Here is a 144,179-nt window from a genome sequence, read left to right as displayed (position 1 = left end):
TGAAAAACGCCAAAAAAGAGTGAAAAAATGGCAAAAGGATTTAAAAAATGCCAAAGTGAAAAACGCCATGTGGAATAAGAATTTTGAGATTTCTCATTGATTTACAGCAAACATCTGGCCGCAGAGTCATTATTAAAAATTAATTGTAATAATGGGCATAATTAATGAGTGGGGCAGTAAGGGTTATAATATCTGAGCGGTGGATACTAAGAGGCATTATAGCCAAGTGGAGGGGGACTAAGAGGCATTGTTACTAAATGGGAGCACCAAGGTACATTATAACTAAGCAAGTGGCACAATTACTGTGTGGGAGAAGAAAATGATGAACATGATCAATTGCAATAACTGATCCTAGCAAGCTATCCCTAATCCTTCATTATATCTATCCCTAAACACATCTAATGCCAAATACCACTCACTGTCCCTATAAACGTCCCTATGAGAGCCCTGAGCTGCAAACTAACCCTAGCAGAGCAACGGGTAAGCACTAAATACTAGGCAAGATCAAGAATGAACAAAAAAGATTAAAAAGGGCTTGAAAAAGATCCCTTGTGGGTTCAAAACTTAATTTTTTGTGGATGAATAAAATATATCACATTTTGCATTTTTTTGATGTTAGAAGTGCTGCTTCCATTAACACATATTTTAATCAAGAAAATAGGTAACTGTATGAAAAGCAGCTAATTTAATATATACATACAAGCATAACAACAGGAACAAAACTAGACTAGAACAAGGCCTAGAAAATACACAAGCCATTTTGGCTGCTAATTTTTTGCAGCTTTTAACATAGAGCACTTTACCAACTAATCTCCATTGGTGTCTATTGTAGATAATATGCGACTTTTGCCAAAAGTTACAATTTAGTCATAAAAGCACAGATTTGGTTGCTATTTCACACCAAGTTTCCCCAGGCTTAGAAAATCATCTAAAGGGCACCATACTAGTCTGGCGACTTGGCATCGCTGAAGAATTTTTAATTTTTTTAACATTGCAGTAACGGAATGTTGCTTACAAAAGAGAAAAAAATTAGTGTATGATGTAAGAAAAAATTGTGATTTTTTTGTCCCCCAAGTTTTTTTTTTAACCTTTTATAGTTGGGCATTTTACAAATTAATGAGCTATTCCAGGTTATTTTTTTATTTGTCTATGCTATAGGGGCAGTAAAGTTAGTGAAGTTCATAATATAGTTGTAACGGACCGTTTCTGCACACAAGGGGTTAAAAACCGTTTAGGCGATCATCCCCTTTTCAGAAACACAGGCACAGCTACTGCAGAACACCAAACTCCCGAACTGGATACAAAATAGCACTTCAAACTGGAACCTCACGAATAGCTGCTAACAGACGAACAGGAAAAGCTCCCAAGCGGCTTACACTCCTGGCAATCAGTCTCTAACAGCATACAGTGAATCCCCCCCAAGAACGAGACAAGGCTCTGTGTTGAGGGTCAAGCAGTGGTCTGACTTTAATGGGGCTACCTGCCCGGTATTTATGCAGGTCTCCACCAGGTGGACACTTGCCTAGGGGACCTGACGGAAGACTGTAAAAACATAGTGGACAGTAGCCAATCGCAGTGGCTTCAACATAAGCCCTTCCCACTTTACCCATACCTCCCTCCTCTCTATCCCCCAGACAACTGGGAAGAAAACCAATTATCTCCCATGACGAAGAAATCCAATTATCTCCCAGGGATAGAGACAGACTCCATTGAGCACATGGTTGCAAAAAGACATAAAACTACACAATGCCACAATTACTACATAAAACATACACATGCAACATATCCCCAGATAGCTTAGGTCTGAGCGCACATTATCAAATGGTGCTCAGACCACACACATACAGTTCAATTGCCATGGAGTCTTTCCCATAGTCTTTCATTATATGAATGGGCTCCATGGCATAGCTATCTGGGGTTTCACCGCTCACACAGGGCAAGTACCGAATGACCCCACTGTATTTAAAGGGCCAGAATGAGTGACATACACTCTGGTATGGCTGAATACTGTTTTTAAAGGGCCCAATCTCCCAGGGCCATAGTCCAAAGGCAGCAGGCGGGCAACCAGGCTTCTCCAATGCAATGTGGCGAGATTGGTCTCGTCACAATAGTGTCTGTACCTGTGTTTCGTGGTGGTCTCGCAATTCTTCTGTGATTTTTGCCCCAAGGTTTATTTTTAACACCACACAAAATGAGTGTCGTCTCAGGTTTTCCCAGGTTGCAGTGCCACCTGAGACATGACATCACTAGTCAGGTGATCAGAGGGAGCCTGTCTTTGCTTCAATGGGTGGAGGAAGATCATTCTGTTTTTGCAACAGTTGGAGGCACCCTGGTCAGAAAACACTGGTCTATTGCAAAGAAGGGATCACAGATGTGTTTCAATGGGTGGGGGGGCTAATGTGGGAGAGGGAGACCTCACACTTACAAACAAGGAATCATGGGGTTTGTAGTTTATGGGAAGAAATTCCAAACAGGAAATAGCCAGTTCACAAAAAGATAGCCTCAGCTTTATGGTAAGCTCACATTTAGCCCCAAGACAAGTGCGGATCTTTCCTAAGCATCTCCATTACTACCTGGCAGGTAGGTACTAAAATCACCTTATGGTGGATAACCCCTTAAAGTAATAATAAGACAATTATCACTTAGTTTATGTCGGTAAAGTATGCAGTGTTCACTCAACTGTTCCCACTTTACCACAGTGTTTATTGAAATTGTTCAGCACAATTTTACCCCCCCAAAAAAACGTCAGCAAAAATTCAAGTCAAAAGACAATTCAAGAAATGCCTTTGACTACATGACCAGCCTTCTGCTTCTAATACACAGCACCCCAGGAATTGTGGTGTAAAGTAGAGCTATTTGGTGTGAAGTAAGCAGTCTGTGCGACAAATTTATCAGATGCCTTGCAACATTTTGATAAATTTGTTGCATAGACATCCTAAAGACAGCAATAGATGTAAGCTAAACACCTGGAAACAAAGGGCATTATTTATAAATGTCCCTTTTTATCCACATGTAAAAAATACTTATATATACCACATGTAAACCACATGTAAAAATATTATTCAGCAATCGTCGGAGATGTGTAGCCAGGAGTTCACAATGCCTTAGGTCAACCACACCTCTCCCTCTATTTCTCCATTGTCACCGTGTTATTGACATGCAGGTCCACTGCACATGTGCCGTCATTCAGTATTACAGCCCTGCATTTGGTTTCACTAGAAATACAGAAGAGGCTGGGAATATTGAGTGATGGCACAACTGCAGTGGACCTGTGTGTCAATCATACAGATGTGATGGATTGACACGGATCTGCCACTGCAAGCAATCTGCCACTGCAAGCAGACACACAGGACTTGCGAGTCACCACGCGCATGCACAGTGCACTCAAAGACCTTGCAATCACTCCCCTGCTCCCTTAGCTAGGCTGTGAGTTGCCGCCATGTCTGAGTACACTGCGCAGGTGTGTGGCCACTAGCAAGTCCTGTGTGTCTGCTTTCCGTGGCACAGTAGAAGGCACACTATAGGGTCGGTCATCAGCACAGCAGGAGGCACACTATAGGGTCGGTCATCAGCACAGCAGGAGGCACACTATAGGGTCGGTCATCAGCACAGCAGGAGGCACACTATAGGGTCGGTGATCAGCACAGAAGGAGGCACACTATAGGGTCGGTCATCAGCACAGCAGGAGGTACACTATTGGGTCGGTCATTGGCAGATCCGTTACGTGTGACCCTACTCTTAATCAACATGAAGCTTCTCCAGAGAAGAAAGGTAGGCTAAACCAGGTAATGCTAGAGTAGTCAGCCAAAGCAGTAATGGAGAAGGGCAGGATGGATTGAGAACATCTAGGCTGGGGGATAAGAGAAGATGGGAAATAGCCAGGTAGGGAAACAGGATGAGATTAGGAGCAGCCAGAAAGAGAGACTGAAATAGGAAATAAGAAGCCTCCAGGAAGAGGGAAAGAAGATAATGAAATGAAGACAGAATATTGGATTAGGAGCCTTTGAAAAGAGGGAGGAGTAGTGGGAGGAGATGAGGGGCAGGCATAGAGGGGGCCAGGATAAGAAAATGATGGGTATTCGGGGAGGAATCAGGAAGAAAAGATGAGGGGAAGATAAGAAGCATCCAGGGAGGGGTTCTGAAGATTGGATGAGGAGCAGCCAGGAAGAGGAGATGAGGAGCAACCAGTGTAGGAGACATAAGGAGAAGCACCATCAACCAGTTCATCAACAGAGTAACTGTCACAAGATATAAATAACTGATTACCTAAGGTCCTGTCAATAACCAACAGCATTGCCCATGAGCCACAAAGTCCACCGCAGTCTAGCTGCAGAGACTCTTCTATTCTGGATTGCACCTACTCTACAATTTAATTGACCATAAAAATATTAAAAAAATTTATTGACCATAAAAAAAGGCCAAAAGATAAAAATAGAATAAAAAATAATCCTGGAGCAGAAGTAGAGAGCGCGCTCCTGGCAGGATGGTGATTTGCACAAGATCAGAAGGTTCCTTCGCCTCAGCTCTGTGGAGAACACTGACCCCTTTGACAGGGCTGGATTTACACTGGGTCTGAAACGCACCTCGTAAAGAGGGTGACAGGGCCAGAAGATTAGGGGACGCTGTGAAGTTAATTTGGTTTCTTTGGAGAATTACACAGAGTCATGGGTTTTCTTGTATTTTTTTCCTCCTCCTCTCCATTAATAGGGGTCTCCAACAGCAATCAATGAGCAGTGCATTTCGAGTCACGACCGAGTCTTTACAAGGTGAAATGTTGGGGCACAGCCAGCTCAGCTGTGTTACAGTCACAGATGGAGCGGCAGATCCAGGCCCATGGAAAACTTGTACTAAACAAACAGAACCTTGTGATGTTGGCAGCAGCTTAACCTCCACTGGGGGCCATGAAAAAGGCTTTTTTTTTTTTTTCCGAACAGGTTCTAGATTACCCCATCCCCCCTCTACTCGGAATAAACTGAAATAACCAGGAATGTTTCGTATTTATAAAATATTTAATCTATGATCACTTCTATTCACTTGACAAATTAAGGGAAGATTTCATCACACTGTAAGGCTGTGTTCACACTGCATTTTATTGGGTTTTTAGAATGTATTTTCAGTTTTGATTGATCAAATGCCCTTGTCTCCTAATGAGTTCACTACTCAAAACAAAAAATGCATATTAAAATGCAACAAAAACATACAGTGTGAACACAGCCCTGAGGTCTGATGTCCCAGCAAAAGAAATGAGGGAGGGAATAGCTCAAAGATCATACTTTACACCTAAGAGGGGGGAAGCAAACACACGACACTTTAATATAACTGGTTATTTCAAGGCTTTAAAAGATGAAGAAAACTCCAATAGAATTCCATATTCTGGTGAACAGAGGGACACAACATGATGAATAAATACAAAAATAAACATAAATAAACTATAAGTGTGGTGTCAGGTGAGGTTAATGTGCAATTAACCTTTCTGTGATGCTTGGGCGTGGATAGCCCATACACCACCTGAGGTTGAGCCAGCTTCTCCTGGGCCAGGCACGGGGCAATAAGTACTCTGACACAAGGTTAAGGAAAAGCTGACTTTACTGAGGCAGGATAGATAATAAAATCCGTTACAGCTCAGACTGGTATAAAGAGAGGTGCAGGGTGAACCTTGGAAGCGTATTGAATTGTTGGGACTTGTAGTTGATTGTGCTGTGTATGACTGACTTGTTTTATGGCAACCCACGCTTGACTTTAGCGACTTGTATGACTGACTTGAATGACTTGACTTGACTCCCCAGGAGTTAAATTCTTACCGCTAGGCTTGACATTCACCTGGGGGCAGAGGTTATTCTTTAGCAGATGAGTGGTTCCAGGATTAGACTTGAGGCCTCCTCAGAACACCTCACACTCACTTCAGACTTTCTACAAACTGTACCTCAGAATTAGACTGACCTCTGAACTCCTACCACACTATATATGGAGCAGATTTGGAGGACTCCCATTGGGCAGATACGTCACATAGTTCACCTCATGCACACTCCCCTGACAACAGGGTTTCTAAGGTTTAACAGGCTTAAAGCAACAGGTACACAGAAAATATCAATACATTAACCATAGCAAAACATTATAATGAGTCCTGAGAAGTGTGGGCCCAAGATGGACACTGATGGGCAGTATGCTATATTCTATACTGGGTCACCACATAAGCAAAACAAAATAAACTCTAAACAAAAATAACAATCTATGGGTAGTCATATTCTTGCAAAGATTGACATGTGCGTCCTATAAACAATGGATGATGACGATGATGATAATATTTGATAGATTGTATGGTTACATCACTTGATGGTGGTGATGATGACATTGGATGGATAAGGTTGGATGATTGGAAGATGGATGCTGATGAGTCATCAACAGCTGCTAGTTTGTTGATATGACAATAATGGAGAACAAAGATGATGAAGAAGATACTGAATACTTAATGGAGAATGATGAATGTGTAGACAGAATAAGGCTAGGTTCACATGGCCGTTCTCTCCCATCTCACTATTCTCCAGTTTTTGCTGCTTAATGGACCATACTAACAAACGGATGCAAAAGGATGCAAACTGATGCAAAGGGATGCCATTTAAGTAGCATCCTTTTGCATCAGTTTTTCATCTATTTGTATCCCTTATTGCCTACTTTTATTTTTGTCTGGCTACTTCCTGGTTGCTCACACCTCTTCTGAGCATGCTGAGAAGTAATAACAGATAAAAAAAAAAATGGATTGGAAAAAACAGATGCAAATGGATGACTTTAAAGGCTCATCCACTTCCCATTGACGTATAATATCCCTTTCTCTTCTGTTTTGTTTTTTTGAGGGGGAAAAATTACTGCATGAACTGTCTTTTTTCTGGCAAAAAAAAGGGAATGGAAACCAAACGGATGCAAACAGATGACAAAGTAGCATTAGCATGAGGAGACCATAGAGCAGCACAATGACAGAGCCTGGAGGTGGAAGCATTAGTATGAGGAGACCATAGAGCAGCACAATGACAGAGCCTGGAGGTGGCAGCAGCAGCATGAGGGCCATGCCAACTGAGGGTTGAGTCTGAGGAACCCACCGATTGTTAACTGGGGGTGTCGGATGTCACTTGGGATGAAGTGGATGATCAAGTGAACCTCACTTGGGACGAAGTGGATGACCAAGTGAACCGATTAATCATGGCTGCTGGGTTGCTGGTCGCGACACGACTGCTAGCCGACTCCGGGATCTCAGACCTCTCGCTGCGACTCCAGCTGCCACACACCCCTACTCTGCTGCGACATCTGCTGGCGCCTGATGAATTTAGGCCTCTGCCACTCCTCTGTGCACATCCTGGCACTACTCTGCCTGACATACTTATTGCATATATATGAGGGGAATACAATACGCTTCACTACGGTTAAAACAGTATTTGTCTATAACAGCAACAGGTGTGTACTATTGGCTGCCCTTTCATAGTATCTAGGCCCTTGACAGATTAACAAGTACAAAATAGTACACTACTTAGTTGTAGGTATGTGGTATGCACTTATGAGGGCAGAAAAAATGTGCTACAGTATACTTAAAAAAGTATTGGAGTATACCACCAGCCAGTTAGTACTTTTTCTGGACTTTCATAGTATTTAGGCCCTTGACAGATTAACAGGTTTAGAATAGTACACTACTTAGATGTAGGTATGTGGTATGCACTTATGAGGGCAGAGAAATGCGCTACTGTATGCTTAATAGACGTATTGGAGTAAAACACCAGCCGGTAATTACTTTTGCCTGGACTTTCATAGTATCTAGCCCCTTGACAGATTAACAGGTACAAAATAGTACACTATGTAGATGAAGGTATGTGGTATGCACTTATGAGGGCAGAAAAATGCGCTACTGTACGCTTAATAAACGTATTGGAGTAAAACACAAGCGGGTGATTATTTTTTGCTGTCCTTTCACAGTATGTAGGCCCTTGACAGATTAACAAGCACAAAATAGTACACCACTTAGATGTAGGTATATGGTATGCACTTATGAGGGCAGAAAAATGTGGTACAGTACGCTTAAAAAAAACGTATTTTAGGAAAACACCAGCTGGTTATTACTTTTGCCCTGATTTTCACAGTATCTAGGCACTTGATAGATTAACAGGTACAAAATAGTACACTTCTTAGATGTAGGTATGTGGTATGCACTTATGAGGCCAGAAAAATGCGCTACTGTACGCTTAATAAACGTATTGAAGTAAAGCACCAGCCGGTGATTACTTTTGGCTGTCCTTTCACAGTATGCAGGCCTTTGACAGATTAACAGGCACAAAATAGTACACCACTTAGATGTAGGTATGTGGTATGCACTTATGAGGGCAGAAAAATGCGCTACTGTATGCTTAATAAACGTATTGGAGTAAAACACCAGCCGGTAATTACTTTTGCCTGGACTTTCATAGTATCTAGCCCCTTGACAGATTAACAGGTACAAAATAGTACACCATTTAGATGAAGGTATGTGGTATGCACTTATGAGGGCAGAAAAATGTGGTACAGTACGCTTAAAAAAAACTTATTTTAGTAAAAGTAAAACACCAGCTGGTGATTACTTTGGCCTGGACTTTCACAGTATCTAGGCCCTTGATAGATTAACAGGTACAAAATAGTACACTTCTTAGATGTAGGTATGTGGTATGCACTTATGAGGGCAGAAAAATGCGCTACTGTACGCTTAGTAAACATATTGGAGTAAAACACCAGCCAGTGATTACTTTTGGCTCTCCTTTCACAGTATGTAGGCCCTTGACAGATTAACAGGCACAAAATAGACAGTACACTACTTAGATGTATGTATGTGGTATGCACTTATGAGGGCAGAAAAATGTGGTACAGTACGCTTAAAAAAACATATTTTTGCACAACACCAGCAGAACACAACAGTGCTGCAGCAAAAAAAAGCTTTGTACTAAACACAAAATGTCACTCTTTTAAAGACTATTAGGAATGTACAGCTGGGTATCATACCGGTACAGACTAGTATAACAAGCAGATGATTTGTTGTGGAACAAAGACACAGAATTGCCCTTAAAAATTATTCCTGCTTACTCTGCTAAGGTTTATGGTGTTGAGGCAACTTGTTGAAATGTATGAGGCAACACACAGCTATCTGCCCCTCTCTGTAATACAATGCTGAAGAAAGTAACTGGGAGGTTAATGGCTGCAGTAAAAATCCTTTTCAATTAAAAAAACACTGATCTCTGTCCACCAGTGTTAGGATTCGGCTAGCTGGATGTGGATCCTCTGTGTCAGCGAGGGATTGGCGTGGACCGTGTCGGTGGACCGGTTCTAAGTTGCTACTGGTTTTCACCAGAGCCCGCCGCAAAGCGGGATGGTCTTGCTACGGCGGTAGCAACCAGGTCGTATCCACCGGCAACGGCTCAACCTCGCTGACTGCTGAGAAGGCGTGGGACAGAAGGATTAGGCAGAGGCAAGGTCAGACGTAGCAGAAGGTCGGGGCAGGCGGCAAGGTTCGTAGTCAATGAGGATAGCAGGAGATCTGGAACACAGGCTTTGGACAACACTAAACGCTTTCACTGGCACAAGGAAACAAGATCCGGCAAGGAAGTGCTGGGGAAGTGAGGTGATATAGACAGGGAGCAGGTGGAAGCTAATTAGACTGATTGGGCCAGGCACCAATCACTGGTGCACTGGCCCTTTAAATCTTAGAGAGCTGGCGCGCGCGCCCTAGAGAGCGGAGCCGCGCGTGCCAGAACATGACAGCCGGGGACCGGGACGGGTAAGTGACTTGGGATGCGATTCGTGTGCGGGCGCGTCCCGCTATGCGAATCGCATCCCCGCCGGCAATGTCAGTGCAGCGCTCCCGGTCAGCGGGTCTGACCGGGGCGCTGCAGAGAGAGAGACGCCGCGAGCGCTCGTGGAGGAGCAGGGCCCCAGAGCGCTCGGCATAACAGTACCCCCCCCCCCCCCTTAGGTCTCCCCCTCTTTTTGTCTCCTTGTCCCTTCAAAAGAGACAAGAACATAGGGGACGCCTCTTGAGTCTCCTTCTGAAAAAAGAAGTCCTGGGTAGCTATACCAGCGGCAGATAGTTCAGAAGAAGTGGGAATGGGGAGGGGGGGCAGAGGGTGAAGCTTGTCACAGGGCAGAGTGTCACCAGGACGGGGGCTATGAGGAGGCACGGCACAGTCCTGATAGGCCTTGGGGAGACCAGGCACAGGAGGAGACACTGAGGCCCGACAGACGGGACTGGGAGCGGACGTGAGGCATTTCTTACGGCAAGCAGAACCCCAATTCTTGATCTGGTCCAGTGGTCCAGTCAAGGGTGGGAGAATGATGCTGGAGCCATGGCAGACCGAGGAGGACTTCCGAGGTGCAGTTGGGAAGGACGAAAAATTCAATCTTTTCGTGATGGGGTCCAATGCACAGTAAGAGGGGTTCTGTACGGTAACGCACAGTACAGTCCAACTCCACTCCGTTGACAGAAGAAATGTAGAGCGGGTTGACGAGACGGGTCACCGGGATGCAGAACTTATTCACCAAATAGTCCAGAATAAAATTTCCAGAAGCACCAGAGTCCAAACAGGCCACGGCTGAGAGGGAGGAGTTGGCAGAAGGAGAAATCCGCACGGGCACAGTGAGACGTGGAGAAGCAGACTTCGTACCAAGAGACGCCACACCCACGTGAGCTGGGTGCGTGCGTGCGTTTCCAGACGTGGAGGACGAATAGGGCAATCCACCAAGAAATGTTCGGTACTAGCGCAGTACAGACATAGATTGTTATCCCTACGGCGAGTCCTCTCTTCATGGGTCAGGCGAGACCGATCCACTTGCATAGCCTCCTCGGCGGGAGGCACAGGGGTAGATTGCAAAGGATACTGTGAGAGAGGTGCCCAGAGATCAAGGTCTTTTTCCTGGCGGAGCTCCTGGTGTCTCTCAGAAAAATGCATGTCAATGCGGGTGGCCAAATGGATAAGTTCTTGCAGGTTGGCAGGAATCTCTCGTGCGGCCAGCACATGCTTGATGTAACTGGATAGGCCTTTTTTAAAGGTCGCGCAGAGAGCCTCGTTATTCCAAGATAATTCGGAAGCGAGAGTATGAAATTGGATGGCGTACTCGCCTACTGAAGAATTACCCTGGACCAGGTTCAGCAGGGCAGTCTCGGCAGAAGAAGCTTGGGCTGGTTCCTCGAAGACACTATGGACTTCAGCGAAGAAGGACTGGACAGTGGCTGTGGCAGGATCATTGCGGTCCCAGAGCGGTGTGGCCCAAGACAAAGCCTTTCCAGATAGAAGACTCACTACGAACGCCACCTTAGACCTTTCTGTAGGAAATTGGTCCGTCAACATCTCCATATGTAGGGAACATTGAGACAAGAAGCCACGGCAGAGTCGGGAGTCCCCATCAAATTTGTCCGGCAGGGACAAGCGGAGGCTAGGAGCGGCCACTCGCTGCGGAGGAGGTGCAGGAGCTGGCGGAGGAGATGGTTGCTGCTGTAGCAGTGGCAGAAGTTGCTGTAACATGGTGGTCAACTGCGACAGCTGCTGTCCTTGTTAGGCAATTTGCTGCGATTGCTGGGCGACCACCGTGGATAGGTCAGCGAGACTTGGCAGCGGCACCTCAGCGGGATCCATTGCCGGATCTACTGTTAGGATTCGGCTAGCTGGATGTGGATCCTCTGTGACAGCGAGGGATTGGCGTGGACCGTGTCGGTGGACCGGTTCTAAGTTGCTACTGGTTTTCACCAGAGCCCGCCGCAATGCGGGATGGTCTTGCTGCGGCGGTAGCAACCAGGTCGTATCCACCGGCAACGGCTCAACCCCGCTGACTGCTGAGAAGGCGTGGGACAGAAGGACTAGGCAAAGGCAAGGTCAGACGTAGCAGAAGGTCGGGGCAGGCGGCAAAGTTCGTAGTCAATGAGCATAGCAGGAGATCTGGAACACAGGCTTTGGACAACACTAAACGCTTTCACTGGCACAAGGCAACAAGATCCGGCAAGGAAGTGCAGGGGAAGTGAGGTGATATAGACAGGGAGCAGGTGGAAGCTAATTAGACTGATTGGGCCAGGCACCAATCACTGGTGCACTGGCCCTTTAAAACTTAGAGAGCTGGCGCGCGCGCGCCCTAGAGAGCGGAGTCGCGCGCGCCAGAACATGACAGCTGGGGAACGGGACGGGTAAGTGACTTGGGATGCGATTCGCGTGCGGGCGCGTCCCGCTATGGGAATCGCATCCCCGCCGGCAATGTCAGTGCAGCGCTCCCGGTCAGCGGGTCTGACCGGGGCGCTGCAGAGAGAGAGACGCCGCGAGCGCTCCGGGGAGGAGCAGGGATCCGGAGCGCTCGGCGTAACAACCAGAACACTGATGTGACTAGGATGTGAAACGCTGCTGGAATGAGCTTTTCGGTGTAACACACACACACAGCGATGTCCTTCCTATCTGTATGCAGTGTAATGAATGATATGACGAGCCGCAAAATGGCTGCCGAATATATAAGGCTGTGACATCACAGGGGTGACTGGCTGCATCCTGCATGTGATTCAGGGTCATCCTGCCTACTTCCCTTTCTGCCTTGCGTTCCTGCCTTCCCAGTGTTCCTTGCCCCATGTACTGAACTGTGGATCCGCCATTTTAGATGCCCTGGAGCCTGGACCGCAGGAAATGGACTTTAATGAAGCAATTCGCGCGATATCGCGGAGATATTGCCATTAGTTGCAAATAGAATATTACTTGAAATTCGTAATGAATTCGGGTTCGTCAGCTTCGATTCGCTCATCTCTAATGGCTACATTTCATGTAAATCATTAATTTTGGCTGAGCAGCTTCCTCGGCCAACATAATGGGGGAGATTTATCAAAACCTGTTTAGAGGAAAAGTTGCCCAGTTGCCCATAGCAACCTATCAGCTAACTTCTTTCATTTTTAACAAGGCCTCTGCAAAATGATAGAAGCGATCTGATTGGTTGCTATGGACAACTGGGCAACTTTTCCTCTGCACAGGTTTTGATAAATCTCCCCCAATGTCCATTTGAACGTCATAAAATGCCTAATTTCCTGGTTGTTTGGCGGCCGGGCAGCAGCATTTTAGGAAAACTTTACAGAGGATATAACATTTTTTTAGTGAAGGTGTTAGATTTGGCGGCCTGTGTCCGACTGCTCCAACCTGAACTAATTAGTAATCTGGTCTATTCCAAAGTAAACATGGCAGAAACATAGCGTCTCCTCACCACTTACCGGAAACATGGCGCGCAGTGGCAAAGATCTGCACATTAACCCTCTCATATGCTGAAAGAATAAACTGTTATTAACTCTTCACATGCAAAAACGCTGAATGACAACTAGCAATTGCCCAATAAGATCCTTGGGCTGTTTTCCCACTTTTATAATTGTGAACTGCAGTAGAAGAACGCACTTGTTCATAAGCAGTGGCGGTCATGATTTAGCAAGTCATCCTTTGTTTCCAAAAACAGTAAAAACTTACATGTTTTTTCTGTGATTTGTGGAATCATGGTATAACAGCACCCTTTTGGTATTATTTCTTAAAAACATGGCCTAAATGCAGTAAATACACAGCAAAAGCACAGTACAAATACAATATATGTACACAGCTCAAACCTGTCAATGCTAATCACATTAGCATGCGAAGCCCACACAATTTAGGTTCTTTGTAAACAAAGAAGTGCAGCAAAAACACAACAAAAACACAAATGTGCGGGGACGCAGCCTGACTCCAAGGTTAATTTTATAGCTGTAGTTACATTTAAAAATTATTTGTGGCAGGTGTGCATTGTGTCGGTGTTTCTAGGCTGTGTTCTCATATTGTGTTTCGCCCCAAATGACTAAAATTGCAGTGAAACCAATCCATTTTTACTGTGATTTGCACACTTGCTGTAAAATAACTTTAAAGATTCATTAAAAATGTGATTAAGTTCCCAAGGTGGTATCTACAGTATTTCTGACTGCACAACTTGCTGATGTGCGCATTTCCATTGTCTCATCCCTGCTTCTCAATATCTTTTTACCTTCTTTCAATGCTTTAGAACCCCCCCCCCCCCCCCCAAATCTAAGGGGGAATGTATACATTGCTGGTGACAACCACTTTTCATTTTTAATGAGGTTGTCATAACCCCAACTCCATTACTATTAATATAATTGTGGTACCTGGGAGGGTAATGGCGTCTGAGGTGTCGCGGTGATAGTGTAGGGTATATTGGTATTAACCCTCAATTGTCGTGACGCCAGGGTGAGGTTTCCCCAATATGATAATCCTCCCGCCAGCCATCCCACAAATGGCAGGGAGAAATAACGGAACGTCCACAGCAGATTTTATAAAGTAAACTTGAAGTATCTTTACTGCATATTTTATGCACCGGCATGGAACATAACAGTCTTTGCGAGAGAGAGAACCGTGGTACAGGTTCCTCACAGGTTTGCTGGGACTCCGGGATCAATGAGCTTTGGTGCTAGCCACTGTGCTACTATTTTTAGAAGAATTGGATTCGTAGTAGTCACACAGGATTTAGTAGATTGAGCTTGGATAACTCACGGTTTTGTGGCTGCTAGGTATTAGGCTTCAGGCCTAGCTTGAATTGATGCTGAAGATATGAGATTAGTGCTGCATGATAGTCCGGAACTAAGAGCTAGAATTTAGTGGCAGCAGCCCCTTATATATTAAGGGGGTGGGACATAGTTCATTGGTCAGCAGACCTGTAAATCCTGACCCAGTGAACTCTAGGTATCACATGACCTAAAGGTCCTTAAACCATAATACAATTTAATTAAAGGCATGTGACCTCTAAGGTCCTATACATAGTTATTCCTATATAACATATTAAATATATATATATATATATATATATATTTATACATTAAATACCATTTATATGAGGCAACTAGGGGTTAACCCTACAGGAGAGCCCTATTGACATGGAGGGACTTTGGCTGAGGGGACTTTAGACAAAGGGACAGGAGCAGGTTCTGTACCGGGACACCACATAATCCTGTCCATATAGATGTTTATGGAAGTGTCTTTCTTCTCACCTTCCAGCCTCCTTTTCCTGCCTAGAAATGTTCAGAAATCTCATTCAGTAAAAAGCTCCTCTGCAGGATGCAGGAGGAGAAGGATGCTGCAGCATCAAAATGTGACTCTGTATGCTGTGAGAGGGAGGGAGGAGCAGCATAGAGAGGACAAAAACTGGCTCAGAGCTTTTACATCACAGTAAGAAGACTTTGCCTACTCAGAAAGCATAAAGATAGAAACTCAAAATTTCTGTTCACAGTTTATAAGATTTTGCATTCAGGAGTCCTCTGTGTAACATCTGTGGCTAAAATGGCAGCTGTTAGGGATGAGTGAATAGAATCTGATAAATCTGAATTCATTAAGAATTTCAGGAAAAATTTGCTTCACAACTAATTTGAATATCGCCGTGATTCGATGGCACAAATCGCTTCATTAAACTACATTTAGTGTGGTCCAGGCTCCAGGGCATCTAAGATGGCGGCTCCACATGTCAGGACATGGGGCAAGGAACGCTGGAATGGCAGAAACACAGGTCGGCGGGATGACCCTAAATCACATGCAGCCTATCAGCAGCCAGCCACCCCTGTGATGTCACAGCCCTATATCATCAGCAGCCATTTTGCGGCCAGTCTCATGAGCGTTCTATTGCAGAGAGAGAGGGACAGAGAGCAGTGTGTGTTGCACAGAATAGCATTTTTACAGCAGTGATTCACCTCAAGCCCAAATCCAGCCTAGAAGCACTGATAGGGAAGGGATAGAGATTGAGAGAGAAAGGGCAATTTTGGGTGTAGTACACATCGACAATGTGCTGCCGCACTGGTGTGTACAACAACTGAAAAGCTAATATTAGCAAGCCAGTTAGGATTAGCAGAGCACTAAAAGTCATAATCACCTGCTATTAGTGCCTAATACAGATTGCGTAGCAGAGCGTATTGTCCTATATTAAGTGTAACCTGTGCGTACATAGGTGGTATACCATTTTGTTCCTGTTAAAGTCTTAAGGGCCTAGTTACTGTGAAAGGCCAGCCAAAAGTACACACCTGCTGCTGTTCTAGACAAACACTGTTTTAAGCGTAGTGGAGCATATTGTCTTCCCCTCATAAGTGCATACCATGTATGTACATCTATGTGGTGTACCATTTTGTTTCTGTTATAGTCCTATAGGGCCTAGTTACAGTGAAAGGCCAGCCAAAAGTACACACCTGCTGGTATTGTAGAGAAATACTGTTTTGAGCGTAGTGGAGCATATTGTACTCCCCTCATAAGTGCATACCACGTACGTACATCTACTTGGTGTACCATTTTGTTCCTGTTATAGTCCTAAGGGCCTAGTTACTGTGAAAGGCCAGCCAAAAGTACACACCTGCTGCTGTTCTAGACAAATATTGTTTTAAGCGTAGTGGAGCGTATTGTCCTCCCCTCATATACGCACTAAGCATGTCAGGCAGAGAAGTGCCAGGACGTGCACAGAGGAGTGGCAGAGGCCTAAATTCATTAGACACAGACAGAGGTCACGGCAGACAAGGGGCGAGTGGCAGCAGGTGTCGCAGCGAGAGGTCTGGGCTTTCGGTATCAGCTAGCGGTTGTGTCTCGACCAGCAACCCATCTGCCGTCATCGATTGGTTAACATGGTGTTTGCTGTTTTTTTTCCAGAAATAGGTATAACTAGCGCTTTGTTCACATTTTCAGCAGAAGTTCCATTAGTATTTTCCATCTTATGTTCTGTAAAGAATCTCAGATAAAACAGATTAGCATGCCACCTTATTTTGTCCAGTAAAATACCTGATACCTTGAAGAAAACCCAATGAAAACCATTATACTACAAGGATTCTGTCAGGTGCCACTGGTGTCAGTGAAGTGACTGATTCAGGACAAGCTTTATTTTCATGGTGCTGCTCCTATGATGGAGAAGAGCAATGGAAACAATCATAATGGTATGAACCAAGCCTAAAAAAAGGGTAAAAAAAATGCTTAACATTATGACAGAAGAGGAAACCTCTGGACTTGGGTAGATGAGGCTGGATGGAGTAGTTGTGGAGAGCACTGGATATTAGGGTGTAGGGTGCTGTTCGTGACGCCGGGGCACCGAGGATGAGAGAGTTTCTCTTGGGCCAGACGCGGGATAAGGAATACATCGATGCAAGGTTATAAATAACTATCTTTACTGTAGCTGAAATGACTGAATCCTTGACAATACAGGCTTAGTGCGGAGGGTAACCCAGGAAACCTGTCGTCTTGCTGGGAATTGTAGTTGCTGTCACTGCAGCTTTCAGATTATAAGCAGCCCATGCTGACTTGAGAGATTTAGCTTGACTAAAGAGTTTTGCTTACCGCCATGCTTTGACATTCACCTGTGCACCGGGGTTTTCTTGAGATTGGCGTGGCTGTAGAATTTTGAGATTTTCTTCTCCCTAGGCTTCTCCTCACGATAAGTGCACTTAACTCCTGAAACCGGTATACCACGGTTCTAGGTCCGGTCAGAAAACCGTATTCGGGGAAAAATGAGACAACCGGAGTCAGCGTTTGACTCCGGTCGGCTCATTGAAATGAATGGGGTTCGGGCCGGATGCGTCTGGGATACGGGAGCGGCCGGTTTTCGCCCCTCCCAACCGTACACTACAAACGTAGTGTGAAAGTACCCTTAAGCATCTCTTCTCCTAACTCACTTCCAACTGAACAGCTCTCCCATCCCACACACACACACACACACACACACTACATAAGGGCTAGGTTTGGGGATCCTCTATTGGGGCATCAGAATTTCCTGGTTACTCTGCCACTATCCCTTAAAGGTACAGTACATCATTAAGTCATAGCATAACATAACAATATATCACATCACAACAGGTCAGGCAATGTAGCAGAGGGCCCAACATAAAGACAGCAGGAATGCCTGAGGCAGTCTAAAGCCTACAGGACAGTCTTTGGTGCTGGAGCACCACATAATGTTCATCTTCATATCCAGTTCACCCAGGTGGAAAAAAAGAACCATCAATCAACAGCTGCAGAGAATTATGGGTCGGCAGTGGTAAGTGGTGCTAAGCTCATCGGCTTATCATGTAGTTTTACACTTGGACACAGCCGCTTGTGGAGAAATAATATTCAGCGTAATTAGAAGTTTTCTCCAGAAATTCTGCAGCAATGACGGAATCTGCCACGAAACTGTAATCCCCCAAATCTTAAGAACTAAATGAGGCCACTCGTCAGCGCTGTCACTCGCCTCGTTTTCAGGGATTAAGGGACATGGTCATATAGCACAGCTGTAAATCTACTAGAGGAAAAGAAACTTCTCTCTGGAAGAATTACTGCAAACATCAGGCATCTAAGAAACTGGAGCAGACACCGAACTGACACCCCCTTTGTACACCTGGAGTATTGGTAAATTCCCTTGAAGCACAAAGGGGGTAATTTATCATTGTGTCAATTAAATTCTTTTTACCCCTATTTGCCTGGGTGCTTATGTCATGTGTACTTCCTTGTTATGATTCGGCTAGCTGGATGTGGATCCTCTGTGTCAGCGAGGGATTGGCGTGGACCGTGTCGGCGGACCGGTTCTAGGGTTGCTACTGGTTTTCACCAGAGCCCACCGCAAAGCGGGATGGTCTTGCTGCGGCGGTAGCAACCAGGTCGTATCCACCGGCAACGGCTCAACCTCGCTGACTGCTGAGAAGGCGTGGGACAAAAGGACTAGGCAGAAGCAAGGTCAGACGTAGCAGAAGGTCGGGGCAGGCGGCAAGGTTCGTAGTCAATAGTAATAGCAGGAGGTCAGGAACACAGTAATGGTAAACACAGTAGAAGCTTTCTCAAGGCACTAAGGCAACAAGATCCGGCAAGGAAGTGCAGGGGAAGTGAGGTAATATAGCCAGGGAGCAGGTGGAAGCTAATTAGGCTGATTGGGCCAGGTACCAATCATTGGTGCACTGGCCCTTTAAATAACAGAGAGCTGGCGCGCGCGCGCCCTAGAGAGCGGAGCCACGCGCGTCAGAACATGATAGCCGGGGACCGGGATGGGTAAGTGGCTTGGGATGCGATTCGCGAGCCGCGAGCCATTGCAGTTGGTAAATCACAGCCCATCAAAAAAGCTAACCATGCTTCATTATATTCAGGTTATTTTCCAGAATGAGTGTACCGTAAATGAGTTTCCAAACATTTTGCTACATTTTTACCTAGTGAGTAAAATTAGCGACAATTTACCACCAAAAAAACTGGGTAAAACCAATGATAACTTTCTCCCACAATCTAGGAACATCTCAGCTTCCGAATCCTCCTGTCATTGTGTCCAGATATTTCTGAGCTCATCTCCTATATATGTTTTTGGGGATGATCAATAATGGCTGCCTTTTTTGCAGGGACAGTCCCTACTTTTGACCCAGCGCCCTCTATCACTCTTTGTTCTTTAAAGGGGTTATGAAGAATAAAAAAAAAAAAATAAATAAATAAATAACTACATCCTTTCCAAACTATGCCACTCTTGTCCTCAGGTTGTGTGTGATATTGCAGCTATACATAGTTACATAGTTACATAGTTACATAGTTACATAGTTACATAGTTAGTACGGTCGAAAAAAGACATATGTCCATCAAGTTCAACCAGGGAATTAAGGGGTAGGGGTATACAACACACAACCTAATGAAAGGTGTGGGGCTGTTTTTGGAAGGATGTTTTTCTAACCCTGGTTAATCCTTATTAATGTCCCTCTTTTTGACCTGGGGAATAGATTTAACATTAAAATGTACCTGTCATAAAAAAAAAAAAAAATTTGGACCTGTTACTGATACTTTTCAAAAGTTTGTATTTGTAGGGAGACCCCATGTTTAAGGAGAATAAGCAGGGATAAGCGGATTGAAGTGTGTTTTACTACCCGATTCTCAGTGAAATATGTCTTGAAATGGAGCGGCAAGACAAAGATCAGAGAGCTAAGGAGAAATGTGCACTACTGCACACTTATCCCCACTCGTTTTCCTGATCGGTTAAAGTCTCTGCACTGAGATCCCGACCAATAAAAACTTTTTACATGTCTTTGTGGCATGTCAAAATTTTTGTAAAGACAGGGGCACTTTAAAGTGAACCTGACAGCTGGTTCATCTACACTACTTCTGAATTACTACTGAGGAAGGGGGTTGTCTCTTTTCATTGAATTATTTAAAGTACGTGAAACGTGTCTATTCTGAATTGATACCTACTGATGCACTACTACCATTATTAAGTGGAGACATTTCATCACCACAGAACATCTCCCAAACCGGAAACAATAGTGAAAACATCTCTCATTACTACTCACCTGTTACAGCTGCACCATTTACATCAGACGCCGACTCACGAATACCCCGGACTTGCCAGTTCAGAGCCACGGAGTTATGGAGCCGTTTGCCAGTTTGGAGTCACGGAGCTACTGTTTGCTCTCCTGACTCACATCTCCTGCCACCGAGATAACAGAGGACATGGTGTGTGAGATCAAAGACACAGCTGTTTATCCACTAATATACAGTGGGGATCAAAAGTTTGGGAACCCCAGGTAAAAAATTTTATTAATATGCATAAAGAAGCCAAGAAAAGATGGAAAAATCTCCAAAAGGCATAAAATTACAGATTAGACATTCTTATGATATGTCAACAAAAGTTAGATTTTATTTTCATCATTTACACTTTCAAAATAACAGAAAACAAAAATATGGCGTCTGCAAAAGTTTGGGCACCCTGGAGAATTTATAGCATGCACTGCCCCCTTTGCAAAGCTGAGACCAGTGTCATGAATTGTTCTCAATCATCATCTGGGAAAACCAGGTGATGTCAATCTCAAAGTTGTCTAGAAATCTGAAACGGAAAATAGTTGACGCTCACAAAGCTGGAGAAGGCTATAAGAAGATAGCAAAACATTTTCAGATCTCAATATCCTCTGTTCGGAATGTAATTAAGAAATGGCAGTCATCAGGAACAGTGGAAGTTAAAGCAAGATATGGAAGACCAAGAAAAATATCAGACAGAACAGCTCGCAGGATTGTGAGAAAAACTATTCAAAACCCATGTTTGACTGCACAATCCCTCCAGAAAGATCTGGCAGACACTGGAGTTGTGGTACACTATTCCACTATAAAGAGATACTTGTACAACTATGGTCTTCATGGAAGAGTCATCAGAAGAAAACCTCTTCTACGTCCTCACCACAAAAATCAGCGTTTGAACTTTGCAAATGAACATATAGACAAGCCTGATGCATTTTGGAAACAAGTTCTGTGGACAGATGAGGTTAAAATTTAACTTTTTGGTCGGAAAGAGCAAAGGTACGTTTAGAGAAGAAGGGGAACAGAATTTAATGAAAAGAACCTCTGTCCAACTGTTAAGCATGGGGGTGGATCAATCATGCTTTGGGGTTGCATTGCAGCCAGTGGCACATGGAACATCTCACGAGTAGAAGGAAAAATGGATTCAATAAAATTTCAGCAAATTTTGGATGCTAACTTGATGCCATCTGTGAAAAAGCTGAAGTTAAAGAGAGGATGGCTTCTACAAATGGATAATGATCCAAAACACACCTCAAAATCCACAGGGGATTACATCAAGAGGCGTAAACTGAAGGTTTTGCCATGGCCTTCACAATCTCCTCACCTCAACATAATTGAAAATCTAGGGATAGACCCTAAAAGAGCAGTGCGTGACAGACAGCCCATAAATCTCAAAGAACTGGAAGACTTTTGTAAGGAAGAATGGGCAAAGATACCTCAAACAAGAATTGAAAGACTCTTGGCTGGCTACAAAAAGCATTTACAAGCTGAGATACTTGCCACAGGGGGCCGTACAAGATATTAACTCTGCAGGGTGCCCAAACTTTTGCAAACGCCATTTTTTTGTTTTCTGTTATTTTGAAAGTGTAAATGATGGAAATAAAATCTAACTTTTGTTGACATATATATTATAAGAATGTCTAATCTGTAATTTGATAACTTTTGGAGATTTTTCCATCTTTCCTTGGCTTCTTTATGCACATTAATACAAATTTTTACCTGGGGTGCCCAAACTTTTGATCCCCACTGTAGGACTCACTGGGTCTGACTACTGCTGTGCAGGACATCTGGTGCACATAAGGTGAGAGGTACATAGTACCAATTATTACAGTATCGGCTGTCCCGGGCCATCCAGCATCGAATGAGAGGCAAATAGTTGCATATAAGGTTAAAGTGACTTTTAACTAATAAATATCGATTGCATTTAACGGGTAACATGATTATAAAGGGGAACTGTGTGTCTATTCAGTTCATGAATAAAATGCCAGAGTAATGAATGCCGGACTGTGCAACTCTCAACAAATTATTCATGCAATTTTATTTGCTACCTTCTTTATCTCTGTATCATCTATCAATTAATAAGTGAACATTTAGCATAGCACAGTATTTAACCCCTTCCCGACCTATGACATACATGTACGTCATGAGTTGGAAGGTGTTCCCGACCCATGACGTACCAGGTACGTCATGAACATTTTTGCCGCTACTCGCGGCATCCCGCAGCGCCCGTTAAGATGGTGGCTATCACTGATAGCCAGCCATCTTACCATGTGACCACAGGGGGTTTCATAATTTTTTACACTGACCTGCTGGTGTTGCCGCATACTTTTCCTTTTCACAAGAGGTAAAAGGGAAAAAAGACCCTCAAAATTTGTAATGCAATTTCTCCCGAGATACCCCATATGTTGGCGCAAAGTGCTCTGGGGGTGCACAACAAAGCTCAGAAGGGAGAGAGCGCCATGTACATTTGAGGTGATTTGCACAGGGGTGGCTGAACAGCAGTTCTGACATAAACGCAAAACAATAAATATCCATATGTGACCCCATTTTGGAAACTACACCCCTCATGAAATTTAATAAGGGGTGCAGTGAGCATTGACACCCCATTGGTGTATGACAGATTTTTGGAAAAGTGGTCTGTGAAAATGAAAAATAAAATTTTTCATTTGCACAGTCCACTGTTTCAAATATCTGTCAAATGCCAGTGGGGTGTAAATGCTCACTGTACCCCTTATTAAATTCCATGAGGGGTGTAGTTTCCAAAATGGGGTCACATGTGGGGGGATCCACTGTTCTGGCACCATAGGGGCTTCCTAAATGGGACATGCCCCCCAAAAACCCTTTCAGAAAAACTCACTCTCCAAAATACCATTGTCGCTCCATCCCTTCTGAGCCCTCTACTGCGCCCGCCGAACACTTTACATACACATATTAGGTATTTACTTACTTGAGAGAAATTGGGTTACAAATTTTAGGGTGATTTCTCTCCTTTTACCCCTTCTACAAGAACATGCGAGTGTAAAAAATGAAGATTTTGAATTTTCTCCTTCACTTTGCTGCTATTCCTGTGAAACACCTAAAGGGTTAAAACACTTACTGAATGTCATTTTGAATACTTTGGGGGGTGCAGTTTTTATAATGGGGTAATTTGTGGGGTATTTCTAATATGAAGACCCTTAAAATCCACTTCCAACCTGAACTGGTCCCTGAAAAAGTACGATTTTGAAAATCTTGAGAAAAATTGGAAAATTGCTGCGGAACTTTGAAGCCCTCTGGTGTCTTCCAAAAGTAAAAACACGTCAATTTTTTGATGCGAACATAAAGTAGACATATTATATATGTGAATCAATATGTAATTTATTTGGAATATCCATTTTTCTTACAAGCAGAAAGTTTCAAAGTTAGAAAAATGCTAAATTTTCAAAATTTTCATGAAATTTTTTACCAAGAAAGGATGCAAATATCAGTGAAATTTTACCAATAACATAAAGTAGAATATGTCACGAAAAAAATATCTCGGAATCAGAATGATAAGTAAAAGCATCCCAGAGTTATTAATGTTTAAAGTAACAGTGGTCAGATGTTCAAAAAATGCCCAGGTCCTGAAGGTGAAAATGGGCTGGGTGATGAAGGGGTTAATATTGGTAATGGTAGCTCAGATTTATTTTTAAAATAATATATTTGTTAAATTGTATCCTTACACAAGGACCCTGCATTAGGACATGATTTTATGAATGCTATTTTTGCAAAAAATATTTTTATAAATTATCTTTCCTTTTGAAAAGATGCTCTCTCTCATTCAGCACACCTCTTCATGACGTGCTGCTAATACCATCCAGCACTTAGGTTTTTAAGAGTCAAACCATGAAGCTTTTATTATGGCATAAAGGAAATCACATAATACAGCATAAAAGTAAGAAATAAAAATACTCTGTCCGGAAAGGCTCAAACATTAACAGCAGGCAGATGCAAGATACAAGTATAAAGGATACACAGAGCAGGCTCTTGAAAATAACAATAACAAGAAAGCCACAACATAGGCCAGTGGCTGAGAACAAGGACAGTCAATCCCCATAGTAAAGTAACGTAACACAGTCTAAATAGGTCCCCCTCCCCCCATCAATATAGTGAGAGGCAATGGCGAAGCGCCGGGCAATGCGAAGATTACAGCCATGGGTCCCATACTGCTTCAAACTGTTCAACAGTGTCATCTGATAGCAGACAACTTTCCGTTGAGAAGGATAAGATTCATTCTATCAATCACTCTCATGTAATCCAAGAAAAAAAAACTTTTGATATGTTGTAAAGCATGCAAAACCTATAGTTTTTTCAATTACTTTCATTAGAACATTTTCAGTATTTCATACTGAAAAAGCCAGTCAAAGAACTCGCCCCCTGCCTGCTTGGACACATACTAATCCTACTGTGTCCATGCCTCATGGACCCACTTCCTTGATTGACAGCTGTGAGTGCATGGCTCACAGCTGGAGGAAAAATCAGCTTGTGTCCTGCTACTGTCAGTGAGGACAAGCTGGGAGTTGTAGTTTACCTAATGCTAGGGGAGATGTGAGCAGACAGCATACTGAGGGAGGGGGCAGAGACCTGCACAGTGATGCCACGCCCCCTCCCTTTGAGAGGAATTCAGACTGGTGAGCTAAATTAAAAGTGTAAAAATAAATAAAGGTGCTAGACACATAAAAATTAGATGTACATGGTCAGGATTAGGTACTGAGTGATATATTAAAAAAATATTTTTTGTTGAATCTGATGGGTATGCTTTAAGCAACTCTAGAACATGCGCCCAGAAGCCGACCTCAACTGGGCAGCTCCACCATATATGGTACATGGTACATGAAAACATAGCGGTGAAACCTCAGGATAAATGGTATGGAGCCTGGAGGGGACCATGTACATGTGATGCAACACCTTCAATGCTGTCTCCAGGAGTGACACCTGCCAACTTCCTTTGCCTAGTGCAATGCATCCCTCCCTCCACTGGGACAATGAGAGAGTAGCGTGGCCGTCAGTCTCCCAGTCCAATATGAACTTCAGCTTCTGATCCTGTGGTGGGGCGTTCATATATGCAAATAGCAAAGAATGAAGCCCAGGCGAGAGGGGTGTATAGAGAAGGTAGGTATCAAAAAGTATTAGCAGTCCCAGTGGATTGTGTGCAAAAAAAGGAGAGTATCTGATTAGCTCTAAACACTTCCTTATAATGGAGGGCAAATCAAGTCAAAAGAGAGGACAGTGAATGCAAAGTCTGACCATAGGAGAAATCGTGCAATCTAAGAAGTTTCATCTCTATCCACCAACGGTAAGAGGACAGGGAAAGGCCAGGAGAAAAGAGGGGGTTAGAAAGAAACATAAGCAAAGGAGAGACAGGGGATTGCAGAACAAACTTAAAGCAAACCTGACGCCAGAGAGAAAGAGAGAAGAGAGATACCTGTGCCGAGGAGGGGCCGAGAAGCCAATCTTAGACAACACTGTGAATAGGTAAGACCAAGACACACAGTCAAAAGCCTTTTCTATATCTAAGGCAAGAACCACCAATGGGGTAGTGGAGGAATTAGCCCACTGGATTTGGTCAAGGACCTTCCTAATGTTATCTGGGGCCTGGTGACCAAGAACAAATCCCACCTGATCCTGTGCACCAGGCCCGGGAGAAATGGATTAAGACGAGAGATCATAATGGATGCTAAAAGCTTGGTATCTATATTGAGAAGAGATATGGGGCGGTAATTGGCAGTGTGCAGAAAATCTCGGTTGGGTTTAGAAAGGACTGTTGTCACGATTCGGCTTACGGGTTGTGGATCCGCTGTGTCAGCGAGGGATTGGCGTGGACCGTGCTAGTGGACCGGTTCTAAGAGGCTACTGGTTTTCACCAGAGCCCGCCGCAAAGCGGGATGGTCTTGCTGCGGCAGTAGCAACCAGGTCGTATCCACTAGCAACGGCTCAACCTCGCTGACTGCTGAGAAGGCGTGGGACAGAAGGACAAGGCAGAGGCAAGGTCAGACGTAGCAGAAGGTCGGGGGCAGGCGGCAAGGTTCGTAGTCAGGATGGATAGCAGAAGTTCAGGTACACAGGCTTTGGACACACTAAACGCTTTCACTGGCACAAGGCAACAAGATCCGGCAAGGGAGTGCATGGGAGGAGATCAGATATAGTCTGGGAGCAGGTGGAAGCCAATTAAGCTAATTGGGCCAGGCACCAATCATTGGTGCACTGGCCCTTTAAGTCTCAGAGAGCTGGCGCGCGCGCGCCCTAGAGAGCGGAGCCGCGCGCGCCAGCACATGACAGCAGGGGACCGGGACGGGTAAGTGACCTGGGATGCGATTCGCGAGCGGGCGCGTCCCGCTGTGCGAATCGCATCCCCGACGGCCATGACAGTGCAGCGCTCCCGGTCAGCGGGACTGACCGGGGCGCTGCGGGGAGAGAGACGCCGTGAGCGCTCCGGGGAGGAGCGGGGACCCGGAGCGCTAGGCGTAACAGTACCCCCCCCTTAGGTCTCCCCCTTTCTTTGTCCGGTAACTGCCTCCCCTGGGATGAGGACACCGGGAAAGAATGGAGGTTTTCCTCAACGGGAGGCAGCACAGCAGGAGTGGGAATGGGGAGGGAGGGCAGAGGGCGAAGCCTGGCACGGGGCAGTGTGACACCAGGACGGGGGCCATGAGGAGGCACAGAGGCTTGCCTGACGGGACTGGGAGGGGGGGAGAGGCACTTCCCATGGCAGGCAGAGTCCCAGTTCTTGATCTCCCCGGTGGTCCAATCAAGGGTGGGGGAATGAAGCCGGAGCCATGGCAGACCGAGGAGGACCTCAGAGGTACAGCCGGGGAGAACGAAGAGCTCAATCCTCTCGAGGTGGGGTCCAATAGACATCAGGAGGGGTTCTGTGCGGTAACGCACGGTGCAGTCCAATCTGGCTCCGTTGACCGCAGAAATGTAGAGCGGCTTGACGAGACGGGTCACCGGGATGCTGAACTTATTCACAAAGGACTCCAATATAAAATTTCCAGAGGCACCAGAGTCCAAGCAGGCCACGGCTGAGAGGGAGGAGTTGGCTGAAGGAGAAATCCGCACGGGCACCGTGAGACGTGGAGAAGCAGACTTAGAACCAAGAGACGCCACACCCACGTGAGCTGGGTGCGTGCGTGCGTTTCCCAGGCGTGGAGGACGGATAGGGCAATCCACCAAGAAATGCTCGGTACTGGCACAGTACAGACAGAGATTTTCTTCTCTACGGCGATTCCTCTCTTCCTGGGTCAGGCGAGACCGATCCACTTGCATGGCCTCCTCGGCGGGAGGCCCAGGCGTAGACTGCAAAGGATGCTGTGGGAGAGGTGCCCAGAGATCTAAGTCTTTTTCCTGGCGGAGCTCTTGGTGTCGCTCAGAAAAACGCATGTCAATGCGGGTAGCCAAATGGATGAGTTCTTGGAGGTTGGCAGGAATCTCTCGTGCGGCCAGCACATCCTTGATGCGACTGGATAGGCCTTTTTTAAAGGTCGCGCAGAGAGCCTCGTTATTCCAGGATAGTTCAGAAGCAAGAGTACGGAATTGTATGGCGTACTCGCCAACGGAAGAATTACCCTGGACCAGGTTCAGCAAGGCAGTCTCAGCAGAAGAGGCTCGGGCAGGTTCCTCAAAGACACTTCGGACTTCAGCGAAGAAGGACTGGACTGAGGCTGTGGCAGGATCATTGCGGTCCCAGAGCGGTGTGGCCCAAGACAAGGCCTTTCCTGAAAGAAGGCTTACTACGAACGCCACCTTAGACCGTTCTGTAGGAAAAAAGTCCGACAACATCTCCATATGCAGGGAACACTGAGACAAAAATCCACGGCAGAGTCTGGAGTCCCCATCAAATTTGTCCGGCAGGGACAAGCGGAGGCTAGGAGCGGCCACTCGCTGCGGAGGAGGTGCAGGAGCTGGCGGAGGAGATGGTTGTTGCTGTAGCAGAGGCAGAAGTTGCTGTAACGTGGCGGTCAACTGCGACAGCTGCTGTCCTTGTTGGGCAATTTGCTGCGATTGCTGAGCGACCACCGTGGTAAGGTCAGCGAGACTTGGCAGCGGCACCTCAGCGGGATCCATGGCCGGATCTACTGTCACGATTCGGCTTACGGGTTGTGGATCCGCTGTGTCAGCGAGGGATTGGCGTGGACCGTGCTAGTGGACCGGTTCTAAGAGGCTACTGGTTTTCACCAGAGCCCGCCGCAAAGCGGGATGGTCTTGCTGCGGCAGTAGCAACCAGGTCGTATCCACTAGCAACGGCTCAACCTCGCTGACTGCTGAGAAGGCGTGGGACAGAAGGACAAGGCAGAGGCAAGGTCAGACGTAGCAGAAGGTCGGGGGCAGGCGGCAAGGTTCGTAGTCAGGATGGATAGCAGAAGTTCAGGTACACAGGCTTTGGACACACTAAACGCTTTCACTGGCACAAGGCAACAAGATCCGGCAAGGGAGTGCATGGGAGGAGATCAGATATAGTCTGGGAGCAGGTGGAAGCCAATTAAGCTAATTGGGCCAGGCACCAATCATTGGTGCACTGGCCCTTTAAGTCTCAGAGAGCTGGCGCGCGCGCGCCCTAGAGAGCGGAGCCGCGCGCGCCAGCACATGACAGCAGGGGACCGGGACGGGTAAGTGACCTGGGATGCGATTCGCGAGCGGGCGCGTCCCGCTGTGCGAATCGCATCCCCGACGGCCATGACAGTGCAGCGCTCCCGGTCAGCGGGACTGACCGGGGCGCTGCGGGGAGAGAGACGCCGTGAGCGCTCCGGGGAGGAGCGGGGACCCGGAGCGCTAGGCGTAACAACTGTCACTAAGGCATGAAGGAACTCCAACGGTAGGCTAACATTAGAACAGAGTCTATTAAAAAAAGGCCACAAGATGAGGGGCCAGTAGTGGACCAAATTTCTTATAATAAGCCACCGTCAGGCCCTGGGGGCTTACCCGATTTAAAGCGACTAATTGCCGTCAACACCTCCTCAATAGTGACTGGGGAATTCAGGGGATAAAGTGGGATGAGACATAGATGAGAGAAAAGAAGTAAGCGAGGTAGTGAAAGAAGCAGGTTTGACAGTTTCAGCGTAGAGTTGAGAATAATAGGATTGAAATGCCAAATAAATCCTATCAGGATGAGAGAAACGGAGACCGGGACGCAACTGCAAGCTATGAACTCTATTAAAGGAGGTCGTCTTTTTAAGCATAGCCTCCAAAAGACGATACAGCTTGTTAGCATATCTATAGTATGTTGCTTTAGTCCATCTTACCGCCTTCACTACAGTGGAAAGGAGTGCTTCCAGTTGCGTCCAGGTCTCCTCAAGGACTCTATATAGATAAGGGGAGGGGTCCTGCTGGTGAGCATAGGTGAGTCTCTGCAAATTAGCCTCCAGTGCCGCCGGTGTTTTAGTGCGGTCAAGTTTAATACCCGTGCCTAAAGATATGATTTGTCCACGAACATTGGATTTGTGGGCCAACCATACCCATTCAGGGTCAGTATTGGAGTCAGCATTGAAGGAAAAATAAGAGGACAAATCAGTATCCATCTGTTGCTTGACCCTAGGCATTGTTAACGCCACTGAAAAGGAAACTTAAAAGGAGTCATAAAATAAACACTGCACAGACTACACAGACTACATAATGGTCTGACCACGCTGACGGAACATGACGTGCATGAAGGAGGGAAGATAGGGTCCTTGTAGTTGTTAACACCCAGTCAATCCTAGTGTAATGACGCTGGGCTAGTGAATAATAAGAATAGCCCCTAGCTCACGCCCAACATCCACCAGACCATGATCTATACGATTGGACCATGATCAGTCTACAATTAAGCACCTGATTAAGCGAAACACGTCAGACTTTCCTGCTCTGTGATGTGACTTCTTGCCAAGGTATAAATAAAGCAAGCATGTTTTATATACACCATGTGCCGGACATTTTTTGGGGGGATTTCTTGCAGTGAAGCCAGGGTGGGACCGATGGGTCCACAGCACACGTGTGTACGAGAGGTCCATCAGTGTGAGAGCGGACAACACATTGCCTTGCTATGATCTATAAATAGTTGCTGTAACAGGCGTTGTTGGGCCCTGACCGATGAAACGGGGCCAAATTAGAACGGTCTAATACTCCATTATAAATCATATTAAAATCGCCGGCCCAAATCAAAGTATCATAAGTCAGGGGCTCAAGCTTAGTACACATTGTCCCAAAAAATGTCTGGGGAATCAGTAGGAGCATATGTATTAACTAAACATAAAACTTTGTCATATAGAGTGCCAAGCAAAATCAAAAAACGCCCCTCAGGATGCGTCTATTCATGTTGTACAGTAAATGGGAATGAATTATGCAATAGGATCATCACCCCTCGGCACTTAAATGAGGAGCAGTAAAACCTAAGATACGATCTATGAAAAAACAAAGGCCTAAACGCCAACTTAAAATGTGTCTTTTGTAAATACAATACCTCTGGGTGCAATCTGTTGTAATCTCTAAAAGCCTTACTCCGCTTAGACGGGTAATTAAATTCAATAGCGGAGATCAGATATGCCAGAAACTACTACATGAAAAAAAACACAACCAAAACCACAGAATAGGAAAGGTGGGCAGCAAGAGAAAACTGCCCGACATTCTTCCTAACCCCCGGCTGGGGATGGTGGAGCACAATAATCTGGACCGCAGACAAGCCTTCTGGAGAAGGGTAGCGGGTGACCACAACCGACCACCTGGGGGAGGCAGGGAGAAACAGAGGGGCAGTGAAATGTAACGTCCAGGGTGAGGAGTGCTGTAACACTCACGTTTCAGTAGACTGGAACACTGATAATAGTGGATCCGCTGGACCTGCGTGGTAGATGACTCGGACGATACCAGGGAGCGTGGTCTAAGGTGCCTCTGGTTTTCACCAGAGCAGGATGGACTAGCTGCGGCAGGCGGCACCCAGGTCGCTACCCCTGGCACGGCTTGACCACATAGGCGGCTGAGGAGATTCGAGGCAAAGGTGGGATAAGGCAACTCGTGGTCAGTATAGCAGAAGGTTAGGGCTGGCGGCACAGTAGCGTAGTCAGGAATGTAGCAAGTGGTCAGTAGACAGGCAGCAAAGGAGCAAGGTCAGGTTACAGAGCAAAGGGTATGATACATGGCAAGGCAACTCTCAGGAACGCTTTCTCTCAGGCACTAGGGAAACAAAGATTCGGCAGAGAAGTGTGGGAGGTGGAGGATTTATCAATGAGCCACAGGTGTTACTTCACTAATGGACGCACTGGCCCTTTAAATCTTAAAGCTCTAGGAAATGGGGACACGCGCGCTGGAGATGAGAGGCAGAGTCTGGGGCAGGAGAAACACTAGGTGAATGAAACACTGGGATTCGCATGCGGGCGTGTCCCGCGATGCGAATTTCAGCTCCGCCAGCAGCAGCAGGTAACAGGACCATGCGCTCACGGCCAGCATGTGCGGCCAGAGCACATAACGTAACAAGTGCTCTAGTACTCCAAGGAAATGAGGGGAATAGTCATCCAGACTGGAGATATCAGGGCAGTGTACCAGAAAATTACAACAGAAGGAACACGGTGCATCAATGCAGTTAGCTGTCAGCAGGTCAAGGAGGGAGAGGATCCACCGAAGGAGGACGGGATGAATGCCGGTCCCTAGTGACTGGTACCCAGGTACGAATCAGGCGGCCTGACCGCTGAGGCAAAGGTGGTTGATACACCAGCTTAATGTGTTCCTGTGAGAATACATTCTTAGCATCAGTGAGGGTACAAACAGTGTGCAAACTTCCATTCACTTGGAAGGAGAGGGAGAATGGGAACCCCCATCTATACCTCACCCCCTCCCGCTGCAGCACCAACATTACAGGGCGAAAGTCCTGGTATCTAGCTAAGGTAGATGGAGCTAGATCAGTGGAAATATGCACAGAGAGGGGACACGCGGGAGCACCGGAGCATTTCTAGCTGCCTGTATAATCAAGTCTCTCACCTCAGGGTATTGCAATTTTAGGATTACATCCCATTGCAGATCAGGATTCTTGGGCCTGGCCAAGGCCTGTGTGTATGCGGTCCAAATAAGGAGCTTCGGCTTTAGTTGTGGGACCAACATGTAAAACAGAGAAGAAACTGTCTTGGAGATTTCTGTCACCTCCTCCGGCAAGCCATGGATCTGCAAATTCGCTTGCCTGAACGGGCTCTCGAGATCCTCGAGTTTCGAGGGCCTGCAGCTGTGCAGAATGATCTTCCAGGTCACGTCGGTAATTTCCAGTCGCCTCTGCCAAATCATCCATCTTGGCCTCGGAATCCGCCACTTTCTGCCCCAGCTCCCGTAACTGGGTTGAGAGGTCAATAACAGCCTTGGTCAGTTCGGTCTGGAACAATTGCTCGATGTTCTGAAACATGGCGGCAGGAGTGAGGTCGGCGTGATCTGAGAGTTCCTCCTCAGAGGGGTCAGCAAGAGAGCTAGAGCAGGACGCCACCATTTTGGAGCGTGCCCCAGACCGGAATAAATCAGGTATAGACTGAGATAGACGCTGAGAAAGTAGCTTCTTTCTCTTTTGTTTCGAGTGGGACATATTCCCCCTGGACATCTTATCCCCTATCCTTTGGATAAGATGTCAGATCGCCGGGGTCCCGCCGCTGAGGACCCCCGCAATATAGCAAGCAGCACCCACCTGTAACTGCTTCCGGAAGCACTGGAGGATCTCAGGCTAATTTCTCCCGACCGCGGGTACGGGAGATCGTAACGTCACGCCCCCTCAATGCAAGTCTATGGTGCCTCTTCGTTGTTAATAAAAGTGACTCTAAAAATGTTAATAATTGTGGTGTGTGAGGAGAAACTGAGGGAGTGATAAAACAAAATTGTTGTAACTTGTGAATTGTGCACAAAAAGCGATTCCCCGCCTTCAAAACCCAAACTAGCTTGATATTAGTATATAACGCCTCAACATCTAGCCTTCCTATATACATAATGGGCGGAAAAGAGATCTCTTGGAGCCGTGAGACAGCATCCCTAGTATCTTTGATAAAAGAGGGTAAGGTGGACTCAAATGGTGCCAATATTCGGCACCATAGAGTCTGATGTCTTCTGTGAGGTTTTTGTTCCCCAACACAATTGGGCGGCCAGGGATAAGGGTTTTTTTTTTTGCGTATATTTGGTAATGCATAAAAAGTTGCCAAAACCGGTTTCAAATTAAAAACTGAATTCATCCTCCGTAATCAAAAGTCTGGTCTGAGCATCTGTCAAGATCTCCTTTAATTCTACCACAAAACTTTCAATGGAGTTATGGTCAAGACGATCCTCCAGTAAACAAAGAACCATGTTCCTATAATCCTCCTTATTAATAAGTAAGATATTGCCCCCCCCCCCCCCCCCCTTATTGGAAGGCTTCACTATTAATTCCTTATTCTCTTGCAACTCCGTTAATGCCTCAATCTCACCTCGTGTTAGATTGCCCTTTGCCCTTTTTCTTTTTAGATGGGCTAATTCATTAGTCACCACCTTCACAAAGTTGTCCATATTATTGTATTGACTAAAAGGTGGGGTCAGTTTCGATTTTGGTTTCAAATTTGTAAAAGGGGGAGATGGGGTCTCAACCCTGAGAGATTCTCTTCTAATAGATCCTGCAAGTCTGCAATATCTTGCATGTTGTCATCTCTCTATTTGTGCATCTTGTGAAGCGCTAATTTTCTAGCGAACAAGTTTATGCCTTTCACCCTTGTGAAGGAATCATAAGACGTGTAGGTGTGAATGTCAGGCCCTTACACAAGATCTTCAATTGATTTTCGGTAAGTATGAAAGATGAAAAATTACAGACTTTCATCTCACTATTGTCCTTCACATGTGTCGAGGTTACAGAAGATACCCCCACTTTTCTCTGTCACATAACTGCACACCTCCCCCTAAAAAAGGCACCTGTGTATGAGTAGGCACTATGGGGGCCACATTGGTGATCACCGGTTGTTGAGTAAGGGGTGTAATTTGTGCAGCAGAGGAGTAAGATGGTACAGATGATAATGCATTGGTATGCATACTTCCCTCCATATTCTGGGGGCCTGTATTGTAAGGACCCCAGAATATCAAAACCTGTCCAGAGGAAGAGTTGCCCGTAGCAACCAATCAGATCAATTCAGAGGCCTTTTCAAAAATGAAAGTAGCAATCTGATTGGTTGCTATGGGCAACTCAGCAATTCTTTCTCGGGACAGGTTTTGATAAATATCCCCCATGATGACTGAGATGGGATATCCTAGATGGATAAGATTGGGTATTAACAGTCTCGGCCTCCGGATTGAAAGGGCCACTCTTCTGATTGGATTATTTATAATTGGGTTTATGTCTGTTCCTATACTTGGGTTTTGCAGATTGATGTATATGCTGTCCTTGAGTACTTAATGGATCATCAGATTCGGAAATGTCCGAAATATCAGTGTACTGATTATAATTGTCTTTTGAAGGCCGTCTGATGTACACTTGGCCAGTGTCAAAGTGTTTTGTAATTTTTTCTAGAGACTATAACCCCTGTATTTCTTCAATTTGATTCTCCAATTGAGTGCTTATGTTACTGAAGATTTTTTTTTTTCATAAGCGAGAAGTTAATCAAACAAAAATGTAAGGAGAAATTGATGGAGTGATAAAACTAAATTGTTGTGACTTGTGAATTGTGTACCTAATGACAGGGGAAAGGAAGGGGGGTGGAAAGAAGCTTATCATACTCCAGGAGAAACGGCACACGCCTCCATGAGAAGTACAAAAAGTCTGAGCATAGTAATACATAGATGAAATGGTATTTTACATAGTAACACTTGCATATTATTATGCATACAGGTCTTAGGACACATTACTACACTTACTTAACCCCTTAAGGACTGAGCCCTTTTTCACCTTAACCCCTTAAGGACCAGGCCATTTTACACCTTAAGGACCGGAGCGTTTTTTGCAATTCTGACCACTGTCACTTTAAACATTAATGACTCTGGAATGCTTTTAGTTATCATTCTGATTCCGAGATTGTTTTTTCGTGACATATTCTACTTTAACTTAGTGGTAAAATTTTATGGTAACTTGCATCCTTTCTTGGTGAAAAATCCCCAAATTTGATGAAAAAAATGAAAATTTTGCATTTTTGTAACTTTGACGCTCTCTGCTTGTAAGGAAAATGGATATTCAAAATATATTTTTTTGGGTTCACATATACAATATGTCTACTTTATGTTGGCATCATAAAATTGATGAGTTTTTACTTTTGGAAGACACCAGAGGGCTTCAAAGTTCAGCAGCAATTTTGAAATTTTTCACAAAATTTTCAAACTCACAATTTTTCAGGGACCAGTTCAGGTTTGAAGTGGATTTGAAGGGTCTTCATATTAGAAATACCCCATAAAAGACCCCATTATAAAAACTACACCCCCCAAAGTATTCAAAATGACATTCAGTAAGTATATTAACCCTTTAGGTGTTTCACAGGAATAGCAGCAAAGTGAAGGAGAAAATTCAAAATCTTCATTTTTTACACTCGCATGTTCTTGTAGACCCAATTTTTGAATTTTTTGCAAGGGGTAAAAAGGAGAAAATTTTTACTTGTATTTGAAACCCAATTTCTCTCGAGTAAGCACATACATCATATGTCTATGTTAAATGTTCAGCAGGCGCAGTAGAGGGCTCAGAAGGGAAGGAGCGACAAATGGTTTTTGGGGGGCATGTCACGTTTAGGAAGCCCCTATGGTGCCAGGACAGCAAAAAAAAAAACACATGGCATACCATTTTGGAAACTAGACCCCTCAGGGAATGTAATAAAGGGGTAAAGTGAACCTTAATACCCCACAGGTGATTCACGACTTTTGCATATGTAAAAAAATATATATATTTGTTACCTAAAATGCTTGCTTTCCCAAAAATTTTACATTTTTAAAAAGGGTAATAGCAGAAAATACCCCCCAAAATTTGAAGCCCAATTTCTCTCGATTCAGAAAACACCCCATATGGGGGTGAAAAGTGCTCTGCTGGCGCACTACAGGTCTCAGAAGAGAAGGAGTCACATTTGGCTTTTTGAAAGCAAATTTTGCTCTGGGGACATGCCGCATTTAGGAAGCCCCTATGGTGCCAGAACAGCAAAAAAAAAACACATGGCATATCATTTTGGAAACTAGACCCCTCAGGGAACGTAACAAGGGGTAATGTGAACCTTAATACCCTACAGGTGTTTCACGACTTTTGCATATGTAAAAAAAAAATTTTTTTTTAACCTAAAATGCTTGTTTTCCGAAAATGTTTACATTTTTAAAAAGGGTAATAGCAGAAAATACCCCCCAAAATTTGAAGCCCAATTTCTCCCGATTCAAAAAATACCCCATATGGGGGTTAAAAGTGCTCTGCTGGCGCACAACAGGTCTCAGAAGAGAAGGAGTCACATTTGGCTTTTTGAAAGCAAATTTTTCTCTTGGGGCATGCCGCATTTAGGAAGCCCCTATGGTGCCAGAACAGCAAAAAAAAAACACATGGCATACCATTTTGGAAACTAGACCCCTCGGGGAACGTAACAAGGGGTAAAGTGAACCTTAATACCCTACAGGTGTTTCACGACTTTTGCATATGTAAAAAAATATATATATTTTTTTACCTAAAATGCTTGGTTTCCCAAAATTTTTACAATTTTAAAAAGGGTAATAGCATAAAATACCCCCCAAAATTTGAAGCCCAATTTCTCCCGATTCAGAAAACACCCCATATGGGGGTGAAAAGTGCTCTGCTGGCGCACTACAGGTCTCAGAAGAGAAGGAGTCACATTTGGCTTTTTGAAAGCAAATTTTTCTCTTGGGGCATGCCGCATTTAGGAAGCCCCTATGGTGCCAGGACAGCAAAAAAAAAAAACACATGGCATACCATTTTGGAAACTAGACCCCTGGGGGAACGTAACAAGGGGTAATTTGAACCTTAATATCCTACCGGTGTTTCACGACTTTTGCATATGTAAAAAAATATATATATTTTTTTACCTAAAATGCTTGTTTTCCCAAAAATTTAACATTTTTAAAAAGGGTAATAGCAGAAAATACCCCCCAAAATTTGTAACACAATTTCTCCCGAGTACGGCGATACCCCATATGTGGCCCTAAACTGTTGCCTTGAAATACGACAGGGCTCCAAAGTGAGAGCGCCATGCGGATTTGAGGCCTGAATTAGGGACTTGCATAGGGGTGGACATAGGGGTATTCTACGCCAGTGATTCCCAAACAGGGTGACTCCAGCTGTTGTAAAACTTCCAGCATGCCTAGACAGTCAACGGCTATCTGGCAATACTGGGAGTAGTTGTTTTGCAACAGCTGGAGGCTCCGTTTTGGAAACAGTGGCGTACCAGACGTTTTTCATTTTTATTGGGGAGGGGAGGGGGGCTGTGTAGGGGTATGTGTATATGTAGTGTTTTTTACTTTTTATTTTATTTTGTGTTAGTGTAGTGTAGTGTTTTTAGGGTACAGTCGCACAGGCGGGGGGTTCACAGTAGTTTCTCGCTGGCAGTTTGAGCAGCGGCAGAAAATTTGCTTCAGCTCAAACTTGCAGCCGGATACTTACTGTAATCCTCCGCCCATGTGAGTGTACCCTGTACGTTCACATTGGGGGGGGGGGGGGGGGAGAAACATCCAGCTGTTGCAAAACTACAACTCCCAGCATGTACGGTCTATCAGTGCATGCTGGGAGTTGTAGTTTTGCAACCGCTGGAGGCTCCGTTTTGGAAACAGTGGCGTACCAGACGTTTTTCATTTTTATTTGGGAGGGGAGGGGGGCTGTGTAGGGGTATGTGTATATGTAGTGTTTTTTACTTTTTATTTTATTGTATGTTAGTGTAGTGTTTTTAGGGTACAGTCGCACGGGCGGGGGTTCACAGTAGTTTCTCGCTGGCAGTTTGAGCTGCAGCAGAAAATTTGCCGCACCTCAAACTTGCAGCCGGATACTTACTGTAATCCTCTGCCCATGTGAGTGTACCCTGTACATTCACATGGGGGGGGGGGGGGGGGGGGACATCCAGCTGTTGCAAAACTACAACTCCCAGCATGTACGGTCTATCAGTGCATGCTGGGAGTTGTAGTTTTGCAACAGCTGGAGGCACACTGGTTGTGAAACACCGAGTTTGGTAACAAACTCAGTGTTTTGCAACCAGTGTGCCTTCAGCTGTTGCAAAAGCTACAACCCCCAGCATGTACGGACAGCGGAAGGGCATGCTGGGTCTTGTAGTTATGCAACAGCTGGAGGCATACTACTTTGGCTGGGGATGCTGGGGATTGTAGTTATGCAACAGCTGGAGACACACTGGTTTGCTACTTAACTCAGTGTGCCTTCAGCTGTTGCAAAACTACAACTCTCAGCAGTCAGACAGCCAACGGGCATGCTGGGAGTTGTAGCTATGCAACCACCAGATGCACCACTACAACTCCCAGCATGCACTTTAGCTGATTGTGCAAGCTGGGGGTTGTAGTTATACAACAGCTGAAGGTACACTTTTCCATAGAAAGAATGTGCCTCCAGCTGTTGCAAAACTACAAGTCCCAGAATGCCCATAAGGGAATGCTGGGAGTTGTGGTGGTCTGCCTCCTGCTGTTGCATAACTACAGCTCCCAGCATGCCCTTTTTGCATGCTGGGAGCTGTTGCTAAGCAACAGCAGGAGGCTGTCACTCACCTCCAACGATCCAGCCGCACAGGTCAGTCCCTCGTCGTTGCCGCCGCCGCTGCTCCAGGGCCCCCGATCCCAACAGGGACGCTGGGGATCGGGGTCCCCAGCACCCGGGGTGCATGTCCCGCACCCGCTCACGTCCTCCGGAAGAGGGGCGGAGCGGGTTGCGGGAGTGACACCCGCAGCAGGCGCCCTGATTGGTCGGCCGGTAATCCGGCCGACGAATCAGGGCGTTCGTGAGGTGACACCAGTGCCACCTCACCCCTGCTGGCTATGGCTGGAGACCCGATTGACCCGGAATCCGCCGCAGATCGCTGGACTGAATTGTCCAGCGATCTGCGGCCATCGCCGACATGGGGGGTCATCATGACCCCCCTGGGCGATATGCACCGATGCCTGCTGAACGATTTTAGCAGGCATCGGGCACCGGCTCCGCTCCAGATGGTTGCGGGGGGCCGGTAAAACACATGACGTTCTCATACATCATGTGTCCTTAAGGACTCGGAAATTGAGACGTATGAGAACGTCATGTGTCCTTAAGGGGTTAAGGACTGAGCCCTTTTTTGCAATTCTGACCACTCTCACTTTATGCATTAATAACTCTGGGAGGCTTTTATTCTTTATTCTGATTCCGAGATTGTTTTTTCGGGACATATTCTACTTTAACATAGTGGTAAATTTTCGTTGTTACTTGCATCCATTCACCCTTACCCAGCAGGAGTGAGGTGGCACGGGTGCCGCCTCACGATCACGTGATTGATCGGTCGGAACGACCGACCAATCATGGACCTGCTGGGCAGTGATCGGGACAGCGATCGGAGCGGAGATTGGCGCCGGTGGGGGTCTCCTACCTTGCCCTGGTCCGGCGGGGGTCCCCTCAGGATCGGTGGTGGCAAAAGGAGCAGCAGGATCAGTCACGGTGGCAGGATACAGTGGCGGCGGTCCCGGCGGCAGGATAAAGCAGGAGGTGAGACCTGTTCACCTTCTGCTGTTGCTTAGCAACAACTCTCGGCATACAAAGCCAAAGGGCATGCTGGGAGTTGTAGTTTTGCAACAGCTTAAGTTCCAACTACAACTACCAGCATGCCCTTTGGTAGTCTGTGCATGCTGGTTGTAGTTATTCTATAAAAAAGTGTGCATCCAGCTGTTGCATAACTACAACTCCCAAAATGCACAGACTACCAAAGGGTATGCTGGGAGTCGTAGCAGTGTGCCTCCAGCTGTTGCAAAACTACAACTCTCAGTATGCCCTTCGGCTGTCAATGCATGGTGATTGTTGCAGTTTTGCAACAGCTGGAGACACATTGGTTGTGAAACAGAGTTTGTTACCTAACTCCGTGTTTTGCAACCAGTGTGCCTTCAGCTGTTGCAAAAACGCAACTCCCAGCATGCACTGAGAGACTGTACATGCTGGGAGTTTTAGTTTTGCAACAGCTGGAGGCACACTGGTTGCGAAACACTGAGTTAAGTAACAAACTCTCAGTGTTTCGCAACCAATGCGCCTCCAGCTGTTGCATAACTACAACTACCAGCATGTATGGTCTGTCAGTGTATGCTGGGAGTTGTTGTTTAGCAACAGCTGGAAGCTTGCCCCACCCCCCATGTGAATGTACAGGATACATTCACACAGGCGGGTTTACAAAAAGTTCTGCTGCAAGTTTGAGATGCAAATTGCAGCTCAAACTCCCAGCGAGAAACTAACTGTAAACCTCCGCCCGTGTGAATGTACCCTAAAAACACTACACTACACTACACAAAATAAAACGTAAAACACTACATACCCACACACAGTCCCCCCCGCCCCCCCCTCCAATAAAAAATAAATAAATGGGGCCTCCAGCTGTTGAAAAACAACAACTCACAGTATTGCTGGACAGACACTGACTGTCAAGGCATGCTGGGAGTTTTGCAACAGCTGGAGACACCCTGTTTGGGAAACACTGCCGTAGGGTATTTTTGTGGCAGATTCAAATCCCCAATTTAGGCCTCAAATGCGCATGGCACTCTCTCGCTTCGGAGCCCTGTCGTATTTCAAGAAAACAGTTTAGGGCCACATATGGGGTATCTCTGTACTCGGGAGAAATTGCATTACAAATTTTGGGGGGCTTTTTCTCCTTTTACCCCTTATGAAAAGGTAAAGTTGGGGTCTACACCAGCCTGTTAGTGTAAAAAAAAGAAAACATTTTTACAATAACATGCTGGTGTTGCCCCATGCTTTTAATTTTCACAAGCGGAAAAAGGAAAAAAAAAAGACCCCCAAAATTCGTAAAGCTATTTCTCCTGAGTACAGAAATACCCCATATGTGGGCGTAAAGTGCTCTGTGGGCGCACAACATGGCTCAGAAGTGAGAGCGTGCCATGTACATTTGAGGTCTAAATTGGTGATTTGCACAGGGGAGGCTGATTTTACAGCGGTTCTCACATAAACGCAAAAAAATAAATACGCACATGTGACCCCATTTTGGAAACTACACCCTTTACCGAATGTAACAAGGGTATAGTGAGCCTGAACACCCCACAGGTGTTTGACAAATTTTCGTTAAAGGTGGATGTGAACATTAAAAAAAAATTATAATAATTTCACTAAAATGCTGGTGTTACCCTACATTTTTCATTTTCACAAGGGAGAATAGGAAAAAAAAGCCCCCCAAAATTCTGAGTAAGAACATACCCCATATGTGGATATAAAGTGCTCTGCGGGCAAACTGCTCAGAAGAGAAAGAGCGCCATTGGGCTTTTGGCAAGAGAAGGTGTCTGAAATTGAAGGCTATGTGTGTTTACAAAGCCCCATAGTGCCAGAACAGTGGACCCCCCCACATGTGACCCCATTTTGGAAACTACACCCCTCACGGAATGTAATAAGCGGTACAGTGAGCATTTACGCCCCACAGGTGTCTGATTTTTGGAACAGTGGTCCGTGAAAATAAAAAATTTTATTTTTCATTTGCACAGCCAACTGTTCCAAAGATCTGTCAAACGCCAGTGGGGTGTAAATGTTCACTGCATCCCTTATTAAATTCTGTGAGGGGTGTAGTTTCCAAAATGTGGTCACATGGGGGGTCCACTGTTCTGGCACCATGGGGGGGCTTTGTAAACACACATGGCCTCCCACTTCTATTCCAACCAAATTCTCTCACCAAAAGCCCAATGGTGCTCCTCCCCTTCTGGGCATTGTAGTTCGCCCGCAGAGCACTTTACATCCACATATGAGCACTTTACATCCACATATACAAATTTTGGGAGGTTTTTCCTCCAATTACCCCTTGTGAAAATGATAAATTTGGGGTAACACCAGCATTTTAGTGAAAAAAATCTAATTTTTCATTTTCACATCCAACTTTAGCAGAAATTTGTCAAGCACCTGTGGGGTGTTAAGGCTCACTGTACCCCTTCTTACGTTCCTTGAGGGGCGTTGTTTCCAAAATAGTAGGCCATGTGTTTTTTTTTTTGTTTTTTTTTTTGCTGTTCTGGCACCATAGGGGCTTCCTTAATGGGACATGCACCCCCCCCCCCCAAAAAAGACAATTTCAGCAAAATTTGCTTTCCAAAAGCCAAATGTGACTTGTTTTCTTCTGAGCATTGTAGTGCGCCAGCAGAGCACTTGACGTCCACACATGGGGTATTTCCATACTCAGAAGAGATGGAGTTACAAATTTTGGGGGGCATTTTCTCCTATAACCCCTTGTAAAAATGTAAAATTTGGGGGAAAACCAGCATTTTAGTGGAAAAATAAATAAATTCATTTACACATACGAATTTAACGAAAAGTCGTCAAACACCTGTGGGGTGTTAGGGCTCAGCGGACCCCTTGTTACGTTCCTTGGAGGGGTTTAGTTTCCAAAATAGTATGCCATGTGGTGGGTTTTCTGTTGCTCTGGCACCATAGGGGCTTCCTAAATGTGACATGCCCCCCAAAAACCATTTCAGAAAAACTCATTCTCCAAAATCCCATTGTCGCTCCTTCTCTTCTGAGCCCTCTAGTGCACCCACAGAGCAATTGACATCCACATATGAGGTATTTCCTTACTCAAGAGAAATTGGGTTATAAATTTTGGGGGACATTTTCTCCTTTTACCCCTTGTAAAATTTCAAAAACTGGGTCTACAAGAACATGCGAGTGTAAAAAATGAAGATTTTGAATTTTTGCTGCTATTCCTGTGAAACACCTAAAGGGTTAACACACTTTCTGAATGTCATTTTGAATACTTTCGGGGGTGCAGTTTTTATAATAGGGTCATTTATGGCATTTATCTAATGAGAAGACCCCTCAAATGCACTTCAAAACTGAACTGGTCCCTGAAAAATTCAGATTTTGAAAATTTTGTGGAAGCTTGGAAAATTGCTGCTGAACTTTGAAGCCCTCTGATGTCTTCCAAAAGTAAAAATATGTTAACTTTATAATGCAAACATAAAGTAGACATATTGTATATGTGAATCAATATATAATTTATTTGCAATATCCATTTTCCTTACAAGCAGAGTTTCAAAGTTAGAAAAATGCAAAATTTTCAAAATATTCATTAAATTTGGGGATTTTTCACCAAGAAAGGATGCAAGTAATGATGAAAATTTACCACTGTGTTAAAGTAGAATATGTCACGAAACAACAATCTCAGAATCAGAATAATCGGTAAAAGCATTCCAGAGTTATTAATGCATAAAGTGACAGTGGTCAGAATTGCAAAAAAGGGCTGAGTCCTTAAAGGGGTACTCCGGTGAAAAACTTTTTTTTTAAATCAACTGGTGCCAGAAAGTTAAACTTGTAACTTTAGATTTGTAAATTACTTCTATGAAAGAATCTTAATCCTTCCTGTACTTATTAGCTGCTGAATACTACAGTGGAAATTCTATTCCGTTTGAAACTCAGAGCTGTCTGCTGAATCACGAGCACAGTGCTCTCTGCTGACATCTCTGTCCATTTTTAGGAACTGTCCAGGGTAAAAGAAAATCCCCATAGCAAACATATGCTGTTCTGGATAGTTCATAAAATGGACAGAGATGTCAGCAGAGAGCACTGTGCTCGTGATTCAGCAGACAGCTCTGAGTTTCAAACGGAATAGAATTTCCACTGTAGTATTCAGCAGCTAATAAGTACAGGAAGGATTAAGATTTAATAGGAGTAATTTACAAATCTGTTCTTTCTGGCACCAGTTGATTTAAAAAAAAAAAAAAAAAAAAGTTTTTCACCGGAGTATCCCTTTTAAGGTGAAAAAGGGCTCAGTCCTTAAGGGGTTAAACTACATGCTGATATTTTTTCAAACTTCAGTAAAAGATTGTCCTACAAATAGAACAATAATTGAGAACAGAAACACAGTTAATAAGAACAAATCCCACAGATGCTCAGGTCATTGTCTTACACTGAAGCTAAAGTTCAGGACATAGGGGGAAATTAATCAAAACATGTGCAGAGAAAAAGCTGCCCAGTTGCCCATATCAACAAATCAGATCACTTCTTTCATTTTTAACAAGGCCTCTGCAAAATGAAAGAAACAATCTGATTGGTTGATATGGACATCTGGGCAAATTTTCCTCTGCACAGGTTTTGATAAATCTCCCCCTAGTCTTTATTGTTTCACAAATGAAGTATCTAATGCGAATTGTCTCCACTACTTTATTTCTTTTGATCGCCTTGTCAGGCTGACAGATTACAGCAAGTCTCAGATCAGGAGCCCCAGATCCACATTACAGAATGACATCATTTTAATACAAAGTAACAACCTTGATTTCCTTAAACAAACCCTTTCTGCAAGTTAACTGGGGTGAAGAAAGGTTTGATGTATCCATAGAGTCAGATGCTGCCACCTAGTGGTGAATGTGGCATAAGCAGCCAAAGTGTCTGTAAAGGTAAACAGACAGAAAAACTCAAGATTACAATGTATCACCTATTCACAGGATAGGTGATAAAAAATCTGATCGCTGGAAGTACAGACCCTGAGACCCCTACTGATCATGAGAATAGGGGTCTCTTGTCCACCAGTCTAAATGTAATGTCAACTGTATGCTCAACCACAGATCTATCACATGGAGGGGAGAAAAGGGACACAGTTCTTGTGATTGTTGGATGCGATAAGTTTAATTCTTGGGATAACTACTTTAAGAACAAAAAGCTGAGTCCACACCTCACATTATTGTAAATATCTTATTATATATTTTTCATGTGACAACACTGAAGAAATGGCACTCTGCTACTATGTAGAGAGTGCAAGACCTGTATAACAGTGTTTAATGTTGTGTACCCTCAGAATAACTTAACATGCAGCCATTAATGTATAAACCTTGGTAACATAAGTGAGTACACCCCTAAGTGGAAATGTCCAAATTGGGCTCTTTAGCCATTTTCCCTTCCCCATGTCATGTGACTCGTTAGTGTTACAAGTTCTTAGCTGTGAATGGAAAGCTGGTGTCTTAAATTTGGTATTATCGCTCTCACACTCTCTAACACTGGTCAATAAAAGTTCAACATGGCACTTTATAGAAAATAAATCTCTGATGATCTGAAAAAAGAATTGTTGCTCTACATAAACATGGCCTAGGCTAGAATGGGATTGCCAAGATCCTAAAACTGGGCTGCAGCACAATGGGGTACAGTGGCCAAGACCATACAGCTCTTTCAGAGTTCCACTCAGAACAGGCCTCACCATGGTCGACCAAATAAGTTAAATGCACAAGTTCAGCGTCATATGAGCTGTCTTTATGAAATAGACATATAAGTGCTGCCAGAATTGCTGCAGAGGTTGAAGGGGTTAGAGGTCAGCCTGTCAGTGCTCAGACCATACACAGCACACTGTAACAACTTGATCTGCATATATGTTGTTCCAAATTGAACCTTAGGAGAAATGGGGGGGCGGGGGGCAGCAATGAATCACGCTGGACAATGACACTGGAGCCTGAAATTTGGTGGTTTTAGGCCCTGTAGCTGTAATTGGGCTCCTGGAACTGAAGGGCCCTCTGCTCAGATTGTACCTATCTCCCACCCCAATTGGAGGTCTGACAATGTGCAGAACTCCTCTTTAACAAGGGGGTAGGAACCAACATGAGGGTCACGCCACCTTTATATCACACAAAAAGGTATGGATTGAGTTAGGGTGAAGATCACTGCAATACATGGAGGTAATGAACAAAACCTATGAATGGACCCTTTATTATGTGTTTCATTTTCTCACAATTTTAGGATCTCTACTTGCTACGGCTAGGTATCCAGGTTTACAAAAACGCCAATAAAAACGCCCATTCTGCCGCATGGCGTTTTTTTTTAAACGCTGCGGACAGATGTTAGCTGCAAGTCAAGAGGGAACTGCAAAATGCCAAATCCACTTGGCGTTTTTCAGTTTGGCGTTTATTTTTATCCTTTTGGTGTTTTTGGGCTCCTTGGCAGTTTTTAAAAAACGTCCTCTTGCCGAGACTTTGGCATTTTTTCGGGAAAATCTTGGCGTTTTTCTCCCAAAGAAGTCTATGGGAGTGAAAAAATGCCAAGAAAAACGTAATATGGGTTTTAACTTTGGCGTTTTTTCAGGTGGTTTTTATTCTCTTTTGGACTTTAGCGATCCAAAAAAGTGATGGAGATACCTTTTCTATTAAAATTTCGTAGGGTACCATCAAAAAATAATAATAAAAAAGATACAGTAGTGATGGAAAAAATTGTATTTAACGAAATTTATCTTTTTTATAACAAAATTTTTTAATACATTTTTAAACAGGAATCAATTTATGTGGGCGGGTAGGGCACTAAAAATGTAGCCGACAATAATAAAAATGTAGTGTGTGGGTTTTATACTTTTTTTTATTTTTTTTTATTTTTTAGGTAGTACTACTACTCCCAGCATGGAACACACTGTTCCATGATGGGAGTAGTAGTTACCTGTGCTAATTGAAAGATCGCTGGGGTCCCTTGCGATCCTCCTGTATAATGTATAGATGCGGCGGGCGCTCTTCTATGATCCCCTGCACTGACGTATATATATAAACATATTCCTATTTCCCACAGAGAACTGTGATTGAACAGATGGTTCCAGCCAATCACAACTCTGTGGGAAATATGAATATGTGTATATATACGTCAGTGCAGGGGATCATAGAAGAGCAGCCGAATCTATACATTATATAGGAGGATCACAGCGGGTGTCAGGAGTTACACTCACTGCGATCTGTCGATTAATGCAGGTACTACAGCTCCCAGCATGTAGCAGAGTGTGCTCCATGTTGGGAGTAGTAGTACCTGCAGTAAGGGACAGATCACAGCGGATGTCACTTCTCCTGACACCTGCTGCGATAGTCCTGAAGTGACTGTAGGGACTCAGCTGTTTTCAAGGCTACAGATCCGGGTGAACAGCTGATGCTGAGCAGTATATATTCATCCTATATCTACTGCCCAGCAAGAACTTACAGTGAGCCTGCAATGTATATGTACATTGTATATTAAGTATACACTTAACCCCTTGCTGAGTTGTGTGCTAAGCCAGCCTGGCAAGGAAAGAGTTAACTTACACTGCTGGATAGTATAGGTTAACCCTTTGGGCGGTATACACTATATATACAGCTATCTATAGATAGCTGTATATAGTGTATACAGAAGATGAAGAAGTCCCCTTACCTCCCTCCAGTCCCCGCGGGTTTGTGTAGCTCTGCCCCCTAGTGATGACGTCATTAGGGGGTGGAGCTACAGACGGGATTCAGGCTGGTAATGGTATAAGGCTCTGTTAACATTGTCGGTTTTGGATAATGTGAACAGACCCTTCTGCCAGTGTCTACCCAGACAGGGAGACTCCAGATGTTGCTGAACTACAACTCCCAGCATGCCCAGACAGCAAAAGGCTGTCTGGGCATGCTGGGAGTTGTAGTTTTGCACCAATTGGAGGCTTCCTGTTTGGGAAGACATTGAATTATGGGCGCTCTCCCCAGCGGAGAGCACATAAAATGTCCTAACCCATTTTTTTGTATTTTTTTATTCTCGTTTTGGATCCGTGTATGCAGAGGATTATGGCGGATTCGATGGATTACGATGGATGAACTGAATTTTTTTAAATTTTAATAAAAATGGTTAACGAGGGCTGTGGGGGAGTGTTTGTTAAAATAAAACAATTTTTTCAATGTGTTGTGTTTTTTTTATTGAATTTTCAGGCTTAGTAATGAAGGCTGTCTAATAGATGGAATCCATTACTAAGCCGGGGCTTAGCGTTAGCCCCAAAAACAGCTGGCGCTAACCCCCAATTATTACCCCAGTACCCACCTCAACAGGGGTTCCGGGAAGAGCCGGTACCAACAGGCCCGGATCGTCAAAAATGGCGCTCCTGGACCTAGGCGGTAACAGGTTTGCGTTATTTAGGCTGGGGAGGGCAAGTAACAATGGTCCTCGCCCACCCTGGTAACGTCAGGCTGTTGCTGCTTTGTTGGTATCTGGCTGATACTGAATATACAAGGAACCTTATGCGTTTTTTTTTCATAAATAAATTAAAAATTAAAAAAACGCATAGGGTTCCCCTTATTTTCAGTATCAGCCAGATACCAACCAAAAAGCAACAGCCTGGCCTTACCAGGGTGGGCGAGGACCATTGTTACTGGCCCTCCCAAGCCTAAATAACGCCAGCCTGTTACTGCCTAGGCCCATGGGCGCCATTCTTTACACCATTTTTGGGGCTAACGCTAAGCCCCGGCTTAGTAATGGATTCCGTCTATTAGACAACCTCCATTACTAAGGGGGCGGAGCTACACGGACCCAGCAGGGACAGAAACGAGGGAGGTATGTGGACGTCCTGTTCTTTATACACTATATACAGCTATCTATAGATAGCTGTACATAGTGTATACCGCCCAAAGGGGCTATAGGAGCAGGGAGTCCTGTCAGTCTGGTGACAGGATTCCCAGCTCCTGTATAGTATACACGGGTACACTATATGGCCGGGGAAGGTGTAAAACTCACGTTTCTGAAGACAGGAACTCCGGTGTATGTGGATCCGCTGGACCTGTGTGGCAGATGACTCGGACCGTGCCAGGGTCACAAGAGCAGGAGATCTGATACATGGCAAGGCAATACTATGGAACGCTTTCACTAGGCACAAGGCAACAAAGATCCGGCAGAGAACTGAGGAGGGTAAAGGAATTTATCAACAAGACACAGATGGTTACACTAATGAGCATACTGGCCCTTTAAATCTTAAAGCTCCGGCGCACGCACATGCCCTAGATGGGGCAACCAATAGTGCCGGGAAATAAGAAGTAGGGTCTTGCGTATTCCAGGATGTCCTGCTGTCAAGGACCTTGCGTCTCAATCTGCCAGGCACAAAGGATTTTCCCGGAGGAACTTGCTGAATCTAGGCAGGAGCGGCAGGAATCCAACAGTCAGGAGGAATAATGTGCCTAGGCGTGGAGTCCAAACCAATGACGTCAGAGGACCTGGAGAGAGCATCAGCCCTGATGGTCTTGTCTGCAGGACTGAAGTGAATGAAGAAGTTGAAACGGGAAAAGAACAGTGACCATCTTGCCTGGCGGGGGTTCAAACGTTGAACAGACTGAAGGTATAGAAGATTCTTATGATCGGAGTAGATGCTGACCGGATGAGAAGAACCTTCAAGTAAATGTCGCCATTCCTCCAAAGCTAGCTTAATAGCGAGGAGTTCACGATCTCCAATGGAGTAATTGTCAGGATTCGGCAGGCTGGAGGTGGATCCTCTGTGTCAGAGAGGGATTGGTGTGGACCGTGCTGGCGGACCGGTTTTAAGTTGCTACTGGTATTCACCAGAGCCCGCCGCAAAGCGGGATGGTCTTGCAGCGGCGGTAGCAACCAGGTCGTATCCACTGGCAACGGCTCAACCTCTCTGACTGCTGAGATAGGCGCGGTACAAGGGATTAGAAGAGCAAGGTCGGACGTAGCAGAAGGTCAGGGCAGGCAGCAAGGATCGTAGTCAAGGGCAACGGCAAGAGGTCTGGAACACTGGCTTGGGACACACAAGGAACGCTTTCACTGGCACAATGGCAACAAGATCCGGCAAGGAAGGGAAGGGGAAGTGAGGTTATATAGGGAAGTGCACAGGTGAACACACTAATTAGAACCAGGCGCCGATCAGTGGCGAACCGGCCCTTTAAATCGCAGAGAGCCGGCGCGCGCGCCCTAGAGAGCGGGGCCGCGCGCGCCGGGACAGAACAGACGGGGGACGAGTCTGGTAAGCGGGCCGGGATGCGAAATGCGAGCGGACGTGTCCCGGCTAGGGACATTATCGCAGCACTCCCGGTCAGCGGGTCTGACCGGGGCGCTGCGAACAGGAGAACGCTGCTCCGGGGAGGAGCGGGGACCCGGAGCGCTCGGAGTAACAGTAATTCCTCTCAGCAGGAGAGAAAGTCTTGGAGAAGAACCCAAAAGTTACACTCTTGCCCTTGGCGTTTTTCTGTGTGAGGACGGCACCCGCTCCAATAGATGAGGCATCAACCTCCAATGCAAAGGGCCTCTCTGGATCAGGTCTTGTAAGCATGGGAGCAGAAGCAAATGCAGACTTTAAACGGGAGAAGGCCTCTTCAGCCTCTCGAGGCCAAGACTTAGGATTGGATGCTTTTATAGTGAGAGCTACAATAGGAGCAACCAAGGATGAAAAATGTGGGATACACTGACGATAATAGTTAGCGAATCCCAGAAAGCGTTGAATTGCACGTAGGCCCGAGGGACAAGGCCAATCCAAAACTGCAGATAACTTATCTGGATCCATCTGCAGGCCTTCATGAGAGACAATGTAGGCAAGAAATGGAAGACTAGACTTTTCAAACAGGAATTTCTCCAATTTGGCATAGAGATGATTCTTCCGTAGTCTCTGAAGAACCAGACGAACATGAGCACGATGCTCCTCTAAGTTGGAAGAAAAGATCAGGATGTCATCAAGGTATACAACAACACAGGTGTAAAGAAGATCACGGTAGATATCATTAATGAATTCCTGGAAAACAGCTGGAGCATTGCAGAAACCAAAAGGCATAACAAGATACTCAAAATGTCCGTCACGAGTATTGAAGGCCGTTTTCCATTCATCTCCCTTGCGGATACGAATGAGGTTATACGCACCGCGTAAGACCAGTTTGGAGAAGACCATGGCACCACGTAAACGGTCGAAAAGTTCTGAGATAAGAGGTAGAGGGTAACGGTTCTTGACCCCTGTAGTCAATGCATGGACGGAGTGAGCCATCCTTCTTCCCTACAAAGAAGAAACCTGCTCCAGCAGGAGAAGAGGACTTACGGATAAATCCCTTTTGGAGATTCTCCTGGATATACTCAGCCATGGCTTTGGTCTCAGGAACTGAAAGAGGATATATCCTCCCACGAGGAGGAGTGGTACCAGGCAGAAGATCAAAAGGGCAGTCGTAAGGACGATGTGGAAGCAGTGACTCACCCTGCTTCTTGCAGAATACATGATGAGAAATCTTGTTAAGGTAGCGGCAAGACAGGTAAAGGAGGAAGACGAGAAACAACTTTACACAGAACAGGTTGTAGGGAAAAATTTTGACAGGATTGTCCCCAGCGAATTATTTCTCCAGTTCTCCAATCCAGTTGCGGGGAATGGCGTTGCAGCCAAGGAAGACCAAGAAGAATTTCAGAAGTACAGTGTGGCAGAACATAGAATTCAATCTTCTCTTTATGCGATATTCCCACTTGCATGACGAGAGATTCAGTACGGAAGTGAACCTTACAGTCCAGATTTTGTCCATTTACAGAGGAGATGAACAAGGGCTTGGCAAGCCGAGTAAGATGATACTTGTGGACTAAAGCCGCATCAATAAAGTCACCTGCAGATCCGGATTCCAAAAATGCTGTAGCGCTGAAGGAAGACTTGGCTGAAGCGAAGACTTGTACAGGAATAGTTAAGCGTGGAGAGGTAGTATTCACACCCAGGGATGCCTCTCATACCCTAGGTGCGGACGAACAGTACAGTCCTTGAGAAAGTGCTCTGGGCTAGCACAGTACAAACACAAATTTTCATTGCGTCGTCGTTACCTCTCCTGCTGCGTAAGACGAGAATGATCTCCTTGTATAATCAGACAAAGAAGATGGAGGATCTCGTGCTGCAAGGGCATCTTTAATCCTGCTTGACAGTCCTTTTTTTAAATGTGGCACACAAGGCCTCTTCATTCCAGGCAAGTTCAGAGGCTAGAATGTGGAACTGAACCGCATAGTCACCAATGGTAGAATCTCCTTGACAGAGATTCAGCAACACCATCTCAGCTGAAGAGGCACGTGTGGGTTCCTCAAAGACACTGTGAAATTCGGCCAAGAATGACGACAAATTGGAGGATACTGGATCACCACGGTCTCAAAGGGGTGTAGCCCAAGCCAGGGCTTTTCCAGAAAGTAGACTAATGATAAAGGCCACCTTACTACGTTCAGTCGGAAACAGTTCAGACATGAGCTCCAAATGCATGGAGCACTGTGTAACAAAGCCTCTGAATGACTTGGAATCCCCATCATACTTGGAAGGCAAAGGCAGGTGAGGCTGGGAGCCAGGAGAGACTGCAGGAGCTGGAGGAGGGAGTGGGCCAGATTGTGGTACCTGCTGCTGTTGCAAGGCCAAAAGCTGTTGCATCATGGCGGCAAGATGAGAAAATTGCTGCGCCTGTCGGGACAACTGCTGTGAGTGACATATCACTACAGAGGAAAGATCCGCAACTTCAGGCAGGGGCTCCTCAGCGGGATCCATGGCCGGATCTTACTGTAACACTCACGTTTCAGTAGACAGGAACTCCAGTGGATGTGGATCAGCTGGACCTGTGTGGCAGATGACTCGGATCGTGCAAGGGAGCGGAGTCTAAGGTGCCGCTGGTCTTATAGATAGCTGTACATAGTGTATACCGCCCAAAGGGGCTATAGGAGCAGGGAGTCCTGTCAGTCTGGTGACAGGATTCCCTGCTCCTGTATAGTATTCACGGGTACACTATATGGCCGGGGAAGGTGTAACACTCACGTTTCCGAAGACAGGAACTCCGGTGTATGTGGATCCGCTGGACCTGTGTGGCAGATGACTTGGACCGTGCCAGGGAGCGGAGTCTAAGGTGCCGCTGGTCTTCACCAGAGCCCGCCGCAAATCAGGATGGGCTTGCAGCTGCAGACGACACCCATGTCGCTACCCCCGGCACGGCTCGACCACACAGGCGGCTGAGGAAATGAAAAGCACAGAAGGGATGAGACAACTCGTAGTCAGGATAGCTGTAGGTCAGGGCAGGCGGCAAAGTAGCGTAGTCGGGACGTAGCAGAAGTTCAGTAGGCAGGCGACAGACCTGCACGCCGGAGCAGAGAGGCGGAAGCAGAGGCTTGTTACTATAGAGATGTTTGTTGCTGTAGAGACATAGGAAGGATTTATTATTGTGTGCAGACTATCTTTGTGCTCTAAATGTGTCACAGTTACTTTTCTGTGCCTGTTTCCAAAAGTCGATTTACTCGTGATTGTGTAGGCTTGTGAAAATTAACTTGTTTTTCTGCAGTGGTAATGAATTTATCATATAAAAGTCGCAAAATAGTGGCAAATTGTCACAAATGAACATCAGCCCTGACCTGGCTTACAAAACTGGCTTTGAAGGGCATTAGTAAAAAGTTGCACATCTTGGCGCAACACATTAAAAAGTTGCAGACATAGTCGCAGAGGAGGAGCCATACAAAGTGGTGCACTAAAGTGTAATAAAAAAAAATGTTTACTAGCCCCTTTTTATCACATGCCACGCAACCATTTAATAAATCTGTCACATATACACATTACCACCGCATAAAGTGGTGTAGAAAAATCATTCACCTACACCACCCTTGATAAATTCTCTGCATACTTTATGCTATGGTGGGAATTAAATGCTATGGCATTTATTATTGTATTGAACATTAACGCTGCCGATTGATAAACTCGTAAAATATTAGGATGTCTCCGTAATCTGTGATATAAGCTGTATTATTGTTCACCTGTCCTGTGTTGTGTGTCTGTAGTTACCTGGGGCCATTAATATTACCCCTTCCTCAACCCTCCATGATAGCTGTCAGTGATTCGTCAGCCATGTTTATTTTTCCTTGGCACTGACCTTCATGTGCCCAGTCTGCCATTTTGAGGGGCTCTGTCATCACTTGTAGTGTTAATCATCCCAAGCTCTGCAGCCTTGTCTGTCATCATCCGGCTGGGGAGAAAGGCTGTCAGACATCTGCTTGTTAAGCGACACTGATAAAATAATCACATTGCAGAAAGGAGACGTCTCCTCCCTCTGTCTGAACTGGTGTGTGACCGCCATAGCAGTGGTCAGGGGTTGGAGGTCTTCAAGAAGAGACTTTACAGTGCAGACACTTTCAGAATCCTAAAATGAAGTGTTATCTCTATAGCAGTGATGTATTACATAGCTACACAGAACCTTTATCTGTATATCCCTCCCATCATCCCTATTCCCAGGTATCCTAGGGTAACAATACAGCAATACCTACATACAGCATTATTTCCATCATGCCTGAATGTAGGCAATCATAGTCTAGTCTTCCCCTATATCACTCCCATCATCACTGACTGAGATTTATCAAAACCTCAAGTCCAGAGGAAAAGATGCTAAGTTGCCCATGGCAACCAATCAGATCCCTGCGTTCATTTTTCAGAGGCCTTCTCACAAATGAAAGAAGCGATCTGATTGGTTGCTATGGGCAATTCAGAAACTTTTCCTCAGGACAGGTTTTGATAAATCTCCCCATGTGTTTGTGGTGTCCCGTTACCATAATACATACCGTACTTAGTGTAGAGGTCCCCAAAGTCAGAGTAACTACGCTCAGGTAGGGTCCCTCAGGTGGGACAGCCCCTAGTCGCCTCTCCTTAAGTCTAATTCTCTAATGTTAATACGTGTATATATTTAATAAATAATGTATATCTAATATAATGTATAGTACTTACCTTGTTTAGCGTCACAGGACCTTCGGTCATGTGACCATGTTAATATTCTCTATGGTATGTTGGAGGACCTTTGGAGGTCCTTGGGTCACGTGTTACCCACAAGTCCTTGTAATGGTGATTGACACAAGTATGGACCAATTAGCACTAGTCCAGCCCCTGCCCATATAACCGAGCTGTAGCCAATTATCGCCCTCTTGGGTTGCTGCTCTCGTGGATGCCGGACTAGCAGGACGGATCTGCGCAACTTGCAAAGACACGCTGGGCCTGAAAAACCTACTGGCCTCAGCTGAACTAAAACCATGAGTTCTAAACTACCCCCGCTAGTGTGACTACTGGACCGCAACTAAATCCCCTAAATCCAGTGGAACAGCACCCAATACCTAAAGACTCTAAATTGCTAAAGTCCCAACCTTGTCAATCTCCAAAGAAAGCAGTTGTATGCATGGAGACTGTTCAGTTTATGAAGCTTGCAGAAAATCTTCAGTAAATTATACCTGTTTCAGAAAACTCTCCGGTTGTGGACATTTTATTATTATCTACCTCCCTATCGCTCTTGAGAAGGGTGGCGGTAGGACAAACGTTACTGAGGAGCCCCCACCCTGGCATCAAGAAAAGCAAGGGTTAACAAGCACTCTTTAATTACCGCACAGCTACACTCCCCATACTCTACATCCCCCAGGCTATCACATGTTTTTAACCGTATCGCTGAATACCCCATTATACCTGACCCAAGAAGGGGTATATGAAGGGCTATACACCACCATTCAAAAAAGATGGACAGCAAGGACACCTCCTTGCACATGAGATAGCAGGCCAAGTTTGCCAAAACCAGTGGTTTGGCCAATGTTTGTCCAATATGTATGGGCACTCGTAGGCCATGTTCTAATGTGCATTCTGACTTAGTTCACACAGAAGACATGTTGGTTAACCAATGAATGGAGCTTATTCATCTGCCCTGCTAAATATGCTGCAAAAGAAATAGGCGGAAGATATCCAAGGTTTTGCAACATATTCAAAGGAAAACTGTGCCATGTGAAATTGCCCTTACTATTAGGATTGTGGTAGCTTCTATCTGTGAGATTATAGGTCAAGACCAGAGCCTCATCATGTGAGTCAGTTGTATATTGCGGCTCTGTGATGTGGCACGGTTCTATCATGTGATGTTTTTCTACCAGGCTGCACTGACTGATGACACAATGTAAGGTGCCCAGCCCCAGTCATCTGGGGTCACTTGTAATGGCCGCTGTGCTTGATTTCATCCCAGGTTTGGGCATCGTCCAGTCTCTATAGATGTTGACACTTTTCTGTCCCCTGGGGGTCATTCACTGATGATTCATGGCTCGCTGCTGCGTTATCTGTTTGGCTGTGAATGTGGCCCTCATAACAGGAAGGAGTCTGGCTGAGCCCATTATAAAGGTATAATGATACAGTGATTACACAAGAACCTGCAACACAAACAGGACCCTCTGTGAGCGTTGATAACAGGATGTACAGAGGGTCGCGGTGGGCATGGCGCTCAGCTGATGTTACCATGGTAACTACTGTTATTAGGGGAAAATATTGTCTCATTCTAGTAAGAATCCAATGCACAAAGAGCAATGAAACCAGTGGAGCCTGCTGCAATGATCTGCACACTGGTGCAATGTCCTGCAGGAGAATTGTGCGATATTCTATATAATAGGGAATAAACTGAAGTTTTTTAATATGCTTTCCAACCATTTCTGGGTGACAGCCATCTCTGACCACCATTGAAATGCTTACAGTCATTAACTTTTTGCCAAAGTTTTACATGTCCTTAATAAGCATGAAAATGTGCATTCTGACATTCTGTTCACAGATAGGATCACTATGGTGCAGTAATCTCTCTCACGTCAGGTTTCAGTAAACTATCAGCTGAACCGGAACGCACCAACTACATCATGTTTTTCCAGCTATTGGTTTTACCTGTCCTCAATAAAGCTATTGATTATGGACTTCTTCTAACTAGTCGCAGCTCAGTTTTCATTTCTCTAATTGTTCTGGTAACGTAAAAGTTGAGCTATGATTGGTTGCTATGAGCAACAAAGACAGATTAATAAATCTGTGCCTGTGTGTCCTGCTGCCATCTAGGGGGAGATTTATCAGAAAGAGTGGTGCAGTTGCCCATAGCAACCAATCGGATTGCTTCTTTCAATTTTCACAGGCCTTTTCAAAAAGAAAGAAGCAATCTGATTGGTTGCTATGGGCAACTGCACCACAATCCCTCTAAACAGGTGTTTGATAAATTTCCCTCCTGATGTTCAGTTTGTGACCTGGCAAGATCAAGTGATTTAAAGGGGTTATCCACGTCTGTCCCCAGGTTGGGTGTGGTTTTACAACTTGGCTCCATTCACTTCAATGGAACTGAGCTGCAGAACCACACCCAACCTGGAGACAGACGGGGAGCTGTTTTTGATAGAAAGTAGCTGTGTTTTTCTATTCCTGGATAACCGCTTTAAATGCATTAGACACATGCAAGGAATAAAAAGCCATAGAAGGTGGGAAGTCAATGCTTAGTCAACCAATTCTCTTTTTAGTTGAAAGCAGGATTTCCCATGCAGAAGAGGAGGAGGTAGACAGACAGACAGTCAGTGAAGAGTAGAGCACAGTATAGTGTAGTGTGAGCAGAGTCAGTCTACAGAGCTTGAGTCGCATGGTGCCTTAGCCCAGCATATAGTACTGATAGACCTAGGAGACATCCTATCCAAGGGATTTTTTACATAAATCTCCAATTTTCCTTTAATAAGAGTGCCAATGGTCTAGAGACCCACATCTGTCTAGACAGCAAGAATAGGTCTGAACAAGCTCTACAGGGGCCTGTAGAGCTTCAGTGTCTACAACTGTCTTCACTCAACTCAGCTAAAACTGTCTGCCTACACCCCTCATGTGGGAATTGTTTGAGCATCTTTGGAACTTTAAGAACCAGGAGTATCCACCACGAGCAGATATCTGGCCAGAACTAGACTGAAAACAGATAAAAATTACATGTACAGGATGCTAATTGCAATTTAAGTAACATCCATGCTTTTATTGTTGTTGGTGGCAGGTATACTTTAAAGTCTTTTTTATGCTGTTTTGTCGGCTGATCACATCCTTTAACCAGGCATAAAATTTGTTTGTCAGCAACACATCTCCAAATGTAAACAAGGGGTGTGCATGTGGCACCCGTTCAACACCAACCTATGCAGATGTTGCAGCCATGTGCTGATGGTCAAGAGTCAGGGGGTAAAAGCCAAGCCTCAAGCTAGGTTCAAAAGAAGATAGTTCTGCCTGTGCACCAAAAGAGTCAGTTGAGAGTTGGGCAAAAGAGAAGGACCTTCAGAGGTGCCATACTAAAGGGGAGAGGCAGCGAACCAGTGCAGTTGGACCAGACATCTATCCAATTTCAGAGCTGAGTTGCAAGTTCCAAGTCAGTGCTTAAATGAATCACAGACCCCACAGCCAAACTGCAGTAACAACCCCCCCCCCCCCCCCCCAGCCTTACATGCAGACCAGAGAGAGTAGCAAGTAATTTAACCAGGCCTAAGACTTCATCAGTCTTCAGAGGCACCCAGATACTGTGAGCTTCACCGCATTGGGGAACCCCAAGTGAAACTATGAATGTTCCCTATCATCCAATGGGAATGAGTTAATCAAGTTAGTTTGGTCCACCAACAGGTCTGGATCTAGGTGTCCTTAAAGAGGTATCCCAAATTCATGAGGTTATCCCCTATGTAATCTTGATAAACAACCATGAGAATAGAAGAAAATTGTTCTCCTAATGAATAGACAGTACCAGGCTCAGTGCCTCCAACGATCAGCTTGTTATTTCCTATCCTGTGGATAATGTTTAAAGGGGTTATTCAGCATAAGGTGATTTTAGTATGTACCTGGCAGACAGTGATGGACATGCTTAGGAAGGATCTGCACTTGTCTTGGGGCTAAATGACTATGTTGTCACTATGAGTCCACCATAATACTGTGGGTTGTATTTCCTGTTTTCAGTTTTCTTGTTTGCCTACAAATCCCACAATTCCATTTTCCTCCTTCTCACACATCAGCCACCCCACCCAGCTGCAGACCTGTGGTTTTTAATCAGGGTACAGCCTACAGCTGTTGCATTAGTTGCAGATTGATCGCTCCACCCATTGAAGCAGACAGGCTCCCTGTCATCAGCTGACTAGTGAGTCAGGTCTCGGCCGCATTGCAAGCTGGGAAAAATCCAAGACAACAGTCATTTTGTATGCTGTTAAAAATAAATATTGGGGTGAAAATCACATAAGAATTGCGAGAAAACCATCACACACAGGTACAGACACTATATTATCAACTACACTAACTTTACAGCCCCTGTAGCATATGCAAATAAAAAAAAATCCTGGAATACCCCTTTAAAGTTGGGAATACCCCCTTTAGAAATGACAGAAGCCAAAAAGATATAGCAAACATGGATCTTCACAGGCGCATAAACAGTAATAAATTAAGTGGAATGGATCCTCAAGTTCATATTAATGATTTATTTCAAGCACATAAAAGCAACGCGTTTCCTGCCCGTAGCCGCACTTTATCAGGCAAGTGTGCATATATAGATAGACAATCCCTACGTATGTTTTCAAAGGTCACGTCAATTAGTCTATTCTAGACAGGTAACGGCACCTAGACTAGCATGATAGTAAATAGAACATAATAAATATATATAAAAAAAAAGAACATGTTACAAATAAATAATACATGGTCTTTGATAAATATAAAAGGGTGAACAGATATTAGATAATAAACAAAGGGAATTATATGAAGTAGCTGCGGGTTCTATTAGCAACAGCATACAAACATATTGTTGCTACCGGAGCTCAGCGCTGGAGTGTGTTAGTTTTGTGAATGAACAGCGCTATGCAGACTGTAGCTATGCTAACAGTAGGCGGAGCAACAGCCAGCAGTTGCCAGATACAAAGTAATTACTATCCGCTTAGAGAGAGTCAGTGAAGCAGAGTGGGTAACGCTCTGCAGGATAAAAGGGCAGCGCTATACAGACTGCAGCAATGCTAGTGATGGGCGGGAAAACAGCCTGCAAGTTAACCGATATAAAAAACAGCCGCCGTGCACTGGAGAAAGCCAGTGGGATAGAATACACAGTGCTCCAGTGCTACACAGGCGGAATACAACAGGTACTAAAAATACAGGGCCGGGCCAATCTGAGTGTTGTAGCCAGAGCCAAGAGTAATCCCGAGCAATAGATCGATCATGGCTCATAGAAATGGTACAATGCACCGCATGTTTAGCCGTAGTGTGTGGTGATGAAAAAAGCACAGAGGCAACAGATCGATCATAATAATTGATGCAAAATAATAACTTATATATATATAATATAGCGATATGTTATTGAACAAGCGGTAATGGCTAGTAAATAAATAAATAAATACCCAGTTGTATATATATCTGGTAATAAAAATTGTATATATGTGTATTTAATTAAAATAATCAATGAATATCCTTTGAAGAAACATAAAAAATTATTAAATATAGTTGAAAGACCATATATTAACAATCATATTGGAACAAACAGTGAAGATAGTTAATATATATATATATATATATATATATATATATATATATATACATATATATATATACATATATATATGATTGTTAATATATGGTCAACTATATTTAATAATTTTTTATGTTTCTTCAAAGGATATTCATTCACTGTTAGCATCGCTACAGTCTGCATAGCGCTGTTCATTCACAAAACTAACACACTCCAGCGCTGAGCTCCGGTAGCAACAATTGGGGAGATTTATCAAAACCTGCGCAGAGGAAGAGTGGTGTAGTTGCCCATAGCAACCAATCAGATCGCTTCTTTCATTTTCCACAGGCCTCTTTAGAGGCCTGTGGAAAATTAAAGAAGCAATCTGATTGGTTGCTATGGGCAACTACACCACTCTTCCTCTGCACAGGTTTTGATAAATCTCCCCCAATATGTTTGTATGCTGTTGCTAATAGAACCCGCAGCTACTTCATATAGTTCCCTTTGTTTATTATCTAATATCTGTTCACCCTTTTATATTTATCAAAGACCATGTATTATTTATTTGAAACATGTTCTTTTTTATATATATTTATTATGTCCTATTTACTATCATGCTAGTCTAGGTGCCGTTACCTGTCTAGAATAGCCTAATTGACGTGACCTTTGAAAACATACGTAGAGATTGTCTATTTAAATGGGTTTTGTTCTGATATCTGTACATGCACACTTGCCTGATGAAGTGCCCGCTACGGGCAGGAAACGCGTTGCTTTTATGTGCTTGGAATAAATCATTACTATGAACTTGAGGATTCATTCCACTTAATTTATTACTGTTTATGCGCTTGTGAAGATCCATGTTTGCTATATCTTTTTGGCTTCGGCTATTTGGACTGGTGAGCTAGTATCGACCGGAGGATCGTGGCTGCTAACAGACCTTCATTGATTAATACGCTGTACGATGTTGTGCCCTTAGCACAACATCTTTTGGTAAGTGTGACCTTTATTGCACTTATCTATTACTATAAACGTACCACACTAGGGGCGCGTGTGCCTTTTTCCCCCCTTTTTGTCTTTACATACTCTTTAGAAATGAGAGAGTAACAGAGACCAAGAGACTGCTTTAAATCCCCTCCAGTTAGAGACTCTTATCAGGCTGTTATAGCATTTTTTGCTATGCCAAATACTTGGGTTTTTGTATCTGAATATTTTAAAATGGAATTTAGCAAGTCTGCATATTGTCAGTAAGATGGACCTGAACATGTTTATCTTTGTTAACATTAGGTACAATGCTTCAAATGGTCCCAATGTTGTCGCTGTTAAACCACTTATTCAGGAATTGTCGATAACATTTTATGCTGTTCAGGATGCTCTCCCTCAAAGGCCCCCTAGATGGCACCACACATTACTACATCCATTTATTAACACAGATTTAATTCAAATTATGTTTTATTTACACAAATGCCATAGTAATTGTATATAAACAACTGTGAGATTATAAATGAAAAAAGCTGATCCTTTAATAACAAAAAATTTTTCCAAGTGATATTGGTTGAAATGTTATATACCAAAAGAGAAAATACTGATAATTGATGTTTCTGCAAAAAAAAAAAAAAATAATAATAATAATAATCTTTATGGTCTGCAAGGAGAATTCAGTTTTCTGACTTACAAGTTACAAATTTTTGCACAGAAATGTGCAACTTTTTTTTCCCCTTTTACCGCTTTGCCATTTTACAGAAAAGTGGGCAGAGCTTAGTAGTAGAGATGAGGCCTCCCATAGACTGGTGATTTAACATATCTTACCCCAGAAATAGGCATAAGCTTTGACAGAAATCTACTACAGATAGATTTCTAAGTCTGGCACACAAACATGTGAGAGATTTAGCAGATCTATTAAAAGAATTGTGCCTCTTGTTACATCGGGCACATTCTACACTAGACTTCTTTTACTTAAAACAAGTATGTGAAATTCCATTCTTAATAAATATCTCACTTTATGCTTCAGCTTGTAATTATCTTAAAGGAAAACTGTCAGCTTGCACCCCCCACACTAACCATCGGTACTGGCTGGTAGTGCGGGGGACGCTGATCAGTTTGTTGCTTACCGTGCCCAGATCCGCCCTGCCGTTCGGCCGTAAACTTCTATTTTCTGGATATGCTAATCAGATGCTAACTGGCACAGGCCGGGCTAACTGGCACTCTGACGTCAGCGTTTCGGCCGCAGCGCTGCCCAGCTCATCAATATTCCTCCCCTCCGCCTCTCTCTTTTCTACCCACTCTGTAATGAAGAGGGAGAGGCGGAGGGAGGGGAGGAATATTGATGAGCTGGGCAGCGCTGCGGACAAAAACGCAGATGTCAGAGTGCCAGTTAGCCCGGCCTGTGCCAGTTAGCACCTAATTAGCATATACAGAAAATAGAAGATATCAGCCGAACGGCAGGGGGGATTCGGGCACGGTAAGCATCAAACTGATCAGTGTCCCCTGCAATACCAGCCAGTACCGCTGGTTAGTGCGGGGGGGAGCAAGCTGACAGTTTTCCTTTTAAGGCCTTTGTTTGCTGTCAGTCAAATATTCTTGGTGCGTCCATTGTAAACTAATCCTGACCTAATGCCAATGTATTAAATGTGGAAATCTATAATGTCCTTTTTTCCTACAATTGTGGCATAATCCTGACCTATTGTTACTATTGTATTCAGTCTAGCTAATCCTCTGTGAGCTAAACACATCAGTAGTATAAATACAGTATCTCTCCTGTTCAATTTGTTACACTGCATCAAGGCAGGTTACATGTACCAATATGGAATCCAGGCTTTTTAGCTCACAGGGGATTGTCTAGAATGGATACAACTGTATAAACTCTCATTCTGTAAGAAGCACTTCTATAAACTTGCATTGAGGGGGTGGGGCGTGACATCATGAGGGGGCGGGGCTATGATGTCACATGCTCCCGGCGTCTGATCCAGCGTTTGGAACAGTTTCTAAATGCTGAGCAGCAAAGTACCCCTTTTATGCAGGTCTGTCTCATTTACTGACAGTAAGCAGTGATCTTGAAAATTGTGAGGGCTAAATACACAAAGTTATTAAGTTACAAAACATTTTAATTGCATAATAATTTAGTTTTAATGTGTACCATCCCTTTAACTTGCAGATTTGGTAATACTGTTCTTTTTTCCTTGTGTCATGAGTTATGTTGTGTGTACAATTGGTAGGCTCTCCACTATATGATATGGCTGAGGGCCCTTTTATACAGGATGACTGGCTGCGGGAAATTAACTTCAACTTCAGTGATCAGACCTCATTTTCATAGAGGCGCCACACAAACAATCTCTAAATCATTTGTGAGGTCCTTCAAATTAATAATTATTGGCCATACATCTCCTGTTTACTCAGGGTGCTGGGCGGCCTATACAGTGACCCCCCCCCCCCCCGACCTACGATGGCCCCGACATACGATAATTTCAACATGTTGAAGGCAGCATCAACATACGATGCTTTTGTATGTCGGGGCCATCGCATAAACGGCTATCCGGCTGCGCAGACTGCTTCAGCTGCTGCCGGATAGCCGTTTATGGTGCCTCGTGCGGTCCGCTGACAATCAATTACCTGTCCTCGGGGCTCCGGCACGTCCTCTTAGGGATCCCCTGCATCATCGGCGCTCTCCGTCGTTGTCATCACGTCGCTGCGCACGCCATCCCGTCATCCAATAGGAGCGGCGTGCTTAGCGAGGTGATGGCGGCGACGGAGAGCGGCGATGGAGAGCGAGGATGCCGGGGAAGTAGAGGCCTTGCCGGAGCATCAGGGACACCCCAGGGACGTGGCGACAGCGATGGAAGGTGACATCCAGGGCAGCGGTGACGATCGGTGACGGTCCGGAGTGGCGGGGACAGGTGAGTACAACTTCCTCTACCAGTGGTCTATACTTTACATTGCACGGATCCCTCAACATACGATGGTTTCAACAAATGATGGTCCGTTTGGAACGGATTACCATCGTATGTTGAGGGACCACTGTACTGAAAATTTTACTGGTCGCACAAAAGATCCCATGAGCCAACTTGACTCTTGATTTGTTTCACCATCCAAAAAATTACCCTAAGGGTGAAAACACTTGATCTGGTTGAATAGTGGTTACAGTGCAGTTGGTCACATGCAGAAAATGGTTTTATATTGCTGCTATTTTCCTGTGTTTTATAACACTTGCTAGTTTTAGCAAACACACACTAATTGCTAAATAGCAAAAATTGGCAGGAATAAAAAATGCAGGGTTATTTCAGAAGAAGCTACTTCATGTGGCCAAATGCATCGCAACAACGTCAAACCGCAACACAACTGTATTGAGTCTTAAACCCCAACCCCTGAGTCTCCTGCTGATATGATAATATTTTTCTTATCTTCAGGGGAAAAAATCAGCCATGAGTTGCACAGTAAATGACCAGAGGAAGATTACTTCTTATGCCTGTGGAGCAAATAAAAAAGAGTTGTCAGGGATGTAGAAGCAATGTCTTGTGGTTCCCCTCCCTTTATTTCCTTCCCCACACTCCTTCACCTTATTGAAGGCCCATTATACTTATTTGACGTGAGCTTTATCAAAATGTTCTGTAGCATTTATAATATATAGCATAGGATCATTAGGCTTGTACTGTGTGTTATGCTCCTTTGCTACTAAGTAAGCATGCATTATATGCATGGAATATATTGTTTTTATGGTTGATGTATACATTTTGAAATGAGATTGTAAAACATGAAAAAAAAATTTAATAAAGAGTATCTGAATAAAAAAAAATAAAAAAACATGCATTATTTATTGAACTCTTTATCAGCCTGCTTTGTGTTGCAGTATTTTTGAAGACTGATTGTGAATAAAGATACTTTCAGTCAAAATTCTGGCAGTGTATGATTGGGTTCACATGCAGTTTTACTTGTAAGAAAAGCAAACCATGGTAATTTGCGGAAACCCTGGAATCTCTCCTGCAGCACCCACTTGTCATGAGCTGCACACAGCAAAGATCGGTCCATGTCTGATGACTCACGATACAGGGGCCGGAGTATTGTGACATCATGCCCCGCCCCCTCAATGCAAGTCTATGGGAGGGGTATGGTGGCCGCCATGCCCCCTCCCATAAGCTTGCATTGAGAGGCATGAGGTCACAAGGGGGCAGAGCCATGATGTCACGATACTATGGCCCCTGTATCGTGAGTCATCAGACATATACCGATCTTCACTGTGTGCAGCTCATGGCAAGTGGGTCCTGCAGGAGAGATTGCGGGGGTCCCCAGCGGCGGGACAACCGTGATTATACATCTTATCCCCTATTACGAAAATTTTTGCACCTTCAAAAAGTCACAAAAATACACTAGCCCAGACTTAGCTTAGCTTTTTGGTGTATGTGTAGAAAAGTTGTACATTTTTGCACAGCAGGATGCAAAAGGAGCAACATTTTGCACAACGAATGAACCAGAGAAATTCAGGAAATGTGTACATGTACAAAATTTAACAAATTCCCTGCGACCATTTAATAAATTCGGTGCACCTACACATTACCAGCACACAATATAAAGTTGTATAAAAATGCTTCACCTACACCTACAATGATTCCCCCCAATGTCCCGTGGTCTGATGAGACCAAGATAAACTTATTTGGTTCAGATGGTGCCAAGTGTGTGTGGCGGCAACCAGGTGAGGAGTACAAAGACAAGTTTGTTTTGTCTATAGTCAAGCATGGTGGTGGGAGTGTCATGATCTAGGGAGCTATAGTTCATTGAGGAAATCATGAATGCCGACATGTACTGTGACATGATAAGACTGGGCCGCAGGAGGGGAAAGAGGAGTCAAGAAGAGAAAAGAGAAGAAGGGAAATGAAAGCAGAGAATGAATGGTGCAAACAACACCTGTGTGGCCATTGGTCCATTCATTGTCTGTGGGGCCAGCACACACTGGATTTAGAAATGTTCCGCAGCCTCACAGAGAAGACTCAGTCCACACCATTCCAGGGAAAATTATGTCCTTGTTTTTAGTACTGGCAGGGGCCTTAGTGGCCGGACACCCTCCGATCTGCTTATTATCACCTATCCTGTGAACAGGGGATAACTTCATGACAAGGGACCACCCCTTTAAATGCTCTTACCCCATAGAAGAATTCAACCAAGCCCCATCCCCTGCCACCCATGGCCGTCCTGAAGGTGGCGATGCATTCATGGGTAATTCCAGCAGTTGGCTTGTTAGAATGTAAGGATGGATTGTAAATCAGGGGACTGTTCTTGGAGTCAATAGTTGCTGAAACCTCAAAAATCTGACCACCTAAAGAAGGAGAATTTGTTGAATAAAACAATAACGTACTGTATGATTAACAATCCCACCCTCCACAACCACACGTGTCTATTACACTTATGCTTTTATTCACAACCTTGCAGTATCAGACATAGTGCCCACCTAGTGCCCACATAGTGACAATGACAGCCACAGTGTCCCCCACAATATCAGCCACAATGCAAGTGACTACAAAGACTACCCAACTGGTGGTGCCCATCGTATTCCATATTTCCCACCTGGTGGGCATGGGTACTGTTTCAGATGACTCACCGGCAGTAAAGTGGATCTCATAATGCTCAGCAATTACATGGTCCTCAGCCAGGTTACAGAGGTGAGCACCAGACCATTCAATTCCAGCCTTCTTACCATCAGGAAAAAATACGTAACCTACAATTAAGCTAAAACAAAGTGTCAACTGTAGCAACATGGGGCAACAATTGCATCACTGGGGCAAAAATCTGAGGGCAACAGTGGAAAACATGACAGTGACTTTCTGATTTAAAATCCCATCAACATCAGTACAGATTCAGGAAGGGTGTACATTACAAAGTAACACCTCTCCATGATGATGCCTTTGGGTAAGTGCCTAGGAAAGTGTAATGTTCTTTTAAGCACAGAATATCAGATGCTGGACCAAACCAATGATATGTAAATAAAGCATAATAATTGTGTAATGAAATCTTCTTGGACCTTAGGGGAAATTAATCACTCCATCTGTGTCATTTTTGTTGTTGAGTAAATTGTACTTTTAATGTGAATTTTGCATGGCTACTCCATTTATGTGTCGTCACCACTTCCCAGCATATTTGCAGTCAGCTCATCACTGTTGAATTCTGTTGAGAAAAATGTGCAAGTTTTTTTTGGCTATTGGATACTTGCCACATTTATTAATTGCAACTTAAAAAAAAAAAAAGCCTTAAAATTACACTCAACTGTATGCAAGTGGAAAGGGGGATGATTTTTTTTTTTTTAGACTGGACTACTTCTTTAACCCCTTAAGGAACAAGCCCATTTTCAGATTAAGGACCAGAGTGTTTTTTGCACATCTGACCACTGTAATTTTAAGCATGACTAGGGGATCGTATAGATCCGCTGGCCTACTACCACCCCTTTACCTGAACACAAGACACAGACACTTGCTTTGTGGTAGAAAAACGGCCACAGCGGACCCCATTTTATTAAACCTTAACAAAATATAAATATTCATAAATATAACATATACATCAAACGGGGAGTAACACCAATAACCCCCAATAACAAATATAAAGTGCAACCAATATTTTAACCCCTGATATATTTCAAATACAATAAGGAAGGGGGACCTGAAGGCAACCCAATTTTATTACTCTCCTACTGAGCCCTAGGTCGCCTCACCCCCTGACCCAAAGGGCCCCACCTTCGGAGAGTATCCTGCCACAACCAACTGGGTTCCATCCCAGCTCCACCAGGGCCGGTATAACCGGGCCACTGCACCATTTTTCCAGCAATGCCTCCAAGTCCCCCCTTTAACATTCCCACCGCTGCAACAAGCACTCACCAACCCCCACACCGCCTACCATTCATGCCAACACAAAGGGCGGGTGGGACAACTCCGCTTTCCCTGGCAGAATGACCTCCTGTTCCCTCCTATTTAACCCCTCTCACTCCTCCCCTTCTTTTCCCGCTCTTGACCTGACCTCTCCCAGACCCCTTTACTGCTTCTCATACCCCCCCTGTCATGTGCCCCCTCCTCTCCCATGCTGTCCAATACGTGGGCTCTCTTTAATAACTCTGGGATGCTTTTATTTTTCATTCTGATTCGGAGAAAGTTTTTTTCGTGACATATTCTACTTTATGCTAGTGGTAAATTTTCGTCCATACTTCCTAAATTTGATGAAAAAATTTAACATTTAGCATTTTTCTGACTGTGAAGCTCTCTGTTTGTAAGGAGAATAGACATTCCAAATAAATTATAAATTGATTCACAAATACAATATGTCTTCTTTATGTTGCATCATAAAGTTGACATGCCTTTACTTTTAGAAGACGTTAGAGGGCTTCAAAGTTCAGCAGCAATTTTCAAAGTTTTCACGAAATTTTCAAAATGAGAATTTTCTTGTAGAACCAGTTTTTGAATTTTTACAAGGGGTAATAGGAGAAAAAGCCCCATAAAATGTGTAACCCAATTTCTCTTGAGTGAGGAAATACCTCATATGTGTATGTGAAGTGGTCGGCGGGCGCAGTGGAGGGCTCAGAAGGGAAGGAGCGACAATGGAATTTTGGAGAGTGAATTTTGCTATAAAGTTTTTGGGGGGCATGTCGCATTTAGGAAGCCCCTATTTTGCCAGAAAAGCAAAATAAAAAACACATGGAATACTATTTTGGAAAATACACCATCCAAGGAACATAACAAGGAGTCCAGTGAGCCTTAACACCCCACAGGTGTTTGATTAATTTTTCGTTAAATTCAGATGTGTAAATGAAAAAAAAATTTTTTTCACTAAAGTGCAGTTTTTTCCCCCAAATTTACCATTTTTGCAAAGGGTAATGGGAGAAAATGCCCCCCCAAAATTTGTAACCCCATCTCTTCTGAGTATGGAAATACCCCATGTTAGGACATAAAATGCTCTGCGGGTGAACTACAATGCTCAGAAGAGAAGGAGTCACATTTGGCCTTTGGAAAGCAAATTTAGCTGAAATGGTTTTTGGGGGGCATGTCGCATTTAGGAAGCCCCTATGTTGCCAGAACAGCAAAAAAAAAAACACATGGCGTACTATTTTGGAAACTACACCCCTCAAGGAACGTAACAAGGGGTACAGTGAGCCTTAACACCCCACAGGTGATTGACGAACTGTCATTAAAGTGGGACGTGAAAATGAAAAATTAGATTTTTAACACTAAAATGCTGGTGTTACCCCAAACTCTTCATTTTCGCAAGGAGTAATAGGAGAAAAAGCTCCACAAAATTTGGAACCCCATTTCTCTCGAGTAAGGAAATACCTCATATGTGGATGTAAAGTGATCTGCGGGTGCACTAGAGGGCTCAGAAGGGAAGGAGCGACATTGGGCTTTTGGAGAGCGAATTTTGCTGAAATGTTTTTTTTGGGGGCATGTCGCATTTAGGAAGCCCCCATGATGCAAGAACAGTAAAAAAAAAAAACACATGGCATACTATTTTGGAAACTACACCCCTCACAGAATTTAATAAGGGGTGCAATGAGCATTTACACCCCACTGGCATTTGACAGATCTTTGGAACAGTGGGCTGTTACGGACGACTGTTCAAAAAATCTGTCAGACACCTGTGGGGCGTAAATGCTCACTGCACCCCTTGTTACAATCCGTGAGGGGTGTAGTTTCCAAAATGGGGTCACATGTGGAGGGGGTCCACTGTTCTGGCACCATGGGGGGCTTTGTAAACACACATAGCCTTCAATTCCAGCCTAATTCTCTCTCAAAAAGCCCAATGGCGCCCCTTCTCTTCTGAGCATTGTAGTTCGCCCGCAGAGCACTTTACATCCACATATGGGGTATTTATATACTCAGAAGAAATGGGGTTACAAATTTTGGGGGGCATTTTTCCTATTACCCCTTGTGAAAATGAAAAATTTGGGGTAACACCAGCATTTCAGGGGGAAAAAAAACATTTTTTTAATTTTCATGTCCAAATTTAACGAAAATTTGTCAAAGACCTGTGGGTTGTTAAGGCTCACTATAACCTTTGTTACATTGTGTGAGAGGTGTAGTTTCCAAAATGGGGTCACATGTGGGTGTTTTTTTGCGTTCATGTCATAACCACTGTAACGATCAGCCACCCCTGTGCAAATCACCAATTTAGGCCTCAAATGTACATGGCGCTCTCTCACTCCTGAGCCTTGTTGTGCATCCGCAGAGCATTTTACGTACACAAATGGGGTATTTCCATACTTAGGAGAAATTGCGTTACAAAGTATGGGGCAACACCAGCATGTTAGTGTAAAAATGTAAATTTTTTTACACTAAAATGCTGGTGTAGCCCCCAACTGTACCTTTTCATAAGGGGTAAAAGGAGAAAAATCCCAACAAAATTTGTAACGCAATTTCTCCCAAGTACGGAAATACCCCATATGTGGCTGTAAACTGTTGCCTTGAAATATGACATTGCTCTGAAGTGAGAGAGCGCTATGCGCATTTGAGGCCTAAATAAGGAATTTTCAATAGGGGCAGAAACGGATACAAGGATGGGGCTTGTCTCCACCAAAACCCTACAGCAGTGTTTCCCAAACAGGGTGCCTCCAGCTGTTGCAAGACTCCCAGCCTGCCAGGACAGTCTATGGCTGTCTGGCAATACTGGGTGTTGTGGTTTTGCAACAGCTGGAGGCTCCGTTTAGGAAACACTGCCGTATGAGACGTTATTCATTTTTATTGGGGGGAGGAACCTGTAAGGGGTTGTATATGTAGTGTTTTACTTTTTATTATTTGTTAGTGTTTTTAGGGTACATTCACACAGGCGGGGGTTCAGAGTAAGTTTTCCGCTGCGGCTCAAGCTTGTAGAAGGAAACCCACTGTAAACCCATGTACATTCACATGGGGGGGGGGCACCCCAAACCTTCAGCTGTGGCAAAAGGATAACTCCCAGAATGCACTGACAGACCTTACATGCTGAGAGTTGTAGTTTTACAGCAGCTGTAGGCACACTGGTGGGGAACCACTGAGTTAGAAAACAGACTCTAGCTCAGTGATTCCAACCAGTGTGCCTCCAGCTGTTGCAAAACTACAACTCCCAGCATGTACGGTCTGTCAGTGCATTCTGGGAGTTGTAGTTTTGCAACAGCTTGAGGCACACGGGTTGGAATCACTGAGTTAGGAAACAGACTCTAGCTCAGTGTTTCCCAACCAGTGTGCCTACAGCTGTTGCAAAACTACAATTCCCAGCATGCCCAGACAGTCAAGGATGCTGGGCGTGTAGTTCTGCAATATCTGGCCCTTCAGATGTTGCAGAACTACAACTCCCAGCATGCCTGGACAGTCTGGGCATGCTAGGATTTGTTGTTATGCAACAACTGGGGAAGAACTGTTTGGAGACCGCTAAGTAGTGGTCTCCAAACTGTAGCCCTCCAGATGTTGCAAAACTACAACTCCAAGCATGCCCAGACTGTCCAGGCATGCTGGAAGTTGTAGTTCTGCAACATCTGAAGGGCCAGATATTGCAGAACTACACGCCAAGCATCTCTGACTGTCTGGGTCTGCTGGGAATTGTAGTTGTGCAAAATCTGGAGGGCTACAGTTTGGAGACCACCATATAGTGGTCTCCAAACTATGCCACTTCAGATGTTGCAAAACTACAACTCCCAGCATGCCCAGACAGTCAGTGCATGCTGAAAGTTGTAGTTTTGCAACATCTGGAGGACCACAGTTTAGAGACCACTACACAGCCTTTGGCTGTCTGGGCATGCTGGGAGTTGTAGTTTTGCAGCTTTTAGAAGGCCACAGAGAAGATCACTTACCGCGATCTTCACTGCAGCCTTCTCTACGCCGCACTTTCCGGCCGCTGCTCCTCCTGCTACTGCCGCTGCTCCAGAATGCCGCCTCCGCCACCTCCGTCGGTCCGGTAAGCCATGCTCCCCACCTCGCCGGCCGTGTTCCCCCCGCTCTGCCCCGACTTCGATCTGCCCCCCCCCGCCCCCAACTGCCATTGGTCGTCAGCCTGATCGACCAATGGAAGGGGATAGGAGGGGGTGGCAACACTGCCACCTCACTCCTATCCTTTAGGATGGTCGAGCTGTCTCTGACAGCTCCGATCATTCTTATTTTCCGGGCGATCGGGTCACCAGTGACCCGATTGGCCCGGATCACAGAAAATTGCTGGTGTTACGCCGAGCGCTCCGGGTCCCTGCTCCTCCGGGTCACTGCCGGCGGGGATGCGATTCGCATAGCGGGACGCGCCCGCTTGCGAATCGCATCCCAAGTCACTCACCTGTCCCACTCCCCGGCTGTCACGCCAGCTCTCTAAGATTTAAAGGGCCAGTGCACCAATGATTGGTGCCTGGCCCAATCAGTCTAATTAGCTTTCACCTGTGCACTTCCCTATATAACCTCACTTCCCCTTCCCTTCCTTGCCGGATCTTGTTGCCCTTGTGCATAGAGAAAGCGTTTACAGTGTTTGCCTTACCAGTGTTCCTGACCTCTTGCTATCTCCATTGACTACGAACCTTGCCGCCTGCCCCGACCTTCTGCTACGTCTGACCTTGCCTCTGTCTAGTCTTTCTGTCCCACGCCTTCTCAGCAGTCAGCGAGGTTGAGCCGTTGCCGGTGGATACGACCTGGTTGCTACCGCCGCAGCAAGACCATCCCGCTTTGCGGTGGGCTCTGGTGAATACCAGTAGCAACCTAGAACCGGTCCACCGACACGGTCTATGCCAATCCCTCGCTGACACAGAGGATCCACATCCAGCCTGCCGAATCCTAACAGCCGGTCTGAATTGACCGGCGATTTGCTGCGATCGCCGACATGGGGGGGGGGGGGGTCTCTGGACCCCCCTAGGCATTGCCACGGGATGCCTGCTGATAGATATCAGCAGTCATCCCTGTCCGATCCCCGCAAGCGGTGGTGATCGGAAAAGGAGTAGTTCAGTGGTGACTCAGTGGTGAGCAACTTATCCCCTATCCTAAGGATAGGGGATAAGTTGCTGATCGCGGGGGGTCCGACCGCTGGGGCCCCCTGCGATCTCCTGTACGGAGCCCAAACAGCCCGCGGCAAGGGGGCGTGTTGACCTCCGCACGAGGCGGCGGCCAACACGCCCCCTCAATACAACTCTATGGCAGAGCCGAAGCGCTGCCTTCGGCAATCTCCGGCTCTGCCATAGAGATGTATTGAGGGGGCGTGTCGGCCGCCGCTTCGTGCGGGGGTCGACACCCGCTATCTGGGCGGAGAGCCGGGGCCCCGTACAGAGAGATCGCAGGGGGCCCCAGCGGTCGGACCCCCCGCGATCTCAAACTTATCCCCTATCCTTAGGATAGGGATAAGTTTTTCACCACTGGACTACCCCTTTAAGTCCCGGGACGCGAGGTTGTATCCATACGCCCTCTGTCCCCAACAGGTTAAAGAGATAGTCTAGTATCAGAAAAGTATATTTAAATGAAATATAACTTACTAATATAGTGTTATCACAAATGTTACTTGCTTCAGAAAGTTCTTGCTTAAAACACCCCTGACAGGAAGTTGTGTAGTCCTTTCATTTTTAGTGTGGTGTTGTCTCAGCAGGTCCCTGGTTCCTCCCTCTCTTCTGAGATGATACATCATTCTCTGCCATCTCAGGAGGTGTGGCTGGATCATGTATCTGAGCTCAAGCCCCGCTCCCTTGGTGATGTCACCATCTCTGACCAGCGCCTACAGCCTACATGCTTATCTTCCTGACATATATATAAAGGCCACATATATATAAAGGCACATCGCCGAGGGGGGTCCTGAGGCCCCCCCCCCCCATGTCGGCGATCGCAGAAAATCGCATGCCAATTCAGACATGCGATTTTCTGCTATTCCGGGCTGATCGGGTCTCTGGTGACCCGATCACCCGGAAAATAGGGATGATCGGAGCTGTCAGTGACAGCCCCAATCATCCTGAGGGATAGGAGCGAGGTCGCAGTGCTGCGATCTCCTCCTATCCCCTGCCATTGGTCAGAACTGAATTCTGACCAATGGCAGAGCAGGACAGTGGGTTGCCCTGGATGTCGGGCAGAACGGGGGGAGAAGATGGAGGCCGGTACCTGAGGACAAGAGGCCGTGGGGACCGCCGATCGTCGCTGGAGACAGGTAGGGAAGCGACGGTGGGGGGGGGGGAAGGAAGGGGGCAGTAAGCGATATTTACTGCTGCCCTTCCTAGTGGGGGCCAAACTGCAACTCCCAACATGCCCAGACAGCCAAAGGCTGTCTGGGCATGCTTGGAGTTGTAGTTTTGCAACATCAGGAGGGTCACAGTTTGGAGACCACTGTTACAGTGGTGCCCAAACGGTAGCCCTCCAGATGTTGCCAAACTACAACTCTCAGCATGCCTAGACTGCTCAGGCATGCTGGGAGTTGTTGTTCTGTAACATCTGTCCCTGCAGATTTTGCAATTTTCATGAAATTTTTGAAAATTGCTGCTCTACTTTGAAGCCCTTTAATTTTTTCAAAAAGTAAAAATATGTCCATTTTATGATGCCAACATAAAGTAGACATATTGTATTTGTGAATAAAAATAAGATGTATTTGGAATATCCATTTTCCTTACAAGTAGAGAGCAAATTTAGAAAAATGCAAAATTTTCATGAAATTTGGGGATTTTTCACCAAAAAAGGATGCAAGTAACGACAAAAATTTACCACCAAAATAAAGTAGAATATGTCACGAAAAAACTATCTCAGAATCAGAATATTCGGTAAAAGTGTTTTAGAGTTATTAATGCTTAAAGTGATGGTGGTCAGAATTGCGAAAAAGAGCTGCGTCCTTAAGGGGTTAAGAGAACGTTTACACGTTCATAACTAGCAGTAGGTTTCCACTGTGAGTTACGCTACCCTCATCTATAACAACATGCATACAGCAATCAAAACTAGCCGGTCAGATATTTCCAGCATAAATATGTATTATTATCAACAAAACGTTATGTGTTGAAATAGAATTGCCATAAAATATAGCTTTTATTGGATATACATTAAAATGTCACAATACTCGTGATTGTGCTCTAATTAAACAGCGCCAAATCATAATAAATAAAAAAATGCTCTCCTCTCCTATGTTTGTTAAACCAATAGACAGCATACACAGACTTACAATGTAACTTTGAAGACCTGGGATGACTCCTAATAGCTTAGAGTCCTGATGACGTCACCAAAGGTCCTAGAAAATCCAAACTAAGTGTGTGCGCTGTCTATGGGTTCTGTGCAGCCCGGACAGCTTTCGGGCTATATTCTTACTACTGTATTCAGGGACGGATTGGGAATAAAAACCAGCCCTAGAAATAATTGCAAACCAGCCCTACAGTCATTGGGGAACAGACGATTTCCTCTTTTTTGTGTGGATATATATATGTGTGTGTGGTGTCGGGGTGCAATGCAAGGTAGATGCATGGAAGTTGTTATGCCTCAAGGGGCAGATGATATTAACCCCTTCTTGCCGTGATGCCAGGGCGTGGTTTAGCCTTAGGGTTCTAACCACCCAAAGGTAATACCGCTTATCCTGGGTTAGGCAGGGGCAATGAAGACACCAACGCCAGATTAAGGATAACGGCAGCTTTACTGAGGCAAGACAGGTGATCTAGTCTTTGCAGTACAGCCAAATATCCCAGGGAGGTGACCAGTGACACAGGGGGACCTCGCAGGCTTGCTGGGACTTGCAGTAGTTAGACTGACTTTAGTGCAGACCACGGTGACTACAGATGGACTTGACTTCACAGAGATGGTAATAAGATGACTTGACTAACTATAAAATTACTTGACTAACTGAAGACTGACTTGTGGCTGCAGGACTTTAGGCTTGAGGCCTCCAATGCTCTGGACACAGACACTGGAACAACTTGACTGCACTTGACCTCAGCAGAAGTAGCAATGTGCGAAAAGAGAGATTTCAGCCCCTCCCCTGGTTATATAGGGGGCTGTGCAAGAAGCCCATAGGTCACTTGGGGGGGGGGGGGGGGGGGTCAGCTGGTCACTAGTGCCTCCTGGGTAAAAACCATGTGGTACAAACAAGAAACAGTACACTTTTATAATACAAACATATATACATTACGCCTGACAGGGCTGAAGGAAAGTACAGGGTCACACCATCCCGTACTGGGATACCATTTTATATATCTATATATATATATATATATATATATATATATATATATATATATATACACACACACACACTGTCTAAATCCTGTATACTGAGACCAATATAACCACCACTAATACTAGTATACTTAGCAAGCGGATTGCAGCCAGGGACCGGATTGGGATATCGGAGGCACCACAGGAGCATTGGGGGTATGTAAAGGTTTATTTTTTTTCATATATAACATAGAATGGGCATGCTTCTAGAAAAACAAAACACTCCATCTGGAAGATCCCTGTGCTCCATATACATCACACCAAGACTATATAACACCACTAAGCCATGAGTAAATAACACCATCATTCAGTGATTCAGGTAAAAACAACTATAGGAATACCAATATTGCCACCATACTGAGACTTGATACATATACAATATATCAATATCAGATAGCACATGTTGGCCTGTAGAGTCACCACAATCAGTGCTGGATAAATGAATATATTTCTGATCAGACAAATTCAGAGGCAGAATAATCTTCTCTATTAGGGTCTATTCGCATGTACAGTATCCTGTGCATATTTGATGCACAGAATTTGAAAATGCAGATTTGAAGCTGTGTTCAATTAGTTTACATTGAAATCTGCAGCATAAAATCTGCAGCTTCAAATTATGTGGATCAAATATGTGGAGGATACTGTTAGTGTTAATACCCCCATATGAGTTATTTTCTTTTCTCATCTTCTCACTCCACCCCAAACCACCATGATGACTACAAAACCTCTGCGTTTACAAAAAGTAAAAAACTAAATAATACTTTTCCACACTGCAATACAGCCAGGGAACCTCTATACCAGAGAGCACCCATAAAAGTCAGCCAGGGAACCTCTATACCAGAGAGCACCCATAAAAGTCAGCCAGGGAACCTCTATACCAGAGAGCACCCATAAAAGTCAGCCAGGGAACCTCTATACCAGAGAACACCCATAAAAGTCAGCCAGGGCACCTCTATACCTGAGAGCACCCATAAAAGTCAGCCAGGGAACCTCTATACCAGAGAGCACCCATAAAAGTCAGCCAGGGAACCTCTATAACAGAGAGCACCCATAAAAGTCAGCCAGGGAACCTCTATACCTGAGAGCACCCATAAAAGTCAGCCAGGGAACCTCTATACCAGAGAGCACCCATAAAAGTCAGCCAGGGAACCTCTATACCAGAGAGCACCCATAAAAGTCAGCCAGGGAACCTCTATACCAGAGAGCACCCATAAAAGTCAGCCAGGGAACCTCTATACCAGAGAGCACCCATAAAAGTCAGCCAGGGAACCTCTATACCAGAGAACACCCATACAAGTCAGCCAGGGAACCTCTATACCTGAGAGCACCCATAAAAGTCAGCCAGGGAACCTCTATACCAGAGAGCACCCATAAAAGTCAGCCAGGGAACCTCTATACCAGAGAGCACCCATAAAAGTCAGCCAGGGAACCTCTATACCTGAGAGCACCCATAAAAGTCAGCCAGGGAACCTCTATACCAGAGAGCACCCATAAAAGTCAGCCAAGGAACCTCTATACCAGAGAGCACCCATAAAAGTCAGCCAGGGAACCTCTATACCAGAGAGCACCCATAAAAGTCAGCCAGGGAACCTCTATACCTGAGAGCACCCATAAAAGTCAGCCAGGGAACCTCTATACCAGAGAGCACCCATAAAAGTCAGCCAGGGAACCTCTATACCAGATAGCACCCATAAAAGTCAGCCAGCTGGCACTAACTTTGTAGTGCACTTAATTCTCACAGAAGCCAAGTGGGTAATGCTGAGTCTTTTAATCCCACAGAAGTTAAAGTGCAGCAGAGCCACAAGTTAACTTTGCATTTCAGAGTGTTAAAATGTATCTCTAGAGTATTTTTCACATATGACTATGACGCAGCACTGTGCATGATACTCATTTGTCTAAATATGATTTATTTTAAAATCAGCACCTAAAAAGCCAAATAGTAAGATTTCTCCTGGATGCTTTGCTGTATATTGCTGTGCCGTGTAAGAAGAGGTTACCACTGTGTCTCTATAGGACCCATCTCCAGTGGTGAGAACCAGCATAATGTAATTCTACGGCACTGGGTCTCATCACTGGAGATGGGTCCTATGGAGACACAGTGGTAACTTCTTCTTACACGGCACAGCGATATACAGCTGAAAACATCTAGGATTCAAGCTTACCGTTTGGTTTTTTTAGGCGCTGATTTTAAAAGAAATCATATTAAACAAATGAATATCATGCACAGTGCTGCATCATAGTCATATGTTAAAAAGAACTCTAGAAGTACAATTTATTTTCCAGCAAAGGACTACAACTCCCAGTGTGGTTTCCCTGTCTGTGCCTCCTCCCCCAGCCTTAAAGGGATATAGTGAGTAATTACATAGGCCACACAAAAAGACCACACTGGGAGTTGTAGTTTATATTGTATATTTACAGTCTGGAAAGCAACATTTACATAAGGCTCTGCTGTACTGTAGCTCATGTTGGACTAATAGACTCAGCCTGATGCAGCAGGATGCTGGGAGTAGTAGTACTAGAAGGGCGGTCAGTGTGTCCTCCCCTCCCCATAAGGACAATTTACTTACATTTAATCACAGGCAGACAGTGACAAGAACTTACATCCATCACTGTCACTGCCTGCAGTCTGTCTCGTTGGTGTGGGTGGGAGGGGGGCAGTCCTCACACTTCCTTCCTCCTCAGCGGTGCCTGTCGGTGTGGGGGAGGGGGGCAGTCCTCACACTTCCTTCCTCCTCAGCGGTGCCTGTCGGTGTGGGGGAGGGGGCAGTCTTCACACTTCCTTCCTCCTCAGCGGTGCCTGAGTTAGCTGACAGGATGATAGCACTGGGTAACTTGTAAAGAGCAAAGGGAGAAGAGTTGTCATCTCCCTCTTGCTCTGCAGGTTCTCCTCAGCACTCCTCTCTTCTTTGTGTCTTCCCACAGACTGCAAAGGCTGGTTTAACCCAGCAGTCTATGAGACAGGGGGAACACGCTGGTGACCTCTGAGATCCGACACAGAGGGTGCAATGAAGAGATTACATCAGGGGTCAAGTCCTGGGGAAAAAAGTGTGGGAACTCACCCTAGATTTCCACTTAAAGGGGTACTAGACCTCTTCAGACCTCTGGGGACCCCCACGTTCTCCCTGCTGCTCCCGGCGTTCGTTTAGAGCGTTGGGTGCAGCGACAGAGGCTCATGACTCTTAGTCATGGCCCCTCAATGCAAGTCTATGGGAGGGGGCGTGACGTCCATCACGCCCCCTCCCATAGACTTGCATTGAGGGGGCATTACTGTGACGTCACGAGCCTCTGCCCTGCATCACCAGTCATCCGGCACGGAACGAAGTTCGATCCGTTCACCGGATGTCTTGGGGGCCGCAGCCAAGACGTCCGCGATCAGACATCCAAAGGATAGGGGATAACATGTCTAGGGGCGGAGTAATCCTTTAAGGGCTAGTCCTGCAGGACGCCTGCTAATGGGAACTGCGTTCCTGCTGTGGAAAAAGTGCAGGAACTCCGTTCCCATGAGTTCCTGCAGGACTTGAGCCCTGGATTACATCCTGTCAGACCTGTGATGTTATCCATGCGCTCTTGCAGGTCTAAAACACCCTGTGGCCGTAGAGTATAGGGATGTAAGTGCCGCCATGGGTCCCATAGCTGCTGCCATTAAGGGTTGTAATTGGCCCTGCCAGTGCCTGAAAAATGACAAATCCGGCTCTGACTGTATTTTGCCGCGATTTGCGCAAAATCACGATAAAAATGCAGCGATTTTGTGCAAATCGCTGCAAAATACAGTATTGTGAGTATGGATGTATATATGTTCAGGGGGCCTTCTTTTGGATGGGGGTCCTGGGCAACTGCCCAGGTTGCCCCGCCCTAATGCCAGCCCTGTATACACTCATTTATTTTTATTGGGACATTAAGGGCAGAATAAGTTTACAGCATGCTTGTGCTGAGCAATGGCACAGGAAGGGGAGCAGAAAGAGTTAGAATACAGTGGGTACTGCAAAACCATCCTGCCATGTGTGACACCATCAAGGACTCTCCCACAGGAACTACTACCCTTATCCACCTTATGGGTACCACATCAGAATTATTTTTCATAGCTTCTAGACGTAAGAAAGAATAACCCATTCACAGTTAACAGGGATCTTCAAAATAATGAAGAATTGGAACACAAATCATATTAGAAAGTGCAACATTATTTATTTAAAAAAATGCCATTGTTACTTACTGTCTGGTGGTTTTATAGAGGCTGACAATGTTTAGGTGCACAGACATTCCATTCTAGAGGATAAGAACAGAATTAACCAGGATACAGAATGCAAGACACAACATGCTTTTTACCACAGATGGCTGCAGTTTTGAAATGCAGTTATTAACAGTGTGGTTCTTCCAGGCGGTAGAAGTCAAACATTTTAAAGATATGTTTAAAGAGTACCTCTCATGATCATGTTAAATTTTATAACCCTCCCAGTTCACTGTGCCTATCATGATAAACCACCCCATATCTTTATTTTTATTATTTGTTAGTTCTCTACCTTGATATTGCTCTGTATTTTCTGCTCAGTCTCAGTCAGATTCACAGACTGGAAAGGGGCGTTACCCAGCAGGCATGACATGATCTGAAGCCATACAGGGGAGAACTTCCTCCCTCACTCTGCTACATACAGCCAAGAGCAGTTCAGTGTGTGAGATGAGCTCTGATTGTGTGGTGGCGGGGTGTGTGGTGCAGGGCAGATATTGTTACCCTAGGGGCAGATGGCATTAACCCCTTGTATTCGTGATGACAGGGCGTGGTTTAGGCTATAACCACCCGAAGGTATACAGCTGGATACTGGGCTAGGCACAGGGGCAATAAATATTCCAACGCCAAGTTACGGACAACTGTAGCTTTACTGAGGATAAACAGTTGGTAAAGTCTATACAGTTCAGCCAGGGCCCAAGGAGGTGACCAGTGAAGCAGAGACCTTAAGGGCTTGCTGGGAATTGTAGTAGGACTGGACAATTGAATGCAGACAACGCTAACTTGACAGATGACAGGGACTGACTTGACTCATTAAGTTGTGACTTTAGCTTACTTTAAATGATGGTGGCTGCAGGACTTGACTTTGAGGTCTTCAACACTCTGGACACACACACTAGGCACGACTGCACTGGACCTCAGCTTAGCAGAAGAGCCGAGCTCAAAAAGAGAGAATCTAGCTCCACCAATGGCTTATATGGGAGAGACTAGCAAGGAGCCCATAGGTCACTATTGGGATCACCTGGTCACTGGTACCTTCTGGTAACAATCACATGACATATTATATGGTATAACTCTTAAGGCAACATTACATTTTATAACACTTTACATGGTAAAACATATTTACCATGGAGAAACAAGTGCAGGGGGCCTTGGGGACACTGAAGGAGACTGGCTGACAGGACAGCAGGAGCACAGGGTAACACCTCCAGTACTGGGCCACCACAAACTCTCCCACTTAATTAAAGTTGTCTTCGACACCCAGTCCTGGAGGGGAGAGGACTGAAGTGGCCACTGAGGTCTAGTGACAGTTCCTGGAGCATTTATGCACAATGTCCTTCTCAGGTCTGGATTACGAAACGAGATAAGGATGAGTCCATGTGGCATGGTGTATCTCCATACATGCTCTTTAAACATATGGGGTTAATTTGACTTTGTAATTGCTTTCTGAAGACACTCAAGACAACAATATACATAGATTCATGGCATCTACCCAATGCCTTGGCGGCTGGGGCCCCTTGGTTCTCAACTCTTCTCCCCAGAACCCAATATACGTTCTTACACTATACAACAGTTTTCCCTTTACATTTATCAATTATTTCGCTCTATGTGCATTATCTAGATATCAGGTGAACCCTCTGGCCAGTAGAGTACCCTGTACACGTGGACAGGCGAGAAACATTAGACACATAACTGTATATATTTAGAACTTGTGGACTGGAACGAGTCCTAACTTAACTATTTGCATATCTGTGGACAACTTTTACCATATGTGAACATTTGGCCTCTTGGATTCTTCTCTGGTGGTCAGAGACCCACTCCAGGGAGGCTTGTGGAGAGTAGTTGAACGGGGCTCTGAGCCCAAATGTTCGGTCTTTAGGCAGCTGTCCATGGTGCCCCATCATCAAGTAGAAAGGGGTGTACCCCGTAGAACAGTGGACTGTGTTATTCTAGATCTCCAATAGGTCGGGAAGTTCTTGTCTTGACACAGAGATGGCTCACAACATGTGGATAAAGATTTGGTTCCCCTGGGGGTGATAAGCAGTAGTGCAGAGTTTCTTGCAGGCATTGAATTGCCACAGCTCTTGAAAGAGTTGGGCCTCGAAGGTCTGTTAGGACAGACTCCCGATGGTAATGGTGACAAGGCTTCTCACAGCTCGGGCAAGAGGGTGGTCTGCTAGTTTCATAGGCTCCAGCAGGGCTTGATAGTCTCTATTCTTGGGGGGGACATATGGGGAAGAGAGGCATGCAAGGCATCTAGGCAAGGAGTCACAACACAGAGCAGGAACATCTGACACGTTTCGCACCGACAGGTGCTAAATAGTAGACTAAATTCCTGAATTCAACATGCAGTTAAAATAACCAGGTATATGGTCACATGACCTGTAACGTCATAACATTAAAACCTTGTGAAATCACAGGGAAAACCAGACATGGATATTTAAGCAATACATTCTGGAACCAGGAACATGAGGTCACTTCACACTTCCGGTCTAAATTACGGCTTCTATGCACAAGCGTTGTAACAGGAGAAGGGGCATTAAATTGTTATATGTCAGTTAGTGGAAGTTAGTAAAGATTTATCTAACAATTACATGCTACTAAAAATAACCTTAGTGGATATTCTCCCGATCCACTAAGTGTGCCTGACTAGAAAAAAATAAAGACACACATATAAATATATGGTAAATGCTATAGTTAATTGCTAATATTGTATTGTGCAAAGCCCGATCCACCTACTTTGAATGCATATATGTCTAATCAGACCGTAGTTACAGTATGTACATTTAAAAAAAAAATATGTAAAAATGTATCAAAAGGTATGCTTTTCTATATTCTACAGATTGCTCACAGGTAGTAACCACACTATGGACATGTCATAATGAGATTAAGCCTCCTGTTCATAACTCATGAAGGGCCAGATCATCATTGGAGCTCATGGAGCACCTGCTCCGGGCCTGCAAGGGGCCCCCAGGGCCGCCATCAGGGCAGTACAGGCAGTACTGCCGTCAGAGGCCCGGACCAGGTGCACTGTGTACTGGGGGCCTGGCTGCTGACGACTCTGTCACTCTCCTCCCACACTGCATGTTAGTAAAAAGAACAAGCCCCTTGCAAAGCAGTAGGGCTTGTTCTTTTTATGGAGCTAAAATCATGGGGGTCCATCCCCTCCTCCTGCCTGGACTTTGCAGGGCTCCCAGGCTCAGCAGTACCCCACACATGTGCAAGAAGATGTACGGGCCTCTCTCCTGTGCCCCTCCCCCGCTGCTCAGTAAGTTCCCCGGCCTCCTGCTGTACACAGCTCGGCAGTCGGGGATCAGGCGGAGGGGGAGGCTGCAGGCTGCACAGTACTACACCTGGGAGCAGAAGTCAGGCTGGGGGGCTACACAAAATGTTGACCCCCTGGAGCTGTTCAATCCTGCATAAAAAGTAAGTGTGCTTTTATGTATGTGTGGGTGTGTCCTGTGCCTGATTGTGTATATGTCCTGTGCCTGATTGTGTATATGTCCTGTGTCTGATTGTGTATATATCCTGTGCCTGATTGTGTATATGTCCTGTGCCTGATTGTGTATATGTCCTGTGCCTGATTGTGTATATGTCCTGTGCCTGATTGTGTATATGATACGAAGAAACAGGAAAAAAGTGTACACCTTTGGATGCTGGCGCTGCTCAATGGAATTTTCTGTCGACAGAAAATTATTCCATTGAGCAGCGCCAGCATCCAAAGGTGTACACTTTTTCCTGTTTCTTCGTATCCTATATCTTTGCCAACGGACCCTGCCAGGACATCGGCCAGAACACCAGCAGGCTGCAGCTCCGGGATTTCGCTATATACACCCCGTGAGGAAGGGGTTACATGCACGATACCAAGTATCGCTCCAGGAGAGCACAATACATATTATTACCTCAATACAAAAACCACCCATCGGAATTACACGAGGCGCTGCCCTCCATCTCTCTCCCCCCCTTTCTTCTCCTATACCTACACATCTCCATGATTGTGTATATGTCCTGTGCCTGATTGTGTATATGTCCTGTGCCTGATTGTGTATATGTCATGTGCCTGATTGTGTATATGTCCTGTGTCTGACTGTGTATATGTCCTGTGTCTGATTGTGTATATGTCCTGTGCCTGATTGTGTATACGTCCTGTGCCTGATTGTGTATATGTCCTGTGCCTGATTGTGTATATGTCCTGTGCCTGGTTGTGTATATGTCCTGTGCCTGATTGTGTATATGTCCTGTGCCTGATTGTGTATATGTCCTGTGCCTGAATGTGGATATGTCCTGTGCCTGAATGTGGATATGTCCTGTGCCTGATTGTGTATATGTCCTGTGCCTGAATGTGGATATGTCCTGTGCCTGAATGTGGATATGTCCTGTGCCTGAATGTGGATACGTCCTGTGCCTGAATGTGGATATGTCCTGTGCCTGATTGTGTATGTCTGTTAATATTATGAATGTATATATGCAATGTGAAGGTGTTTTGTATCTGTGCAATGTGTGTTTATCCACAGTGTGGGGCACTATATGGGTATTTTGGGGCTCTCTTCAGGAGACTGGGAAAGCTGGGTGACAGGTAGTGCACAGTGGAGGGCTCACACTACTTTCTCAGCTTTATGTACTGTTTGCCACCCAGCTTTCCCAGTCTCCTAAAGGGAATATCAGTCTGGTGAAGCAGCCACATTGGAGAGGAGACATGGAGTGAAGTAACAATGTCCCACTAGTACTTCCCCAGCTTTATAAGACTCCTGAATGGCAGAATATTAGTATGACATCTGATACTTCATGTTTCCAATATGGCTGCTTTACCAGACATATACATGTCCATTTACATGCTAAAGTCTGGCCATATTTTGACTTGTAATGCTGCTCGTATTTTGGGAGAGATTGATCAAGACTTGTACAGAGGAAAAGTTGACCAGTTGCCCATAGCAACCAATCAGATCACTTTAATTTTTGAAAAGGCATCTGAAAGATAAAAGAAGCCATCTGATTGGTGCTATGGGCAACTGCTCTACTTTTCCTCAGCACAGGTCTTGATGAATCTCCCCCCTTGTGCTGTAAACGGCCAAAGATATGACCCAAATTCAAAGGTTTTTTGTACTATTGCTTTTAGTAAGGGGGGGGGGGGCAGACACTATGGCTGTATAGGGCCCTGAAATTCCTGATGGCAGGCCTGGGGGCCCCCGTGACATTCTTGACATCCCTGTGTCCCAAAAAATCTTTTCAGGACACAAGAATGCCCCGGTTACCGGGAAGTAGCGCACGCAGGGATGTCACTGACGTCCCGTGCATGCGCCCATAGAAGAGCGGAGTGGAGCATCGAGGAGGACGCGCGCATGGTAAGTCACCACTCACCAGCGGCATGTCATCTTCAGTGTTCCGACCACCGCTCCTCTCCGGTCCCGGGACCTACTGCTATGGCCAATAGGCCATAGCAGTAGATCGTGACCCCGGACCGGAGGACTGGTGGTCGGAACATTGGGGCAGTAAACAGGCATACAGACTCCAGCCATACACTGTATATGGGGGACCTGTACTGCACCTAATGTGGGGAACTATACTGCACCTAATGTGGGGAAACTATACTGCACCTAATGTGGGGGAACTAAACTGCACCTAATGTGGGGAACTATACTGCACCTAATGTGGGGAACTATACTGTACCTAATGTGGGGGAACTGTACTGCACCTAATATAGGGGAACTGTACTGCACCTAATGTGCGGAACTATATTGCACCTAATGTGGGGAAACTATACTGCACCTAATGTGGGGGAACTATACTGCACCTAATGTGGAGGGAAACTGTACTGCACCCCTAATGGGGGGAACTGTACTGCACCCCTAATGGGGGAACTGTACTGCACCCCTAATGGGGGAACTGTACTGCACCCCTAATGGGGGGGAAACTGTACTACACCCCTAATGGGGGGGGGGAACTGTACTGCACCCCTAATGGGGGGGGACTGTACTGCACCTAATGGGGGGGAACTGTCCTGCACCCCTAATGGGGGGGACTGTACTGCACCCCTAATGTGGGGGAACTGTACTGCACCAAATGTGGGGGGAACTGTACTGCACCCCTAATGTGGGGGAACTGTACTGCACCTCTAATGTGCGGGGACTTATACTGCACCTAATGTGGGGGAACTATAACCTAATGCGGGAGAACTAAACTGCACCTAATGCGGGGGAACTGTCAGGGGGGGGGGCATCATAATAAAGTGCTCCGTCTTCCAGGCAGCCTTATTCTGGCCATGACCTCATGGGTGCCTGGTGTCTAAGAGAAACATCCAATATGTTTCCCTGTTCAGGAGGAGTCTTTTTAGATCACCTCCTCTGATCCCCAATTTAACTCTTTCGACACCAGACACTCTCAATTAATCCATATTACCTAAGTGTACATCCCCAAAGTGGCGGGACAACATGGAAATGCCAACTTTGTTACCCCTAGTGTCCGAGATGTGTCTCCTGATACGTGTTTCCAAGGTGTTTCGCACTGTATGCAGGTTGCTGCATAAACCAACATATTGGCATTACAATTTAAGTACTCACGTATAGGGAAATTTTTTTGGCAGAGCATGAGATGATTTCTTTTGTTGGAGTCATATATTTACATGTGATGCATTTGTTATGGCCACACCCCCAGTTCCCAGTTACACTGAGACAATCTTTATGTTCTTTGGTTTTGTGTTTATTTTTTATTTGCGTGCACTATTAACCCCTTAAGGACATAGGGCGTATCCATACGCCCCCGTTTCCAAGTCCTTAAGGACCGGGGGCGTATGGATACGCCCTGAGCATTTCCGGCCCCCACCGCTAGCCGGAGGGGAGCCGGAGCCGGATGCCTGCTGAAATCGTTCAGCAGGCATCCCGGCATATCGCCCAGGGGGGTCATTATGTCCCCCCATGTCGGCGATTGCCGCAGATCGCTGGACAATTCAGTCCAGCGATCTGCGGCAGATTCCGGGTCAATCGGGTCTCCAGTGACCCGATGACCCGGAATTACTGGCTGATCGGGGCCGTCAGAGACGGCCCCGAACAGCCATTGCCAGCAGGGGTGAGGTGGCACTGGTGCCACCTCACGATCGCTCTGATTCGTCGGCCGGATTACCGGCCGACCAATCAGGGCGCCTGCTGCGGGTGTCACTCCCGCAACCCGCTCCGCCCCTCTTCCGGAGGACGTGAGCGGGTGCGGGACATGCACCCCGGGTGCTGGGGACCCCGATCCCCGGCGTCCCTGTTGGGATCGGGGCCCCAGGAGCGACGGCCGCGGCGGAGACGACGAGGGACTGACCTGTGCTGCTGGATCGTTGGAGGTGAGTGACAGCCTCCTGCTGTTGCTTAGCAACAGCTCCCAGCATGCAACAAGGGCATGCTGGGAGCTGTAGTTATGCAACAGCAGGAGGCAGACCACCACAACTCCCAGCATGCCCTTATGGGCATGCTGGGACTTGTAGTTTTGCAACAGCTGAAGGCACATTCTTTCTATGGAAAAGTGTACCTTCAGCTGTTGTGTAACTACAACTCCCAGCTTGCACAATCAGCTAAAGTGCATGCTGGGAGTTGTAGTGGTGCATCTGGTGGTTGCATAACTACAACTCCCAGCATGCCCGTTGGCTGTCGGTGACTGCTGAGAGTTGTAGTTTTGCAACAGCTGAAGGCACACTGAGTTAAGTAGTAAACCAGTGTGTCTCCAGCTGTTGCATAACTACAATCCCCAGCATCCCCAGCCAATGTAGTATGCCTCCGGCTGTTGCATAACTACAAGACCCAGCATGCCCTTCCGCTGTCCGTACATGCTGGGGGTTGTAGCTTTTGCAACAGCTGAAGGCACACTGGTTGCAAAACACTGAGTTTGTTACCAAACTCGGTGTTTCACAACCTGTGTGTCTCCAGCTGTTGCAAAACTACAACTCCCAGCATGCACTGATAGACCGTACATGCTGGGAGTTGTAGTTTTGCAACAGCTGGATGTCCCCCCCCCCCAATGTGAATGTACAGGGTACACTCACATGGGCGGAGGATTACAGTAAGTATCCGGCTGCAAGTTTGAGCTGCGGCAAATTTTCTGTTGCAGCTCAAACTGCCAGCGAGAAACTACTGTGAACCCCCCGCCCATGCGACTGTACCCTAAAAACACTACACTACACTAACACAAAATAAAATAAAAAGTAAAAAACACTACATATACACATACCCCTTCACAGCCCCCCTCCCCTCCCCAATAAAAATGAAAAACGTCTGGTACGTCACTGTTTCCAAAACGGAGCCTCCAGCGGTTGCAAAACTACAACTCCCAGCATGCACTGATAGACCGTCCATGCTGGGAGTTGTAGTTTTGCAACAGCTGGATGTTCCCCCCCCCACAATGTGAACGTACAGGGTACACTCACATGGGCGGAGGATTACAGTAAGTATCCGGCTGCAAGTTTGAGCTGCGTCAAATTTTCTGCCGCAGCTCAAACTGCCAGCGAGAAACTACTGTGAACCCCCGCTCGTGTGACTGTACCCTAAAAACACTACACTACACTACCACAAAATAAAATAAAAAGTAAAAAACACTATATATACACATACCCCTACACAGCCCCCCTCCCCTCCCCAATAAAAATGAAAAACGTCTGGTACGCCACTGTTTCCAGAACGGAGCCTCCAGCTGTTGCAAAACAACTACTCCCAGTATTGCCAGATAGCCACTGACTGTCCAGGCATGCTGGGAGTTTTACAACAGCTGGAGGCACCCTGTTTGGGAATCACTGGCGTAGAATACCCCTATGTCCACCCCTATGCAATCCCTAATTTAGGCCTCAAATGCGCATGGCACTCTCACTTTGGAGCCCTGTCATATTTCAAGGCAACAGTTTAGGGCCACATATGGGGTATCGCCGTACTTGGGAGAAATTGGGCTTCACATTTTGTGGGGTATTTTTTGCTATTACCCTTTTTAAAAATGTAAAATTTTTGGGAAAACAAGCATTTTAGGTAAAAAAAATTTTTTTTTTTTTACATATACAAAAGTCATAAAACACCTGTGGGGTATAAAGGTTCACTTAACCCCTTGTTACGTTCCCCGAGGGGGTCTAGTTTCCAAAATGGTATGCCATGTGTTTTTTTTTTTTGCTGTCCTGGCACCATAGGGGCTTCCTAAATGCGGCATGCCCCCAGAGCAAAATTTGCTTTCAAAAAGCCAAACGTGACTCCTTCTCTTCTGAGACCTGTAGTGCGCCAGCAGAGCACTTTTCACGCCCATATGGGGTGTTTTCTGAATCGGGAGAAATTGGGCTTCAAATTTTGGGGGGTGTTTTCTGCTATTACCCTTTTTAAAAATGTAAAAATTTTGGGAAACCAAGCATTTTAGGTAAAAAAAAATAAAAAATGTTCACATATGCAAAAGTCGTGAAACACCTGTAGGGTATTAAGGTTCACATTACCCCTTGTTACGTTCCACGAGGGGTCTAGTTTCCAAAATGGTATGCCATGTGTTTTTTTTTTTTGCTGTTCTGGCACCATAGGGGCTTCCTAAATGCGGCATGCCCCCAGAGCAAAATTTGCTTTCAAAAAGCCAAATGTGACTCCTTCTCTTCTGAGACCTGTAGTGCGCCAGCAGAGCACTTTTCACCCCCATATGGGGTGTTTTCTGAATCGGGAGAAATTGGGCTTCAAATTTTGGGGGGTATTTCCTGCTATTACCTTTTTTAAAAAAGTTAACATTTTGGGAAACCAAGCATATTAGGTAAAAAATAAAAAATATTTTTTACATATGCAAAAGTCGTGAAACACCTGTAGGGTATTAAGGTTCACATTACCCCTTGTTACGTTCCCTGAGGGGTCTAGTTTCCAAAATGGTATGCCATGTGTTTTTTTTTTTTGCTGTTCTGGCACCATAGGGGCTTCCTAAATGCGACATGCCCCCAGAGCAAAATTTGCTTTCAAAAAGCCCAATGTGACTCCTTCTCTTCTGAGACCTGTAGTGCGCCAGCAGAGCAATTTTCACCCCCATATGGGGTGTTTTCTGAATCGGGAGAAATTGGGTTTCAAATTTTGGGGGGTATTTTCTGCTATTACACTTTTTAAAAATGTAAAATTTTTGGGAAACCAAGCATTTTAGGTAAAAAAAATATAATTTTTTTTACATATGCTAAAGTCGTGAAACACCTGTGGGGTATTAAGGTTCACTTTACCCCTTGTTACGTTCCCTGAGGAGTCTAGTTTCCAAAATGGTATGCCATGTGGGCTTTTTTGCTGTTCTGGCACCATAGGGGCTTCCTAAAGGTGACATGCCCCCCAAAAACCATTTGACGCTCCTTCCCTTCTGAGCCCTCTACTGCGCCCGCTGAACAATTAACATAGACATATGAGGTATGTGCTTACTCAAGAGAAATTGGGTTTCAAATACAAGTAAAAATTTTCTCCTTTTTACCCCTTTCAAAAATTCTAAAATTGGGTCTACAAGAAAATGCGAGTGTAAAAAATGAAGATTTAGAATTTTCTCCTTCACTTTGCTGCTATTCCTGTGAAACACCTAAAGGGTTAATACACTTACTGAATGTCATTTTGAATACTTTGGGGGGTGTAGTTTTTATAATGGGGTCTTTTATGGGGCATTTCTAATATGAAGGCCCTTCAAATCCACTTCAAACGTGAACTGGTCCATGAAAAATAGCGAGTTTGAAAATTTTGTGAAAAATGTCAAAATTGCTGCTGAACTTTGAAGCCCTCTGGTGTCTTCCAAAAGTAAAAACTCATAAATTTTATGATGCGAACATAAAGTAGACATATTGTATATGTGAACCCAAAAAAAATATATTTTGAATATCCATTTTCCTTACAAGCAGAGAGCTTCAAAGTTAGAAAAATGCAAAATTTTCATTTTTTTCATCAAATTTGGTGATTTTTCACCAAGAAAGGATGCAAGTTACCATAAAATTTTACCACTAAGTTAAAGTAGAATATGTCACGAAAAAACAATCTCGGAATCAGAATGATAACTAAAAGCATTCCAGAGTTATTAATGTTTAAAGTGACAGTGGTCAGAATTGCAAAAAACGCTCCGGTCCTTAAGGTGAAAAAGGGCTCGGTCCTTAAGGGGTTAAATAAACTAGAGGACAGAAGTGAACCCAAAGAGGGACCTCGTTTTGAAACTGAAAGAATACCATTTTTTACCACCTCCTTGAGGATGGGGTCAGTTTATAAGACTGGGGTATATTTTTTGATAATACAGTCATAGCCATAAATGTTGGCACCCCTGACATTTTTCAAGAAAATTAAGTATTTCTCACAGAAAAGGACTGCACATGTTTTGCTATACACATGTTTATTCCCTTTGTGTGTATTGGAGCTAAACCAAAAAAGGGAGGAAAAAAGCAAATTGGACAAAATGTCAAACCAAACTCCAAAAATGGGCTGGACAAAATTATTGGCACCTTTTCAAAATTGTGGAAAAATAAGATTGTCTCAAGCATATGATGCTCCTTTAAATTCACCTGGCAACAGGTGTGGGCAATATAAAATCACACCTGAAAGCAGATAAAAAGGAGAGAAGTTCATTTAGTCTTTGCATTGTGTGTCTGTGTGTGCCACACAAAGCATGGACAACAGAAAGAGGAGAAGAGAACTGTCTGAGGACTTGAGAACCAAAATTGTGGAAAAATATCAACAATCTCAAGGTTATAAGTCTATCCCCAGAGATCTAGATTTGCCTTTGTCCACAGTGCGCAACATTATCAAGAAGTTTGCAACCCATAGCACTGTAGCTAATCTCCCTGGGTGTGGACAGAAGAGAAAAATTTATGAAAGGTGTCGACGCAGGATAGTCCAGATGGTGGATAAGCAGCCCCAAATAAATTCCAAAGATATTCAAGCTGTCCTGCAGGCTCAGGGAGCATCAGTGTCAGCGCGAACTATCCGTCGACATTTAAATGAAATGAAACGTTATGGCAGGAGACCTAGAAGGACCCCACTGCTGACACAGAGACATAAAAAAGCAAGACTACATTTTGCCAAAATGAACTATAGTAAGCCAAAATCCTTCTGGGAAAACATTGTAAGGATTTCACCCTGGGGATAGCTCTGGGATCGTCCTTAACACAGCCACAGGACACGTTTCTACTTTATTCAGCAGGCAAACAACAGTTCTTTATGCAGTCTGGCTCCTCGCCAGCTTTATTAGATAGGTTGCAGGATAAATAAAAACATAACACAGGAACAAACTAAATCCTAGACCATCCAGTCACTAACTAAAAAATCCAGCATCAACTGGAGGGCTTTTCCCTGCCAGTTAAAACATAAGTTTCCTGTAACCTTTTACTCACTGTTCACACACAGCGTTTGCTGTGTGTACTAAGACTCCTTGTCTTGTCCACTTCACTGTTGTGGGTGTCACTCACAACCCTCGCTGTGTGCTCTACACAAGGACCCCTGTCTCCCTCCACAGCCACCTTGCTGTCTTCTGGGGAGAGCCCAGACTATTCTGTTTCCTTTCCTTATATCTAGACTTCCCACATTTCTGCCGGCCTCATTGATTAGGCACCTGGTGAGCATCTCTGCTAGCTCAGCTAGGATAAAGTACTGGGAAAAAACACCCTTTCATTTCCCTCAAACCTGCCTCAATGCCATAACGTCTTGTGGACAGATGAGACCAAGATAGAGCTTTTTGGTAAAGAACATCATTCTAAGAAAAGAACACAGTACCTACAGTGAAATATGTTGGAGGTTCAATGATGTTCTGGGGTTGTTTTGCTGCCTCTGGCACTGGGTGCCTTGAATGTGTGCCAGGCATCATGAAATCTGAGGATTACCAGCGAATTTTGGGTCGCACTGTACAGCCCAGTGTCAGAAAGCTGGGTTTGCGTCTGAGATCTTGGGTCATCCAGCAGGACAATGACCCCAAACATACGTTAAAGAGCACCCAGAAATGGATGGCAACAAAGCTCTGGAGAGGTCTGAAGTGGTCAGCAATGAGTCCAGATCTAAATCACATTGAACACCTGTGGAGAGATCTTAAAATGGTTGTTGGGAAAAGTCGCCCTTCCAATAAGAGAGACCTGGAGCAGTTTGCAAAGGAAGAGTGGTCCAACATTCCGGCTGAGAGGTGTAAGAAGCTTATTGATGGTTATAGGAAGCCACTCATTTCAGTTATTTTTTCCAAAGGGTGTGCAACCAAATATTAAGTTAAGGGTGCCAATAATATTGTCCAGCCCATTTTTGGAGTTTGGTGTGACATTATGTCCAATTTGCCTTTTTTCCTCCCTTTTTTGGTTTAGTTCCAATACACACAAAGGGAATTATCATGTGTATATCAAATACAATCCTTTTCTGTGAGAAATACTTAATTTTTTTTTCAGGGGTGCCAACATTTACGGCCATGACTGTATTTTTAATCTGACCAAATTGTCCACTGCAACAAAAACTATTTTTCTCTGTATATCATTTTGCTGTCTTTGTATACGTCTGTTAGAATAGGATATAAGATTTTTTCTATCTATCAGATCTACCTTACAATGTGCCCTGGCCAGACACTCCTCCGAGTACCCCCTTTGTCTGAGTCCATCAGAGATGTCCCCAATCTCTTTGTTGAGATTTAACGCATCCGAACAATTTCTTTTGGTCCTGCACATCTTTCCAAAGGGTATGTTCCAGACCACATAAAGATGCCATCAGAACTGCATTTGTAGCTGTCTCTTTCCTGTAAGGAATGACCACTATTTCTGATCCTTTATTGGATAAGGAAATATCTGGAAAATTAATAGATGTACAGCTGAAGTGTGCAGTAAATCTGAGATTAAGATAATTCTGGCTGATATAGTCCACAAACTGGGAAAACTGTAATTCTCTACCTGTCCAGATAATTAGCAGATTGTCAATGTAACGACCTATCCAACAGATCTTCTCTGCAAATGGGTTATCTGGGGTAAAGATAAAGAGTTGTTCCAAATAAAACATAAAGATATTTGTGAACGAGGGTGAATATTTCACACCCATCGATGCTCTCCTGGTCTGAAGGGAAAAAAACGCCATCGAACATGAAATAGGTGTGATTTAACAAAAACTCAGTGGCCATGGCGATAAATTCCTTCAGACCAGGGGAGTAGTTGCTGTAATGTTCCATATGATATACCAATGCTTTTAGTCCTGCCTCCCAAGGGATAGATGGATACAATGCCACTACATCACATGGAGCCCATGCCATATTGTCCTTCCATTACCTCTTATTCAGAATATTGATAACATGTTTAGCATCTAGTAAGAAGGTAGGGGTAATTCTAGTTAGTGGCTGAAGGTAGTGATCCACCCATTCCCCAAGGTGTTCAGATAGGGATCCAATCCCTGCCACAATTGGCCTAAGGGGAGGAGGAAAAACCCCTTTACGCACCTTGGGAAGTGAGTGGAACACTGGAATAATAGGGCCACTTACAAATAGAGATTCTTCTCATTTCTGATCAAAGCTACTCTTTCCTCTAGTATTTTTTTCAGTTTATTCTGGAATGCTTTTGTAGGGTCACCCCTAAGTTTTCTGTCAGTGTTCTCATCAGATAGAATATCTCTGTTTAATTTTCTATATAACCCAGCGTCAAGAACAATGATGTTACCCCCCTTATCCGCGTTATGTATAGTTTTGTAATCTTTATCACCCAAATCTTTTAGCGCAATCCTTTCCCCTTTATTCAAATTATCAGGTACTTGTTTTGACACTATTTTCTCATGCAAATGAACTAAATCTCTCTCCACCAATTCCTGGAATCTATCCAAAGCCTCCGAACGGGAGGCCACAGAATAGAATCCAGGGTTGCAGGGTTGGAGGAAAGAATAGCATTACTTTAACATTGTAGGCTATGTAGATGTACCATATTGACTTGATTTTTAAAGTCCACACACACAGTCTCTCTGTTGTCATCTAATAGAGTGGAGAGAGGATCTGCCCTAGATGTACCAAGCTCTTCCTTCGATAGCAAAAAAAATTTCTCTATAGTGCAAGTTCAAGTGCTTGCTTGTTAACATCCAGCAAGGTATTAAACAAATTAAATTTACTTGTAGGTACAAAGTTCAAGCCTTTACTTAATAAAGTGATTTGCGATGTGGTGAGAGTACATGCTGATAGATTTAGGCCCTGGCTCATCTCGGTGTCAGAAGAGACCTCAACGGATATCTTTTCCCTCCGATGTCGGCGGCCTGCCCTCCAGGCTCTCCTTCTATTTTGTTGCCTGGGCGGTTTTTTGGAATCGCACCTGGGTTCGGTGTGCTGTTCACATTAGTTTCCACTGGATTTGTAGTAGGGGTTCGAGATGATCTCCTACAGTCCTCCTCTTGGGAGCTCTCTACATCAGAGAAGCTCACTCTCCTGGATGATTTGGAGCTTGATCTGCATATGTGTCTTGGCTTGGAACATGGAGTGCACAGGATCGACCATGGTAGGTCATTAATTTTTTCTTTATTCGTATGCCATGTGAATACTTGGTCTTTGTTATAATCATCAATATCTCTTAGATTTTTTTATATCCATGATGTTATTTTCAGTGTCGAGTTTGCATAAAATGTGTTGCTCCAATCTTTTGAAATCCTCATGATTTTTATAAGTGTCACGATGCCGGCTGGCAGGAGGTGGATCCTCTGTGCCAGAGAGGGATTGGCGTGGACCGTGCTAGTGGACCGGTTCTAAGTCACTACTGGTGTTCACCAGAGCCCGCCGCAAAGCGGGATGGTCTTGCTGCGGCGGTAGTGACCAGGTCGTATCCACTAGCAACGGCTCAACCTCTCTGACTGCTGAAGATAGGCGCGGTACAAGGGAGTAGACAGAAGCAAGGTCGGACGTAGCAGAAGGTCGGGGCAGGCAGCAAGGATCGTAGTCAGGGGCAACGGCAGGAGGTCTGGAACACAGGCTAGGAACACACAAGGGAACGCTTTCACTGGCACAATGGCAACAAGATCCGGCGAGGGAGTGCAGGGGAAGTGAGTTATACATAGGGAGTGCACAGGTGAACACACTAATTAGAACCACTGCGCCAATCAGCGGCGCAGTGGCCCTTTAAATCGCAGAGACCCGGCGCGCGCGCGCCATAGGGAGTGAGGCCGCGCGCGCCGGGACAGGACCAACGGAGAGCGAGTCAGGTACGGGAGCCAGGGTGCGCATCGCGAGCGGGCGCCACCCGCATCGCGAATCGCATCCCGGCTGGAGGCAGGATCGCAGCGCACCGGGTCAGTGGATCTGACCGGAGCGCTGCAATAGCGAGAGTGTAGCGAGCGCTCCGGGGAGGAGCGGGGACCCGGAGCGCTCGGCGTAACAGTACCCCCCCCTTGGGTCTCCCCCTCTTCTTGGAGCCTGAGAACCTGAGGACCAGACTTTTGTCTAGGATATTGTCCTCAGGTTCCCAGGATCTCTCTTCAGGACCACAGCCCTCCCAATCGACCAAAAAAAAGGTTTTCCCTCTGACCTTCTTGGAGGCCAGTATCTCCTTTATGGAGAAGATGTCCGAGGAGCCGGAAACAGGAGTGGGAGAAACAAGTTTGGGAGAGAAACGGTTGATGATGAGTGGTTTAAGAAGAGAAACGTGAAAGGCATTAGGAATACGAAGAGAAGGAGGAAGAAGAAGTTTGTAAGAGACAGGATTAATCTGGCACAAAATTTTGAAAGGACCAAGATAGCGTGGTCCCAATTTGTAGCTGGGAACACGGAAGCGGACATATTTAGCGGAGAGCCATACCTTGTCTCCGGGAGAAAAAATGGGGGGAGCTCTTCTTTTCTTATCAGCAAACTTCTTCATGCGTGATGAAGCCTGTAAGAGAGAATTTTGGGTCTCTTTCCATATGGTGGAAAGATCACGAGTTATTTAATCCACAGCGGGCAAACCAGAGGGCAAGGGAGTAGGGAGGGGGGGAAGAGGGTGACGGCCGTACACCACGAAAAATGGGGATTTGGAAGAAGACTCAGAGATTCTGAAGTTATACGAGAATTCGGCCCATGGTAGAAGATCTGCCCAGTCATCCTGGCGGGAGGAAACAAAATGCTGTAAATAATCACCCAGGACCTGGTTAACTCTTTCTACTTGCCCATTGGACTGAGGATGATAAGCAGAAGAAAAGTTTAATTTAATCTTAAGTTGTTTACAGAGAGCCCTCCAGAATTTTGACACGAATTGGACGCCTCTATCCGAGACGATCTGCGTGGGCAACCCGTGAAGACGAAAAATGTGTACAAAAAATTGTTTTGCCAACTGAGGCGCTGAAGGAAGACCAGGAAGAGGAATAAAATGTGCCATCTTGGAAAATCGATCAACGACCACCCAAACAACAGTGTTGCCACGGGATGGGGGTAAGTCTGTAATAAAGTCCATACCAATCAGAGACCAAGGCTGTTCGGGGACAGGCAGAGGATGAAGAAGACCAGCGGGCTTCTGGCGAGGAGTCTTATCCCGGGCACAGACAGTGCAGGCTCGCACAAAATCAAGAACATCCGTCTCCAGAGTCGGCCACCAATAGAAACGAGAGATGAGTTGCACGGATTTCTTGATGCCCGCATGGCCTGCGAGATGGGAGGAGTGACCCCATTTGAGGATTCCGAGGCGTTGGCGTGGAGAGACGAAGGTCTTCCCTGGAGGAGTTTGCCTGATGGAGGCTGGAGAAGTGGAGATCAGGCAGTCAGGAGGAATGATGTGTTGCGGAGAGAGCTCTACTTCCGAGGCGTCCGAGGAACGAGAGAGAGCATCGGCCCTAATGTTCTTATCGGCAGGGCGAAAGTGAATTTCAAAATTAAACCGGGCAAAGAACAGAGACCACCTGGCCTGGCGAGGATTCAGCCGTTGGGCAGACTGGAGATAGGAGAGATTCTTGTGATCGGTGTAAATAATAACTGGAAATTTTGATCCCTCCAGCAGATGCCTCCATTCCTCAAGTGCTAATTTAATGGCCAGTAGCTCTCGATCCCCGATGGAGTAGTTCCTCTCCGCCGGAGAAAAGGTCCTAGAAAAAAACCCACAAGTAACCGCATGCCCGGAAGAATTTTTTTGTAGAAGAACCGCTCCAGCTCCTACTGAGGAGGCATCAACCTCCAATAGGAAGGGTTTAGAAGGGTCAGGTCTGGAGAGCACGGGAGCAGAAGAAAAGGCAGCCTTGAGCCGTTTAAAGGCGTCTTCCGCTTGAGGAGGCCATGACTTAGGATTGGCATTCTTTTTGGTTAAAGCCACGATAGGAGCCACAATGGTGGAAAAATGAGGAATAAATTGCCTGCAATAATTGGCGAACCCCAAAAAACGTTGGATAGCACGGAGTCCGGAGGGGCGTGGCCAATCTAAGACGGCAAAGAGTTTGTCTGGATCCATTTGTAGTCCCCGGCCAGAGACCAAGTATCCTAGGAAAGGAAGAGATTGACATTCAAACAGACATTTCTCCATTTTGGCATAAAGTTGATTGTCACGAAGTCTCTGAAGAACCATGCGGACATGTTGGCGGTGTTCTTCTAGGTTAGCAGAAAAAATCAGAATATCGTCCAGATACACAACAACACAGGAATATAAGAGATCACGAAAAATTTAATTAACAAAGTTTTGGAAGACGGCAGGGGCGTTGCACAGGCCAAAGGGCATGACCAGATACTCAAAGTGTCCATCTCTAGTGTTAAATGCCGTTTTCCATTCATCCCCCTCCCTGATGCGGATGAGATTATAAGCACCTCTTAAGTCCAGTTTGGTAAAGATGTGGGCACCTTGGAGGCGATCAAAGAGTTCAGAGATAAGAGGTAGAGGATAGCGGTTCTTTACCGTGATTTTATTAAGACCGCGGTAGTCAATGCAAGGACGTAGGGAGCCATCTTTTTTGGACACAAAGAAAAATCCAGCTCCGGCAGGAGAGGAGGATTTGCGGATAAAGCCCTTTTTTAAATTTTCCTGGATGTACTCAGACATAGCAAGAGTCTCTGGGACGGACAGAGGATAAATTCTGCCCCGGGGTGGAGTAGTGCCCGGGAGGAGGTCAATAGGACAGTCATAAGGCCTGTGAGGAGGTAGAGTCTCAGCTTGTTTTTTGCAAAATACATCAGCAAAGTCCATATAGGCCTTAGGGAGACCGGTTACAGGGGGAACCACAGGGTCACGGCAGGGAGTACTGGGAACCGGTTTAAGGCAGTCCTTGAAACAAGAGGTACCCCAACTCTTGATCTCCCCTGTGGACCAATCCAGGGTTGGGGAATGGTGTTGAAGCCAGGGTAGTCCAAGGAGAATTTCAGAAGTGCAATTGGGGAGGACCAAAAGCTCAATTTTTTCGTGATGAGGTCCGATGCACATTAGGAGGGGCTCCGTGCGGAAACGTATGGTACAGTCCAATTTTTCATTGTTAACACAATTGATGTAGAGGGGTCTGGCGAGACTGGTCACCGGGATGTTGAACCTGTTGATGAGAGAGGCCAAGATAAAATTTCCTGCAGATCCGGAATCCAAGAAGACCATAGTAGAGAAGGAGAAGGTAGAGGCAGATATCCGCACAGGCACAGTAAGACGTGGAGAAGCAGAGTTGACATCAAGGACTGCCTCACCTTTGTGCGGAGTCAGCGTACGTCTTTCCAGGCGGGGAGGACGGATAGGACAATCCTTCAGGAAGTGTTCGGTACCGGCACAGTACAGGCAGAGATTCTCCATGCGGCGTCGTGTCCTCTCTTGAGGTGTCAGGCGAGACCGGTCAACTTGCATAGCCTCCACGGCGGGAGGCACAGGAACGGATTGCAGGGGACCAGAGGAGAGAGGAGCCAGGGAGAAAAAACGCCTCGTGCGAACAAAGTCCATATCCTGGCGGAGCTCCTGACGCCTTTCGGAAAAACGCATGTCAATGCGAGTGGCTAGATGAATGAGTTCATGTAGGTTAGCAGGGATTTCTCGTGCGGCCAGAACATTTTTAATGTTGCTGGATAGGCCTTTTTTAAAGGTCGCGCAGAGGGCCTCATTATTCCAGGATAGTTCTGAAGCAAGAGTACGGAATTGTACGGCGTACTCGCCAACGGAAGAATTACCCTGGACCAGGTTCAACAGGGCAGTCTCAGCAGAAGAGGCTCGGGCAGGTTCCTCAAAGATACTTCGAATTTCCGAGAAGAAGGAGTGTACAGAGGCAGTGACGGGGTCATTGCGGTCCCAGAGCGGTGTGGCCCATGACAGAGCTTTTCCAGACAGAAGGCTGACTACGAAAGCCACCTTAGATCTTTCAGTAGGAAACTGGTCCGACATCATCTCCAAGTGCAGGGAACATTGCGAAAGAAAGCCACGGCAAAATTTAGAGTCCCCATCAAATTTATCCGGCAAGGATAGTCGTAGGCCTGAAGCGGCCACTCGCTGCGGAGGAGGTGCAGGAGCTGGCGGAGGAGATGATTGCTGAAGCTGAGGTAGTAGCTGCTGTAGCATCACGGTCAGTTGAGACAGCTGGTGGCCTTGTTGCGCTATCTGTTGTGACTGCTGGGCGACCACCGTGGTGAGGTCGGCGACAACTGGCAGAGGAACTTCAGCGGGATCCATGGCCGGATCTACTGTCTCGATGCCGGCTGGCAGGAGGTGGATCCTCTGTGCCAGAGAGGGATTGGCGTGGACCGTGCTAGTGGACCGGTTCTAAGTCACTACTGGTGTTCACCAGAGCCCGCCGCAAAGCGGGATGGTCTTGCTGCGGCGGTAGTGACCAGGTCGTATCCACTAGCAACGGCTCAACCTCTCTGACTGCTGAAGATAGGCGCGGTACAAGGGAGTAGACAGAAGCAAGGTCGGACGTAGCAGAAGGTCGGGGCAGGCAGCAAGGATCTTAGTCAGGGGCAACGGCAGGAGGTCTGGAACACAGGCTAGGAACACACAAGGGAACGCTTTCACTGGCACAATGGCAACAAGATCCGGCGAGGGAGTGCAGGGGAAGTGAGGTATACATAAGGAGTGCACAGGTGAACACACTAATTAGAACCACTGCGCCAATCAGCGGCGCAGTGGCCCTTTAAATCGCAGAGACCCGGCGCGCGCGCGCCCTAGGGAGCGGGGCCGCGCGCGCCGGGACAGGACCGACGGAGAGCGAGTCAGGTACGGGAGCCGGGGTGCGCATCGCGAGCGGGCGCCACCCGCATCGCGAATCGCATCCCGGCTGGAGGCAGGATCGCAGCGCACCGGGTCAGTGGATCTGACCGGAGCGCTGCAATAGCGAGAGTGTAGCGAGCGCTCCGGGGAGGAGCGGGGACCCGGAGCGCTCGGCGTAACAATAAGGTTCCAGTGATTGTTTCAGAGTGTCCATCTCTTGTTGCATAGTCAAAAGCTCACTTTCATCTTACTCCACTATGTATGACATTAGTTTAGCAGAACACTCAAGAAGGGCAGACTCCCATTTGGTCATGAATTTCTGAGAGTATATTTTAACAGGTCTTTTCTTTAGTCTAAGACTGCGTGGTACAAGATCTTTGTCCAAGTATGTTGTGAGCGTTTTGTGGTCCCATCAAGTCTTCCATTTGTCTGGGAACAGACAGCATGCCAGTGGGGGCCACGTTCATAGCTGGTGCAACAAAGTCCTCAAATACTGTACAGGTTTTCATCGGGACCCAATGCTTGTTGGTCCTCTACACCATCCCGGCGATGGGGTTCCCCCACCTCTCTGGAAAGTGACTCCATAATTTTAGCCAGCAATTGTAGCAAATCAGTCTTTGTGGGAGCGAGACATCTGGCAATCAAGTCTCTGACAAAGTACTGCGTTGTCCGTTCTCTCACACCTGTGCTGACGGACCCACCGGTCCAGCCCCAGCTTCATTGCACAGATCCAAAAGGAGAATGTCCGGCACTAGTTATGCATGAAACTCTTGCTTTATTGTTGCTTTGGCAAGGAGTCACAACACAGAGCAGGAATGTCTGACACGTTTCGCACCGACAGGTGCTTAATTGTAGACTAAATTGCTGAATACAACATGCAGTTAAAATAACCAGGTATATGGTCACATGACCTGTTACATCATAACATTGAAACCTCGTGAAATCACAGGGAAAACCAGAGATGGATATTTAAGCAATACATTCTGGAACCAGGAACATGAGGTCTTTTCACACATCCGGTCTGAATTACGGCTTATATGCACAAGCGTTGTAACAGGAGAAGGGGCATTAAATTGTTATATGACAGTTATTGGGAGTTAGTAAAGATTTATCTAAAACAATTACATGTTTCTAAAAATAACCTTAGTGGATATTCTCCCAATCCACCAAGTGAGTCTGACTGGAAAATAATAAAGACGCACGTATAAATATATGGAAAATGCTATGGTTAATTGCTAATATTGTATTATGCAAAGCCTAATGTACCTTCTTTATATGCATATATTTCTAATCAGACCATAGTTATATACATTTTTAAATGTATTGTCACATTAGTTACAATCACTCCCAGCCCGGTAGGTACATGCTCTCCCAACTGAATGGTTGGCTCCCAGTATCCATGTCAGGGGACTGGTTGCCCATTACCCGCAACAACTCTGAAGTTAACACCCTCCGGTTCACACAATAAACTAGCATCCCAATGCTGATAGAAAACATTTTTAGGTATAGCAGACACTTGTGACCCTTTATATATCACCGCCTCCAACGGCACACCTTCTACAATAATTTTTATATATTGGCAGGAGACGGCATAAAGTGAGAGTCCTGACTGAGTTTGTTCAGGGATTGGACCTGATGACTGTTTTTCTGAGGGACGGTCCACGACCTCAAGGGAAATCCGTTTCACGGTGAGGTGGGCCGGGTGGCAAGCTCCTTCACAGCCTTAGTCAGTTGTTCAATGTCCTGCCTAACACACTGTAAATCTGAGGCTGAGGTGACTGGCAAAGCAGGTGACACTGGGGCGGGGGCTGGTGATGGTATAGGTCTGGCTACCACCCCTAATGGCTCTTTGACAGGTGGACAAGCTTCCTCTAACTCAATCCTGGGTTTCAATCACTTGGATAGCCAGTCTCTTTAAAGCGGGGAATGACAAGTTGGGGTTTTAAACCGCTAACATTCTCAGCTGGGCTTTGTCCCACTTATTATGAGCCCCATCAATAAATCTTTCCATTAACACCTTGTTGCCTTGCTCGGGAGTTATACCATCTAATTTTTGAACAGTCTCTAGGGCATTCTGTAGGGCTACAGCATATGCTCTCAAGGTTTCACCTGGTTTCTGTCGCCTTTTATACAGCCGGACACGTACCTCTGATGGAGAATGGGATTAAAATAACTGGTATGGTCCTTCAAAGATCTGCTCTACAGTTGCCTTCTCAGAGTATGGCCAGGTGCAGACTTCCTCTAATGCTGGCCCCTGTAGTTGTGCTGTGAGCAATTGCATCTGTTGATTAGGAGGGAAAGAGTAAAAGACAAACAAACTCTGGATCCTTTCTTTGAAATCCCTCAGGGTGAAGGGGTCTCCATTGTAGGTAAGGAGAAAAGGGTTCCCCATGAATACTGGTGCAGACGCTGGAAAACTAGGGTTGTTGATGTGGACTGCAGGCAGGACTGGCAACATTCTGGCTGCTGGGGCAGGTGATGATCCCGCTACTGGAGATGGAGGGGCACTGTTGCCTGGTTGATCTGGAGAGCTGGGTTCTGACATCTTGCTGAATTTTGAGTGCTCTTTCGCTTTAAGAAGAATAAGGTGCTTTCCCCTTTAAGATAATTGCTGAAGTGCTGCAGCGGCTTAGCCTCGGCTAGTGGGAGTACTATGATGAATGCTCCCCCTCTATTTTGCAGGTACCCGGTAGTAATTTGTCTTGCGACCAGACTTAACCTAGTGGGTTAATACTGATAGTTACAGCCACCAGAGACTTGATACTGGTGATCGTTGGCGTTTGTAGAGTCTGCGCTGCAGCAGGTGCTTGATAGAAGACAGTGGAGCCGGACGCAGCCACCGGAACCTCCAATATTGTTGTGCCCAGGGAACTTCCTGTTTTGATCTGGTTGGCAAAGTCTTCCATGACTTGACTTGACTCATAAAGCTGTGACTTTAGCTTACTTGAAATGATGGTGTCTGAAGGACTTGACTTTGAGGTCTCCAACACCCTTGACACACTCGCTAGGCATTGCATTGGAACTCCGCTTAGCAGAAGAGCAGAGCTCAAAGATAGAGAAGCTCATGGGATCACCTGGTCACTGGTGCCTCCTGGGTAACAATCACATGACATAACTCTTAAGGCTGCACCCCCCCCCCCCCCCTCGGCATTTCCTGATTTTGGACTTTTACCAAGCCAGTAGGAGTACAAAGTCTGTGCAAGAGATGGGGGGGGGAATGTGCTCTGGACAAGTAGGGAGACACCTAGTGGCAGCTTTTTTAAGCACAAATAATTTTTTAAACAAAGTACATTAGAAATAATTTATATTTACCATAAGGAGTGCAATAGCAAAAATTAGTTTTAATGAAAGTGCCCATTTAACTACACTGACAATCTGTGGAAAATCTGTGGTTGTTGCAATTTGGCCTTTTCCTTTGAATTCAAAACACAATAAAAATGCAAAAAATGCACCATGTGAACTTAGACCAATTGGATTATCTGGAGTATTGGAACACTATTGTCATGGTTTTCCACTGGGGTAATTTAGTGCAGATGTTACACTGTAGTAAATTGGATGAATAATAATTTGGGTCCATGATGGCTTCATGGACCCACCATCACACTCACCTCAAACTGCATTAAAAACATGATGTATCTGTAAAAATCCATCCAGTTCCTGACACCTGTATGAGAAAAAAAATGCAGTCATCAAATGCTTCTTACTGAGTCCTATCTGCAGAGGAAGAGGATGATTGAAGTACCATAGGAATGGCTGCGGATCCCACTGAAGGACATCCGGGACTTTTCATCCCCACTGATTGACACCTCAGCCAGGAGGTTTCCCCACTGCTCATAGCGATGATGCTCATCCTTAGATCTGCAAGCAAGCAACAGAGAAGTGACTGCAAATAAAAATGCAAAGAGCAAGCAACTGCATCAAAGGCTGCATTACTATTAGTAGTGATAATAGTGCTAATAGAGATTGTAGTAGTGGTGATCATTGCAATAGTCATATGAATCATGGGATTGTTGTGGTAGTAGTGGTTATACAGTAGTAGTACTAATATTGCTTGTTGTGGTAGCTTGTTAATAATAGTGGTGGTTGTTGTTATAATGTTGTAATATTAAACTAGGTCGCCACTGCAGTTTTAGAGCCAAAGTCGGAAGTGGACCCAGGAGAAGTATAATTCCTTCATTATATTTCCCATTCTGAATACACTTCTGGCTTTTACTCAAAAACGTCACTGGCAGTTTTCCAGAAAATGTCATAAAAAATTAGGTAGAAAACTAGCCTTAGCGCTGAAGTAGCAATAGTAGTACTAATACTGCTGAAACAGTATAATAGTGGTTGTAGTTAAAGTAGTGATGGTAGTAATTCCAGGGCACTGTACATATGAAAAAGGGTTTAAGTTTACATTCTAAAAGGTAAGGAAAAAGGGTAAAAGAGGCAACTGTTTATATAGCAGTGTAGTGGCAACGTGGTTGTAGACGTTTTTGAAGAGTTGAGTTATCAGATTTTGTTCAAAGCTTTTGACGATGGGCGAGAGTCTAATCTGCTAAAGTAGTAACTAAGTTCCAAATTATGCGGAGAGACTTTTGTTAATGTAATAAAAGTAGTAGAAATAGCAGCACTAACAGTGGTTGTTGGAATAGTAGTACTAACCATGGTTGTTGTTACGTTATGCGCTCCGGCCACACGCTGCGAGCCCCAGTCCGTCACTCTACGGGTGTTTCTCCTACCTTTGCCTCTCTGCTCCGGCACGCGTGTCCCTGTCCCCTAGGGGGCGGGCACTCCGGAGCTTTAAGAATTAAAGGGCCAGTACGCTCATTAGTGTAATCCACCTGTGGCTCAGTTACAAATTCCTCCACCCTCCTCAGTTCCCTGCCAGATCTTTGTTGCCTTGTGCCTTTGAGAAAGCGTTCCTCTGTAATGCCTTGCGATGTATCAGATCTCTTGCTCTTGTGACTTGACCTTTCTCTTCTGCCGCCTGCCTATGCCTGCTTCACTTTGATTACGCTACTGTGCCTGCACTGACCTTCTGCTATCCAGACTATGAGTTGCCTTATCCCTCCTGTGCCTCGCATCTCCTCAGCCGCCTGTGTGGTCAAGCCGTGCCAGGGGTAGCGACCTGGGTGCCACCTGCAGCAGCAAGTCCATCCCACTTTGCGACTGGCTATGGTGAAAACCAGCGGCACCTTAGACTCCGCTCCCTGGTACGGTCCGAGTCATCTGCCACACGGTTCCAGCGGATCCACATCCACCGGGGTTCGTTTCTTCAGAAACATGGGTGTTACAGTTGTAGTAATGTCAGTGATAGTTGTATAGTAGTTGTTGTAGTAATAGCCACAGTAGTGTTTATAATGTATTTTGTGGAAGTAGTTTTACCACTTTTTGTCCCCCCAATTCTTCAACAGAAATTTTTGAGTCATATCATGAAAGAATCACATGATTCATAATGAGAAAAACAGGGAATAATGCGACATAAAAACACCTACACTAACAGATGCTATTTTGGGAGAAAAAAATTAAAAAAAATTGCATCATTGATGAGAAAAAAAAGAGGGCAGGGGTATTTTTTGTTGGGTATTTTTTTATTTTTATTTAAAGGCCAGAAATGCCAAGCAAAATCTGTATCTGAAGGGCACCTAAAGCTCATTTTCCACATGCTGACTAGATGTTGGCAGTGAGTCAATAAGGAATTATCAAATGACAAATCCACTATGTGTTTTTGGGTTTGGGGATTTTTTCCTGCTTTTTGGAATCACTAGACAATGGTGTTTTTGTAGGAAAAAATGCCAAATGTCAGCATCTACGGAGGTATATAGAGATGCATAGTATCACTACTTACCTCTGCTGGCTGTACAGTATACAGCAGTACCTAGCACACCGCTTTAGACTTTAACTGAGTCTGGACTCCCATCATACTACTCCGGCTGGGCAGGAGTTATACATCATAGACATCCTGCCCAGCAAGAACATACAGTAAACCAGCAATCTGTATAGATCGCTGGTTTACTGTAACACCTTGTGGGGCTGAACACTATGAGCTGGCCCAGCAGTGAACGAGTTAAGCTGTGCTGCTATGCAGCACTAGTTAACTCCTTAGAGGGGTACATAGTATACAGCCATCTACAAGGATGTCTGTATTCTGTGATAAGAAGTCCACTTACCCACCTCCGTTCGAGCTCCGGCCTGGTTCTGTGTAGCCCCACCTCTAGTGATGTTGTCAGTTGAGGAAAAGCTACACAGGAGGATGACAGAGCTGGAACAGGGTCAGGTTTTTTGGCTGTCTGGGAATGCTCGGGGTTGTAGTTTAACATCACCTGAGGACTCCCTGTTTGGGAAACACTGCTTTATGCACTTTATGGGTGCCCAAAATGTACTAACTCATTTTTTGTGTTTTTCTTCTTGTTTGAGATATGTGTATGCAGAGGAATTCTTCGGATTTGATGGACTACAACGATTACCGGCTCTTCCTGGTACCCCTGTAATGGTGTAATAATTGGAGGTTAGAGCAAGCTCCAGCTTAGTGATGGATTCTGTCTATGAGACGGTTTTCACTTTTAAGCCTTTAGGTTAGGATCACGCATGCCATTTTCTGTTGCGTATCTGCTGCTGCATAATTTTCTACCCATTGAAGTCAGTTTTTCTGGAATTTTTTTAAAATTCTAAATCAGCTGTTTATTTTGCTACCCCTTGAAAAATGCCAGAAAAACTGCAAAAGTGCTTCAAAACGTATTGTCAATATTTCTGGTGAATTTTCTGCCTTTTTGTAGGCTTAAAAAATGTCAGAAATAAGTTGGGTGGAAAGGTAGCCTTACAAAGCCACATGATTATATTGTGTCTGTGGATTTATCGGTCATCAGATCTGATTACTTCCTATGGATCATATGAATCACGCTGACAGCTGCTCCTTCTCACCCTTTTACATTTCTTGCTGCCCTCGTCCTATCTCCTTTGTATTTTGTTGAATCTTACTTTTTTACAGCTGTTAAAAAATCTCGAGTTAGCGGTTCCATAGCCATTGCCTCTGCAGCTGTACCAGGATGAAAGTCATAATCAAAGTCAAAGACTTCAGTGGTAGCCGACCATCTGTAAAGGAGACACAAAGAGATTGAATGTACATTTGCTATAAATCTGGATATACCTGGACCTGTGGTTGCCTAGACAAAGATAAATATTTCACATACACTATTGTAAACTTTACATGCACGCTTTGGCCACCACCTTCACCAACATGTTGGAAAGGTCCCTTTCTGTAAATCAAAAAATAACAGAAAGCAGGTTACTTAAGCAGGTTTTTGTTATAAATAGACTTTTTCCATTTACTATGTAAAGACATCTCATTAACATAAGAGGGCAGAGTCAGCAGTAATCTTATTATTAGTGGGAGTGGTCTGCATAGATATTGCATTACCATTTACTGGTCACTGCACACCGTATTCTCATTTTCCCTCAATCCTATAAAAGGACAGCAAGGAGGTGCCATTTACCTTAATTGACCATCAAAAGAAATCCTCCATTTCTGGTATGGCTGTATGCATGTCATTGTGAGACCTCCGGCGCTCCAGCTATTGTTTGCCTCAGAGGCCAGAAGGGTAATAGGGTGTTCAGGGTGCTACAAAGAAAAAGTAGAAGGAATCACTTCATCTGCCATTTGTCGGAACATTTCTTTAAGCGCACCTAGGAAGGTAGATTATTAGAAAGTGGGGAACTATGCAACAAGGGTGGCCACTATAGTGATCCCTCAACATACGATGGTAATTTTTTCCAAATGAACCATCGTTACTTGAATCCATCGTATGTTTAGGGATCCGTCCAATAGTAATATAAAAAGTTATACTCACATGTCCCCGCCGCTCCGGACTGTCACCGCTGCCCTGTATCGTCGCTGCCATCACGTCCCCGGGGTGTCCTCGCCGCTCCGGGCCATCACCGCTGGCCAGGATCGTCGCTCTCCATCGCTGTCATAACGTCGTCATGGCGATGGCCATGCAGCGGAGCCCAGAGGGACGTTTATGTGATGGCCCTGACATACAAAAGCATTGTATGTTGATGCTGCCTTCAACATGCGATGGCCTCTGAGAGGCCATCGCATGTTGAAATTATTGTATGTCGGGGCCATCGTAGGTCGAGGGATCATTGTATTGCATTTTTAGATGGTACCAGAGCCCTGTACATCAGACAAGGAAGGGCTGAGAGATAAGGTAAGTGAGGACGCTTCCCAGACTGTGGCACCTGAGCAGCACCCCCACTTTCTTGACACTTTGCTAAAAAAACAAAAAAGAGCAATTTTGGCAACCACCATCAGCTCCAGGAAATGTAAAGTTTGCTTTCATATCATAATGGTGTCTTAGCAGCAAATAGAGATGACAGATTTCATTTAAAGGCTATTGTCACGATGCCGGCTGGCAGAAGGTGGATCCTCTGTGCCAGAGAGGGATTGGCGTGGACCGTGCTAGTGGACCGGTTCTAAGTCACTACTGGTGTTCACCAGAGCCTGCCGCAAAGCGGGATGGTCTTGCTGCGGCGGTAGTGACCAGGTCGTATCCACTAGCAACGGCTCAACCTCTCTGACTGCTGAAGATAGGCGCGGTACAAGGGAGTAGACAGAAGCAAGGTCGGACGTAGCAGAAGGTCGGGGCAGGCAGCAAGGATCGTAGTCAGGGGCAACGGCAGGAGGTCTGGAACACAGGCTAGGAACACACAAGGAAACGCTTTCACTGGCACAATGGCAACAAGATCCGGCGAGGGAGTGCAGGGGAAGTGAGGTATACATAGGGAGTGCACAGGTGAACACACTGATTAGAACCACTGCGCCAATCAGCGGCGCAGTGGCCCTTTAAATCGCAGAGACCCGGCGCGCGCGCGCCCTAGGGAGCGGGGCCGCGCGCGCCGGGACAGGACAGACGGAGAGCGAGTCAGGTACGGGAGCCGGGGTGCGCATCGCGAGCGGGCGCCACCCGCATCGCGAATCGCATCCCGGCTGGAGGCAGGATCGCAGCGCACCGGGTCAGTGGATCTGACCGGAGCGCTGCAATAGCGAGAGTGTAGCGAGCGCTCCGGGGAGGAGCGGGGACCCGGAGCGCTCGGCGTAACAGTACCCCCCCCCTTGGGTCTCCCCCTCTTCTTGGAGCCTGAGAACCTGAGGACCAGACTTTTGTCTAGGATATTGTCCTCAGGTTCCCAGGATCTCTCTTCAGGACCACAGCCCTCCCAATCGACCAAAAAAAAGGTTTTCCCTCTGACCTTCTTGGAGGCCAGTATCTCCTTTACGGAGAAGATGTCCGAGGAGCCGGAAACAGGAGTGGGAGAAACAAGTTTGGGAGAGAAACGGTTGATGATGAGTGGTTTAAGAAGAGAAACGTGAAAGGCATTAGGAATACGAAGAGAAGGAGGAAGAAGAAGTTTGTAAGAGACAGGATTAATCTGGCACAAAATTTTGAAAGGACCAAGATAGCGTGGTCCCAATTTGTAGCTGGGAACACGGAAGCGGACATATTTAGCGGAGAGCCATACCTTGTCTCCGGGAGAAAAAATGGGGGGAGCTCTTCTTTTCTTATCAGCAAACTTCTTCATGCGTGATGAAGCCTGTAAGAGAGAATTTTGGGTCTCTTTCCATATGGTGGAAAGATCACGAGTTATTTAATCCACAGCGGGCAAACCAGAGGGCAAGGGAGTAGGGAGGGGGGGAAGAGGGTGACGGCCGTACACCACGAAAAATGGGGATTTGGAAGAAGACTCAGAGACTCTGAAGTTATACGAGAATTCGGCCCATGGTAGAAGATCTGCCCAGTCATCCTGGCGGGAGGAAACAAAATGCCGTAAATAATCACCCAGGACCTGGTTAACTCTTTCTACTTGCCCATTGGACTGAGGATGATAAGCAGAAGAAAAGTTTAATTTAATCTTGAGTTGTTTACAGAGAGCCCTCCAGAATTTTGACACGAATTGGACGCCTCTATCCGAGACGATCTGCGTGGGCAACCCGTGAAGACGAAAAATGTGTACAAAAAATTGTTTTGCCAACTGAGGCGCGGAAGGAAGACCAGGAAGAGGAATAAAATGTGCCATCTTGGAAAATCGATCAACGACCACCCAAACAACAGTGTTGCCACGGGATGGGGGTAAGTCTGTAATAAAGTCCATACCAATCAGAGACCAAGGCTGTTCGGGGACAAGCTGAGGATGAAGAAGACCAGCGGGCTTCTGGCGAGGAGTCTTATCCCGGGCACAGACAGTGCAGGCCCGCACAAAATCAACAACATCCGTCTCCAGAGTCGGCCACCAATAGAAACGAGAGATGAGTTGCACGGATTTCTTGATGCCCGCATGGCCTGCGAGATGGGAGGAGTGACCCCATTTGAGGATTCCGAGGCGTTGGCGTGGAGAGACGAAGGTCTTCCCTGGAGGAGTTTGCCTGATGGAGGCTGGAGAAGTGGAGATCAGGCAGTCAGGAGGAATGATGTGTTGCGGAGAGAGCTCTACTTCCGAGGCGTCCGAGGAACGAGAGAGAGCATCGGCCCTAATGTTCTTATCGGCAGGGCGAAAGTGAATTTCAAAATTAAACCGGGCAAAGAACAGAGACCACCTGGCCTGGCGAGGATTCAGCCGTTGGGCAGACTGGAGATAGGAGAGATTCTTGTGATCGGTGTAAATAATAACTGGAAATTTTGATCCCTCCAGCAGATGCCTCCATTCCTCAAGTGCTAATTTAATGGCCAGTAGCTCTCGATCCCCAATGGATTAGTTCCTCTCCGCCGGAGAAAAGGTCCTAGAAAAAAAACCACAAGTAACAGCATGCCCGGAAGAATTTTTTTGTAGAAGAACCGCTCCAGCTCCTACTGAGGAGGCATCAACCTCCAATAGGAAGGGTTTAGATGGGTCAGGTCTGGAGAGCACGGGAGCAGAAGAAAAGGCAGCCTTGAGCCGTTTAAAGGCGTCTTCCGCTTGAGGAGGCCATGACTTAGGATTGGCATTCTTTTTGGTTAAAGCCACGATAGGGGCCACAATGGTGGAAAAATGAGGAATAAATTGTCTGTAATAATTGGCGAACCCCAAAAAACGTTGGATAGCACGGAGTCCGGAGGGGCGTGGCCAATCTAAGACGGCAGAGAGTTTGTCTGGATCCATTTGTAGTCCCCGGCCAGAGACCAAGTATCCTAGGAAAGGAAGAGATTGACATTCAAACAGACATTTCTCCATTTTGGCATAAAGTTGATTGTCACGAAGTCTCTGAAGAACCATGCGGACATGTTGGCGGTTTTCTTCTAGGTTGGCAGAAAAAATCAGAATATCGTCCAGATACACAACAACACAGGAATATAAGAGATCACGAAAAATTTCATTAACAAAGTCTTGGAAGACGGCAGGGGCGTTGCACAGGCCAAAGGGCATGACCAGATACTCAAAGTGTCCATCTCTAGTGTTAAATGCCGTTTTCCATTCATCCCCCTCCCTGATGCGGATGAGATTATAAGCACCTCTTAAGTCCAGTTTGGTAAAGATGTGGGCACCTTGGAGGCGATCGAAGAGTTCAGAGATAAGAGGTAGAGGATAGCGGTTCTTTACCGTGATTTTATTAAGACCGCGGTAGTCAATGCAAGGACGTAGGGAGCCATCTTTTTTGGACACAAAGAAAAATCCAGCTCCGGCAGGAGAGGAGGATTTGCGGATAAAGCCCTTTTTTAAATTTTCCTGGATGTACTCAGACATAGCAAGAGTCTCTGGGGCGGACAGAGGATAAATTCTGCCCCGGGGTGGAGTAGTGCCCGGGAGGAGGTCAATAGGACAGTCATAAGGCCTGTGAGGAGGTAGAGTCTCAGCTTGCTTTTTGCAAAATACATCAGCAAAGTCCATATAGGCCTTGGGGAGACCGGTTACAGGGGGAACCACAGGGTCACGGCAGGGAGTACTGGGAACCGGTTTAAGGCAGTCCTTGAAACAAGAGGTACCCCAACTCTTGATCTCCCCTGTGGACCAATCCAGGGTTGGGGAATGGTGTTGAAGCCAGGGTAGTCCAAGGAGAATTTCAGAAGTGCAATTGGGGAGGACCAAAAACTCAATTTTTTCGTGATGAGGTCCGATGCACATTAGGAGGGGCTCCGTGCGAAAACGTATGGTACAGTCCAATCTTTCATTGTTAACACAATTGATGTAGAGGGGTCTGGCGAGACTGGTCACTGGGATGTTGAACCTGTTGATGAGGGAGGCCAAGATAAAATTTCCTGCAGATCCGGAATCCAAGAAGGCCATAGTAGAGAAGGAGAAGGTAGAGGCAGATATCCGCACAGGCACAGTAAGACGTGGAGAAGCAGAGTTGACATCAAGGACTGTCTCACCTTTGTGCGGAGTCAGCGTACGTCTTTCCAGGCGGGGAGGACGGATAGGACAATCCTTCAGGAAGTGTTCGGTACCGGCACAGTACAGGCAGAGATTCTCCATGCGGCGTCGTGTCCTCTCTTGAGGTGTCAGGCGAGACCGGTCAACCTGCATAGCCTCCACGGCGGGAGGCACAGGAACGGATTGCAGGGGACCAGAGGAGAGAGGAGCCGGGGAGAAAAAACGCCTCGTGCGAACAAAGTCCATATCCTGGCGGAGCTCCTGACGCCTTTCGGAAAAACGCATGTCAATGCGAGTGGCTAGATGAATGAGTTCATGTAGGTTAGCAGGGATTTCTCGTGCGGCCAGAACATCTTTAATGTTGCTGGATAGGCCTTTTTTAAAGGTCGCGCAGAGGGCCTCATTATTCCAGGATAGTTCTGAAGCAAGAGTACGGAATTGTACGGCGTACTCGCCAACGGAAGAATTACCCTGTACCAGGTTCAACAGGGCAGTCTCAGCAGAAGAGGCTCGGGCAGGTTCCTCAAAGACACTTCGATTTTCCGAGAAGAAGGAGTGTACGGAGGCAGTGACGGGGTCATTGCGGTCCCAGAGCGGTGTGGCCCATGACAGAGCTTTTCCAGACAGAAGGCTGACTACGAAAGCCACCTTAGACCTTTCAGTAGGAAACTGGTCCGACATCATCTCCAAGTGCAGGGAACATTGAGAAAGAAAGCCACGGCAAAATTTAGAGTCCCCATCAAATTTATCCGGCAAGGATAGTCGTAGGCCTGAAGCGGCCACTCGCTGCGGAGGAGGTGCAGGAGCTGGCGGAGGAGATGATTGCTGAAGCTGAGGTAGTAGCTGCTGTAGCATCACGGTCAGTTGAGACAGCTGGTGGCCTTGTAGCAACGGCTCAACCTCTCTGACTGCTGAAGATAGGCGCGGTACAAGGGAGTAGACAGAAGCAAGGTCGGACGTAGCAGAAGGTCGGGGCAGGCAGCAAGGATCGTAGTCAGGGGCAACGGCAGGAGGTCTGGAACACAGGCTAGGAACACACAAGGAAACGCTTTCACTGGCACAATGGCAACAAGATCCGGCGAGGGAGTGCAGGGGAAGTGAGGTATACATAGGGAGTGCACAGGTGAACACACTGATTAGAACCACTGCGCCAATCAGCGGCGCAGTGGCCCTTTAAATCGCAGAGACCCGGCGCGCGCGCGCCCTAGGGAGCGGGGCCGCGCGCGCCGGGAAAGGACCGATGGAGAGCGAGTCAGGTACGGGAGCCGGGGTGCGCATCGCGAGCGGGCGCCACCCGCATCGCGAATCGCATCCCGGCTGGAGGCAGGATCGCAGCGCACCGGGTCAGTGGATCTGACCGGAGCGCTGCAATAGCGAGAGTGTAGCGAGCGCTCCGGGGAGGAGCGGGGACCCGGAGCGCTCGGCGTAACAGCTATGGACATCTTTGAATGCATTATTGTAAAATAAAAACAAAAATACTGCAGTAAAAGAGTTAAAAAAGTGGCAGTATTTTTTTTTTATCTGTTGTGTTACATTAAAGGGGTACTCTGCCCCTAGACATCTTATCCCCTATCCAAAGGATAGGGGATAAGATGTCAGATCGCCGGGGTCCCGCTGCTGGGGACCCCCGGGAATTGCTGCAGCGGCACCGCGCTATCATTACTGCACAGAGTGAGTTCGCTCTGTGCGTAATGACGGGCGATACAGGGCACAGAGCAGCGTGACATCATGGCTCCGCCCCTCGTGATATCACGGTCCGCCCCCTTAATGCAAGTCTATGGTGGGGGCATGACGACCGCCACGCCCCCTCCCATAGACTTGTATAGAGGGGGCGGGTCATGACGTCATGAGGGGCGGAGTCGTGACATAACGATGCTCCGGCCCCTGTATTGCCCGTCATTACGTGCAGAACGAACTTGCTCTGTGCAGTAATGATAGCGCAGTGCCGCAGCAGCGATTCCCGGGGGTCCGCAGCAGTGGGACCCCGGCGATCTGACATCTTATTCCCTATCCTTTGGATAGGGGATAAGATGTCTAGGGGCGGAGTACCCCTTCAAAGTCTATGGAAAAGTGTCTATTAGTGCACACATTGTTTAAAAAAATTCCAGTAATTCCAGTGTTGGAATTTAGAAAATACTAATTTGGGGTCTCAATTACTACCAACAGATGGAATAAAAACTTCCTGTGCTACGATACTAAACAAGATCTTCTTCTCAGTCCCAGACGTGTGTTAGAGGTGCCAGTCTGTTACCAGCATCCTTCACACTAACCTGCTGGTACAGGGTAATCGTGTAGGTGATGCTTATCCCAGTGCAGTTTACTTTTTTCCACCTGGCCACATTCTCTTGTTGTGCCTGAAAATTTAAATATACAAATGGAGTGTTGGAGGTGTTCCCAGCTTCTTGGTGCACTCTTTTGCCCTCCCGACTTATGGACCTGAGCTCCATTCTATACAGGGAACATGTGACCTACATTCATTTTTTTTTAACTCTAAATCAGCTCTGCTCACTCCTGTCACATGATCATCATATTCCCATCAGCCCCATTCTCTTCTATCCTGCACTGCTGATCTCCAACCCACATGTACTGCATCTGGCAAATTACAGAGCAGGTCTTGGTGGGACAGACAATGAGAAGCAGAGATCTCCACACAAAATACAACAGCAATGACTGCCCGACCAGGACCTGCTCTGTATCTGCTACATGCTGGAGGTGTAGTACAGTGAAGATGTCCCAATCATGTGAACAGTACATGTGGGAGAGCAGGTCAGTAATCATGAGTGGAGGTCACATGAGTGACCTCCACTCATTAGTGCGTAGACTTCTCGGCCTTTTGGCTAAGATCAAGTGTTTTACCTTTCCTGTTAGTTGGCAGTGTGGAAGACCACCAATGCAGGATGGAAAACCAACAGCAGGGCAGGTGTATCAGGGATGGCTGTGGAGAGCAGCAGTCATCTCTTATGAGACCTGTTCCTGTTGGATCTGGCAAAAAGGGAGTAAGAAAGTAGAGTAAGAGCCAAGGTGCAAAAGTGCCCAGGGAGTGGTGACTCAAGGGTGTCGGAACTCACTTGGGATTGGCAACCACACTTGACTGATGGCACGTAGCACGCAATTTTTCTCTCACTCTTCTGGGCACTCACCCCTTGGACCAATGATAGGTTTAAGGTTCACAGTGGAACCATTTTTATTGAGTTATTAAAATAAAAAACATGCGATGACGTGTTTCGGGAGAATCCCTCCCTTCCTCAGATCCTCAGAATTGATTCTGATCTGAGGAAGGGAGGGATCCTCCCAAAACACGTCATCGCATGTTTTTTATTTTAATGACTCAATAAAAATGGTTTTACTGTGAACCTTAAACCTAGCATTGGTCCACTTGCATGATTCTGAAGGAGCCACAGTGCCATCTGCAAAGGGTATTTATTCAAGCTTCTCTGCAGTCTATCCAGGAGTAAGAGAGTAGAGTAAGAGCCAAGGTGCAAAAGTGCCCAGGGAGTGGTGACCCAAGGGTGTCAGAACTCACTTGGGATTGGCAACCACACTTGACTGATGGCACGTAGCATGCAATTTTTCTCTCACTCTTCTGGGCACTCACCCTTTGTATCCCGGCATTCCGGCTACGATCAGGGAATTTTTAGAGATCCAGTCGGATGTCCAGGCAGTATTACACTGCGCTCATTCACTTATTTATTTATTAAGTTTTATGTCATTGTGTCCACTTTTTGTGTTCGTTTGTTCACTAGGATTTGGTCAAGGTGCGGTTGCCCTTCTGGATGTCCCTCCTGCCGGTCTAGGGGAGTTATGTGTGGCCATTAGGTTCCTCACCTCCCTGTCATACCCTGTATGCTACGGCAGGGAAACCAAACTGGTTTTACTGGCTCCGGTGGCAACTTGGTTAATGCCTAGTTGTCCACCAGAGGCACTTTTGGTCTCTGAGTAGCTTTGGCGAAAGGGGACATTGTACCTGGAACCTTGCAGGTGCCTTTTGGCCTGGAGGCAAAGGGTTTTGGTTTGTTGGGGGGCCTCTCTCCTTTCGGAGAAGGGCATGCGAAAGACCGCATCCTCGTGCACGTTATTTTGTGTGAACACTTGCACTTTTTACTTGCATTTGGGGGATTTGAGAGCACATACCTCAGCTCTTCAGTAAGATAAAAAGAAACCGGATGTGTAGAAGAGTGCACCAAGGGGCTAGGAATGACCCCAGAAGACCAAAGTACCTCATTTGCATATTTTAATTTTCAGGGCATTACAATAAACAATGTTGAAATTATTTCCACCCGAACTATTAGTGTGTACCAACAGGTTAATGCAGGTGATGCTAGTGACAGATTCCCCATCTGTCCACTGTTCTTTGCAGAAAGAACAGTGGACAGATGGAATAATTCAGTGTCTTAAGCATTTATTGGGACCAGAAAACATAACTTAGGCTATGTTCACATGCCATAATTTCCGCATTCAGAGAAGCTTGATAAAATACCCTTTGAAGATGGTGCTGTGGCTCCTTCAGAATGATGCAAGTGAACCAATGATAGGTTTAAGGTTCACAGTGGAACCATTTTTATTGAATTATTGTTACGCCTAGCGCTCCGGGTCCCCGCTCCTCCCCGGAGCGCTTACGGCGTCTCTCTCTCCGCAGCGCCCCGGTCGGTCCCGCTGACCGGGAGCGCTGCACTGTCATGGCCGTCGGGGATGCGATTCGCACAGCGGGACGCGCCCGCTCGCGAATCGCATCCCAGGTCACTTACCCGTCCCGGTCCCCTGCTGTCATGTGCTGGCGCGCACGGCTCCGCTCTCTAGGGCGCGCGCGCGCCAGCTCCCTGAGACTTAAAGGGCCAGTGCACCAATGATTGGTGCCTGGCCCAATTAGCTTAATTGGCTTCCACCTGCTCCCAGACTATATCTGATCACTGCCCCTGCACTCCCCTGCCGGATCTTGTTGCCTTAGAGCCTAGTGAAAGCGTTACTGTGTTTGTCCATACTGTGTACTTGACCTCCTGCTATTGCCTTATTGACTACGATTCTTGCTGCCTGCCCCGACCTTCTGCTACGTCCGACCTTGCTTCTGTCTACTCCCTTGTACCGCGCCTATCTTCAGCAGTCAGAGAGGTTGAGCCGTTGCTAGTGGATACGACCTGGTCACTACCGCCGCAGCAAGACCATCCCGCTTTGCGGCGGGGTCTGGTGAACACCAGTAGTGACTTAGAACCGGTCCACTAGCACGGTCCACGCCAATCCCTCTCTGGCACAGAGGATCCACCTCCTGCCAGCCGGCATCGTGACAGTAGATCCGGCCATGGATCCCGCTGAAGTTCCTCTGCCAGTTGTCGCCGACCTCACTACACTGGTCGCCCAGCAAGCCCGACAGATCGCCCAACAAGATCACCAGCTGTCGTACTTGACCACCATGACACAGCAACTCCAGTCGCAGCTACAGCAGCTTCAGTCACAGCTACAGCAATTTCAGTCTCAGCTACAGCAGCAACAACCATCTCCTCCGCCAGCTCCTGCACCTCTTCCGCAGCGAGTGGCCACTCCTAGCCTCCGCTTGTCCCTGCCGGACAAATTTGATGGGGACTCTAAGTTTTGCCGTGGCTTTCTTTCACAATGTTCCCTGCACTTGGAGATGATGTCGGACCAGTTTCCTACTGAAAGGTCTAAGGTGGCTTTCGTAGTCAGCCTTCTGTCTGGGAAAGCTCTGTCTTGGGCCACACCGCTCTGGGACCGCAATGACCCCGTCACTGCCTCTGTACACTCCTTCTTCTCGGAAATTCGAAGTGTCTTTGAGGAACCTGCCCGAGCCTCTTCTGCTGAGACTGCCCTGCTGAACCTGGTCCAGGGTAATTCTTCCGTTGGCGAGTACGCCATACAATTCCGTACTCTTGCTTCTGAACTATCCTGGAATAATGAGGCCCTCTGCGCGACCTTTAAAAAAGGCCTATCCAGCAACATTAAAGATGTTCTGGCCGCACGAGAAACTCCTGCTAACCTGCATGAACTCATTCATCTAGCCACTCGCATTGACATGCGTTTTTCTGAGAGGCATCAAGAGCTCCGCCAGGAAAAAGACTTAGATCTCTGGACACCTCTCCCACTGTCTCCATTGCAATCTACGCCTAGGCCTCCCGCCGAGGAGGCCATGCAAGTGGATCGGTCTCGCCTGACCCAGGAAGAGAGGAATCGCCGTAGGGAAGAGAATCTTTGTCTGTACTGTGCCAGTACCGAACATTTCTTGGTGGATTGCCCTATCCGTCCTCCACGTCTGGGAAACGCACGCTCGCACCCAGCTCTCGTGGGTGTGGCGTCTCTTGATGCTAAGTCGGCTTCTCCACGTCTCACGGTGCCCGTACGGATTTCTCCTTCAGCCAACTCTTCCCTCTCAGCCGTGGCCTGCTTGGACTCCGGTGCCTCTGGGAATTTTATTCTGGATTCCTTGGTGAATAAATTCCGCATCCCGGTGACCCGTCTCGTCAAGCCACTCTACATTTCCGCGGTCAACGGAGTCAGGTTGGATTGCACCGTGCGTTACCGCACGGAGCCCCTCCTAATGTGCATCGGACCTCATCACGAAAAAATTGAGTTTTTGGTCCTCTCCAATTGCACTTCCGAAATTCTCCTTGGACTACCCTGGCTTCAACACCATTCCCCAACCCAGGATTGGTCCACAGGGGAGATCAAGAGCTGGGGTACCTCTTGTTTCAAGGACTGCCTTAAACCGGTTCCCAGTACTCCCTGCCGTGACCCTGTGGTTCCCCCTGTAACCGGTCTCCCTAAGGTCTTTATGGACTCTGCCTGCCATAAGAAGTGCCTCTCCCCCCCTCCCAGTCCAGTCAGGCAAGCCTCGGTGCCTCCTCATGGCCCCCGTCCTGGTGTCACACTGCCCCGTGCCAGGCCTCGCCCTCTGCCCTCCCTCCCCATTCCCACTCCTGCTGTACTGCCTGCCGTTGAGGAAACCCTCCATTCTTTCCCGGTGTCCTCATCCCAGGGGAGGCAGTTACCGGACAAAGAGAAGGGGAGACCTAAGGGGGGGGGGTACTGTTACGCCTAGCGCTCCGGGTCCCCGCTCCTCCCCGGAGCGCTTACGGCGTCTCTCTCTCCGCAGCGCCCCGGTCGATCCCGCTGACCGGGAGCGCTGCACTGTCATGGCCGTCGGGGATGCAATTCACACAGCGGGACGCGCCCGCTCGCGAATCGCATCCCAGGTCACTTACCCGTCCCGGTCCCCTGCTGTCATGTGCTGGCGCGCGCGGCTCCGCTCTCTAGGGCGCGCGCGCGCCAGCTCCCTGAGACTTAAAGGGCCAGTGCACCAATGATTGGTGCCTGGCCCAATTAGCTTAATTGGCTTCCACCTGCTCCCAGACTATATCTGATCACTGCCCCTGCACTCCCCTGCCGGATCTTGTTGCCTTAGAGCCTAGTGAAAGCGTTACTGTGTTTGTCCATACTGTGTACTTGACCTCCTGCTATTGCCTTATTGACTACGATTCTTGCTGCCTGCCCCGACCTTCTGCTACGTCCGACCTTGCTTCTGTCTACTCCCTTGTACCGCGCCTATCTTCAGCAGTCAGAGAGGTTGAGCCGTTGCTAGTGGATACAACCTGGTCACTACCGCCGCAGCAAGACCATCCCGCTTTGCGGCGGGGTCTGGTGAACACCAGTAGTGACTTAGAACCGGTCCACTAGCACGGTCCACGCCAATCCCTCTCTGGCACAGAGGATCCACCTCCTGCCAGCCGGCATCGTGACAGTAGATCCGGCCATGGATCCCGCTGAAGTTCCTCTGCCAGTTGTCGCCGACCTCACTACACTGGTCGCCCAGCAAGCCCGACAGATCGCCCAACAAGATCACCAGCTGTCGTACTTGACCACCATGACACAGCAACTCCAGTCGCAGCTACAGCAGCTTCAGTCACAGCTACAGCAATTTCAGTCTCAGCTACAGCAGCAACAACCATCTCCTCCGCCAGCTCCTGCACCTCTTCCGCAGCGAGTGGCCACTCCTAGCCTCCGCTTGTCCCTGCCGGACAAATTTGATGGGGACTCTAAGTTTTGCCGTGGCTTTCTTTCACAATGTTCCCTGCACTTGGAGATGATGTCGGACCAGTTTCCTACTGAAAGGTCTAAGGTGGCTTTCGTAGTCAGCCTTCTGTCTGGGAAAGCTCTGTCTTGGGCCACACCGCTCTGGGACCGCAATGACCCCGTCACTGCCTCTGTACACTCCTTCTTCTCGGAAATTCGAAGTGTCTTTGAGGAACCTGCCCGAGCCTCTTCTGCTGAGACTGCCCTGCTGAACCTGGTCCAGGGTAATTCTTCCGTTGGCGAGTACGCCATACAATTCCGTACTCTTGCTTCTGAACTATCCTGGAATAATGAGGCCCTCTGCGCGACCTTTAAAAAAGGCCTATCCAGCAACATTAAAGATGTTCTGGCCGCACGAGAAACTCCTGCTAACCTGCATGAACTCATTCATCTAGCCACTCGCATTGACATGCGTTTTTCTGAGAGGCATCAAGAGCTCCGCCAGGAAAAAGACTTAGATCTCTGGACACCTCTCCCACAGTCTCCATTGCAATCTACGCCTAGGCCTCCCGCCGAGGAGGCCATGCAAGTGGATCGGTCTCGCCTGACCCAGGAAGAGAGGAATCGCCGTAGGGAAGAGAATCTTTGTCTGTACTGTGCCAGTACCGAACATTTCTTGGTGGATTGCCCTATCCGTCCTCCACGTCTGGGAAACGCACGCTCGCACCCAGCTCTCGTGGGTGTGGCGTCTCTTAATGCTAAGTCGGCTTCTCCACGTCTCACGGTGCCCGTACGGATTTCTCCTTCAGCCAACTCTTCCCTCTCAGCCGTGGCCTGCTTGGACTCTGGTGCCTCTGGGAATTTTATTCTGGATTCCTTGGTGAATAAATTCCGCATCCCGGTGACCCGTCTCGTCAAGCCACTCTACATTTCCGCGGTCAACGGAGTCAGGTTGGATTGCACCGTGCGTTACCGCACGGAGCCCCTCCTAATGTGCATCGGACCTCATCACGAAAAAATTGAGTTTTTGGTCCTCTCCAATTGCACTTCCGAAATTCTCCTTGGACTACCCTGGCTTCAACACCATTCCCCAACCCTGGATTGGTCCACAGGGGAGATCAAGAGCTGGGGTACCTCTTGTTTCAAGGACTGCCTTAAACCGGTTCCCAGTACTCCCTGCCGTGACCCTGTGGTTCCCCCTGTAACCGGTCTCCCTAAGGTCTTTATGGACTCTGCCTGCCATAAGAAGTGCCTCTCCCCCCCTCCCAGTCCAGTCAGGCAAGCCTCGGTGCCTCCTCATGGCCCCCGTCCTGGTGTCACACTGCCCCGTGCCAGGCCTCGCCCTCTGCCCTCCCTCCCCATTCCCACTCCTGCTGTACTGCCTGCCGTTGAGGAAACCCTCCATTCTTTCCCGGTGTCCTCATCCCAGGGGAGGCAGTTACCGGACAAAGAGAAGGGGAGACCTAAGGGGGGGGGTACTGTTACGCCTAGCGCTCCGGGTCCCTGCTCCTCCCCGGAGCGCTTACGGCGTCTCTCTCTCCGCAGCGCCCCGGTCGGTCCCGCTGACCGGGAGCGCTGCACTGTCATGGCCGTCGGGGATGCAATTCGCACAGCGGGACGCGCCCGCTCGCGAATCGCATCCCAGGTCACTTACCCGTCCCGGTCCCCTGCTGTCATGTGCTGGCGCGCGCGGCTCCGCTCTCTAGGGCGCGCGCGCGCCAGCTCCCTGAGACTTAAAGGGCCAGTGCACCAATGATTGGTGCCTGGCCCAATTAGCTTAATTGGCTTCCACCTGCTCCCAGACTATATCTGATCACTGCCCCTGCACTCCCCTGCCGGATCTTGTTGCCTTAGAGCCTAGTGAAAGCGTTACTGTGTTTGTCCATACTGTGTACTTGACCTCCTGCTATTGCCTTATTGACTACGATTCTTGCTGCCTGCCTCGACCTTCTGCTACGTCCGACCTTGCTTCTGTCTACTCCCTTGTACCGCGCCTATCTTCAGCAGTCAGAGAGGTTGAGCCGTTGCTAGTGGATACGACCTGGTCACTACCGCCGCAGCAAGACCATCCCGCTTTGCGGCGGGCTCTGGTGAACACCAGTAGTGACTTAGAACCGGTCCACTAGCACGGTCCACGCCAATCCCTCTCTGGCACAGAGGATCCACCTCCTGCCAGCCGGCATCGTGACAGTTATTAAAATAAAAAACATGTGATGACGCGTTTCGGGAGAATTCCTCCCTTCCTCAGATCCTCAGAATTGATTCTGATCTGAGGACGGGAGGGATCCTCCCAAAACACGTCATCGCATGTTTTTTATTTTAATGACTCAATAAAAATGGTTTTACTGTGAACCTTAAACCTAGCATTGGTCCACTTGCATCATTCTGAAGGAGCCACAGCGCCATCTGCAAAGGGTATTTTTTCAAGCTTCTCTGCAGTCTATCCAGGACAGGGCCACTGACTCTTGCTACCCAGAAAGCCTGGCAGTGACTCTGCATCTTCAGTATCCCATTATCGCTGGGGTTATATGCCTGTACTGTCTTTTCTAAAGTGAGCGGCCATCTATATGGTTCCTGTCCAGTTCTGGACCACTTTAGCTCCTGTTACCAAGGGTAATACACCAGGTGCCGGTATCGGTCTCTCTATTTTTTCTCCCTAACAGATTCAATTTTAAAAATTAAACCAGGAGTATGTTCAAGTAGGAATCTGTCTTAAAGGCTAGGTTCAAACTGTGATTTTATTGCATTCTTAAAGGGGTATTCCAGGCAAAAACTTTTTTTTATATATCAACTGGCTCCGGAAAGTTAAACAGATTTGTAAATGACTTCTATTAAAAAATTAATTAATCCATTCAATAGTTATTAGCTTCTGAAGTTTTCTGTCTAACTGCTCAATGATGATGTCACGTCCCAAGAGCTGTGCATGATGGGAGAATATCCCCATAGGAACTGCACAGCTCCCGGGACGTGAGTCATCAGAAAGCAGTTAGACCAAAAAAAACAACTCAACTTCAGAAGCTAATAACTATTGCAAGGATTAAGATTTTTTAAGTAATTTACAAATCTGTTTAACTTTCTGGAGCCAGTTGATATATAAAAAAAAAAGTTTTGGCCTGGAATACCGATTTTAACCAGCATTTTCTGTTTTGGTTGGTGAACTCCTATGTCTCTCAATGAGTTTACCTGTTTTATTTATTTATTATTATTTTTATTTTTTTATTGCTTTAAAACTTTTTTTTTAATCTCAAGTCAGAGATGACACACGTGTGCTCAAGAGTACACTGCTGGCAGATAAAACCACCCAAAGTTACTGATAACCCAGAAACAATCACTACCAGGCTCAACAGACCACTAGCACATATTCAATAGAACCCCTTACACAAACCCTCATTTTTCTAGCTAAATTCACTTTTATTCTTGCAACTCCACATTCAGCTAAACCAGTATAACTGCATTTTTTTTTTTTTTTTTATAAACCTTTACAGGGTGACTATACTTATAGAGATTTATGGTTATACTGGCTCAGGGGCGCACCCAGAAATTTTACTTGGGGGCTCCAGGGGTTGCAAAGACTGTGATTAGGGATGCATTTTATGTAATGTATCAGGCTGTTTTTTGGGTACAAAATAAAAGCAACATAAGCAATGTAATCCTCATATTGCTGGGATAGTTTTTATTTCTACATAAATTACCATGTAATATTTATAGTGAGAACTAAACAGACAAAAAACAAAGGAGTGCAGCGCTTCCCATAGAGTAGTATTGCAGGGTAAGGTGGTGCAGAACAAAATGCAATGAATTAGTTTGCTCACCTTCTGTTGTTGTGTTTTGCAAGACACAACAACTTTTAAAGCATATAGGATTATCCTTATCGATGATGCTGTCTCCCGGTGATCGGTGTCACGGATGATCCGGACCGATGAATGCAATGAAAGTTGAAAGGTGAAAATTACCGGGTATCTGGCGCAATCCACATCAGTAAAGTTGTTCCAAACAAGTGTTGGTAAAAGGTAACTTTATTAGCCAGTGAACACAGACGTGTTTTGAGGTGGTAACCTATTTCTCAATGTGAATATGGCTTTACCTAAAGCCATATTCACATTGAGAAAGAGGTTGCCACCTCGAAACGCGTCTGTGTTTACGGGCTAATAAAGTTAACTTTAACCAACACTTGTTTGGAACAACTGTACTGGTGAGGATTGCGCCAGATACCCGGTAATTTTCACCTTTCAACTTCCAATGTAATATATCAGGCCAGGCCCATAGTGAACTGACAAGTAAACATACTTGCCACCTTTTGAGAAGGGACATCATGGAGATATTTAATAATGCAAGAACTAGCGGCACGCATAGCACACCACACAAAAATGTGAATATACAGGGTGGCTGATTTTACAGCGGTTCTGACACAAACGCAAAACAATAAATACCCACGTGTGACCCCATTTTGGAATCTACACCCCTCACGGAATGTAACAAGGGGTATAGTGAGCCTTAACACCCCACAGGTGTTTGACAAATTTTCGTTAAAGTTGGATGTGAAAATGAAAAAATATTTTTTTTTCACTAAAATGCTGGTGTTACCCTAAATGTTTCCTTTTCACATGGGAGAATAGGAAAAATGCCCCCCAAAATATGTAACCCCATTTCTTCTGAGTAAGAACATACCCCATATGTGGATGTAAAGTGCTCTGCGGGTGCACTACAATGAGCGCCATTGGGATTTTGGAGAGAGAATGTGTCCGAAATTGAAGGCCATGTGTGTTTACAAAGCCCTCATAGTGTCAGAACAGTGCCCCCCCCCCCACAAACACACATGTGACCCCATTTTGGAAACTAAACCCCTCACAGAATTTAATAAGGGGTACAGTGAGCCTTTACACTTCACAGGTGTCTGACAGATTTTTGAAACAGTGGAACAGAAAAATTAAATTTTTCATTTGCACAGCCCACTGTTCCAAAGATCTGTCAAACGCCAGTGGGGTGTAAATGCTCACTGCACCCCTTATTAAATTCTGTGAGGGGTGTTGCTTCCAAAATAGGGTCACATGTTGGGGGGGTCCACGGTTCTGGCACCAAAGGGGGCTTTGTAAACACACATGGCCCCCGACTTCTATTCCAATAGAATTCTCTCTCCAAAAGTTCAATGGCGCTCCTTATCTTCTGAGCATTGTAGTTCGCCTGCAGAGCACTTTACATCCACATGTGGGGTATTTCCCTACTCAGAAGAATGGGGTTAAAAATTTTGGTGGTCATTTTATCCTATTACCCTTTGTAAAAATGTAAAATTTGGGGAAAAAAAAGCATTTTAAGGAATGTTTTTTTTCATTTACACATCCAGCTTTAAAAAAAAGTCATCAAACACCTGTGAGGTGTTAAGGCTCACTGTACTCCTTGTTACGTTCCTTGATGGGTGCAGTTTCCAAAATAGTATGACATGTGTTTTTTTTTTTTTTTTTTTGCTGTTCTGGCACCATGGGGCTTCCTAAATGCGACATGCCCCCCAAAAACTATTTCAGCTAAATTTGCTTTCCAAAAGTCAAATGTGACTCCTTCTGTTCTGAGCATTGTAGTGCACCAGCAGAGCACTTGACATCCAAACATGGGGTATTACCATACTCAGAAGAGATGGGGTTACAAATTTTGGGGGGCATTTTCTCCTATTACTCCTTGTAAAAATTAAAAATTTGGTTAAAACTAGCATTTTAGTGAAAGAAAAACTTTAACGAAAAGTCGTCAAACACCTGTGGGGTGTTGAGGCTCACTGTATCCCTTGTTACATTCCTTGAGGGGTATAGTTTCCAAAACAGTATTTTTTTTTTTTTTTTGCTGTTCTGGCACCATAGGGGCTTCTTAACCCCTTCACGACCACGGACGTAAATGTACGTCCTGGCTTGGCGGGACTTCCCGCACCAGGACGTACATTTACGTCCTATGTATGACCGCAAGCATCGGAACGGTGCTCGCGTCATACACGGCAGGTTCCAGGTTCCGGCTGCTAGCTGTAATGTTAATGATCCCGTACGGTGAATGGTGTAAACGTAAAAAATAAAAAAAAAAGTCCAAAAATGCTGCTTTTTAAAAAAAATTTATAAAAAATGATCTAAAAGTTTTATATATGCAAATGTGGTATCTAAAAAATGAGCCCTAATACCGCCCTATATACGGAAAAATGAAAAAGTTATAGGTGGTCAAAATAGGGCAATTTCAGATTACTGATTTTGTACAAAAAGTTTTAGATTTTTTTTAAGCGGTGCAAAAATATAAAAGTATCTAGCCATGGGTATCATTTTAATCATATTGACCCACAGAATAAAGAACATCATTTTTACTGTAAATTGTACAGTGTGAAAACGAACCCCTCCAAAATTTGCAAAATTTTGGTTTTCATTAAAATTTCCTCCCTGAAAATTTTTTTTTGGGGTTCGCCGTACATTTTATGGTAAAATGAGAGGTTTCATTACAAAGTACAATTGGACACGCAAAAAACAAGGTATTTCCTTACTCGAGAGAAATTGGGTTACACATTTTAGGAAGATTTCTCTCCTTTTACCCCTTGTAACAATTCAAAAATTGGGTCTACAAGAACATGCCAGTGTAAAAAATTTTGATTTTGAATTTTCTCCTTCAATTTTCTGCTATTCCAGTGAAACACCTAAAGGGTTAACAAACCTTTGGAATGTCATTTTGAATACTTTGAGGGGTGCAGTTTTTATAATGGGGTCATTTATGGTGTCTTTCTAATAAGAAGGCCCTTCAAATGTTCTTCGGAACGGGTCCCTGAAAAATTTCAATTTAGAAAATTTTGTGAAAAATTGGAAAATTGCTGCTATACTTTGAAGCCCTCTGATGTCTTCCAAAAGTAAAAACATGTCAACTTTATGATGCCAACATAAAGTAGACATATTGTATATGTGAATCAATATATAATTCATTTGGAATATTCATTTTCCTTACAAGCAGAGAGCTTCAAAATTTTAAAAAAATGCTACATTTTTTTTTTTTTCATCAAATTTTGGAATTTTTCACCAAGAAATGATATCGACAAAATTTTACCACTAACATAAAGTAGAATATGCCATGAAAAAACAATCTCCGAATCAGAATGAAAGGTAAAAAAGTGACAGTGGTCACATGTGCACAAAATGACCGGGTCCTACACTGAAAATTGTCTGGGTCCTAAAGGGGTTAAAGGGATACTCCGGTGGAAAACTTTTTTTTTTTAAATCAACTGGTGCCAGAAAGTTAAACAGATTTGTAAATTACTTCTATTAAAAAATCTTAGTCCTTCCAGTACTTATTAGCTGCTGAATATTACAGAGGAAATTATTTTCTTTTTGGAACACAGTGCTCTCTGCTGGATCATGAGCACAGTGCGCTCTGCTGACATCTCTGTCCATTTTAGGAACTGACCAGAGCAGCATATGTTTGCTATAGGGTTTTCTCCTACTCTGGACAGTTCTTAAAATGGACAGAGATGTCAGCAGAGAGCACTGTGCTCGTGATGTCAGCAGAGAGCTCTGTGTTCCAAAAAGAAAATTATTTCTTCTGTAGTATACAGCAGCTAATAAGTACTGGAAGGATTACAATTTTTAAATAGAAGTAATTTACAAATCTGTTTAACTTTCTGGCACCAGTTGATTTAAAAAAAATAAGTTTTCCACCGGAGTACCCCTTTAAGTCTTCTGAAATAATGACCACTAAATCCCTTTCCTCAGATTATCACAGTCTATATTCTGTCCTTGGGCTTTTAGGTCCCAGGTGCATTATCTTGCACTTATTCACATGAAATTTTAGTTGCTCGAGTTCTGACCATCCTTCTAGTTTACCCAAATCCTTTTCCAAATTCTTTAATGGGGTAGACATGGAGGTTGGTGTCTTACCTGGAGTGCCGTCTTTCATCCTTTTACTTTGTTGTATCTTCCTGCCTTGGTCAAGCATTGAGGTCTGGCACCCACCTACCTCATAAGGTTTATCGCTGTGCGCTATCCATACCTGTATATTTTAACTGTACCTTTGGTTTAGGCCTGTTGGGTGTTTTTAACATTGCCCGTACAGCCCCCTACATATTGAACACCACAAATGTTACGGCCATACAGTGATGAAATATTACCTCCATACTGCTACTAAACACTCTATACAAAGAAAGGTATTACCAATGATATCACTACATAGTGCCTAAATAATACCTCCCCATCATGACTGCTATCATTACCACTACAGAAGAGAGCCCAGCGCAGGACTGTTTTCTTAATTTTGCTCCCGCTAGATTTCTGACCATTACTGCCAGCTTCCGCAAAGTGTGTGTTCTACTCCCACCCATTTTTGGAAACATTTTGTTACAGCTTTTAAAAATAGAAATATTTACAATATATCAAGCACTAACCTCAAAATCCCCAACTCCATCCACCCTTATAAAGAGCCAAACTTCACTGCGGTTTCCTGGCCTTCTGGCCACACGAGTGATGATAAAACTTTTTTCAACCTCCGAGAAGGCTGTGAAGTAAACAGAATCTATAGCCTGTAAGAGAAAGAAAACTATACAGTAGTAGTTAGAATAAACCCATAGTGGCAGTATTATAGTAGTTATATACACTCACTGATAAAATAAAATAATGTATCTAGATAGAATTGTCAGAGTGCTGCAAAACTTGGCATGCAGTTATGTCTCAGACAGACATGTAAATAATTACTGGTATGATCTGATTAAACACTGGGTCTTGCTACGAGAAGTTGTAAAAGTGTATCCCGATACCCTATTAAAAGGCTCTCAGATACTACTTTAGGGAAGTGTTCTTCTCAGAGAGAGATTGATTACTGCTAAAGTACATTTTTCCCAGTTGACAGACTTTGAAAATGGGCACTTTTTTGGACTGAGAGCAGGATGGTCATTTTAATGAATTGCCTGCCGTCTAGGCTGTTCTGACCAAGCTGTTAGAAGGTGTTGGAAGCAGTAGTTACATCAAGGCTCACATACATGACAAACAGGCTCTGGCCAGTCCAGACAGACCACTAGTAGAGAAAATAGTTTGATCCACCGACAAACACAAGCAGCTCAGAGCTTCCCTGTCCACCATCCAGACACAGGTTGCACCTTCATTACACATCACTGCATCTGCATGGACCATTTCAATGACCTTAGCAGATGGGACTTTGATGCCACGGTGCCCATTAAGTGTCTTGCCACTGATAGACAACCATCAATTGTCTTAGTATATTGTGGAAAAGAAACCTGGACTACTATAGACTGGAACTGTATCATTTTAATATAGGTTCAGTCTTAAAGCGGTCAGGTTACAGTATGGAGTCCTCATGGTGAGCACTTTAATCCTGCCTTTGCTGTGGAACGACAGATTGCCCTAACTATTGGTGTAATGATCTGGAAACCGTTGCATATGACAGTCTGTCACTCCAAGTAGTGATACGAGGGACACTAACAGCTTAGTGATATGTGCAGGACATCCTTTGGCCACATGAAGTGGGTTCCAACAGACATTTCTCAGCAGAATAATGCTCGCCCACACACAGCAATAGTTTCACAGAAATGTCTTTGCCAGATTGCAACACTTCCTTGGCCTGCACAGTCAGATGTATCATCAATCAAGTATTTATGGGACTTTTTAAGACGCCAGATTTAGAAACCTATGAGTGTGCAGGCCCTGGCCCAGCTGCAACATCTGTTGGCATGTGTGCCGCAAGATACCAAATGGAATCATACTCAACCGTATCTCATTTTGTATCCAGGCGTGCACAGTTTTTGACTCAATAAACTTTCCCCAATAATCCTTTTACACTAATATTGTAATCACTTGCATATATCATCATTAAATTCACACATATACAGTTTCAAGTAAGGACTAACCCAAAGTGAATGGGATCAAAGGTGCATAAATATGCAGCAGAAATTTGAGCATACCTTCAGTCAGCGTTGCAGCAAGCTGATTGGTGTGTTGCAGAGTGACTGTTGACTGCTGTCCCCCAAAACAAAAAAACTGTCTTGTTATATTCATCTGTGCTGTCACCTCCCTGTTCTGTGATTGTCAACCTGGTTGTCACTCCATTATTACCCACTTGTCTTCTACAAAAAACATAACATTTTATCTGTGGTACATGTGTTGACACACAAAATATCACACCGTCTATTTTCACTGCAGAAGGCATATGAGGAGATAGCCTCGTACATAGAGACTGTTAGTGAGGATGATGAGGACCCTCCATAATTCCAGTTGTCATCCTATACCACCACATCTAGAAACTGTAATGTTCCCTCAAAAAAGCATCGCAGAACATCACTTCTGTGGCCTTATATCAGTCAACCAAGTAAATTATATACTCCAACTCCCTAGGTTTACTGGAAACATAGGGGGAGATTTATCAAAACCTGTGCAGAGGCAAAGTTGCCCAGTTGCCCATAGCAACCAATCAGCTTACTTCTTACATTCTTAACAAGACATATGAAAAATGAAAGAAGAAATCTGATTGGTTGCTATGGGCAACTGGGCAACTTTGCCTCGGCACAAGTTTTGATAAATCTCCCCCAAAGGGATACAGTTCCCAACTGAATGCCTGGAGAAAAAGGACTTTTTTTTAGGTTCTCTTCTTCGGACCAACTGGTAGAGTACTTGGTGAAGCAGACTAACATCTATGTACACCAATTTATTTTGAAGCATCCCAACTCTGTCTATGCTCAGCCCAACAGGTGGATCCTTGTAACTCTGTCAGAGATGGCAAAAATCTGGGGCATTGTACTGAGCATGGGGCTAGTAAAGAAACCGACCATTATGGCCTACTGTAGTACAGATTTCATGTACCACACCCCAATGTTCTGTATGGCCATGAGTAAGACCCGTTTTGAAATAATCCAGCAGTTTCTTCACTACTACAATAATGGCCAGTACATAACCATAAATTAACCATACATCATGACAGCCTCTATAGGATTTACCCCTGAGAGACCATTTCAGTGGCACATTTGAACAGGCATATACCCCAGACAAGAACATTGCCACCGATGAGTCCCTGGTATACTTCTAAGGGATGATTCACTTTTACCAGCATCTGCCAAACAGGGAAAGTTATGGCATAAAGATGTACAAATTATACAAGAGTACACCTTTAGGTTCCCTGTACATGAAGGGAATAGCGCCCCCAGACCTAAGTTAGGTCAAAATGCTTACTATCGCTCTTTGAGGGGTGCAGATTGTAAAAAGGGTTAACTTTTCTGGGGTTTCCACTATTTTTATATTTCTAGGCTTCTGTAATGAAGGCACAATGCAGTTGATATAGATCTTAATTTTGGCTTTGTGCTATGTCTCTCACAGATGTCTGATCGCAGGGGTCCCGCCCCTTGGGACCCCTGTAATTTGTCATTCAGCATAACCTTTGCGAGCTCTCCGCAGCACTGGAGGCTCCGAGCGGCCGTCACGCCCCCTCCCATAGACTTGCATTGAGGGGGCGTGACGGCCACTCGGAGTGACGTCACACTGGGGCGGAGTCGTGGCGTCACAATACTCCGACCCCGTGGTCATCACGCTGCACACTCGGAGCCTCCAACGCTGCGGAGAGCTCGCAAAGGTGGGTGCTGAATGACAGATTACAGGGGTTGCGGGGGTCTCCAGATTGCGGGGGTCTCCAGCGGCAGGATCCCCACAATCAGAGATCTTATCCCCTATCCTTTGGATAGGGGATAAGATGTATTAGGGCCAGAGTACCCCTTTAATGCAATAGACCAGTGTTTTCTAACCAGGATGCCTCCAGCTGTGGCAAACCTACAATTCACTGCAGAATGATCTCCCTCCCACCCAGCGGTCGCTCCCCCCATTGAAGTCATCAACTGACTAGTAATGTAATGTCTTAGGCCACACTGCAACCTGGGAAAACCTACAACAGTAATTTTGTATGCTGCTAAAAATAAACATTGGGCCAAAAATCACAGAAGAATTGTGAGACCACCATGAAACACAAGTACAGACACTAAATTATGAACTACACTTACTTTACAGCCCCTGTGGCATAGTCAAATAGAAAAAATCCTGGAATACCCCTTTAATGTCAATATATTCTGCACTTTTGTGTGAAAAACACCAAAATTCCATGAAAACTTGGAAAAGTTAGCATTTTTCTGAATTCCAAGTTATCTACTTGCAAGAAAGATAGTTTTTTTTGACCCTTTATTTGTTTCACAAAAGTCAAAACAAAGTGAAAGTGAAATTAATTTTTTTTCTTGCCATTAAATGCTATTTTATCTCCTTATTGTGATGTGTTTAGAAATATCCCATATGTGTCCCCAGTACTCTACATAACTTATACACAGGCCTCCCACATGAGGGAGCACCGTGTGGATTTTGGGTGTCTCTTCTATTTAGAATATTTTGGAGCCTCAAGATGCAGAGGCCTTGGGGTCCCAAATCAAGATGCAGAGGCCTTGGGGTCCCAAAATATTTTTGTGATGCAAACTGATGTTTTCATTGGCAACATTTTGAGGTACAGGTGACACTCTGATCGCTTTTTATTAAAACTTTTATGAGGCTTTATGAATGAATAAATCAGTTCTGCCATTGTTTTTTATTACATTTTTAACTGTCATTCTCCATGCAATATAAATGACATGTTATCTTTTTTGCGGTTTGGTACGATTATGGGATGCCAAATGTAGATATTTTTTTATGGTTTATTACATTTATAAAAAAAAAAAAAAAAAATTGTAGCTCTTTATTTTATACGAAATTTTTTTTTGTTTTACCAAAACATAGCTGTGCGAGGGCTTGTAAGTAAATTGTGAGCACATTTTGACTGAGGCAGCATTACTAAAAAGCAGTAATTTTGGTTTATTTATTTATTTCCGTGCCAGAAACATCTGGCACGGAAATTCCGCCATGTGCACAGCGCAGCAGAATCTAATTCTAATTAATACAATGGGACTCTGCTGCTCTGGAATCTCTGTCGAAATTCCAATACAAAATTCCACACAGAAATTCCAGACGTGTTAACATGGCCTAAAACTGACAGGCATAAGAGATCAGACTCTTCCTCAGGCAGAGCCTGATCGGCTTCTGAAGCCAGGTAACCAGGGGCCATTTGGAGGTTTCTGGTTGCCATGACTACCATCAGGATCCAACGATCTCATCGCAGAGTCCTGCTGGAGAACAGAGGAAGCTCCCCCCTCTGTCATCCCGATCGATGCTACGGTCACACTGACTGCAGCATTGACAGGGTTAAGTGGCAGGATCAGAACACTGCTCCACTCCTGACAGTTGCGGCAGGTGCACAAAAAAATGCTGCAGCTGGCTACCACCGCTAATCCCTACCCATGATCTTCAATGGACAGCGCCCTGATTGTTAATATACATGTCCATTTGCCGCAAGGCACCACTAAAATGGGCATGTATATATGTTAATTTAAGGGTAGGAGTTGATAACTAATGCATTTGGCATGACCTTTTCTTTTACATGTAGAGAATTTCAAATCTAGAAAAATGCTAATGGTAATTTTTCACAATATTTTGGAGCTTCTCACAAAAACTGCTACACATGTCAACAACAATTTAACACTAATATAAAGTACAATATGTCACAAAAACAATCTCAGACTTACATTGATTAGTAAAAGCAATCCAAAGTTATTACCACATAAAGAGACACATCAGATTTGAAAAATGGGGCTTGGCCAAGGTCAAAACAACCCAGCATCATTAAAGGGTAATTAACACAACAAAAGGAAGGTGGCAGCACCCCATCCCAAAATTATTTCAGTGTGTAAGAGTAAATAATGTTGGAGATAGATATGAGATTGATAGGTAGAGTGTAGAGCATAGCAGTACAGCAGGTGCCACCTTCATCTAATGTAAGATAGAATAGATATGGATAAATATGAGATTGAAACGTAAAGTGTAGAACGTGGCAGCATAGTAATATCAGAATTACAGATACTTACATAAGGATTGTCAACTAGCTTTTGTGGAGCTTCCAGGTCACGTGTGGACAATTGATGAGAAACACATTTACTGTCTGACTTATTCACTCCACACATCTCTTGATCCCGCAGAGCTCCATACGAGGTGGTTTTCTTTGGTAAATAACGTATTAGCATCAGGTAGATGAACCTCTTGATGCAGAACAATGGTCCTGGTGCTGGGTACTTTTCTGAAGGGGCACAAGGCGCCCTGTTTAAATACCATTTTGTCAGGAAAAGAAATGCGAAGAAGAGCAGAAGTATAATGGCCATATCCTTTACCTGGTGTCAAAGACACTGCAAACTAACTGAACTCTGCTCATAAACTGCAGCTCCCACAACCCTCAATCCCAGCACAATTCTTCTATATATGGAAGTCTTCCTGTACAGGATTCTAAAGTGCAATGTTTTTCTATGAAAAGCAAAGTGAAAGCACTGATAAGAGTTACTCACATGTTACCAGCCAGGACATGACACAGAGGCACCACCAGAAAGGACACTGCTCATCAAATACATCTCTGCACTTACTTATTATTAATGTGGTGGTGAACAAAGGACTTCTCTCCTTTGGAGTTTAACCCCTTAACCCCTTAAGGACCCGGGCTTTTTCCGTTTTTTCATTTTACATTTTTCCTCCTTAACTTTTAAAAATCATAACTCTTTAAAATTTTCACCTAAAATTCTATATGATGGCTTATTTTTTGCGTCACTTATTCTACTTTGTAATGACATTAGTCATTTTACCCAAAAATCTACGGTGAAACAGGGACAAAATCAATGTGCGACAAAATTGATGAAAAAACACTATTATGTAAGTTTTGGGGGCTTCCGTTTTTACGCAGTACATTTTTCGGCAAAAATTACACAAAAATTACTTATCTTTATTCTGTAGGTCCATACGGTTAAAATGATACCCTACTTGTATAGGTTTGATTTTGTATCACTTCAGAAAAAAATCATAACTACATGCAGGAAAATTTATATGTTTAAAATGTTCTGATCAGACTTTTTTATTCACTTTTTTGTGGTATAAAAAGTTATCAAAAATGCGCTATTTTGGACTTTGGAATTTTTTTTGCGCATACGCCATTGAACATGCGGTTTAAAAAGCGGTATATTTTTATAATTCGGACATTTCCGCATGCGGCGATACCACATGTTTATTTTTATTTAAACAGTTTTTTTTTTTATTCTTGGAAATTCCGGGTGATTCAAACTTTTATTAGGGGAAGGGATAATAGAAAGGGTTAATGATTTTTTTTACACTTTTCTTATGCAATATTATAGCTCCTATAGGGGGGGCAATAACATTGCATTAACTGATCTTTAACACTGATTGATGCATCTCCATAGGAATGGATCAATCAGTGTTTTTGGCGATTGATTGCTCAAGTCTGGATTCAGTGATCGGACAGCGCAGGAGAAGGTAAGAAGACCTGCTCCTGTGCTACAGCTGTTCGGGATGCCCGATTATGCCGCAGCGATCCCAAACAGCTCCCTGAGCTAGCCGGGCACTTTCATTGAAAATTGAAATTGCACAAAATTTACAGGGACATTTACAATATTGAAGTGGTGTAAAGCCAATGATAAATGTCCCCCAATTAGTCCTTTCTTGAATGGTGCAAGCTCTTGTCAGTGGGATCCTCTCTCCCATGCAGTGTAAGCTCTAATGGTCAGTGGGGTCCTCTCTCTTGTACAGTGTAAGCTCTTATGAACGGGGGTCCTCTTCGCTGTAGAGTGTAAGCTATTATGGCCAGCTAGGTCCTCTCTTCTGTAAAGTGTAAAGCTCCTATGATCAGCGAGGTCCTGTCTTCTGTAAAGTATAGGCTGTTATGGTCAGCAAGGTCCTCTGTCCCGTAGATTGTAAACTCTTATGGTCAGCGGAGTCCACTTTCCTGTAGAGTGTAAGCTCCTATGATCAGCAAGGTCCTCTCTTCTGAAAAGCATAGGCCGGTTTGGTCAGCAGGGTCCTCCCTGCTGTAGAGTGTAAGCTCTTGTGGTCAGTGGGGCACATAGTATGTAGGGTTTAAAAAAGTTCATCAACTGAAAGAAGTTGTCTGGTGAAATATAACTTATCCCCTATCCAAAGGATAGGGGATAAGTTATAGATTGTGGGGGGGGGGGGCTGTCCAAGCGCTGGGACCCCCCAGGATCTCCTGCACGGGGTCCCGGCAGTCGGATGGAAGGGGGCCCCTTCATGTACACCATAAAGCTACATAGAAGGGGTGTGCTAGCCACGGCTTCCTACGGGGTACAGACATCATCCCCATGCAGGAGATCACGGGGATCCCAGCACTCGGACCCCCCGTGATCTATAACTTATTCCCTATCCTTGAATAGGGGATAAGTTATTTTTCACGAGATTACTCTTTTAAAACTACTGTGTTGATCCAGAAGAAGGAAAAAGAAAAAAACCATGAGGCTGATTGCCAGTTGCTCCATGACATGAGGAAAAATTCCTTCCTGACTTAACAAATCTTTGGTCCAGTGTTCTAGCTACATAAATCTAGTATCCATAACTTGTATAACATTTTTCTAGAAAAACATCCAGGCCCACCTTAAACTGGTTTATTGAGTCAGACATCACAACATTATGTGTCAGAGAGTTTCATAGTGTCTCTGCTCTTACAGTAAAGAATCTCTGTCTGTAATGATGGTGAAACCTTCTTTCCTCTAGATGTAGAGGATGCTTCTTGTCATGGTTATCGGCCTAGGTATTAAAAGATCACTAGAAAGATCTCTGTACTATCCATTCATATATTTGCACATTGTGACCAAATCACCCCTTAGATGTATTTTCTTAAAACTAAATATCCCCAAGCTTGATAACCTGTCTTGGTCCTGTAATCCTCCCATACCATTAACTATCTGTGTCGTCTTCCTCTGCACCCTCTACAGTTCAGTCATGTCCTTTTTATATGCAGGTGCCCAAAATTTAACTCAATGCTCCATGTGTGGTTTGACTAGTGACTTGGCAGCAACTGCCTGGCACTGATCACTAAAGTTTCGTTTACTGTCCACCAGTACGACCCAAAGGGCATAACATTTTATCCACATTAAAGTCCCATGCCTACAAGTACAAAAAAACTTACCCCCTATCCAATAAGTTTTATATCGCGGTGGGGGGGCGGGGGGGGGGGGTCCAACCGCTGTGCCCCCCCCCCACAATCTCCTGTAAGAAGCCTCGGCTCTCCCCCAGAGCGAGGGTCACCATGCCCCCTCCATATATCTCTGTGGGAGAGACGTTCTTCTATCTTCGGCTCTCTCAAAGAGATCACCTTACCCAGTTTAGTGTCACCTGCAAATATTAAAAGTTCTACTCTGTAATCCCTCTACAAGGTCGTTAATAAACATATTGAAAAGAAGTGGACCGAGTACTGACTGATGTGGTACCCCACTTGTAACTGTCACCCAACCAGAGTAAGTTCCATTGATACCCACCCTCTGCTTCCTATAACTAGGCCAGTTGCTAATCCATTTACATATATCCTCCTCTAGTCCCAGTATCCTCATTTTATGTACTAAACTTTTCTGTGGCACGGTTTCAAATGCCTTAGAAAAGTCGAGATATACAACATCCACATCCCCTATCCAATCTATAACTATTCTCCTCATAGAAGCTGATGAGATTACTCTGCCAGGACCGATCCTGCATAAACCCATGTTGGTGCTGTGTTAAAAGGATGTTTTTATTAAGATACTCAAGAATAGCATCTCTTAAAAATGCTCAAAAATATTACTCAAAACAGATGCTAAGCTTACAGATCTATCAATTCCAGGATCCCATTTTTACCCCTTTTTTAATATTGGTACCACATTTGCTAAGCCACAGTCATGTGGAACAATCCCTTTTTATTATAGAGTTCAAGGGATAGAAAAACAGACCTTGATCTAGGCGCCCAGGTGTATAAACACTGCCTACTATTGCAAATTAGGATATTTCTTTACTAAGGGAGCCTTCCCGAGTTATTGCTCCACATATATGATGTATAATACTTGTATAACTATACACTACATTTATGTTCAATGTGCCATGTAACTTTGACCTTTTACCTTGCCACCATCTTGGATTGTACTAACAACCATATAAAAAGCCCACATGTTCAGTATATTGTATGCACTTTTTAATCTGATGAAGGGGTTGCTATACCCCGAAACTTATTATTGTTTTTACCTTGTTTTATTTTAATTAATAAACAAGAAATGTTATCCACATCCTCTTCTGGTTGTAATTGGACACCTGGGCGCCCAGATCAAAGTCTGTTTTTCTCTCCCTTGAACTCCACTTCAGGATCTCCTCTGGTTTTCTCCTGTGACCTTGGGCCTGCACAGGAACATATACACCTCTAATTGAGGCTACTTGCGTATTTATTATATGCTCAAGGTGAGCGGCCATCTTATAGAGTCTCCGACTCCCTTCCCCACCTGCTGATTTATTTAAGGGTAACGCACAGGGTGCCTTTCCTGGGCCTTCTTTTTTCATTCTATTTTTATACAGGTTTTTATTATAGAATCTTCAAATAAGGAATAAGGGTCTGTCTAGCATGGTACTTAATTCCTTCAAAACTCTGGGATGGATGACATCTGGGCCTGGTGATTTGTGTGTTTTAATGTTGATAAGGCGGCGCTACACTTTTTGTTGGGTTAAATAGGTGAGATTTGCTTAACCCCTTAAGGACGGAGCCCATTTTCACCTCTAGGACGAAGCCCTTTTTTGAACATCTGACCACTGTCACTTTAACCCCTTAAGGACGCAGGACGTAAATGTACGTCCTGGTGAGGTGGTACTTAACGCACCAGGACGTACATTTACGCCCTAAGCATAACCGCGGGCATCGGAGCGATGCCCGTGTCATGCGCGGCTGATCCCGGCTGCTGATCGCAGCCAGGGACCCGCCGGCAATGGCCGACGCCCGCGATCTCGCGGGCGTCCGCCATTAACCCCTCAGGTGCCGGGATCAATACAGGAGTTCGCGATTTAAATGAACGATCGGATCGCCCGCAGCGCTGCTGCGGGGATCCGATCATTCATAACGCCGCACGGAGGTCCCCTCACCTTCCTCCGTGCGGCTCCCGGCGTCTCCTGCTCTGGTCTGTGATCGAGCAGACCAGAGCAGGAGATGACCGATAATACTGATCTGTTCTATGTCCTATACATAGAACAGATCAGTATTAGCAATCATGGTATTGCTATGAATAGTCCCCTATGGGGACTATTCAAGTGTAAAAAAAAATGTAAAAAAATGTAAAAGTAAAAGTAAAAAAAAAGTGAAAAATCCCCTCCCCCAATAAAAAAGTAAAACGTCCGTTTTTTCCTATTTTTCCCCCAAAAAGCGTAAAAAACTTTTTTTATAGACATATTTGGTATCGCCGCGTGCGTAAATGTCCGAACTATCCTACTTTTTTAATACATTTTATTAAAAAAAAATTATAAAAAGTGTATTAAAAGTTTTTTATATGCAAATGTGGTATCAAAAAAAAGTACAGATCATGGCGCAAAAAATGAGCCCCCATACCGCCACTTATACGGAAAAATAAAAAAGTTAGAGGTCATCAAAATAAAGGGATTATAAACATACTAATTTGGTTAAAAAGTTTGTGATTTTTTTTAAGCGCAACAATAATATAAAAGTATATAATAATGGGTATCATTTTAATCGTATTGACCCTAAGAATAAAGAACACATGTCATTTTTACCATAAATTGTACGGCGTGAAAACAAAACCATCCAAAATTAGCAAAATTGCGTTTTTCGTTTTAATTTCCCCACAAAAATAGTGTTTTTTGGTTGCGCCATACATTTTATGATATAATGAGTGATGTCATTACAAAGGACAACTGGTCACGCAAAAAACAAGCCCTCATACTAGTCTGTGGATGAAAATATAAAAGAGTTATGATTTTTAGAAGGCGAGGAGGAAAAAATGAAAACGTAAAAATTAAATTGTCTGAGTCCTTAAAGGAGTAGTCCAGTGGTGATTCAGTGGTGAGCAACTTATCCCCTATCCTAAGGATAGGGGATAAGTTGCAGATCGCGGGGGGTCCGACCGCTGGGGCCCCCTGCGATCTCCTGTACGGAGCCCCGACAGCCCGCTGGAAGGGGGCGTGTCGACCTCCGCACGAGGCGGCGGCCGACACGCCCCCTCAATACAACTCTATGGCAGAGCCGAAGCGCTGCCTTCGGCAATCTCCGGCTCTGCCATAGAGATGTATTGAGGGGGCGTGTCGGCCGCCGCCTCGTGCGGGGGTCGACACCCGCTATCTCGGCGGAGAGCCGGGGCCCCGTACAGAGAGATCGCAGGGGGCCCCAGCGGTCGGACCCCCCGCGATCTCAAACTTATCCCCTATCCTTAGGATAGGGGATAAGTTTTTCACCACTGGACTACCCCTTTAAGGCCAAAATGGGCTGAGTCCTTAAGGGGTTAAACATTAATAACTCTGGAATGCTTTAACTTATCATTCTGATTCTGAGACAGTTTTTTCGTGACATATTCTACTTTAACATAGTGGTAAATTTTTGTGGTAACTTGCATCCTTTCTTGGTGAAAAATCCCCAAATTTGATGAAAAAATTAAAAATTTAGCATTTTTCTAACTTTGAAGCTCTCTGCTTGTAAGGAAAATGGATATTCTAAATAATTTTTTTTTGGGATTCACATATACAATATGTCTACTTTATGATTGCATCATAAAATTGACGAGTTTTTACTTTTGGAAGACACCAGAGCACTTAAAAGTTCAGCAGCAATTTTGAAATTTTTCACAAAATTTTCAAACTCACAATTTTTCAGGGACCAGTTCAGGTTTGAAGTGGATTTGAAGGGTCTTCATATTAGAAATACCCAATAAAAGACCCCATTATAAAAACTGCACCCCCCAAAGTATTCAAAATGACATTCAGTAAGTGTTGTAACCCTTTAGGTGTTTCACAGGAAAAGCAGCGAAGTGAAGGAGAAAATTCAAAATATTAATTTTTTACACTCGCATGTTCTTGTAGACCCAATTTTTGAATTTTTACAAGGGGTAAAAGGAGAAAATGTATACTTGTATGTGTAACCCAATTTCTCTCGAGTAAGCACATACCTCATATGTCTATGTAAAGTGTTCGGCGGGCACAGTAGAGGGCTCAGAAGCGAAGGAGCGACAAGGGGATTTTGGAGAGTACGTTTTTCTGAAATGGTTTATGGGGGGCATGTCGCATTTAGGAAGCCCCTATGGTGCCAGAACAGCAAAAGCAAAACACATGGCATACCATTTTGGAAACTAGAACCCTTGAGGAACATAACAAGGAATAAAGTGAGCCTTAATAGCCCACAGGTGTTTCACGACTTTTGCATATGTAAAAAAAAAAATGTTTTTTTCACTAAAATGTTGATTTTACCCCAAATTTCACATTTTTAAAGGGTTAATAGCAGAAAAGACCCCCCAAAATTTGTAACCCCATCTCAGGTACCCCATAAGTGGACCTGAAGTGCACTGCGGACGAACTACAATGCTCAGAAGAGAAGGAGTCATATTTGGCTTTTTGAGAGCAAATTTTGCTCGGTTGGCATGTTGCATTTAGGAAGCCCCTATGGTGCCAGGACAGCAAAAAAAAAAACACATGGCATACCATTTTGGAAACTAGACCCCTTGAGGAACGTAACAAGGGATAAAGTGAGCCTTAATACCCCACAGGTGTTTCACGACTTTTGCATATGTAAAAAAAAAAATTTTTTTTTTTCCCTAAAATGTGGGTTTCCCCCCAAATTTCACATTTTTGCAAGGGTTAATAGCAGAAAAGACCCCCCAAAATTTGTAACCCCATCTTTTCTGAGTATGGAGGTACCCCATAAGTGGACCTGAAGTGCACTGCGGGCGAACTATAATGCTCAGAAGAGAAGGCGTCATATTTGGCTTTTTGAGAGCAAATTTTGCTCGGGGGGCATGTCGCATTTAGGAAGCCCCTATGGTGCCAGGACAGCAAAAAAAAAAAAAAAACACATGGCATATTATTTTGGAAACTAGACCCCTCACAGAATGTAATGAGGGGTACAGTGAGCATTTACCCCTCACTGGTGTCTGACAGATCTTTGGAACAGTGGGCTGTGCAACATTTTTCATTTTCACGGACCACTGTTCCAGAGATCTGTCAGACACCTGTGGGGTGTAAATTCTCACTGCACCCCTTATTACATTC

At 45.4% G+C, this 144,179-nt stretch overlaps 1 protein-coding gene across 3 annotated transcripts; it reads right to left on the bottom strand.

The window, feature by feature from the left end:
- Nucleotides 1-63,028: 63,028 nt before the first annotated feature.
- Nucleotides 63,029-136,348, bottom strand: LOC130276309 (uncharacterized). Of its 3 annotated transcripts, XM_056525493.1 has the most exons (12): nucleotides 131,966-132,407; nucleotides 130,436-130,570; nucleotides 109,539-109,720; nucleotides 109,185-109,309; nucleotides 108,882-108,947; nucleotides 108,670-108,783; nucleotides 105,452-105,567; nucleotides 105,318-105,373; nucleotides 80,670-80,722; nucleotides 66,922-67,049; nucleotides 66,467-66,639; nucleotides 63,029-64,797 (listed from the first exon to the last, which is right to left on the bottom strand). In XM_056525493.1, the coding sequence occupies exons 3-12, from the start codon at nucleotides 109,587-109,589 to the stop codon at nucleotides 64,792-64,794; spliced, it is 888 nt and encodes a 295-aa protein (XP_056381468.1). In that variant the 5' UTR covers nucleotides 109,590-109,720; nucleotides 130,436-130,570; nucleotides 131,966-132,407; the 3' UTR covers nucleotides 63,029-64,791. The 3 variants fall into 3 exon arrangements, with proteins under 3 accessions (XP_056381468.1, XP_056381467.1, XP_056381469.1); XM_056525492.1 differs by lacking the exons at nucleotides 109,539-109,720; nucleotides 131,966-132,407 and adding an exon at nucleotides 135,983-136,348; XM_056525494.1 differs by lacking the exons at nucleotides 130,436-130,570; nucleotides 131,966-132,407 and having other exon boundaries at nucleotides 109,539-110,074.
- Between the last annotated feature and the right edge of the window lie 7,831 nt (nucleotides 136,349-144,179).

Source organism: Hyla sarda, chromosome 6 (genome assembly GCF_029499605.1).
Source record: "Hyla sarda isolate aHylSar1 chromosome 6, aHylSar1.hap1, whole genome shotgun sequence".
In the NCBI taxonomy this organism is placed as follows: Eukaryota; Metazoa; Chordata; class Amphibia; order Anura; family Hylidae; genus Hyla; species Hyla sarda.
Note: the sequence above shows the minus strand (reverse complement) of the source record. Positions and strands in the feature narration are given on the sequence as shown.

Coding starts and splice junctions, on each gene's coding strand:
- LOC130276309 (XM_056525492.1), bottom strand. CDS start 136,273: ATGGCCATTATACTTCTGCTCTTCTTCGCATTTCTTTTCCTGACAAAA. Junction 108,784..108,881: donor CATGTAAAGTTTACAATAGT/GTATGTGAAATA, acceptor TCTCCTTTACAG/ATGGTCGGCTACCACTGAAG. Junction 80,723..105,317: donor TGTTTTTAATGCAGTTTGAG/GTGAGTGTGATG, acceptor CTTATCCTCTAG/AATGGAATGTCTGTGCACCT.